The sequence below is a fragment of the Lytechinus pictus genome, chromosome 6 (assembly GCF_037042905.1).
Source record: "Lytechinus pictus isolate F3 Inbred chromosome 6, Lp3.0, whole genome shotgun sequence".
In the NCBI taxonomy this organism is placed as follows: domain Eukaryota; kingdom Metazoa; phylum Echinodermata; class Echinoidea; order Temnopleuroida; family Toxopneustidae; genus Lytechinus; species Lytechinus pictus.
The window spans coordinates 16,801,938-16,946,116 of record NC_087250.1 but is presented as its reverse complement, the minus strand read 5'-3'; the positions used below and the strand labels follow the sequence as shown (position 1 = coordinate 16,946,116).

At 35.5% G+C, this 144,179-nt stretch overlaps 5 protein-coding genes across 8 annotated transcripts in view; 2 read left to right on the top strand and 3 right to left on the bottom strand.

The window, feature by feature from the left end:
* LOC129263282 (cytochrome P450 2J4-like) overlaps positions 1-6,280 on the top strand; it is a 20,752-nt gene extending 14,472 nt beyond the window's left edge. Inside the window, exons 5-7 of the mRNA XM_064100567.1 lie at positions 1,147-1,413; positions 2,749-3,091; positions 4,598-6,280. Coding sequence (XP_063956637.1) covers positions 1,147-1,413; positions 2,749-3,091; positions 4,598-4,767 — 780 coding nt within the window. The 3' untranslated portion in view covers positions 4,768-6,280. The remainder of the gene's footprint in view (positions 1-1,146; positions 1,414-2,748; positions 3,092-4,597) is intronic.
* A 23,820-nt stretch (positions 6,281-30,100) lies between these two features.
* LOC135154329 (mucin-2-like) lies at positions 30,101-40,074 on the top strand. Its single transcript, XM_064100436.1, has 5 exons — positions 30,101-30,284; positions 30,927-31,064; positions 34,179-34,525; positions 34,874-34,922; positions 39,693-40,074. Exons 1-5 carry the CDS (start codon positions 30,101-30,103, stop codon positions 39,983-39,985), a joined length of 1,011 nt encoding a protein of 336 aa, XP_063956506.1. The 3' UTR covers positions 39,986-40,074.
* A 27,085-nt stretch (positions 40,075-67,159) lies between these two features.
* Positions 67,160-80,468, bottom strand: LOC129262889 (C-type lectin domain family 19 member A-like). 2 transcript variants are annotated; one of them, XM_064101070.1, is made up of 4 exons: positions 80,359-80,468; positions 71,424-71,519; positions 68,653-68,913; positions 67,160-67,281 (listed from the first exon to the last, which is right to left on the bottom strand). In XM_064101070.1, the coding sequence occupies exons 2-4, from the start codon at positions 71,445-71,447 to the stop codon at positions 67,276-67,278; spliced, it is 291 nt and encodes a 96-aa protein (XP_063957140.1). In that variant the 5' UTR covers positions 71,448-71,519; positions 80,359-80,468; the 3' UTR covers positions 67,160-67,275. The 2 variants fall into 2 exon arrangements, with proteins under 2 accessions (XP_063957140.1, XP_063957139.1); XM_064101069.1 differs by having other exon boundaries at positions 67,161-67,281; positions 71,424-71,503; positions 80,358-80,468.
* A 13,518-nt stretch (positions 80,469-93,986) lies between these two features.
* LOC129263740 (store-operated calcium entry-associated regulatory factor-like) lies at positions 93,987-106,605 on the bottom strand. Its single transcript, XM_054901646.2, has 9 exons — positions 106,203-106,605; positions 104,580-104,674; positions 103,486-103,575; positions 102,363-102,473; positions 101,253-101,368; positions 99,935-100,033; positions 98,689-98,949; positions 97,494-97,651; positions 93,987-96,202 (listed from the first exon to the last, which is right to left on the bottom strand). Exons 1-9 carry the CDS (start codon positions 106,276-106,278, stop codon positions 96,177-96,179), a joined length of 1,032 nt encoding a protein of 343 aa, XP_054757621.2. The 5' UTR covers positions 106,279-106,605; the 3' UTR covers positions 93,987-96,176.
* Positions 106,606-111,465: 4,860 nt separating this feature from the next.
* On the bottom strand, positions 111,466-138,860 carry LOC129263279 (uncharacterized). 3 transcript variants are annotated; one of them, XM_064101066.1, is made up of 21 exons: positions 138,692-138,860; positions 138,366-138,416; positions 137,380-137,437; positions 136,396-136,521; positions 135,539-135,598; positions 133,285-133,437; positions 132,049-132,174; positions 130,845-130,917; positions 129,591-129,694; positions 129,033-129,077; positions 128,603-128,672; positions 127,207-127,304; positions 123,679-123,721; positions 123,255-123,379; positions 119,260-119,443; positions 118,662-118,891; positions 118,084-118,218; positions 117,042-117,183; positions 115,568-115,583; positions 114,876-114,956; positions 111,466-114,083 (listed from the first exon to the last, which is right to left on the bottom strand). In XM_064101066.1, exons 3-21 carry the CDS (start codon positions 137,386-137,388, stop codon positions 113,777-113,779), a joined length of 2,127 nt encoding a protein of 708 aa, XP_063957136.1. In that variant the 5' UTR covers positions 137,389-137,437; positions 138,366-138,416; positions 138,692-138,860; the 3' UTR covers positions 111,466-113,776. The 3 variants fall into 3 exon arrangements, with proteins under 3 accessions (XP_063957136.1, XP_063957135.1, XP_063957137.1); XM_064101065.1 differs by lacking the exon at positions 138,366-138,416; XM_064101067.1 differs by lacking the exon at positions 138,366-138,416 and having other exon boundaries at positions 130,845-130,902.
* Positions 138,861-144,179: the final 5,319 nt, after the last annotated feature.

Sequence of the window (144,179 nt, the reverse complement as noted above, 5' to 3'; positions counted from 1 at the left end):
TATAATTTTTGAAACAAGCGGGTCTGGAAAAAAGACTTTGGACGTTTATTACAATTTTTGAAACAACCGGGTCTGAAAAAAAGACTTTGGACATATATTATAATTTTTGAATTAACCGGGTCTGGAAAAAAAACTTTGGACGTATATTATAATTTTTGAAACAACCGGTTCTGTAAAAAAAGACTTTAAACTTGCGTTATAATTTTTGAATTAACCGGGTCTGGAAAAAAGACTTTGGACGTATATCATAATTTTTTAAACAACCGGGTCTGGAAAAAAGACTTTGGACTTGCATTATAATTGTTAAATTAACCGGGTCTGGAAAAAAGACTTTGGACGTATATTATAATTTTGAAACAACCGGGTCTGGAAATAGACTTTGGAATTGTACTATAATGTTTTATTAACCAGGTCTGGAAAAAAGACTTTGCACTTTTGTGCTATATGAACGCATTACTATAGGATTTTAGTTTAGAACAGATTCGCCAAAAATCCCTTCAAATTTATTACATTTGTGGGTAAAGTCATTATTACATTTGTGGGCGATCAAAAATTATTACATTTGTGGGTAAAGTGCATTATTACATTTGTGGGTGAAATTATTACATTTGTGGGTAAAGTGTTATTACATTTGTGGGCGTTATTACATTTGTGGGTAAAGTGTTATTACATTTGTGGGCGTTATTACATTTGTGGGCGATTATTACATTTGTGGGTGTAACAGGGGGGCCACGGGCCGGCTGTGCCCCCCCCCCCTGGATCCGCCAGTGCTTTCTACCTAAACTTATGACTTGAATTGAAAACAAAAAACTGGAGAGAAATGGGATTTCCCCCTAATCAGCCTCGTACATGACTATTCAAATAAATAGCTGGAAAGTCAAGCTGACTTTTCAGCGAATGTGCTTTTATGAAATGCAAAGTTGCTAGCATAGCAAGTAAAAGTTGCTATTCTACCAGAGTTGCTATCATAGCAACTTGTTATGATAGCAACTCTTTATGAAATAGGCCCCAGGTGTTCTCGAGACTCTGCTGCAGGAACTTGTTTTATTTTAAGGATCAATTTTTCTAACAGTGTACCATCATCATCGTCATCATAATCACCATCATCATCAGAACAACATTGATTACTATGACCTTATCTTCCAGCTCCATCGATTCGCGAATCACACCAAGCTTCTTGCAGCGGAGGCCCTGTCCGCGCCATCGTCACCGTCTGAAGAACCGGACAGTCTTGTAGTCATGTACGAACGGTATATCAACGGTCTCCGTGCCGATGGCATGACAACGCAGAGCGATCCCGACGATGGCTGGAGATTGTCGGTGGACCTCTTCTTCTCTGGCCACAGTAGCATTCCTCAAATCGTACGCTGGATGTGTTTGTATTTAGCAGCCTACCAGGACTATCAACACAAGGTATATAGCATCTACTTTTAGAAGAAAGCCTCTGAGAATGTCCTATAACTGTCCCGTATTTGGAAGTTCGAACCTTTAAAGGTTACCTAAAAGGTTCCAAAATACATTAAACAGCCCTTTTTGAAGAATGTCAGGTTCTTTATTTAACAATGAGAGGTTCTTTAGCACGTAGGGAATCTTTTTGGGAACCCCTTTTCCGAAGATTCCTAATAATACAAGACATAAGGGTTCTCATTTGCATCTTTGTTTTCATATGGGAGCCCTAAAAATCTGGTATATTCTATAACTGTATTTCAAATCAAAGACTAGCATGGGCCTTGAATGTGGGCAGCATCCTTTGCTTCTCATAAAAGCATAAAAGAATGATTAGCCTAATCCAAACAACTCGAAGAGATTTCCGCCATGCGCAGCTCGTTTCACGGTGGAAATTCATTCATATTTAAATAGGAAATATATGATGCATGGCAAGCGCTGTGCCGAAACGAGGAACTGAGCGGGATAGATCTTTCAAGTTTCACAAAAGCATGATTGATACATACCACAACTCCCAACGCGCTACAATGATCGGTGTTTTAAAGCAGCAACAAACTAACCTTAATAGCGCCACCTCAGGTAATATTCAACTACAGACATCTGACCAGCATCATGCAACCTCTTGAGCTACGTTTTGTAGCATAGGCCCACTTGTATGATAACACACTAAGTCACGACTCAGTACGTTCATTCCACACCGATTATGTTACCAATTAGCCTATAAGAAGTACTTTCATCTTGAACATGAGTGTGTGTGTGTGTGTATTTGAGTTTTGTCAGACGTGTATCAATCAGATATGATTATTTACGTCTGGGACCGACCTTTAACGTCACCATCCGAAAGACGTGACCAGGGCTCGAACCTCGAACCTCTGCATCAATTTGTAACCTCCCCACAGCTTGGATTACAGGCGCACGCCACAACACCCAGCAGAATAGAATCAAAGGCTAATTCTTTCTCTGTGTTATTGATGGTTATTCAAAATGTATATATTTAGATTTATTTTGCTATTCATAGGCCACACATAGTGTTAGTCAGTTCGCTCCGCTTTTGTGTCCTATCTGTGGCGTTATCATGCGACATTGAAAGGAGGAAGGCCAAGGGGGGGGGGGGGTTAGAAGACGCAATTTCTTCTTTCGAACTTTCCGTCACGCAAAAAGGCCGTCAACTTTTTTGGGGGAGCAGCTGTCGTTCCCCGTTTTGGATTTTCTTAATCCCATCCCTGAAAAAAGGCATCACATTACATCCTGGTTCGTTATCTTAATTCAGTGGTATGTTTTGTCGTTGTTTTTAAAATTAAGATCTTTGAAGAGATCAACTCATTCGGTCATTACACGGATATCACCTACGAAAACCGGACCCGACTTCCTCTAACCGTCGCATTCTTGACCGAGGTCGATCGCATCCACCACCACTCTCCCCTTGGTGTCCCTCGCTTCGCCACGGCTAACGAAACGGTCGACGACTACCACATCGAAGCAGGAACAACAATCATTTCAAACCTATGGCAGATGTCGAACGATCCGAAGGTTTGGGGTGATCCTCGTGTGTTTCGACCGGAGCGATTTTTTCTGAATGGAACCGGTTCGGACCACTTTCAACTGGATGCCAACAAGTTTCAACTCCACACGCCTTTTGGTGTCGGTAAGAATTTAATACGGAGTTTTCGCAACACGACGCACAGCGGATTCAAGATCCAAGAAAATGTTTTGTCAAATGCCCTTCATGACAAAGAACAACCAAGATTTCTTTGTCGAAAATAGGTGAATCAAAACAGTTTTATCATGGAATCTGGCCAAACGACTTATTTACAGTTTTTGTCAGTACTAAAACTTAGGACGTAACTGCTGTTCCGGTTCACCAATTTCCGACAAAGACCTCCCAGCTGTCCTGTGTCATTTGACGGGCATTTTCAATACATTTACTGTGTTCATGAATCCGTTCTCCGTTGCAGTGCGAACACTCCCTAGTCTTGGTGTGCAGAAAACAGAATATTCTTTTCGCCAGAGAGAAACAGAAAACGTGACAGTTGAATCCTAGTCAAACAGAGAGTCAGTATTTTTAAGGGGGCATTTAGCATAAATCCGTGATGTCAATAACAATAGATAATCCCTCTTGAACAATAGGTTCAGCGCTAGGATTTACGCCAGGGAGGGGGGGGGGGCAAGTAGCATCCAAGAAGAATCATCGAAAATAGGTGAATTAAAAGAGCAGTTTTGTCTTCGTCAGCACCGAAACTTCGGACGAAACTGCTTTTCCGGTTCATCATTTTTTCGTGTGTCATTTGACGGTCATTTTTTCAACATTTCATTCATTCATTCATTCATTCATTTATTTATTCATTTTTCCAACAAATTTTACAATGCAATAATAACAATATATAAAACATAACATCAGACAATATAAATGACATAAATATTCAAATAAACCAAATATAAAAGATATACACTTGATACAGAAGATAATATTTCCAATTTGATAATAATATGCAAGATATGTTGGGAAAATGGAGTGGCCCACTAAAAATCAAAGCTTGTAAAGGGTGGACCACTCATAAAGAAAAAAAATTGTAACGTATAACACTTAAATCTATCTTGGCCAAAAAAGCAGCAATACAAAAAAGATAACGATAGTTCAAACAGAATAAACGTTATACTTGTCCTCGCGTGAAGACAACACAACCACTGACCTAGTCCAGATAAGACTTTGGCGTATGGAAGCTCCCTATTCCAAATCTAACATAGAGGATATTATGACCCCCACTCCCCAATCGGCGCCAATCCACTCATTTTCCCTCCTCACCAAGATGAGTTGATTGGTGCTGATTAGAGAGTGGGACTCATATGCCTTCTATGCTCGATTTGGGATAGGGAGCTTTCGTACACCAACGTCAAATCTGGCCCACCAACAGTATTTCTTTATGTTATCCCTCCCGATCCATATGCATTATCAATATTGCTATTATTACCCTTCTCAAATGACGCTAAAAGCCGAACAAGAAAGCAGAAGGTGCCATTTAAAAAAAAATATAAAGAATAAAATTGAACCTATAACCACCCGTTCATGAGGCTGGGGCCCTACCGTCGAGCCACAATCACGCCCCAGTTAATGTTGATTGCAACTATTTGAATTTATCTTTAACCGATCCAGGCCTGCGCTCCTGTCCGGGGGAGAAGATCGCTCGCAGGACCCTGTTCAAGACTATGATAGCCCTGATCCAAGAGTTCCAGATAGTTCTACCAGAAGGAACGGAACCGGACCTCGGCCAGTCCGGGGACTTTGCAGAACCATATAATGTGAAATTTGTGAAAAGAATGTAAACAATATAAACCTATATCTGATGGTGCCGGTGTTGTTTTTCATTATTATTTTGAGTTGATGATATGGGCTTAATGATTTCTGAATAGAAAATATTTATTTCGTGATTTTTCTCTAGGTATATTAAAAATTGATGCTAAAAATTATATTATTGTTTAATGATTCTTTTCTTTAATAATAAAATGTTATCTTTGACTCAAACAACCTATTGATGAACGATGACGATGATATTCTGTGAAATACAACAATCGCTATTCAATAAAAAAATATATTAAACACCTGATCCCTAGTGCCAACTTGTATATCCTTGTAGAAACTGCAATTCTCCGTACATTTCCGTTTAAATAACCATTTGAATCCGTATTCACTCTGGTGATGGGAGAAAATAACGATTCGGCACCTCGGATCACCACGGACTGAGATCCGTGTTGCACCATTAAAAGTGTAAAAGGGGCTTTAGTGAAAAAAATGACCAAGATGCTTGGATCTGGCAGAAAATGTGAAGTTTGGCATTCAGAGGTAATTTTGGGAGCTTATTGAAAAAAAATACCGCCCGTAAGCGGTTTGATCATCGGGTCGGCCGCCATTTTGAAATCCAAAATGGCCGCCATAAAAATCATTAAATATTATTTCATTAAATTTTACATGGCATTTGACACTGGAATTTGGCATTCCGGGGTATTTTGAGGCAATGATTTCAAATATTACTGACCCCTAGCAATGTAAATACCTGGTCGGCGGCAAATCCAAGATGGCTGCCATGAATGATATTGCAGTCATTTTCTCGAGGTTTATCTGAACTGCGGTATTGAAATGTGGCATATAGGCGTGAAATTTAGGGCGCTGTTTTTGCCGGTCCCTAGCGATTTGACCATTTGGTCGGCGACATTATGGCCGACACCTTGAAATCCAAGATGGCCGCCGTCAAATATTATTGCAATCATTTTCTTGCGGTTTCTATGAACTGCCGTATTGAAATGTGGCATATAGGCATAATTTGGGGCGCTGTTTAAGAAATATTGCCGGTCCCAAGCAATTTGACCATCGGGTCCGTCGCCATTTTTAAATCCAAGATGGCTGACATAAAAATCATTAAATAACATTTTCTTGAATTTTACATGGCATGTGACACTGAAATTCGGCATAAAGGGGTATTTTGAGGGACTGCATTCAAATATTGTCGCCCCCCCCCCCCCCCCACCAATGTAACCACCTGGTCGGCGGCAAAATTTGCCGCCATCTTGAAATCCAAGATGGCCGCTGTGAAAAATCCTTAAAAATCACTTTCTTCAGTTTTATGTGGCATGAGACACTGAAATTTTGCGTAATGGAGGATTTTGAGGCACTGATTTCGAATATTGCCGGCCCCCATCAATTTGACCATTTGGACGGCGGCAAAACGGCCGCCATCCTGAAATTCAAGATGGTCGCCATATAATACCATTGCAAACATTTTCTCGAGTTTTATATGAATTGCAGTATTGGAATTCGGGCTATAGGGGTAGTTTGGGGCACTGATTTCAAATTTTGCTAACCACAAGCGATCTGACCACGAGATTGTGCACCATTTTTAAATCCAACATGACCGCCATGAAAAATTATTAAAACTGATTTTCTTCAATCTTACATGACATGTGGCACTGGAATTTGGCGTACATGGGTATTTGGGGCGCTCATTTAAAATAATTACTGGCTCCAAGCAATCTACAATTGGTCGGCGGAAAAATGGCTGGCAACTTGAATTTCAAGATGGCTGCCATGAAGTATCATTGCAATTATTTCCTCGAGTTTTATATGCGGTATCGCGCTTAAAAATATAGGGGCAGTTTGGGGTGCTTGTTTCAAATATTGCTGGCCGTCAACGATCTGTTCCCCCGAGTCAGCTGCAAAATGGCAGCCACCTTGAAATCCAAGATGTCCGTCATAAAAAATTGCTTTATCTACATGTATATAGTATTACACAGCGTTTCATTTTGAAATTTGGCATCTAGGGGTATTAAACCCATCCCCGGTAATATACCCCATGGATCAGCTGCAAATTTGCCACCATCTTGAAATCTAAAAGGACTGCCTTGAAATATCATTAAAATAAAGCACTGCATTCCAGACATACAGGCAGGATTTGGGCTGCTGGTTTTAGAATACTGCCGCCCCAAGTAATTGATCCTCCGGATCAGCTAAAATTGATCGCTAATGTTAAATGGCTACCATGAATATCTTCCACCAAATGTTTTCTTGAGTTCTACATTACCTGTGACACTGTAAATTTATATTATAAACAAATGGAGCGCCTCTGGCAATCTCACCAGCATCACGCGATTCAATATAGCAGCAGTGCTGACTTTGAAAACTATAGAATAATTATTCACAAAAAACACCATTCATATAATGATACAATACTACGTTCATTGACATTGACCTTGATCATGTGACCTAAAATTTGTCAGTGATACTTGATTACCCCTATATCCCAATTTTATACATTATATCTATAAACTTTGAAAACTATGACAGCAATCTAATATAGTAATTAATTAGCTTTAAATAGCCAATATCCAATGACCTTGGCTTTGGTCATGTGACCTGAAACTCGCATTAGGTGTTCAGTTATACTTGATGACACTTACGTCCGCGTTTTATGAACTAGACCAATGACACTTTCAAAGTTAGGATGGTATTTCAACAGATACCCCCACCCCCCCCCCCCACATGGCCAAAGTTCATTGACCTTTGACCTTGGTCATGTAACCTGAAATTAGCACAGGATTTTCAATGATACTTGATTACTCTTATGTCCAAGTTTAATGAATCAGATCCATAGACTTTTAAAGTTATGATGGTAATTCAACAGATACCCGATTATGGCCAAAGTTCATTGACCTTTGACCTGGGTCATGTGACCTGTAATTCGCACAAGATGTTCAGTGATACTTGATTACTCTTATGTCCAAGTTTTATGAACTAGACCAATAAACTTTCAAAGTTATTATGGTAATTCAACAGATACCCACAATTTGGCCAAAGTTCATTAACCCTAAATGACCTTTGACCTTAGTCATGTGACTTGAAACCCAGGCAGGATGGTTAGTAGTGTTTGATTGACCTTATGTTTAAGTTTCATGAACTAGGTCCATATATTTTACAAGTTAAGACGACATTTAAAAAACTTAACCTTAGGTTAAGATTTTGATGTTGATTAGGTCTAAGTTCAGGGACCCTAATGACATTTGACCTTGGTCATGTGACCTGAAACTCAAGCAGGATGTTTAGTAATACTTTATCAACCGTATGGCTAAGTTTGATGAACTAGGTCTATACACTTTCTAAGTTATGCTGTCATTTCAAAAACTTAACCTTCGGTTAAGATTTGGTGTTGACGCCGCCGGCGCCGCCTCCGCTGTCGGAAAGGTGGCGCCTATAGTCTCACTCTGATATGCATGTGAGAAAAAAAACAAACCACTTGTATTATATGCTATATTCAAATATCGGATGGATAATGAACATATAACACACTTTATAGCTGCCATTTTAAATTCCAATATGACCTGGCAACATGACAAATTTGACATGATTGCCTTTAGTTCTAAATATTGATTATTGTGAGCGAAAAAAAGGCACTATAACTAGCTCAAATCAAAATACATGTATGGTATAACTGATGGCAATCCATTTTTCATTGCTATTAATCATTTATATGCTAGATGGCTGATATTGAATTTTACAGATCTCCATTACTTCGGAACGATTCAATGGATACCCATCGTGTGTTCGACAATGGGAACATGTTTGCCTCACAACCGGGAGATCGGTAGCCTCTTGTCGAAGCCCTGGCGGCTGCTTCACGAGCGAAGCGAGGGATTTCCTAATTCGCAAAGCGAATTAGGCCTGGCGCGAGCCAGGTCGAGGCCCTGGCGGCTGCTTCACGAGCGAAGCGAGGGATTTCCTAATTCGCAAAGCGAATTAGGCCTGGCGCGAGCCAGGGCCTCTTGACATCTGAGCTGAATTATATATTCATGAGGAACGTCTTCCTAATGAATATACATGAGTCATGATATTACCGGTCACCTAGTAACCAATGAAATGTCAAAGCTGTTTCGTCCGGGGTTCGGAATACTATAGTAGTCCACTATTCTGCAGGGGATTCATTTAATTGCGGAACACTAAAGGGGATATAAACAGCAAAATGCTACAAGCAGTGGTATTACTAGTACTGGCCGTAACATGCAGACCCATCACCGCCCCGAAACCTCCCGGGAGATACTGGTCAGCCGCTGGTCAGACTCGAGTAAAGGGGAAGCAACTTCAATTCACTCCAGCATTCCCTCACTGCACAGCGGAGATCGATAATCGACCCCGTAATCGACGCATATTGGAATCGCATGAAGTATTACATTTTTTCCATATCCTGTGGGTAGATTTACAAAAAACATCTCGTCCTTTCAGTGCAGATTTAATTTCATCGACTTGCAAATCCTTAAATCGGTCAATATTCAGCATTCTAGAGGCATATTCAATGCTCTTTGATATTTCGTCGTCACTCTTCGCCAAGAATCCACGGGTCGCCATTCAAGATGAGCTCATGAATATTCAATATGACGTCATAGCGGCCCGTGCTCTCATTGGATGATTTTCACCGACCAGTTCTTGGTCGAAATATTGTTAAAAACAATAAAAAAACAAAAGAAAGTCGGTGAAATTCGGCCATGTTCGCTCGGAAAGCAGCCGACAGGGCCTCGACAAGAGGCTAGGAGATCGGGAGCTCAAGCACCGACAGCGTCAGACCAAAAGACGTTAAAAGAGAATTGCTTCGTCCCTGTTTGGCGGTCAAACAATTTAAAGGGGAAGTTCACCCTTCAAAAAGTGTATTGAAAGAATAGGAGAATTAATAATAGAAAATATTAAGGGTTCGGGGATAATCCATCAAATATCTACAAAGCTATAGGAATTTCAATTGGCGTATTTGTGACGTAAGATGGGAGCAGCTCCTCCCTGTATTTTATAGTAACAAAAATAATGAAATGTAGTATCCTTAAAAAAATTTAGTTAGTATCCTTAAAAATGAAAATGTTTTTTATAGTTCTCTAAGTATATCAATAAATTATTTCACATCCGCTCTAGAAAGAAAAAAAAATACCCATCATGAACCAGGAAAAATGTCTAAAATGTGCAATTTACTATAATGTGTCGTTACTATGTTACGGCACATTCTGGTAATATTCCGTAACAGGGAAGCACAAAGTAATCAATAGTAGGCGTGCGAGCATGAATGTGGCATGTTATAGAAGGTTAAATAGCAATCATTAAGCACTCAGCGAGTGAAATATTAAAATCCAATTTAAATTCAATTCTCCAAGTCTTCCGAGTAACGGTATTTGTTACTGTCCTTGTACTACAGTAGTTGTTCCCAGTCAGTTAACACAGTCATATACAAATGGTTTCATAATGAACTATCATTGTAGAGTACCAAAACCCTATCAGTATATTATCACTTGAAAGTGAAGCTGTTGAGCTTGATTAACCTCACATCTATAACCAGTGTTGCTCTTCGTTTACTATTTTATCAAGAATCATAATTCATTTGATCTTCGAATACAGCGGATATTTCACCGTGCCATTCCAAGATGTTAACTCTCGGCGTTGCCTTGCTACTTTCGCTGGCCCAGCGTATTGGTCAGTCCATAATTTTACCCAATATTGGGTAGAAAGGGAACATGCATGTTTGCTAGGTATTTTGCTTTACCCCATATTGGGCTAAATGCATGTTTTAAGAGTAAATTCCAGCGAGGCGTTTCGTAAAATTCACAAAATATATCATTTTTTTACCCAGCCTTCATGCATGTTCCCATTTTACCCAATATTGGGTAAATCTTGTTTAGAGTGTATTATGTATATGTTTTAATCTCTTCGCGTTCTTCACTAATTTTTATCCCATTCTCTTTCTTCCTCCTTTACTCTCTCCCTCTCTTCCCTCCCTTCCTACTTTCCTTCCTCCCCTTTCCTTATTTCGTTACATTATTTCTCCCTCTTACTATCTTCATCTGCACCCCCTCTCCCCTTCTCTCAGTAAAATTTCTGTTACTGGTTTCCCTTAAACGACTATAACCAGGCAATTCGGTCTTGAAATCCGGTCGCATCCATCAAGACCGCTTCGAGTGTTCCTAATACACGTTTGACCGGTTTCCACTAAACTAGCCAGTTTAAGGACGTAGATAAGAACGGGGTCTCTCTCTCTCTCTCTCTCTCTCTCTATATATATATATGTATATATATTTCTCTCTTTTCTCTACCCGTTCCTCTTCTTATCTCCTTTTCTCGACCTCCTTTTTTCCCCAAGACTCCAATCATCTCTAAAATTACTATCTTGTGGCCACGGAACTGTTTTGAAATGGAGGGGGGGGGGGGCTAAACCTTCCAAAAAATCACATTCAGATGCTCTTTTTTTTGTACAAGTCAACGGAAAAAAGTGGGTGAATGCAGCCCCATCTGCACCTAGTGAATTTGTTCAAATCTTTGTAATTTATCATTTATGCATATATGGCTGAAAGGGGAATCCAACCTTCAATATAAAATGTTATGTGGAAGAGGAGAAAAATAAATAAAACAGAACCGTTAAAGTTTTAAAGAAATTTGACAAAACAATAAGAAAGTTATGGGCTGGCGCTGTTTTAAAAATTGAGATCCCTGGGACTATATAATATAAATGTCACATTGGCAGCTGGGTAAGTAAATGATGACAAGTGGTAAGGACAACTTTTCAATTTGCCATGAAATTATTGTATCAGGGATAGGGATTTAGTTCAAGTTCGAGTTTATTCAAAATCAATCAAACAAGATATTTATTACACAGTTTGACAACAAATAATACATGATAGGTTTGGAACCCAATAGAAGCAGAGCTTTTGAAAAAGGGCTTCTTATATAGAAGATTTTATCCGGAGTACCTATTGATTGATTGAATTTTTTTTTTCTTCATTTCAAACAAATTAACAAAGTAAGTAGGAACAAAACAGAATATGAATAACAGATATGAAAAAAGGGAACTCACTGGAAAGCTTCGCTTGTTTATGTGAGTGCCGTGAAATAAATAACTGATTAAAATTTATCTAATACAAATAGAAATTAACAATGTTCAATAGAATATTTGAAGAGTACTAATGGGGTCAAGCTTCGTATATTTATGCACTATACAAAAATTAACACAATCAAGCCAATATATTCATACCCATGGTATACACAAATATATATACACAAGATAACGATTCAAATATTATATGTAAGATAAATTTAACAAAACAAGAGGGAATATCTAACAGAGAAAAAAACAAAACTAAGACAGTGTACCGAGGAGGACAAGACTATTCCACGGGGCATAATTCAAATATAACCAAGGTTTGAAGTTTTTGTTGTCCTCATGAAAGGAAAAAATAATTTAAATTAAAACCCCAAAAATACATTTTTAGCCAATTTATGTATTGGAGTAAATGGAAGAGTAGTCCCTGTGGTGTATCACCATGGCATGACCAATGTGGCCAATTTGATGTCTTCATGGGTAGAGTGATTACCAATTTGTACATTTTTTTAAAATTCACTACTTTCTTATTGTTTGCCCCATGTTTTTCAAATTTTCACCTATCTTTTTTTTTTCCTTTTCCCTCTAAAAACAGCTCTTTAAAGGGGAGGTTCATCCTGAAGAAAAATTTGTATTATAAATAGCAGAAATAATGCTAATAAATGATAAAAAAAAAACTTGGTGAAGGTTTTAGGAAATTCCCGTAAAAATTGAAAAAAGTTATTAGAATGTTAAATTTCGGATTTTTGACGTTATGTAATATAACATCATCTTATGTGATATAAAATGCATGAATTTCTTTTTTTTTATTATTATAGATGACATATATTTGTTTTCTATTCATGATCGGGCATGAAATGATTTGTCTATTAATATACAAAAGGTACAGCGAAAACCATTTTCATTTTCTGAGAAAATAACATTTCACTGATTTTCTTACCATACGCTATGTATGAATGTTGTTTGTAAAATGACGTCACAAATCCAATAATTGAAATTCTAATAAATGAATTCTTTCTTAGATTTTTTTTGGCTATTTTTACAACAAATTTTTGTCAAAGTGGTGGTGGTGATTTTTTACCTGATTGCTAAGAAAGCATGAATGCTTGTAAGCAAGCAACCAGAGGACCGACGGCTTAAGGTCCTCTCCGAAGGACCTGGTACTGAGGATTAATGCCTTACTAAAGGGCACTAGCGCACCAAGTGGGAATCGAACCCGGGTCACCGGAATACGAATCCCCCGCTCTACCGACTGAGCTACCGCGCCTCGAACTTCCCCTTTCATTTGTTGAAAACCTATGTTTCGCCAGCAAATCAAACTGGTAACGGGGGAGGTAGTGTGCAGTTCTTCATGAAGTACCTTGTGAGTTGATATCACCAAAGGCCGTGGAATTAGCCCCCCCCCCCCCCCGCCTCCACACACACACTTTTTTCCCCAAAATTAGTGTACAAAACGTTAAAATTGCTATGTGAAGGTGATTTTTTTAAATGGTCAGCGCCCCTCCTTTTTACTCAGCCCTCACTTTCAAAACCGTTCCGCTACCGCTGATCAATGACCCAAGGGGTGGTGTGTAGTGGGGGTTTTCAAATTAAAATTCATTTGTTTCCACATTTTTTTAAGAGCAGGATATGATCCATTAAAATGAAACCAATGAAAGAAAAATAACAGTGGTAATTGTAAAACTTAGACAAAATAACAAAACACATCAAGTAATGAAAGAGATGTGAGCGAAAAGCAAGTAGCCATTATTGGCCTATTAAAGGACAAGTCCACCCCAATAAAAAAGTTAATTTGAATGAAAAGAGAAAAATCAAACAAGCATAACACTGAAATTTGATCAATATCGGATGTAAAATAAGAAAGTTATGATATTTTAAACTTTTGCTTAATTTCACAAAACAGTTATATGCACAGCATCCTGGTCGGTAAGCAAATGAGAGAACTGATGACGTCACCCACTCACTATATCTTTTGTAGTTATTAAATGAAATATGAAACATTCTAGTGTTTTCCCAACTGTCCCGTGAACAGAGTTTTATTCCTCTCTGAACATGTGGAATTACCATTGTTTCAGCAATTTACGATTCAGTCAAGTGGGTCCTTATTGTCAAATGTCTAAAAATTGAAATAATGTATAGTTCACCAATAAAAAACAAAAGGAATAGCGAGTGATGGACATCACCGAATCTCTCATTTGCATTTCACTGAGTTGTGCATATATTAACTATTTTGTGAAAAATGTCGTATCGCTTTTTCCCTATGGCGTTTTTGTACAGGGAAAATCTAAGCCGATCAAACCAAAATTACAAGCATGTAGCTCTTTTGCGATGTTTTCTCCTATCCTTGGTCTTGTGTAGAAAAATAATAATAACCAATGTCAAGCAATTGTCTTGGTCTTTCCAACCTTGCATTTTTTTCTGGCAATGAATATGTTGTAAGGCTGGGCAAGGGCGTCGATCCATTTTTCAGATGGGGGGGGGGGGGGGGCAAAATCATGAATCAACGTTCCAAAGGTGCTCGGTCACACAGAACAAACAAACTCACCCACACACACCCTCACACACATAGGCACCCCCTCTCTCTCTATTATATATGACTCGTGAGAAAGAGACACATATCTCACCAATAAATTAATGCAAGCGCGAAGCGCGAGCTGAAATGTTTTAATATAATGACCTGAAAACAGGAAAGAGGTACCTATTTATAGTAACTCATGAGGAGGATACATATGTCACTACACAGATAATGCGAGTGCTGAGAGCGAGCAGAAATTTCTTTATATTCTGACCTGAAAGCTTGATATTCTAAGCATTTTTGGTACCAATGATTAAGATGGGTACCTAAAAGAACGATAGAATTTGATATTTCGATCTGAAAAGAAATGACAGTTTAATGGACATTTTTAATGAAGAACAAGATATATATCCAACAAAAGATTATTGCAAATTGAAGCGGGATTTCTTTTGAGGTTTAGAACTGAAAACGGGACATTCTATTAACCTACATGTATTTAATAATAAAATCTATGGGTTTTTGCTACAGAAATTATGCGAGCGCGAAGCGCGAGCTGAAATTTTTCATATTCCAATCTGAAAAGCGGACATTTTGAGCACGATTTTAAATAAAGAACGACTTTTATATCTAGATCTCGCTTGCTGATTTATGTGTAACATTACAATCTCATTTTATTTTTGCACATGCAGAATTATGGGGGGGGGGGGGGGGCAAAACGATAAGTTTGCTCCCAATATTTTCATACGTGGGGCGATCGCCTCCCCCCTGCCCCCCCCCGGATCGACGCCTCTGAGGCAGGGGAACTAACGTTGAAAATTAGACTAAACTTTGAAGTCGATTTTCTCTGAAATGGGTTTGCATTGTCGTAATGTTTGATACCACGGTTCGGCTTACCGCCGACGAAGTGTAGGCCTATATAATTATTACCTCTTCCATTTAACCCATTCAATGAACAAGTTAACTTTAGCAATGATGCACCTCCTCTTCGTACAAGAAGAAATAAATAGATAATTAATTAACTTGTTTCGTATTTTTTTAATTATATTAACGACAATGAAAGAACGCATTTTCATTCTGTTTAATTCTAATAATCAACCTAACATCACTAGCCGCACTTTCACAGTCACGGTACCAAAATCGTACACTGTAATTTGAATGATGATTCCAGTGAAAAATAATTCTAATGACGAATTTTTAGCACTTGTGAAACCAAACCAGAATCACGAACGCTAATCACAATTACGAATTCAAATTCTACTCGAGATGTGAATTCCCGTTAAGTTTCTTTCAAATTACGGTAACAATTTTACGTCTGAAAGGCTTGACGTCCAAAACATCTTTTGGGGGCTGAGCTTACGTGACCTTTCAAGCACTGCCGTATGTAATACAATTGCTATGTACTCATCGTATTGGGATGCAGTGCTTTGATCGGCAAGTCACCAAGGACAATACTGCATTTGCTCGGGAATTCGAATTCAAATCACAGTTTTCGAGTGAGCGTGTGAAGACGAATTGCAATCATCATTACAATGATGATTCAAGATTCTCGTGTGAAAAGGCCCTATGTTTATTTCGCATACTATTAGGCCTACTCTTCCAAGCATTTGGTGATTTTGTGTTAATATTCATTTTAATGTTTGTTTTAATTTGTTGTTATAAGTACGGCATACTAACTTGCACTAACTTCATTAGTTTCCAGTTATGGATGTGTAACCCATGAATTCTGTCATCATTAGTTTTATCGTGGTTTCTCATTTCAATCCATTTATTTACATCGTATGTGAATTTATAAATGTTTCATTAAGAGTAAATGTGGAATATTGCAATTGTATGTAAATGTTGATCAACGGCATGTGATAATGTATCGATGCATTTTAATACCGCTTGAGTTGTATTGTGATTTGCTCGAAAGCCAAACTGTGATTCGCAAAAAATATTATGTTTGTTTAAGAAGTCTGTCACTCAAATAAATACGACCCTTTCCCAAACTTTGGATAATGATGGTGACAGTGATATTGGTCTGTAATTTTTTTGTTTCAGATGTGTCTCCTTTTTTAAATAGTGGGATTACTTTCGCAATTTTAATGTTATTTGGTACAATGCCACTAATGAGTGATAGGTTAAAAATGTGGGCCAGCGGAGTCGCTATTGTGAAGATTATGGATTTGAGGAGACAGTTATCAATCTCGTCGTGTCCTGAACGTTTCTTTCCTTCTAACCTATTCACTATACCGAAAATTTCCGCACGGTCAGTAGGGACAAAAAACAAAGAAGATGTGTTATTATTCCCCAGATAATTATCAAATTTACTGCCAGCTGCGGAATATTTTCTGCAAGTTTTTCTCCAATTTGAGAGAAGTACGAGTTAAAAGTCTCAGCTATCGGTTGAGGTTCTTCAATTAGATCGTTAGTCTCTGATTTAGTTTTGATATTTTTTGCGTTTTACTGTTTCTGTTTAATGTTCTGTTAATTATTTTCCATGTGTTTCTCATGTTATTTTTATTAAGCTCAAATTGCATAGCATAATAATGTTTTTTCGCTTGTCGTAGTAAATTGGTCAAAACATTTTTATATCGAGTGTATTTTTCACGATTCTTATTATTTGGATTAGTTTTGTATTTATAAAACAGATTATTTTTCCGGTTAATCGATCTTAAGATAGATTTAGTTACCCATGAAGATCTAGGGTATGTTTTATAGTTACTCACTCGTTCTCTAAATGGTACACAAATATCAAATTCATCCTTTAAAATATCAATAAAATTATCGTAAGCCTCATTCACATATTCAGAATTAAAAATTTGTTGCCAGTCAACTGTACTTAAATTTTTATTGAGGCGTTCTAAATTTCTGGCATTTAAACATCGAGTTTTTATTTTAGAATTACGACTTTCATCTCGGTGTTTAAAAGAGTAGTTCTACTAGTACAAAAAAATAGGGTAATGGTCAGATATATCAGAAATAACGATTCCTGATTCTAAAGGCATATCTTGCATATTAGTAAAAATGTTATCAATTAATGTGGAAGATCGGTCTGTTACTCTCGTAGGTTTAGTTATGGTAGGTAAAAAAGAAGCCGAAAGAATCATTTCAAGAAAATCGTGAGGAAATCCTTGAGCATTGGACTGCAACAAATTGGCATTGAAGTCACCTATTAAGAAACAGTGTTTATTTTGAATTATTGGACTTTGTAAAATGTTTTGGATATCTCTTAGGAAATCATCATGGGGACATTGTGGAGGGCGGTAAATCACCCCCATTATAACATTCCTACTGTGTTTATTTTTAACCTCTATAAAAAGTGATTCAAGACTTTCAGTCATGTGGGTAAGATTGTTTAAACAAGAGTAATCTAGTCGGTTCGGTATATACATACCAACACCACCTCCTGGTCTATTATGTCTGTTGTTTGTGAGTAAATAATAATCATCAATATTCAAAAGAGAGTTACTAGAGTGTTGGAGCCACGTTTCAGTCAGACCAATAATAGGGCTATCATGTGAATTAAAATGTTCTAGAAGTAGATCAAGCTGATCAACATTCTTGTTCAGGCTCTTTATATTTAAATGTAAAAGAAACGTGTTTTCATTTATATTGTTCAAACTATTCGATTTGTATTCATTTACCGTACAGTATTTAGATGAAGCAAACTGTTGTACTGGGTCATTGTCATCAAAGTTAAGGGGAAACTCTTCTGAGTTTGTATTTAAATCATAAGAGATGCTGTTGTCGTATTCGGGATTATTTAGAGCTCTAGTGATTTGCCTATCTGCATGAAGCTGGAACAAAAACTCGTCGTCGTCAAAAGAGTTGAAAGGAAATTCCGTTGCTAACGCAAGAGAGACTGGGGAACGAATCCCAACACTACATAAATATTTTTAGTAATAAATACTTTCCAATTCCAATTGAGCCAGCTGGATAACGATCCCAACATTTGGAAATAGGGACTAGATAGTGCAATGCGTGTGTGTAGTGGGATATAACTAAGTGATGAGAAGGAGACAATGATATGAGAGAAAGAAATAAAAGAAAACATGACATGAAATGAAAACATAACATTTAGATAGAGCATGTTTGAGATAATAGAGCGAAACAGTGAAACGGCGATGGTTAACCCCTGCTTGTGTATAGATAAAGCTATTTTAGAAGTTCCCTTTGGTATTTACGAATTTCTGCATGATTGGTAGGAACCTGCTTGAACAAAATTGTATACAAAGAACCAGAAATAGAAATTAGATAAGTATGATGTCACGAGAAATGCTATTAAAAAAAATTGTAATGGCCTGCTCAGTATATCTATATTTTATGCAAGCAAATAAAATCAAGTTTGGGGAAGCGTGATTAGAATCATAATGAACATACACATTTATTTGTGTTTGGAAGGGGAGGGGGTATTTACAGGAGTCTCTGTCATTAAACTATACAAGGGTCAAATGGTCGTACATATTTGATTCTAATTAGACATTTGGTCACTCAATGAGACGGAATATATTAATAATAATTAAAGTTGTAAAAGCAGAGCAAAGAATTTCTTTTAGATTCCTGAATACGTTACGCATTGTGTTCACAAGTGAATTCATGAATAGATTTAAGCATGAGTAAAACATGATAATGCTGACAGGCAAATGCAGTATTTGCTATGGCATCAATGACATGTACAATGCATTTAAAATGCTGATTGGATTAATGTAATCTTAGTCCAAAGGCAATCAAATTATAAATAAATTTAGCGATATTAAAGTACATCCAGGTGGGTGTTTCATAAAGCTGTTCGTAAGTTAAGAGCGACTTTAAGAACGACTGGTGATCCTTTCTTATGGTAAATGGTATTGAATTGGCGATTGTTTAGCGCGTATAAGGGTTCACCAGTCGTTCTTAAAGTCGCTCTTAACTTGAGAACAGCTTTATGAAACGGCCCCCGGGACTACAATGAGAACGCCACAAATCATACAATATATTTCAATTGAACTTGATTGTGGACAATCCAAGATATTTCTCAATTACATATTGGCTGTGGAAAATTTACAGAACATCTCAAAAAGATCTTGGTTGTGATATTGTCACAATCTATCACAAAATCAGCTTTTCTAATAGAAAGAGGGTGAAAAATTTTACTCGCTCACTCGCTTCAATCGCTTTCAACTTTTTGGGGCAGAAATTTTGCTCTATATGCCATGCTTGGCCCCTCAAAATGTTTGGCTCATCATGCCATTGACATAGCGTACTTGGAAATGAAAACAATGAAGATTGTGTTCAAGCTTACCAAATCTTTTCTGAATATCATTAAGACTTAAAAAATCCTTTGTTGGCCAAATAATAATGCAAGAAAAATCCTTGTGGAATAGAAATCAAACTTTTTATCATTCTTTAAAGTCAAAATTGCAGTCAGATCTGTCAGAATTATTCCTGTCATCAAATCACAATAATATTTATCATAAATATTGTCATCATTATTATTGATATGGTCATTATCCTCATTAGTCATGATTACAGCACATTACTAATAAATAATGTTACTTTTCATCACTGCTGTTTTCTTTGTTACATAATTATGTGATGATAATTATTGATAATGGTGATAATTACAATTGATGGCACCGCTAGTACACTTATTAATGTTACTGCTACTGCTGACTGGTAGTATTGACCTTAGTGTCATTAAATATACAGAAAAATGTATAATTACTTATATAAAAACAAATGAAAGTACAAAATACAAAATGCCTTTAAAAAGCCTTGAAAATGCCCTGAAGTTTCAAGGCTCAAAATCATCAAGGCCTAGGCTTGAATGTTCAAGGCCAAGGCTTTGATAAAGTAGGCCTTAAGGCGCATTCAGGCCAAGGCACTACAACACTGCCCCATCCTTATCCAAAGTTTGACTATTAAAATATCGTGCTTTTTGGACCCCCATTGTGGCAAATGGTGTTTCGGCTATGTAGAAAAAACACTTTTACTTTCTTGAAATCACGTGGAGACGCAAAAAAGGGCCTTTCTCTATCAGATTCATAAAGAAGTGCTGACACAGCAAAGCCTACTCCCAGGGGGGGGGGGGGGGGGGCTGCAGATTTTACCCCAGCATCCGTTTATCCTGTTTTGCCCATCTCTTGAAAAATCCGCCATTTTTTTTTTTGCAGGATTTTCTGCATTTATTGGAATATATACAAAACAAATTTACAATGCTTGAGACATAATCATAATATAGCATAAAGTACATAACCAAGTGACAATCTTATATGTAGTGACTGGAGAAAGACATAAATACAATATATAAAAAATATATATAATAAGTAAAATGCAGAGGCAAACTATATAAGCAAATATATGCTTGAAGCATAGCAGCCAAAAAAGGGAAGGGCTACATGGAAACCTAAGAAATTAATTGTGTCTGTAAGAAAAAAAATTAATGTCACGAATCATCAAATAACGGGGAAAAAGGTAGAAATTGACAAATGAAGTGTGTGCTAGTGAGTGCTAGTGGGTGCAAGTGCAGGTGAGAGATTTATGAATATCTGGATAAAATATATTTTTTCAATGAAGCTTTAAAAGAAAAGACAGATGCAGTGAGTTTAATATGATTTGGTATGTTGTTCCATATATCTGGGCCGTGGTGTGTAATTGTTTTCTGTGCTAAAATTATTTTCGGGTTTGTCAAATGAAAGTCTGATGAGTGACGTGTAGGATGTGAATGAATGTCGCTATTGTAGGTAAACATGTTTTGAAAGGATGTAGGTATAGCATTGGTTGAGAATTTGTACATAAAAATGGCAGATTGTAAAGTATGGATATCGTTTATTTTCAACGTTTTGAGTTTCCGAAAAATGGGATCAGAGTGAGCTAAATATTGCGAATGGGTGCAAATACGGAGTGCCTTTTTTTGAAGGCGCAGAATTGAATCTATTTTTGTTTTGTTGCTATTACCCCACAATATATTGCAATATGAAATATGTGATAAAATAAAAGAATTGTACAACATAAATAGTGATCTTTGGGAAAGACAATATTTGAGTTTATATAATATACCAATACCTCTGGCAACTAGTGTGCTAACATTATGAATGTGGCTGTTCCAAGTTAAATTATAATCGATTATTACCCCTAAAAATGTTGTCTCTTGTTTTTCAATGAGACTGATGTTATTAATTTGAATGGAACCACGAAATGTATGTTTAGAATTAAGGTGTTTAAAGTATATGAAATTTGTTTTGTTAATGTTTAAGGAGAGTTTGTTTGATTTAAACCACATAGACAATTTATCTAATTCGTGATTAAGTATTGTTTCAAGTATGTCTAAGTTTTTGTGAGAATAAAATACATAAGTGTCATCTGCAAAGAGAACATAGGTAAGTAGAGGTGATGCATTAATTATATCATTCATATAAATTAAAAATAACAAAGGGCCTAGGATGGAGCCCTGTGGTACCCCACACTTAACGGTACAAACTTGGGATGATTTATAATGAAAATTAACATACTGACGTCTGTTGGATAAATAATCATTAAACCATGATAAAACAATACCTCTGATTCCGTAAGTCTTTAATTTACACAAAAGAATATGGTGATCCATAGTATCGAATGCCTTCGATAGATCCATAAAGACCCCAACGGTGTGTTCATTTTTAGAAAGTGAATCTATTACTTTATCATGTAATTGTAAGATTGCATAGTCAGTTGAATGATTTTTCCTAAAGCCATATTGATTTGAGATTAATAATTTATTTGTATCCAGAAAAGAGTACAATCGTTTGTAAACAATTTTTTCAAGTATTTTGGATATACTGGGTAATAATGAAATGGGACGGTAGTTAGAGATTTGGCAAGGGTCTTCTTTTTTGTAAATAGGAATTATTTTTGCAATTTTTAGTTGATCCGGAAAAATTTCATTTGAGAGAGATAAATTGAAAATATATGACAGCGGAGAAGCTAAATAATGAATTATTTCTTTAAGTAAACATACACTGATACCGTCATGGCCACTGGATTTAGTAGATTTAAAAGACCGAACAATTTCTATGATTTCATGAGTATTGGTAGGGATAAAAAATAAAGAATGTTCGGCATGATTACCTAAATATGTAGAAAAATCATTGGCATTAGTTGCAATTTTAGATGCAAGATTAGGACCAACATTGGTAAAAAAAGAATTAAATGCATTAGCAATTTCTGAAGGGTCTTGCGTTTTATGCCCGTTTAAAAGGAACTCAACATTGTTAAAATCACGCGTATTTTTATTTAACATTTCATTTACTGTATGCCACAATGTTTTGTTATTATCCTTATTTATTTCAATTTTATTAGAAAAGTACGATCTTCGAGCCAAGCGAATTATTGAGGTTAATTTATTACGGTATTTCTTGTATTTATTTAAATGTTCTAGAGTTGGTGATTTAAGCGATATCTTATATAATCGATTACGGGTGAATATTGATTGAATTATACCTTGGGTGATCCATGGTTGTTTATTCTTATTTTTACCAGGTTTGATTCTTGTCAAAGGTACATTTTTGTCATAATAGTAAAGAAGTTTATTTAAAAATATGTCATATGATTTATTGATATTGTCTTCTCTATAAACATCTGCCCAACCCTCTGCACTCAAATCAGTTTTAAGAGATTGTATGTTACGTAAAGTTTCTTTTCGTCGGGTAATTTTTTCGTTATTTTGTTGTTTTGGTAAGTGTTTGTCATCTTGACATATCGTGAATATGGGTAAATGATCTGAAATGTCATAGTAAATTATTCCGTTGTTGTCTTTATCATTAAAAGTACCTACATTGGAAAAAATATTATCTAGTATTGTGTGTGTTGTACTAGTTATCCGCGTTGGTTTATTAATGAGTGATTTAAAAGAAAATGAGGAAAATAAATCAATAAACTGTTGACCAAGTGGAGTGTAAGGCTTTGAAATGTCTATATTGAAATTACCCATGAAATAAACGTCCTTGTTTTCGCGTGATATCTTTTCAAGGCATGTTTCCAATCTGTCCAAAAATGTGTTAATGATATTATTTGGTGGTCTATAGACAATACCAGCTATTTTATTTTTTTTGTTGTCCTCAACAATTTCTATGAATAACGATTCTATACCTTCAAGTTTAATATCATGTCTTATTTTGAAATGTAGATCATTATGAATGTAAAAAGCAACACCCCCTCCCATTCCATGTTTACGATCGTTATGTTTTAATGTATAATTGTCAATATTAAAAATGTTTGGAGTTGTTGAATGTAACCAGGTTTCTGACATTGCGATCAAAGAAAATGGAAAAGTATTCAATACGGATAAAAACTCACTGAAAGTATCAAAGTTTTTTTGCAAGCTTCTAATATTAATGTGCATAAAGCTAAAGTCGATTGGTTTATCGATTTTGGTGGTATTAAAAGCTATATTGAATTCGTTTGCAGTGTAGTATTTACACTGAGGTGTAAATAAAGCGTTGTTTAAAACGTCATCCAGGTTCATAAATGGCTGAAATTTCGGTTACCAATACGGTGTACTGAATTTAGGGTGAAAGGTGCGTGCAGGTGGGTGCAGTGTATTTGCTTAATGTAAGGATGTGTCGGATTGGGTGCGCGTACACTAGTGTGACGAACAGACTCCGGGCTGCTGAGTGACAAATCGAGTGAAAAGGGGGGAGAAATAGGAGAAAACAAAGAAATCATCCGGGATTCGTTGAACCTTGTGAAGAAATTTGGTACAGACAGTAATAGAAGTTCCAATGGTCTGTAAAAGCAGACTGACTTTGAGTGATAAAAAATTCAAACACGTGGGAATATGTAGAATGACATAATAAGTGCATGCAATCGTGACCACAAAGTCCAAATTTACACATCAGACACGTGTATTATGGAATGCAATAATCAGGATAGATACCTTGCTTTCAATCAATGCATCAATCTCTAGGTTAAGACTTCTCATTTGAATACGAATTAGCTGTATGGCTAAATCTAGATGCTCACCTGTCCCGTAGACTATATACACATAAACATAATACATGCATAGATTTGACACTTACAAAAGATCATTGAAAGCAAAATATTTGTTGATTGTAGTAGATTTGAACAGAATAATTTTTTTTTTTTTTGGGGGGGGGGAGGGCACAGTGTATATAATTCACCATTGTAAAGGTCCCCGTAGACGTATCTGTAACCCTATACAACTATTCAATTAAGGGTTCTGAAATAGGTATGCATCCTCTGGTAAACATCGGTCTTAGAAAGTATGCAGATGATTAATGTATAGACAGCAGTTACAAAGCAGAAGCATGCATACCATCTGAATGACTTCCAAAAAGGGCTCACATAATATAAATAATGGTAGACTGATATCAGTAAACGTTATCTGTAATCAATGATGTGTCAAACAAGACAGTAATGAAGATGTATTGAATAGAGTTTCATGGACATGATAAAATTCTTGCATATTTAAAAGCTAAGAGCTTAACACAGAGAAGATTGCTATATTTGTATTACTAGTATTTGTATTACAGATAGTTGAAGTGAATGTGAATGACTATCAGATTACTATCTTAATCACAACGAAATTGAAGTAGCCCCCTACAGTAGTAACAATGAAACAGTCATTATTCTGAAATTCAGGAAATTATTTTACATAAAAGTCTAGCTGAAACAAAATCCCAGTTTATATCAACCAGACTTTGTACTACAACATGACCATTAAATTAAATATACATCAACCAGAATTGAGCGATTCTGAAGATCTTAACTGTAGACTGGTGTACTCCCAGTGAACTGATCAGAAAAAAAATATGGAAAATACTTATTGGGTATTAAATTTAGCTAAAACGAGTTAAAACAATAAATTATAAAAGTAATAACCAACCAGGTTATTCAAATATGATATTCTGTCTGTATATAAAATTAATTTCAAGTATAATGTATATATTCACACTGTATTCATACTTATTGCCTTGCGTGGTAATTTGTTTTTCTCATAATGAAGGACAAAAAACAAAGTTTTGTATCTTTATCCATGATGTACAGTATATGAATAATCGTATTTAAATCTGACCCTATTCTGTTCCAGGTTCATCTACTTATGTATTGAAAGATTAAAGTACAAATAATTATAAGAAATATAAAACACATAAGCAGGGAGGCAAAATAATGTTGAGGGCAGTTACATAAGTAAATTCCTATTTTTGGTGCGATACATCTAACATAAGATTTATCTTGATGTGGAAATGAAAAATTCAATCTCCGATTCATTGTCAACTTGAAAAATAGATTCAGAAGTTTTTGCAATGACCCGAATAAGCTATCATGTTGACACAGAGAAAATGAATTACAGTTCCCATCGGATAGAAATGGAGAAGTGTTGGTGGACTAAGCCTGGGCGACAATGTAAGCGTATATAGCTATATCAACTGTAATCACGAACTTGACTCCTATATAAAAAGTTAAATTACTGTGGAAGTATTATATAAAAAAAAACCAGGAAATTTGAAAATCATGATGATTCCATATGCATGCATATCCTTTTCTTAGTTAGAATAGTAATCAGTGTAAAATATAAATGTCTGCATAAATGTCCACAATCAGATTCAAAATTAATTGCGGTCTACGGTGAATTGTTAGTAAAAAATAAAATGTGGGACAAAAAGGTTCTTCATGTAAAAAAAAATAAAATGATTATCAATATGTAAAGTATATCAATAAGCCACAATCAGATTCAAATTTAACCCTAGATTCTGTCTGTTATATATACACCTGTTCGTCTTAACCAGTGAACTTTAGACAAAATGGCTAAAAACTTAGTTGAAAGTACAGAAGGAAAAGTTGTGCTGAAACATCAAAAAGAAGATCACATACCATATTGGTATGTGAACATTGTGAACGAAATCAAGCTTTACTAGGAACGAAATCAAGCTTTACTAGGAAAGAAATTTGATAGGTTGAATGTTAGTTTCGTAAGATGGTTTGATATTCACGAGCTGCCAAAGTCTGTGAAATGTAAATTTCTCACTGACAAAGTGAGCCATTGTATACATGAATGCTTTTCATCATCCAACATTAATATGCAAAGTAAATTATTAAGCCAGTTGTCAATCTGATACAAATTTTACTATCTCTCATCCCATTTACAACTGGTAATAATCTTAACCATTGAACTTCAGACGAAAGTTACAAATGTAATTTATATACTTGTGGCAAAAATTATCATTAATGTGAATCATGAGAATGCAATCTTCAAAAATCTTCAATAAAAGGATAAGTTAACAGACATAAAGAGACACTGTCATTATCGCAGAGAAAATAAATCATGAGACCCATCCAAAGGTGGGACAAGTTTGGACAACATTTTAGGAATAAGAACATCTAGATTCTCGATTATACCTGTTATAATCACGAGGTATACTCCTACGAAATATCAGAAAGTAACAGTTTCTTGAAATATCGAAAAGGTTGTGACTGATGTCACATGCATTTATTTAGTTGACAACTTTGATCTCAGATGGGGGAGTAGAATAAACTACTACATTTCATTTTATTTGGCTAAGTGGTTATGTTAGTTTCGAGCTGTCAAATTGTCACTGACAAAATGAGTCATAATGTATAGTCATAACAAAAAGGTATACCCCTGTGAAATGTGAGGAAAACATGAAAAGGGGAATATCTAATACCACAAATACTATAGCTTACTTCTATCAAACAAGTAAAATAATTCAAAAAATATTAACGGAGAGTAATATGTACTCACCTTACGTAGAATTTGTTTGATTATCACAGAGACATATCGAATCAATGATCATTCAGAAAAAGTTTGACTAATAAGATTAAAGAACACCTCGATTACATTAACAAGGTATACTCCAATAAAATGTCGACAGATAAAAAATGCTCAGGAAATAATTGGAGTAAACGAAGCGACTGGTAGATTCGACTGTTTGTTCTTTACATAATGAATACAGGTATCTTTTTCTCATTCATCAAGAAATCTTAGGGAATGAAGAAAACCAGTTGGGAGATCTTGAAATTAATATAGGAATGACTGTGAATATTCATCAGAGTATCACAAAGGATTTTTTTTTTCTTAAATATAGGATCTTCTCGATAACATTTTTTCTTTTCTTTTAAAAGTGCATGAATTGACTAGAAGAAGATTACCGGTATACTTTACTCATCCTGAAGTTGGTAGTCATTCCAAGTAGATGCTCCTTTTTGTTTCCATTGAAGACAAACCTTGTTGTTTTTTAGCAATATTTTGGTCGACACGCCATCCTTTTTCCTCATGTCGTATGCAATCTTAGCGAGATGACCACGCCTAGCCTTGAGAGCAGGGGGGAGGTCCGTGCGGATCGAGATGCGAGTTGGAGTACCGGCAGGATGTTGCACGTTGGGTCGTGGTCGTCGATCTCTATTCTCGAAGGCAGATAGAACTTGGTTTCGGTCAGTCATGTAGACAAATTTAACGATTATTGGGCTGGGAGCTGTGGGTTGAGTAGGGTTGCGTGCACCTTGGGTTGCGCGTCGATGAAGACGATGAGCGTTAACAAACGCCATGTTGGCCGCTTCGTCAGCGGCAATTCCGAGATCAACGATGCACTTGCGGATGACTTGGAAGACGTTTTCGTTAGGATCCTCATGTAGACCGTAGAAGAGCAAGTTGGAACGGCGGTTGTAAATCTCCATCGAAGTGAGCTGATTTTGCGGGTCAGCAATTCGAGACTCCATGTTGGCCGTAATTTTCGGGATAATATCCTTCTCGATCTCCATAACTTTTCCCGAATTGAACTCAACAGCTCCTTCCATATCATTTACTTTTGTTTTGATAGCAGCAATATCAGCTGTAAGTCCAGCTTTTCGAAAACCCTTGAGAACGATGATTCCATGTTTTTGTTCACATCCATAAGTGATAGCGACCCATTGGCATTCGATGTACTATCAGTAGTTGCGCGTACGGGAACGTTTTGAGTCCCCGAAGTCTCAATAGCACCGGGGCCAGCAGCGTGGATTCGCTCATTGGTTTTAGGGTTCGATTGCGAACGTAGGTCGCGAGGCATTTTACCTTATGCTGTTCTCTCTAATGTCATCAAAAACCCAGAAAATAAGTGAGGAATATCTTTCCAAAATAGGTCCAATGAATACTTGAATACCAAGGCAAAGTTCTTGAGCTGTTAAAATCCGGAATATAATGAATATATATGTGAAATTGTAAGTAAAATGAAACAAATCAACCCGGAGCTGTCGAAGTAGTTGTTCACACAACGGCGTCCATGTAGAAGTTTGGAGCCTCATTGAGGAAAATGCGTTTCTGCTTATTAGTAAAGCCATTTTTACCGTTTTTTTAATCACTTGGAGGCAATAAAGTAGGATTTTCTCTATCAGATACGTATTATTAACATGTGCTGGAACACTGAAGCATACCCTCTCCAGGCATGCAAGGGGCTGCTGAAGTCTCCCCAACTTTTTCGTATTTTGCCTATGTCACGGAAAATTCGTGAATTGGAACATAACCATGTCTCTTACACATATTATTGGGCCTACTGTTCCGAACGTTTGACGGTTGTGTGGTATCATTGCTTTCTCAAATTTTGTAATATGTTGGTATAAATACTGCATACTACCTTGCACTGTGTTTCTGGACCAAGCATATATCCCTCTCCACTAGTTTCCAGAAATGGATGCGAAACTCAAGATTGTCGTCATCATTTCATTGTGGTTTCTTATCTCATTTCATTCAAGTACCTAGTATCCAATTAAACATATGTAAACTTATACAAAGTGTTATAATGTTAAATTCATTAAAGGACAAGTCCACTCCAGAAAAATGTTGATTTGAATCAATAGACAAAAATCAAACAAGCATAATGCTGAAAATTTCATCGAAATCGGATGTAAAATAAGAAAGTTATGACATTTTAAAGTTACGTTCATTTTTCACAAAAACAGTTATATGCACAACTCAGTGACATGCAAATGAGAGAGTTGATAATGTCCATCACTCACTATTTCTTTTGTTTTTATTGTTTGAATTATACAATATTTCAATTTTCACCAATTTGACATTAAGGACCAACTTAACTGAGCCATAAGATGTCATAACAATGGTAATACCACATGTTCAGGGAGGAATTAAACTTTGTCGCACAGGACAATGAGGAGAAAATTAGAATAATTCATATATCATATAATAAAATACAAAAGAAATAGTGAGTGAGTGATGTCATCAGTCCCTTCATTTGCATATCGACCAGGATGTGCATATAACTGTTTTGTGAAATTAAGCGAAACTTAAAAATGTAATAACTTTTTTATTTTACATCCGATTTTGATGACATTTTCGGTGTTATGCTTGTTGGATTTTTCTCTTATTATTCAAATCAACTTTTTGCTGGGGTGGACTTGTCCTTTAAGGAAAGAGTAAATATGGAAATATTTGAACAGGGTATATTTTGTTACCTATTGATGAATCGGATGGTTTACAACATCTGTGATTGCTTTATAGTTTCCAAATATCATTGAAGAATAGTACCCCTCATATTATTTCCCCTCGATGCTGCTATAAGCGGGGGCAATTTGAAAAAATCATACAAAATGTTGATCTTTAAGGTTTGTATAAGAACTCTACTCAGGGAAATTTATTATATTATGCCTCTGTCATCCCTTTATTGTAGATAGCGCATGTCCCGATGGCTGGTACAATGAAGGTTCCGGATGCTACAAGTTCCAAGACCTTAACTGGTCTAACGTTCCTTCATATGAAGAGGCTAAAGTAATTTGTGCGGGCATGGGTGCTAAACTTGTAGTTTTCAACAGCCAGAGTGAGACGAGTAATATAGGTAATATTTATGCAACTAATATTATGGGAGCTGCACTTGGATCACCATTTAACTTCTGGGTTGGCTGTACGGATGCCGAAGTAGAGGGCTTATTTGAATGTGAAGACGGTACGCAGCTATCCCTAAACAGTGGTAAGTTTACTCAACGAATATTACTGAAATACATGTATGTACAGGGACCATGGAAGAATTAACTGCATCTGGTGTCAATAGAACTCAATGGATGCAAGGGGATGGGGCTCATTACCATTAAAACTCTATCCCAACGAATAACATCAAATAACAAACAAACACACACAAGGGGATGAATGATATTGAAGGACACTTTCTTTAGAAATAAAAAACAAGATTTCAACACATTTTTCGTAGACATGTGAAGGACATACGGCCGTATTATAGATTTAGACACTGAATTTGAAAAAAAAGTTACCTTTGAACATTACATCCTAAAATTCGTTCGTAACATTGCGCTTGAGAAATGATCAATAAAAAAGAAGATTTTATTCATTTGTTTTTCAGTCACCAGATAATTTGATGCGTTAGATCACACCTTCCACACAAGATGTGATGTGTGATACAACCTCTGATTTTACTTAGTAAATTAATTAAAGTTTTGAGAATCGTCTTCAGAATTTTAATCGGGCTTCAGTAATTTATTTTCTATTTTTACAGACTTGTGGCGCAGTTCACAAGGATACCCCAAGAGTCATGTGTTATGTGATATTTTGCCAATGAATTCAAGTCTTAGAAATCATGTCTGTTTTATTCATACAGATTTGTGGCTTAGTGCGCAAGGATATCCCAAGAGTTCTGTTGGAGGGGGTGGCATTGAGGACTGTGTTTACTATTTACCAACCAGCAATGGCTTGGAGGATACTGATTGCAACTCACTTGCGTTCGCTCTCTGCGAAGGTGACTGATAGGCATACGCACAGTAATTTGTTTAGTGTTCACTGTTATATTATTAGCTCACATGAAATCTTAGAATAACAATTCAAGCAAACTACATGATTCTTTTCATTCATTTATTCATTCATTAATTTATCAATGTATTATCAAAATTAATATATTTATTATGTTGTATTGTCATTTAATCATTCTACTGCTGCTAATATTCTATGACACTTTGAAGAATTAGTCTTCAAAGGCATTTTGATTTGGTTTGTTTTTACCTCGTGTACATTAGTATACGTTTTATTAAAAAGTAAAGAGAACAATATGCCTTCATTTGTGTGTATATACATGTATACATATACATATATATGTTATACAAGAAACAGCCATTTCAACTTCTGATTATCAGAAATGATAGGTAGTATTGGCAACTCATTTTATTACAATGTTATAAAACATTGGAATTATCTTCCCAACGATCGACCTAAAGGGAATAGGAAATTGTTTTCCATTTTAAGAGGAAATTGACGAATATCTTTCACTTGAGAGTCAAAGAGAAGATGGGAATTCTTTGTTATATATCATGTATACTGGTCGATTTAGGCTAAATAGTCGGACCACGTTCTTTTTCTTTTCTCTGCCAGGTATTATTATTATTATTTTACATAATATGATTAAAGTTGCTTTGATCGATATGTCCTTTCTTCTTTCCTTTTCTTTTCTCCCTTCCTTCTATTCTCCTCTTCGCCTTGTTACTTTTTTTGTTGTTGTTTTTGTTGTTCTTCTTCTCCTTGTTCTTTTTCTTCCTCTGCTCCTCCTTCTTCTTCCGTAATTCTTCTTCTTCTCCTTCTTCGTCTTCTCCTTCTTCTTCTTCTCCTCCTCCTTCTTCTTCTTCTTCTTCTTCTTCTACTCCTTCTTCTTTTTTTTTTCTTTTTTAGATTTTTCTTGCGTATTTCATTTCTATATCTTATCTTTTGGTAATAGTAAATTTGGATTTTATATTTTGGATGGGTTTTCTTTGGGTATCTAGTATAATTTTACATGTTATTTTCGTAATTCTACACAAGTCGAGGGCCCCACTGAAAATTAGCTTTCGACCTTTCGTGGGTCATCCTGTGCAAGCCTGTTGTTTTGAATTGCTACAGTATCATGTTGTGGTGACTTACCAAAAAAATAAATCAAATCGAACAATCATTTGACTATTATAGATCGAAAGACTATTTACTCAACATTCACATCTTCAAATGTATCATGTTTTACCCGACATGAAATTTGACAAGTAAAAAGATTGAAGAGTATTAGGCATACTTAAAAAATGATAATAATCATAGTATTGCACTTATTCAATACCCCAATCGAAAGGCTTTACTGGATTCACAATCGCTAATCAAATTTTGATCATCTTCTGTAGCATTTAATTGATATGGTAATTAAACAAAAATAATTGCTTAGGATAACATGAACGATTCTTGATTAAGAATTCCGATTCTATTCAACGTCATTTTGTGATCTTGTGATTCTTTGTATTTTTTGGTTTAATTATTTAAAGGTTGAGATTACATTCCAGCAAAAGAGGAAAAAAAATTATCAAACAAGCGGGGCTGAAAATATCATACAAGTCCAATGTGAAAAAGAGTTATTTCAGTTTCACTTCGTTCCATGAACAGTTATTACTATAGCTAACTAATGATGGTACCTTGGGTGTTGATTTGTGTTGTGAATCTATTGTTCAAGGGGGGGGGGGATGGGTGATGTATTGTTTCAACCCTCGCTTGAATAGTATGACGTCACGGATCGATAACCGTATACGGTATACACATTGTATATTTTGTAATTCATTTATGGATCATTTAGCATTAATTTTTTTCAATCTAATATAAAACGCAAAAATTCATTGAGCGCTGGGGATAGGAATTACTGATACCATTTCTTCTCTTTTTAAGTTCAAGTCCACACGTCCCGCACTCCGACAAATAAAAATGATTTGAACGAAATAAGGCAAAAATTATTCAGCACAATTCTGAAAATTTAATGAAAATCTAAACAAGTTTTGAAGTTTCAGAGTTTCTCTTGAAATATAAACATGTTGTGGTCGACATAAACATGAAGAATTGTGGGTTGAAAAATCCAGTTTGTCACTACGGGGAGGGGGAACGTGCCCCCCCCCCTCCCCCCCAAAAAAAAAGGGGGGGGGGAGAAAAAGAGGGAGAAAGAAAGAGAAACGTAGTCGGCGAAGAAGAAGAAACTATTTTATATTGTACCATATTATCATAATCATGTTATATTATATCATAATAATAACGGTATATTTACCCAGGGTAGCCAATTCAGTTCCGAAAATTGTTCTCCCAGCGGGCCCTGCTATTATTATTACACGGGTTGTTCATCTCTCGTTGTGTTAGCATTTTTTTTCATGTTTTATCCTTACTGGTGATGTGTTGTAGAAATAATGCCCTTGAAGAAAAAAGGCACCCGAAAATCTATATTCTATATTTCATTGTGACCAGAGGATTAGTCTCCGGACCTTGAAATAAAGGGTCGGGGATTCAAATCCCAACCAAAGGGTAGTTTCATTCAGCAAGAAATTTATCCATATTGTGCTGCACTCGACCCAGGTGAGGTAAATGGCTACCTAGTAGGAATTAACTTTTTGAAATGCGTGTGCGCTGTAAGTAATTACAACCACCATGACCACCAAGCTAAAGCTGGTGTAGCAATTTCCAAGTTCTTTGGAAGCGCATGGAGACGTCATAAAAATAAATGTGATTTTCGCTAAACAAGACAGAACTGTTCATTATAATTATTATTATCATCATCATTATTATTCAGTGCTAGGAAAAAGTTAAATGCAGTGACTAGATACACCATCTTTATACCACGTGATACATGTGTTAAATTAGATTCCAATGGGGTTAATAAATTCTGATTTTTCAATCACAGATATTTTGAAAGGTGTAAGAACGACCCCCATGTGTATGTTAATTCATGCATATTAACAATAACAATACAATACAATACACACCCTATGCTATATATGTGGTAATGGTGTCGAATGACGGAAACGTTATAACTATTTGCATAAAGACTCATCCGACATAAACCCGGTTGATTACAATCATTGTATTTATGTAGTCGATCCTCTACCTGAACCCACAACCACAACATCCCCTGCTGATCCAATCACTCAAGAGGCTACAACGCCATCTACACCTGGACAAACCAGCCAAGATCCTACAACAACAGCAGCAACTACGACAAGCCGAACCACCCAAGATCCTATAACACCAACTACGACAAGCCCAACGACTCAAGATCCTACAACACAAACCACACCAAGCCCAACCACCCAAGGTCCTACCACACCAACCACGACAAGCCCAACCACCCAAGTTCCTACACAACCAACCACACCAGGTCCACCTACTCAAACCACCACAAAGACCTCAACAATGCAAAATTGGGGCACGGATTCGGAACAGGTAATCATAAAGCATGAGTATCCGCGAAATTGTTACCTGTGATAAGCGGGCATTATTCCGCGAAGCACTTCTGTGATTTTGTCCTCATATAAATTGTGCGAAGTTTCCCGGTCATCGGTCAAACATCTCTGGCATGTCTCTTAATATAGGAGTGAACAGTTGGATCAACTGCAGGATCGCAAGATTAAAAAAAAACACAAAAAACATATTTTTGCAAAAAAGAAAATGCCATTATAATCACCATGGTCCCTCGAAAAGATATTACAGTAAAATTATCGCTCAATGATGCTATAAACCTCGAAGTAGCTGAGATAATGCTGAATGTCTCGTGTATTTATTTCCCCCAAGGATGGAACCACCATTGCTAATGAAGTTTCAAGTGGAACTAACACCGATGGTAAGTTATTATTTCATTGTATTGAAACAATATTTTGTAATTATGATACCCAATATATGGGAAGACATGGCAAGAATATGCGTCAGCATCACTGCAACAAAAGTTAAAAATTTTGTTGACCAAAATTGTTTGTAAATACTAATGGATTTTTCTCAATAAATTATATTTTTCATTAAATCGAATGGCAAATTGGTTTCAAATGACTCGATAAATGGGTCAGCTGCATGCACTGGCGTACAGAAAGGAGGGGGGGGGGGGGGCGCTTTGGTTCATTATGCTACTGGCTGTATGGCACTGTTATTCTTATTCTAGTCATTTTGACTAGTTCCCGCTTTGATTTGTTTATAACACAATTATATCTGACCAGAATACATGTATGTAATAAAATACCACCCAGATCAGTGTTGTAGTCAAGGCTAAACCTCCAATGCCACGCAATGCCCAGGCCAAGGCTTTATTGCCCAAAGCTAAGATTTTAATACCCATGGCCAAGGCCAAGCCTGGCATAGAGACCCAAGACCAAGGCGAAGGCCTGAAAACCTCAATGCAAAGGCATTTCAAACGATACACGGAACAATGAGCCAACATTGCTTAAGCTTAGGGTACAGACATGGCAAACAGTGCAAAATCTACAAAAGGTGTGAGCGAGCAAAATTCTCGACCTTTTGTACATGAAAATTTGATTTTATTATAGATTTAGACATAATATGAAAATATGATAGTAACAAAATAATTACCTTTGTTATTATTTCTTTAGGCGATTTACATTGCAATAATCGTTAATCCCCCTGTCATCCGATCCTGGCATGCCCATTCTCAACGTCTACCCTTTCTCCATTGTTTGGGACAAGGGCGGCAGAACGTTTTTTTTTTTTTTTTTTTTTTTTTTTTTTTTTGGGGGGGGGGGGGGCAAAGCCAAAAAGGGCACTTATGAAAATTTAATATACTGACCAGAAAAAAGAACATGTTAAGGAGTGCATTTATTGACTCATGAATAGGATACATATCTTACAAATCAAATAATGCAAGCGCGAATCGTGAGCTCAAAATATGTGATATTCCAACCTGAAAACTGGACATTCTAAGCACTTTTGTAACCAGCAACGGAATGAGTACCTAACTAACTAAGCAATAATTAATGCGACCGCGGAACGCGAGCCAAAATTTTGTGATATTCCAACCTGAAAACACTGGACATTCAGAACATTTCTGCAACCATGAACAGGATTAGTACCTAACTAAACAATAATTGATGTGAGCCCGAAGCTTGAGCCAAAAATTTAGTGATTTTCAAAATCAAAATGTACCTTCAAGAAAGGTATTTCGTTTTTAAAAAAGGCATATTTTTCATTTGAAAAAAGGCATTATCCATTTTGAAAAAAAGGGGAATTTTTCCTACAAATAATTTTATTGGGCAAGAGAGCACAAAGCGCAGGTTGACATATTCAAATGCTGACCTGAAAATGAGTCATTTTTAGGACTCTTGTGTGTTTTCATGCTTCTTTTCTGCTTACAACCACTTTTTAATTTCAATTCTCATTTTGTGTATCTTCTACACTTACTCTAACTAAAGAACCGGAATAAAGAATACTAACAAAATAAAGTGATATTCAAAAGGATAAATATATATTTATATACATTTGCTTTGTTTTTGGTCGATCTGAGACACTAGACTCAAATCACAATAAACAAAATTAGAAAAGATGTACTGCTTATCAACGTATTAACTGATTTTGCAGTAATTACACAAATGTAAGCCAGTTCGTAGTTCCACTCTGGGCATGATCAGAAGATTCTGTGCATGATCAGAGGAAAGTCATTTGTACTAAAGTGACATGGTGGTTTCAAATTTAATGAGATAAGCACCAACGTCGATGTCTTGATCATTCATTTATTCTTTTAAATTGTGTTTTTCATTCACATCCACAAAAAACAATGCGTCCACGAATGACTTGTATATTTCACAGTTTGCCAAGTACATTGTACAACATCCTCTAATATGCATTCAAAGTAAAAATGCAACAACAAAAATACCTTCATAGAGTGTTCATTGATGTGCTATTCTCGTCACCTGGTCTATTCAATTTCTTCATCCCGCTATGTAAGGCATGCATACGTAATATCTTGCTTTGAAATCTGCCTATCTTAATGAAAGAAAAGAAATGTCATTTCACCAAAATTGTCCATGAAGTAACTACGAACTGGGCTATTCTGCCCAACCAGCCAATTGTGTCACCCCATCTATCTTTAGCCTTCAAGTGTTTTTCCCCCTCCTCCTCTCTTCTCTTTCTGTCCTCTCATTCCTCTTCCTCGCTTGTTTTTAGAAATGTCAGACCCCCCCAAAAAAAAATAAAGAGAGAGAGAGAGAGAGGAGAAGTTCCATCGCCAAGAAAAAGCTTAGAAAAGGAAAAAAGGAAAGGAAAAGGAGTAAATGTGATATTATTTTTTCTAAACATATTCTCACAGTTTATCACAAAATTAGCTTTTCTTTATCAAATTATTAAGAGAGTACAATTTTTTGTTGGCTCGCTTCAATCGCTTCCAACTTTTTTTGGCAGAAATTTTGCTCCATATGCCATGTTTGGCCCCTAAATTCTGTTTGGCTCATCCTGCCATTGACATAGCCAATTTGAATATGACAAAATTGAAGATTGTGTTCAAGTTAACCAAATCTTTTCTGAATAACGTTGAGACTTAAAACATTCTTGCTGGCTCAAGAAAATAATAGAAAGATTATCCTTATGCAATAGAAATCAACCTTGTTATCATTTTTTAGAGATTTTAAAGTATGAAAAGTATTGTCAAAATCGCAGTCAGATCTGTCATACTTATTCCTGTCATCATGTTAATAATCGCTATTATTATATTTATCATAATTATTAACACTATCATTATTATTATCATTATTATTATTTCTATTGTCATTATCATCATTAGTCATGATTACTACATATTACCAGTGTCAATAATGTTATTTTTTCATCACTGCTGTTTCTTTTTTGTTACATGTATGATGATAATTATTTATAATGGTGATAATTACAATTGATGACACTGCCAGTAAACTTACTACTACTGCTGACTGGGGTTATTGGCCATTATTGTCATTAAATATACAAAACAATTGAAACATTTACAATTACTTACAAAAAACAAATGTGTTCAAAATAAAAAAAAATGCATCGAAAAAGCCTTGAAATGTCAAGGCTCAAAGTCCTCAAGGCCAAGGCTTTAAAAAAGTAGGCATTAACGCGCCTTAAGGCCAAGGCCGATCATCAAGATACTACAGCACTGACCCAGATGCCTACTCAATATCTAGTCATGTCGACACGTTTGTTCTTATAGAGTCCATAATTCGATACAATATATGGTAGTATGATACAACCTCGAGCGATCTGATCATTTATTAAAGTTATTTTTACTGAAAATATAATTTTAGTTTGGGACGATTGAGGCAAGTGACAAAAATAGTATATTGCAGAATTCGATACAAATACAACGTGTTGTTATTATTAAAACTAATAACTAGGTTCATTTATATTACTATGATTACTAAAAAGGCGCTGTGTCAATTGCCGTTTGTTGCTTTCATAGCTTCAGTAATATTTAGAAAACATATCATACAAGGAACTCTCTAAACCGATCCACTACATTCAATTCCATTGTCAACTTAAACTCTCGAGAATGCTTACATTAGTTCATTGCACTTCTCTTGAACGTGGTACATCATGACACACGCAAAATAGCGCAGGGAAATTGCATTTAAAATGACAGCAAATATCAATTGGATTAAAAGCATTAAATCATTATTAATGATTAATGCGACCCGAATAATACAAATGTACACCTTTTTAGAAGTGATATTTTTTCCGTTCAGTGAATTTAACAGAAGAGTATAAATCCATTTTACATAGCAATTGTACATGGCAAATAATAACGACAAATACCGACTAAATGCGTGACCTAATTGCATCGTTATCCCCCCCCTCTCTCTCTCTTTGCTGATCTTTCTATATTTTTCCCTAGCATTGTTGATTTCCTCCCCTATTTCTAGATTTCTTTATATCCTATTATGTCGTCTTCTTTCCTTTATATTTTTCGAGTTCAGTTTAACTTGTAGATCTGTTTTTTTTTACTTTGTTTTACAACAATTTTTGGCAAATGTGACGTGGCACCGCATAATCAACAAGAAGTTGCTCAAAATTATTGTGAGTTTTCATTGAGCATAAAAGAAATCGTACACTATGCTTTAAAATTGATAAGAAATAACTCGAAGTGGAAGAAATTTAGTGAGACCTTCAAACAATTAGGAAAAATGAGGAGACAAGAGGGTTTCACTTTCAGGCTTCACTCAAGCATGATGTCCGGGTAAAAAAAATGCTAGAAGTTGTATGAAGAAGGGGAGGTGCTATTTGAAAGTGGTAAATTTTGGAATTTTAACATTTTGAAGATCAAGTCCCCCCCCCCCCCTTCTCTCTCTCTCTATTTACAAATAATCTTCTCTGGTGACTAACTATTGGGTTTGGGGGTAACAGGACACAAATAGATTAAACAGATCTACTAATTTATAGTTTGGCATATACCGATGCAAGTAAATTATGTTATGCTCTGGTACGTGTGCATGCTTGTATTCCGTTACGTTTGTACTACTACATTTCTTTAATCATACTGTTAATGTAATTGTTAATATGGTTAATGGTCCATTGATAGACAGGCATTGCTAATAATGCCTTTATCATTATTTCATTACTGTGTGTTAATTGCATGCAGCTACCCCCAGAGCAACTCCACTTCGCAAGATCAGCAAATCCAACGTGTTCCTCCCAAGCAAAGATAACAATGGACGTGATCTGATTGGCTACTGTCTAGTTGGTCACGTGATGGAGACTGTGCGAATGGTGAGCCAGTTACGATGCGCTATGATGTGTGTTGACATCGTTGGGTGCCGGTCTTTCAACTTCATTCAGAGCGGTGTTTGCGAGCTGAATTACGAGCAGAAGGAGGGTGCGCATGCTCGGTTTTTCAGCCGATCTGACGGGTGTACTTATTTTGGACGAGCTTGATTTGTCAACGCGAGAGGGCCCCAAGATACTATAAGGTTCAATTTTCATGAAGAGATATAGACATGTGGGAAGCGATTTTTATGCTGACGTCAACCTGGTTTCAGTAAAAACAAAAAACAAAACAAAATGAAAATATTTCTTTAAAATGTCAACGAAGTTTGAAAGAATAGATTAGATTAAATCAGATTTATTTATAAATGTATTCCGTCAACAAAATACGAATAAACATTATACAAAGTCAAATATTTACAGATTTTCAATCAAACATAAAATGTTAACAATAAACACCATATTGTATTATTAATTCACTGATAAATTAAAAACATATCAATTAGAACCTAAAAAAGCTAAGAAAAGGGTAGTTAGTAAAATATGAATAAGGACTTATGACATAAGATTAAAGATTTATGATATGAACATGCTTTTCAGATTTTGTTTAATTTTGTGACGTTACTTACTAGCAAGCTGCACATATTGCAACTATAGCTCCTGTTATGTTTTCAGTAGTGGGTTCTTATCAAGACAACACAATAAGTAGCCATATTTAGTAGTGTTCGCTTTTGATGTCCTCCTGTTTGCACTCTGCGCATGCGTCTCTGTGATACGAAGTTGATGATATTGTGTCGTCTTCATTTAATATTTAACAGCTCCCTCTATTTACCTTTTCTCAGAATTGTTTAGAAGGATTTTACAAGCACACTATCTGCCCTATTATTCCTCATATTCTCTATGAATTTAAATATTTATATGATTGTATGTGTATACAGGGGCCGCGGAATAGTTTTCAAAGTGGGGGAGGGCTGACCATGCAAAAACAAAATCATAATCATATGGTCATTTTTACGTTTTTGTGCACGGTTTTGGAAAATGTAGGAGGCTCCGCGGCTCCTGGTTTATATGAATACCCCCCCCCCACCCCAAAAAAAAAAAAAGATTATATGACATAAATCATTGCGGAGCTCTTCAAATTTGACATTTTGAGATAACATCTCAAAATTCTTAGTTATCAGTTAATAAATTTTCTACATAGTGGCATACTTCTTTTAACCTTTTCGCTACCTTTAAAAATAAAAAAATAATGAAATTGACGTCAATGTGAACATTCACTTAGAATGTAGTTTCCAGTTGGTTTGTTAAACATGTTGGATGGGAACATAAGCAGGCATCTAATACTAATAGAAAACCTATTGTAAATATGAGACTTTAAAAGCAATTGATTTTTTCGATTTGTATATGGAAAGAATAATATTGCCAATCTTACCTGTGATTATTGTCACACTCATTTTACCTTGGTCACATTTGGTCTACGGCAGTCGTACGGCGAGTCGAAAACAGTCGTTTTATTCATTTTTATTCAAACCACCTATAATTATGTAGCTGGTACAAAAAATGTTAAAACAGCTGTTTTCGACTCGCCGTACGGCCGCCGTAGAACAAATGTGACCAAGGTATTAGTAACGTTGTGCAAACAATTGACCTTAATATAACTATCGTTGTAAACTAAAATGAGGGAATCAAATAAAAGTAAAGTTTGTCTCTGTCGAGATTCCTTACTACACACTCAAATGTTGAAAAACTATGCACACTATTGTACTCCAACACATGCATATTCTTTTTTTACCCAACTATAGATAAACCGATTTTCAGAGTGTAATAACAAACATAATAACGGTTTTCTTCGTATAGGAATGTGTGTACTTTATCTATACTAGTCGTAAGTTGTGTGGTATAGACAATACATAGATCGGGGGTTAATACCCCTGGGTATTAAAGGAGAATGAAACTCTTGGAGCAAGTTAGCTTTTGTGAAAGCAAAAAAATCAAAGAATAAGATCAAAAAAAGTTTGAGTAAAATAGGACTAGCAATAAAAGAGTTATGAGCATTTGAATGTCGAAATCACTAATGCTATGGAGATCCTCCCATTGGCAATGCGACCAAGATCTGTGATGTCACACACGTACAACTCTCCCATTTGGACACTGAAAATATACCCCAAAACATCTCTTTTTGCTCATTCTAATCATATGACAAATGATTCATCAATGATATAATGTTGTGAAACCTCTGTACTTGTCATCTCATAATTAAGAACACCTCACCTTGTGATAGACTCTATAAAAGTGAGAATATAAGTGAAATAAGTACTAAAGTAATGAGGGAGTTGTACGTGTGTGACATCACAGATCTTGGTCGCATTGCCGATGGGAGGATCTACATGGCACTAGTGGTCTCAATATTCAAATGGTCATAACTTTCTTATTATTCATTCAATCTTCCTCAAACTTTCAACAATATGTTTCTTTGATTTTTCTCTTTGTTAGTGATTCAGCTGGTTTCAAGGGTTTCATTCTCCTTTAAGAGAATAATAATCGAAATTGCTTTATTCTGTTTCTGTTTATGGTAACTCGGCAGGACAGCATTTTGCTGGAAAACGCCAAGCTGGTATACAATAACCAATTAAGTAGGAAATATTTTACGTCTAGGTTAATCAGTCATAGTGGCTGACCTTATAGACGACAGATATCACTCTTGGGCCTTTTTATCAAAGTGGAGACAATGGCAGAGTGGGGATTCAAACTCACAACCTTTGCGATTATAGCCCGTATTCTGAAGTCAGGTTTAACTTAGACCATGGTCTAACTCTGTGCTAAAATTATGGTAAGCCAAAAGAGTCAATTTTTTTATTAAGTTTTATGTTACTTATGTTTACTCTGCTATTTCTTGATTCATTGATGGTGAAGACAATAATCTATTTATACTTCCTTGACAATTATGAATGATTCGGGAGTCAAATGAGCTGAAATATGATATCTCTATTGTTATTGTTTTATGTAACAATTAGCTATCCATACTTAAACCACAACTTTAAACCTAAGTTTAAATTAAACCCGACTTCAGAATACGGGCCTATGAGTCCAATGCTCTAATCACTGGACCACACGACCCGTGTATTCAAAGTATAGGCCTATATTCAAAGTGTAGGCCTACATAAATATTGTTAGCACTGCAATCATAAACCCCTCTCTGAAACTATGAAAAATGATAAAATAGGTATGACAGGCGTATAGGCCCAATATTGTATTTAGTTCAACGATATGGTACATGCTCCACTCATATTTGGGAGAACCACAATCATGAAAATAGTGAAGCCATTGATGAACATTTAGGCCTACATTAAACAAAGTACCTATAGGCCCCTGGGTCAAAAACTAAAATCAATATACATTAGAATTTAAACTGTTCCCGTTAAGATGATAAATTTCAGTAATGCAAATTGAATGATATCTAATCACCTATTACATTTCCAATGGTTTGTTAATGTATTTAATTTTAATACATGCATTTTAATATTTAATTCTGATTGATTGATTGATTGCTTGAATTTGTTTTTCTTCATTTCAAACGAATTAACAAAGTAAGTAGGAACAAATCAGAATATAAATAACAGAAATGAAAAGAAAAGGAACTCACTGGAAAGCATCGCTTGTTTATGTGAGTCCCCTGAAATAAATAACTGATTAAAATTTATCAAATACAAATAGAAATTAACAATGTTCAATAGAATAATTGAAAAATACTAACGGAGTCAAGCTTCGTTTTTTTATGCACTATATAAACATTAATACAATCATTACAACATAATCATACCCATGGTATACAAGAAAATATACGAAATTCTGTGTGTTTGCAGTGGTTTAATTAAAAGGAGTGTTCTTCAAAATTCATCATGTGTACCTAATGGTTTGTATGTACTTTGTAATTTTTGTTTTGTTTTTGTCTCGCCTGCAAAGGATGGGAAGATATATGGATGGATATATTGGTTGATGAATTGACTCGATTGATTAATTGATTGATTGATTTGTTGATGGAATGATTGTTTGATTAATATATTATTATTATTATTATTACTTATTATTTGTACTGCGCTTTTCCCATTAGGCCCAATGCGCTTACAATGAATTAATTAAATTTAATATTTTAAAATCTACAAAGTACGAAAGAGATGAGTTTTTAATGACTTTTTGAAAATTGCTAATGTTGGAGACTGTCTAATCATTAGTGGCAGGTGGTTCCAGGACTTTGAAGCCGACACCGTAAAAGTTATGTCACCAGCTAATGTACGAGTTAATGAATATGTGAGGCGAAGGTGATCACTGGCTGACCTAAGTGCTCTAGTTGGTGTATACAGATTCAAGCAGTTACTTAAATACTTTGGAGCCTGTTTATTCAGTCTGGTATAATATAATTTTATGATTGATAGAATAAAATGTAATTATGCGCTATACAAAAACTGTCTATTAATAAATAAATTATTGAATAAATTGCTTGGTCTCGCATTACACGAAATGCCTATACGTACATTGCTATGATTTATCACATAGATAAATGTTAGAACTATTACACACGTCATGTATATAATTATGCTTGACTGTTTGATCATGGAGCTACTAGATCCATGGTTTGATGTTGACCCCCTTCCCTACGTAATTTGAAAAAAAAAGAGTAACAACAATACAATTTTATGCGAAAGAGAAGAACTCGGTGGGGAAGGGAAGGAAAATCATTAATTAAACTAATGCTTAGGTAAGGGATGGTCCAGGCTAGAGATATTTATATGTCAATAAATATAATAAAATTCACAATGCAAAATGCTGAAAATTTGATCAAAATCGGGTAACAAATAACGAAGTTATTAAATTGTAAAGATTTACATTATTCCGCTGAAACAGTTCTAGGCATGTCTCATAAATATTCATTAGGTGGGCTGATGATGTCATATCCCCACTTGTTATTTTGTATTGTATCATTTAAAATCAGGTTTTTCAAAAATTTTCTACCAAGAACTAAAACAATTGAATTGAAAACTGATTAATTGCATTAGTTTGCTGCAACTTATTTTATCAGAATGGAGACACATCATTTACACATGTATGAAAAAATGAAACAATTATGATTTCATGTAATAACGTAAGAAAAAAAAGGAAAGTGGGGATGTGACATCATCAGCCCACCTAATGAATATTCATGACGATGTGCAAATAACTTCGTTATGTGTTATCCAATTTCGATGAAATTTTCAGCATTTTGCTTTGTGAATTTTACTCTATTTATTTAGATATAAATATTTTAAGCCCGGACCATCCCTTTAGGTAAACAATAAAAAGCATTTTTTTTTAATCTGGTAACTGACATCTGTGAATAAAAACAGACCAGATATAGGCCATCCTCGGGAATAAAATACTTTACAAACATAAAAATATGATAACAATTATGCTTGCTAAATACAAAAGTCACTGCAATTAGTACGAGTCAAATACAATAATCCACCATATTTTGAATTTCGATTTAGGGTGCCGGATATAGGTATGGCTTCTGTTATGCAAATAACCCCCCCTTCCCTCTCTCTCTCTCTCTCTTTCCCTTCTCATTAAATTTCCCCTTTGTTCTTTCACAGTGTCCTGTTTCTCACTTCGCATCCCTCCATCTCCTCCCATTACTTTGTCCCTTCTCGTTAAATTTTTCCTCATAATTCTATCAGACTCTCTCCCCTTGCGCGTCCCTCTACCCCCACCCCCTTTCTCTCTGTCCCCTTTCTCTAAATTCTTCCTCTTATTCGCTCACGGTCTCGTCTCCAATTCCGCGTCCCTCTATCCCCAACCCTCTCTAAATTCTTCCTCTTATTCTCTCACAGTCATCTCGCCAATTCCGCATCCCTCTACCCCACCCCCTCTCTCTCTCTCTCTCTGTCTTTTCATTTTAAATTCTTCATCTAATTCTCTAACAGTCTCCCCGTCTCTCCTCCGTCTCTCTCTCTCTCTATATATATATATGTATATATACATGTATATGTATATATATATAATATATATATATATATATATATATATATATATATATATATATATATATATAAATGTGTGAAATCATACATGTACAACAGCTTTTTTTTAATATTTTGTGAAACAAATTGATGAAGAGAACAATGGTAGGCGTAGCTTAAATCAAGGTTCCCCAGAGCTATCTCCCCTTTGGAAAAATTGGTAATGCCGAAAAAAATGTATCTGCGGGGAATCGAACCCGGGCCCCCAGCTTTGAACACCGGTGCCTTAACCACTAGACCACAGAAACGGGTTAGTGGCTATAGGGCGACCCTGATCCGATTGACCGTTAGATAGACAGATTTTCGACACTATACCAATTATAATTTCCTTTGTCGGGTGTAGGTGGGTATTGATCTAGTGTCGAAAATCTGTCTATCTGACGGTCAATCGGATCGTGGTCGCCCTAGCCACTAACCCGTCTCTGTGGTCTAGTGGTTAAGGCACCGGCGTTCAAAGGTGGAGGCCCGGGTTCAATTCACGGCAGATTTTTTTTTTCGGCATTATTTAAGGCCAAGACCGATCATCAAGACACTACAACACTGACCCAGATGCCTACTCAATATATATAGTCATGTCGACGTGTTTGTTCTTATGGAGTCCATAATTCGATACAAAGTATGGTAATATGATACAGCCTCGAGCGATCTGATCATTCATTACAGTTATCTTTTGCTGAAAATATAATTTTAGTTTGTGACGATTGAGACAATTGACGAAAATAGTATATTGCAGAATTCGATACAAAATATAACGTGTTGTTATTATTAAAAGTAATAACTAGGTTCATTTATATTATTATGATTACTAAAAAGGCGCGGTGTCAAGTGGTCATTTGTTGCTTTCATAGCTTCAGTAACATTTAGAAAACATATCATGCATGAAACTCTCTATAAAGTAACCGATCCATTACATTTAATTCCATCTTCGCTTAAACTCTCGAGAATGCTTACTTGTAGTTTATTGCACTTCTCTTGAACGTGGTACATCATGACACCCGCAAAAAAAGCGTAGGAAAATTGCATTGAAAATGACAGCAAATATCAATTGGATTAAAAGCATTGGATCATTATTTATGATTAATGCGACCCGAATAATACAAATGTACACCTTTTTAGAAGTGATATTTTTTCCGTTCAGTGAATTTAACAAAAGAGTATAGATGCATTTTACATAGCAATTGTACATGGCAAATAATAACGACGAATACCGACTAAATGCGTGACCTAATTGCATCGTTATCCCTCTCTCTCTCTCGCTCTGTCTGTGCTGATCTTTCTATATTTTCCCCTAGTATTGTTGATTTCCTCCCCCATTTCTAGATCTCTTTTTATCCGATTCTTTCCTTTCTATTTTTCGATTTCAGTTTAACTTGTAGACCTGTTTTTTTTACTTTGTTTACAACAATTTTTGGCAAATGTGACGTGGCACCGCATAATCAACAATAAGTTGCTCAAAATCATTGTGAGATTTTAATGAGCATAAAAAAATCGTACACTATGCTTTAAAATTGATAAGAAATAACTCGTACTCGCATGGAAGAAATTTAGTGAGACCTTCAAACAATGAGGAAAAAATGAGGAGACAAGAAGGTTTCACTGTCAAGCTTCACTCAAGCATGAGGTCCGGGTAAAAAAAATGTGAGAAGTTGTATGGAGAAGGAGAGGCGCTGTTTGAAACTGGTAAATTTTGTAACTTTAACATTTTGAAGGTCAAGTATCTTTTTTTTTTAATCTCCCTCTCTCTATGTACTGAGGGTCTTCTCTGGCGACTAACTTGGGTTTGGGGTAACATGTCACATACAAATTAACCAGATATACTAATTCATAGTTTGGCATGTACCGATGCGAATATGCTCTGGTATGTCTGCATGCTTGCATTCCGTTACATTTGTACTACTACATTTTATTAATCATACTGTTAATTTAATTGCTAATATGGTTAATGGTCTATTCACAGGCACGCTTTGCTAATACTATTCCTTCATCACTATTTCCTTACTGTGTGTTGATTAATTGCATGCAGCTACCCCCAGAACAACTCCACTTCGCAAGATCAGCAAATCCAACGTGTTCCTCCCAAGCAAAGATAACAATGGACGTGATCTGATTGGCTACTGTCTAGTTGGTCACGTGGTGGAGACTGTGCGAATGGTGAGCCAGTTACGATGCGCTATGATATGTGTTGACATCGTTGGGTGCCAGTCTTTCAACTTCATTCAGGGCGGTGTTTGCGAGCTGAATTACGTGCTAAAGGAGAGTGCGCATGCTCGATTTTTCAGCCGAGTTGACGGGTGTACTTATTTTGGACTAGCTTGATTTGTCAACGCGAGAGGGCCCCAAGATACTTATAAGGTTCAATTTTCATGGAGAGATATAGACGTTTGGGAAGCGATATTTATGCTGACGTCAACTTGGTTTCAGTAAAAACAAAAAACAAAACAAAAAGAAAATATTTCTTTAAAATTATCAACGAAGTTTGAAAGAATATATTAGATTAAATTAGATTTATTTACAAATGTATTCCTTCAACAAAATACGAATAAAAATTATACAAAGTAAAATATTTACAGATTTTCAATCAAACATAAAAGGACAATAATAAACACAATATTATATCATTTATTCACTGATGAAGTTAACATATAGCAATTAAAACCAGTATGACTAAGCTAAGAAAAGGGTTGTTAGTAAAATATGAATAAGGACTTATGACATAAGATTAAAGATTTTTGATATAAACATACTTTTCAGATTTTGTTTAATTTTGTGACGTTACTTACTTGCAAGCTGCACATATTGCAACTTTAGCTCCTGTTATTTTTTAATAGTGGGTTATTATCAAGACAACACAAAAAGTAGCCATTTAACACAGATATATTTAGTAGTGTTCGCTTTTAGTGTCCTAATGTTTGCACTCTGCGCATGCGTCTCTATGAAACGAAGATGAGGATATTGTCTGAAGTCTTCATTTAATATTTAACAGCTCCCTCTATTTACCTTTTCTCAGAAAGGTTTAGAAGGATTTTGCAAGAACACTATCGGCCCTATTATTCCACATAATTATTCTCTATGAATTGAAATATGTATATGTGTGTGTGTATATATGAGTACCCCCACCCCTAAAAAAAGAGAAATACAAATGAAATGTAGATTACATGGCATAAATGATCGTGGAGCTCTTAACATGTGACGTCTTCAGACTACATTTCAGAATTCTTAGTTATCAGTCAATAAATTGTCTACATATGTGGCTTACTTCTTTTAACCTTTTCGCTACCTTCAAAAAGAAAAAAAGAACTTGACGTCAATGTGAACATTCACTTAAAATGCAGTTTCCACTTAGTTTGTTAATATAAAACCTATTGTAAATATGATGCTTTAAAAGCAATTATTTCGATTTATATATGGAATTAATAATATTGCCAATCTTAGCTGTGATTATTGTTACATTGTTTAATAACGCTGTGCAAACAATTGACCTTAATATAACTATCATTGTGAACTAAAATGAGGGAATCAATTACAAATAAAGTTTTTTCTCTGTCGAGATTCCTTACTACACACTACAGGAGGCGCGATAGCTCAGTCGGTAGAGCGGGGGACTCGTATTTCGGTGACCCGGGTTCGATTCCCACTTGGTGCGCTAGTGCCCTTTGGTAAGGCATTAATCCTCAGTACCAGGTCCTTCGGAGAGGACCTTAAGCCGTCGGTCCTCTTGTTGCTTGCTTACAAGCATTCATGCTTTCTTAGCAATCAGGTAAAAAATCACCAATGCACCAATACACACTCAAATGTTGAAAAACTGTGCACACTATTGTACTCCAACACATGCATGTTCTATTTTTATACAGTTATAGATAAACCGATTTTCAGAGTGTAATAACAAACATAATAACGGTTTTCTTCGTATAGAAATATGTGTACTTTATCTACACTAGTCGTAAGTTGTGTGGTATAGACAATATATAAATCGGGGGTTAATACCCCTGGGTATTAAGAAAATAATAATCGAAATTGCTTTATTCTGTTTCTGTTAATGGTAACTCGGCAGGACAGCATTTTGCTGGCAAACGCCAAGCTGGTATACAATAACCAATTAAAGTAGGAAATATTTTACGTCTAGGTTAATCAGCTATAGTGGCTGACCTTATAGACGACAGATATCACTTGTGGGCATATTTATCAAAGTGGAGACAGTGGCAGAGTGGGGATTCAAACTCACAACCTTTGCGATTATAGCCCGTATTCTGAAGTCAGGTTTAACTTAGACCATGGTCTAACTCTGTGCTAAAATTATGGTAAGCCAAAAGAGTCAATTTTTTTATTAAGTTTTATGTTACTTATGTTTACTCTGCTATTTCTTGGTTCATCGATGGTGAAGACAATCATCTATTTATACTTCCTTGACAATTATATGATTCGGGAGTCAAATGAGCTGAAATATGATATCTCTATTGTTACTGTTTTATGTAACAATTGGCTATCCATACTTAAACCACAACTTTAAACCTAAGTTTAAATTAAACCCGACTTAAGAATACTGGCCTATGAGTCCAATGCTCTAATCACTGGACCACACGACCCGTGTATGTAAAGAATAGGCCTATATTCAAAGTGTAGGCCTACATAAATTGTTAGCACTGCCATCATAAACCCCTCTCTGAAACTTATAATGAACAATGATAAAATAGGTATGACAGGCGTATAGGCCCAATATTGTATTTAGTTCAATGATATGGTACATGCTCCACTCATATTCGGGAGAACCACAATCATGAAAATAGTGAAGCCATTGATGAACATTTAGGCCTACATTAAACAAAGTACCCATAGGCCCCTGGGTCAAAAACTAAAATCAATATACATTAGAATTTAAACTGTTCCCGTTAAGATGATAAATTTCAGTAATGCAAATTGAATGATATCTAATCACCTATTACATTTCCAATGGTTTGTTAATGTATTTAATTTTAATACATGCATTTTAATATTTAATTCTGATTGATTGATTGATTGAATTTGTTTTTCTTCATTTCAAACGGATTAAGAAAGTAAGTAGGAACAAATCAGAATATTAATCACAAAAATGAAAAAAGGAACTCACTGGAAAGCATCGCTTGTTTATGTGAGTCCCCTGAAATAAATAACGATTAAAATTTATCAAATACAAATAGAAATTAACAATGTTCAATAGAATAATTGAAAATACTAATAGAATCAAGCTTTGTATATTTATGCACTATATAAACATTAATACAATGCTTACAATATAATCATACCAATCATGCCCATGGTATACAAGAGAATATACGAAATTCTGTGTGAGTTTGCCGTGGCTTTATTAAAAGGAGTGTTCTTCAAAATTCATCATGTGTACCTAATGGTTTGTATGTACTTTGTATTTTTGGTTTTGTTTTTGTCTCGCCTGGAAAGGATGGGAGGATATATGGATGGATGGATAGATTGGTGGATGAATTGACTCGATTGATTGATTGGTTGATGGAATGATTGTTTTATGAATATAATTTTATGATTGACAGAATAAAATTAAATTATGCGCTATACAAAAACTGTCTATTATTAAATAAATCATTGAATAAATTGCTTAGTCTCGCATTACACGAAATGCCTATACATACATTGCAATGGTTTATCACATAGATAAAATTTCTAAAATTTAAAGTTAGAACTATTACACACGTCATATTTATAATTATGCTTGACTGTTTGATCATGGAGCAACTAGATCCATGGTTTGATGTTGACCCCCTCCCCTGCGTAATATGAAAATAAAGAGTAACAGCTATATACAATTATGTGCGAAAGAGAAGAAATCGGTAGGGAAGGAAAGGAAAATCATTAATTAAACTAATGCTTGGGAAAGGGATGGTCCAGGCTAGAGATATATATATCTCAATAAATAGAATAAAATTCAAAATGCAAAATGCTGAAAATTTGATCAAAATCGGGTAACAAATAACGAAGTTATTAAATTGTAAAGATTTACTTACATTATTCCGCTGAAACAGTTCTAGGCATGTCTCATAAATATTCATTAGGTGGGCTGATGATGTCATATCCCCATTTGTTCTTTTGTATTTTATTATATGAAATCAGGTTTTTCAAAAAATGTCTACCAAGAACTAAAACAATTGAATTGAAAACTGATTAATTGCATTAGTTTGCTGCAACTTATTTCATCAGAATGGAGACACATCATTTACACATGTATGAAAAAATGAAACAATTATGATTTCATGTAATAACGTAAGAAAAAAAGCAAAGTGGGGATGTGACATCATCAGCCCACCTAATGAATATTCATGACGATGTGCAAATAACTGTTTTAACAAACTATTGATAATCTTCAAAACTCAATAACTTCGTTATTTGTTATCCAATATCGATGAAATTTTCAGCATTTTGCTTTGTGAATTTTACTCTATTTATTTAGATAGAAATATTTTAAGCCCGGACCATCCCTTTAGGTAAACAATAAAAAGCCTTTTCTTGAATCTGGTAACTGACATCTGTAAATGAAAACAGTCCAGATATAGGCCATCCTCGGGAATAAAATACTTTACAAACATAAAAATATGATAATAATTATGCTTGCTAAATACAAAAGTCACTGCAATTAGTACGAGTCAAATACAATAATCCACCATATTTTGAATTTCGATTTAGGGTGCCGGATATTAGTCTGGATGATCGGTGCAAAAAATAGCAAGAATTGTTCAGATTATGGTACAAGCATGAAATTTGGCTGACAGGTAGAGTAAACAGTGCTGAACATTTTTAGCAGGGGGTGCCAACCTGATCTCTCCTCGTATAGCAACAGTTGCTAGGTAACATATTTACCTTAGCAACTACCATTTTGGGGTGTTATCTACATGTTAAAAACTATAGTTTGACTTCTAAGCGCCAATTTTACAATCACATACCAACGTTCCAACTAAGTACAGCAACAGTTGCTAAGCAACACATTTTCCATATGAACTATAGATAATATTTCTGAATACACCATCTGGTCATAATATTTGAATGAAAATGGTTAGAAAATTGGTCAAAGTATGAAACCTGGGAGTTTAAAATGTCTCATAAGTCTGAAAAATTCAGAAGCAATCAAAATAATTATAATATCTGCATAATATTCGTATCTAGGTAACAAACCTAATTTTGATATACATGATTTGATTATTTTTCTTCATACATCACGCGGCTAACACACCGACAAAAATCATTACTGGGTCATTGAATGTGCTTACTATTTAATAATTATATAGGATCTCGCCTGTTATGAAAATGAGACAGGGTATTGTAGTGGATGTACATGGAACACTGGGAAAGACACTGAAATTTTAGGGCAAAGGGAATCTGAATAATCGCTCCCAAATGACAAAGCTTCATTGGGAAGCAATGGCGATTAATGCCCACACACTTACTTGTCAGGAAAGTTTTGATATTATTGACTGACTTGAAAAGCATGTACAGTAGACATGAAACGGCCTCAAGCATCATTGACTGTATGTTCACTGTACATAACATGCACAGTAGACCTGAAACAGCCTCAAGCATCATTGACTGGATATGTTCAATGCATAGCATGGACAGTAGACCTGAAACGAGCCTCAAGCATCATTGACTGGATATGTTCAATGCATAGCATGGACAGTAGACCTGAAACAGCTTAAAAAATCGATTGCCCATGTACCACTTGTGAGTATGTCACGAAGCATACATTAATGTGTCGATTATACAGCAAAATCTTTTAAGAGAAATTGTTATCTCTGTAATTGACACTAATCATTAACGCTGCATCCTACAAATCATGAAGATAAAGCGGTAATGTGCAAGATATTGTATGTTGTACCAGGTCATCAAAAAGTATGGTTGGAAAATGGAAAGCAGTGTCAAGGTGTTGGTACAGAGCTTTCCAACCTGCTTGGAATTACTTCTTTCATCATTCTTGCCCATTTTACCGGGTATTTGAGCATCTTAAAAAAATGATTCTAATCCCAAGTTTACTAGACGCAATTGCCATTGTATGTATCTTTTATTTGATCATAATGCTGGGCACTTGAGTCATTTACATAATTTACAGGATATTTTGCAATAGTTTCTAGAGGATGAAGGAAAATAAATGATTTATATTTACACTGTAAGTTTCCAATAGCCTGGGACTTCGGGTACAATTCTAACGAATTAATCGAACGTACATTATATGTGTCGCACATGACTTCTCAAAGTAGGGCATATATTTCGTCCAAAATTTAAGTTAAGACTGTCTGGGTTAATCATAAGTACGGGAAAGCATGACCACTGTGAAGCATGCAGTATGCTCGACAAAGAATATCAGAGGCAACAGAGGAATACATCAAGAAAGTTACAGTCATCATCCTCTTCAATGGGACAATTAATTGTTCATCAATCAAAGTGTAAGAAACATTTCTCTCCATAAGGAAATTATATTGCGAGACAAGGTGGTAGTGCCATCTGCAGAATCATTTTCATCTGAGTTGGACATGCCAACAAGTATAAGAGGTATATGTAAGGAAGAAGAATATCAGAACTTCATGCTACTGTTCTGTGGAAGAGTATGGATCGCGTCAAGCCAACCTGATATCACAAGTGCTTCACATACGTAGGTGAAAAAATCAGAGGCGCATAGTCCTGCAAGATCTATCAAGTCATGATAGACCTCTGAGCTGCAGGATCCATGCCTGCACGCCTGAAAACAGAACTGGCTGGTCCAAATCAACTGTTGTGAAATCTTTCACGTGATGACAAATCCTGGAGCTGCAGGATTGTTCCAGGTCAAAACACTTGGAAAAAGAACGGACAGGTCTAAATCAAATTCAGCAGGATCAAGTCATTTAGCTCCAGGATCCAGGCCAGCATGCCTATATAGTAACGGAACTGACGGGTCCAAATCAACTCTAGCAAGATCTGTCACGTCATGATAGATCGTGGAGCTGCAGGATTCAGGCCAACAGGCCAGGAAACGGAACTGAATGGTCCAAATAGATGATAGATCCCGTAGCTGCGCAGGATTGATCTAATTCAAATGCCTGGTCAAAATCGACCCCTGCCCGTGGCATTTGGTTTGGGAACGACATGGAGAACTAATATGATCTTCATTGCAGGGTACGGAAGAAAGTTGGTAAACTAAGGGAAAATGTGTTGGATTACAAGCGAACGACTACTGTTATTGTTAACAAGAAATAAATTGTTATCCGAGTACTCATTTGAAAATTAACTTCTGGCGAGATTTTGATGTTTGAAATAATTCTAAACTTAGTTTCTTGGTGGTCATTCTTTTATCTCTCCAAGATCAGATATATTTAGTTAAGTACCCATGACCTCCTGGGGAGCTCTTGCAACCGTTCTTCTACAAGAGTGACCTCTTGCTAAATGTCGATATTTTGGAATTCTTTCCAAGGGTCGGTCTTTTACTTATGTTTACTTTATTCCATAATAATTATGGTTTCTAAATGGATAAAGATTGGTGTTAAGGTGAGGTTCTTTTAACATGCAATAAGTATTATTATACCAATAATATGGAACGCATAGACATCGTCTTTGGAAATATGAACCATATCATGAGTTAATTTAATTTGTGCAAGGTTTTACTTTATAAGCATCTATTAGTACCTCTATGATTTATACACATCAATTATCTTACCTTACGGCCTTTAACCATTGGTTGCTACAGATAACGTAATTACTTAGCAACTACTTCGCATATATGGGCTTGTATACATGGTATAATTGTTCTTGGGTTGTTGTGATTAATGCTTTAATAGAAAAGATGCGATTTATAGAAATTATGATAAAAAGATACCCTATTATGATTGGTTACCGTTTAAAATGTTACTTAGCAACGGTTGCTATGGTACTCATTGGGTCTACCTATGAAAACATTCATCACATGACGAATATATGGGCCCAGATTGAATTTCTGAGCTATTCTGAGTAAATTGTAATGATCTGAACTAAGATAAAGAATTAGATGCTACGGAAGAGGGTAACTTAGCAACCGTTACTATGAATTAATGGATAAAAACTGCTGTGATACAAAGGAACATGCTTTAGATTAAAATTCGTATGACATATCGCTTGTGAAAATGTTACTCAAGCCCAATAAAGCTAAGTTGCGAAGGGAAATATATTACCTAGCAACCGTTGCTATGTTTGGTGAACTCACGTTGGCACCCCCTGCTAAAATAAATTAGAATAACTTACTCTACCTTTGTGCCGACTTTCATGCTTGTATCATTTTCTGAACGTTTTTTTCACCAATCACCTAGACTATATAGGTATGGCTTCATGTTATGCAAATTACCTCCCCCCCTCTCTCTCTCTCTTTCCCTTCTCATTAAATTTTCCCTTTGTTCTTTCACAGTGTCCTGTTTCTCACTTCGCATCCCTCCATCTCCTCCCATTACTTTGTCCCTTCTCGTTAAATTCTTCCTCATAATTCTATCAGAATCTCTCCCCTTGCGCGTCCCTCTACCCCCACCCCCTTTCTCTCTGTCCCCTTTCTCTAAATTCTTCCTCTCATTCGCTCACGGTCTCGTCTCCAATTCCGCGTCCCTCTATCCCCAACCCCCTTTCTCAAAATTCTTCCTCTTATTCTCTCACAGTCATCTCGCCAATTCCGCATCCCTCTACCCCACCCCCTCTCTCTCTCTCTTTCTCTCTCTGTCCTTTCATTTTAAATTCTTTATCTAGTTCTCTTACAGTCTCCCCGTCTCCCCTCCGTCTCTCTCTCTCTCTCTCTATATATATATATATATACATGTATATGTATATATATATATATAATATATATATATATATATATATATATATATATATATATATATATATATATATATATATATATATATATATATTATATATATATAAATGTGTGAAATTATACATGTAAAACAGCTTTGGCAACTCTTTTTTTTTTTTTTTTGTGAAAGAAATTGATGAAGAGAACAATGGTAGGCGTAGCTTAAATCAAAGTTCCCCAGAGCTATCTCCCCTTTGGAAAAATTGGTAATGCCGAAAAAATGTATCTGTGGGGAATCGAACCCGGGCCCCCAGCTTTGAACACCGATGCCTTAACCACTAGACCACAGAAACAGGGTAGTGGCTATAGGGCGACCCTGATCCGATTGACCGTCAGATAGACAGATTTTCGACACTATACCAATTATAATTTCCTTTGTCGGGTGTAGGTGGGTATTGGTATAGTGTCGAAAATCTGTCTATCTGACGGTCAATCGGATCGTGGTCGCCCTAGCCACTAACCCGTCTCTGTGGTCTAGTGGTTAAGGCACCGGCGTTCAAAGGTGGGGGCCCGGGTTCGATTCCCGGCAGATTTTTTTTCCGGCATTATTTAAGGCCAAGACCGATCATCAAGACACTACAACACTGACCCAGATGCCTACTCAATATCTATAGTCATGTCGACGTGTTTGTTCTTATGGAGTCCATAATTCGATACAAAGTATGGTAATATGATACAGCCTCGAGCGATCTGATCATTCATTATAGTTATTTTTTGCTGAAAATGTAATTTTAGTTTGTGACGATTGAGACAATTGACGAAAATAGTATATTGCAGAATTCGATACAAAATACAACGTGTTGTTATTATTAAAAGTAATAACTAGGTTCATTTATATTATTATGATTACTAAAAAGGCGCGGTGTCAAGTGGTCATTTGTTGCTTTCATAGCTTCAGTAACATTTAGAAAACATATCATGCATAAAACTCTCTATAAAGTAACCGATCCATTACATTTAATTCCATCTTCGCTTAAACTCTCGAGAATGCTTACTTGTAGTTTGTTGCACTTCTCTTGAACGTGGTACATCATGACACCCGCAAAAAAAGCGTAGGAAAATTGCATTGAAAATGACAGCAAATATCAATTGAATTAAAAGCATTGGATCATTATTAATGATTAATGCGACCCGAATAATACAAATGTACACCTTTTTAGAAGTGATATTTTTTCCGTTCAGTGAATTTAACAAAAGAGTATAGATGCATTTTACATAGCAATTGTACATGGCAAATAATAACGACAAATACCGACAAAATGCGTGACCTAATTGCATCGTTATCCCTCTCTCTCTCGCTCTCTCTTTGCTGATCTTTCTATATTTTCCCCTAGTATTGTTGATTTCCTCCCCCATTTCTAGATCTCTTTTTATCCGATTCTTTCCTTTCTATTTTTAGATTACAGTTTAACTTGTAGACCTGGTTTTTTTTATGTAAACCTTATTTTACAACAATTATTGGCAAATGTGACGTGGCACCACATAATCAACAAGAAGTTGCTCAAAATTATTGTGAGATTTTATTTGAGCATAAAAAAATCGTACACTATGCTTTAATATTAATAAGAAATAACTCGTCCTCGCATGGAAGAAATTTAGTGAGACCTTCAAACAATGAGGAAAAAATGAGGAGACAAGAAGGTTTCACTTTCAAGCTTCACTCAAGCAGGAGGTCCGGTAAAAGAAAATGTTAGAAGTTGTATGGAGAAGGAGAGGCGCTGTTTGAAACTGGTAAATTTTGTAACTTTAACATTTTGAAGATCAAGTATCTTTTTTTTTATCTCTCTCTCTCTATGTACTGAGTATCTTCTCTGGCGACTAACTTGGGTTTGGGGTAACATGTCACATACAAATTAACCAGATATACTAATTCATAGTTTGGCATGTACCGATGCGAATATGCTCTGGTATGTCTGCATGCTTGCATTCCGTTACGTTTGTACTACTACATTTTATTAATCATACTGTTAATTTAATTGCTAATATGGTTAATGCTCCATTTACAGGCACGTTATGCTAATAATATGCCTTTATCACTATTTCATTACTGTGTGTTGATTAATTGCATGCAGCTACCCCCAGAGCAACTCCACTTCGCAAGATCAGCAAATCCAACGTGTTCCTCCCAAGCAAAGATAACAATGGACGTGATCTGATTGGCTACTGTCTAGTTGGTCACGTGATGGAGACTGTGCGAATGGTGAGCCAGTTACGATGCGCTTTGATGTGTGTTGACATCGTTGGGTGCCAGTCTGTCAACTTTATTCAGGGTGGTGTTTGCGAGCTGAATTACGTGCTGAAGAAGAGGGCGGATGCTCGGTTTTTCAGCCGTTCTGACGGGTGTACTTATTTTGGACTAGCTTGATTTGTCAACGCGAGAGGGCCCCAAGATACTAATAAGGTTCAATTTTCATGGAGAGATATAGACGTTTGGGAAGCGATATTTATGCTGACGTCAACTTGGTTTCAGTAAAAACAAAAAACAAAACAAAAAGAAAATATTTCTTTAAAATTATCAACGAAGTTTGAAAGAATAGATTATATTAAATTAGATTTATTTACAAATGTATTCCTTCAACAAAATACGAATAAACATACAAAGTAAAATATTTACAGATTTTCAATCAAACATAAAATGACAATAATAAACACCATATTCTATTATTAATTCACTGATAAATTTAAAACATATTGATTAGAACCAATCTGACTAAGCTAAGAAAAGGGTAGTTAGTAGAATATGAATAAGGACTTATGACATAAGATTAAAGATTTATGATATCAATATACTTTTCAAAATTTGTTTAAGTTTGTGATTTTACTTACTTGCAAGCTGCACAAATTGCAACTATAGCACCTGTTATGTTTTTAGTAGTGGGTTCTTATCAAGACAACACAATAAGTAGCCATTTAGCACAGATATATTTAGTAGTGTTTGCTTTTGATGTCCTCCTGTTTGCACTCTGCGCATGCGTCTCTATGATACGAAGATGAGGATATTGTCTGTAGTCTTCATTTAATACTTAACAGCTCCCTCTATTTACCTTTTCTGAGAAATGTTTAGAAGGATTTTACAAGCACACTATCTGCCCTATTATTCCACATATTTATTCTCTATGAATTTAAATATTTATATGATTGTATGTGTATACAGGGGCCGCGGAATAGTTTTCAAAGTGGGGGGGGGGGGGGGGGCTGACCATGCAAAAACAAAATCATAATCATTCAGATCAGATTCAGATTCAGATTCATTTATTATTGATCCATGATAAAATACATAGAAATTTGGCCTCCACTGGCTGTACATACAAATGATATAAAGTATACAAACACAACGACATCTACACTAGGCGAATATATTGAAAGAAAATATACATAAACAATTCAAACAGATATTGCAATACAACATAGAAGGGAAATGTCAAATAATTTACCCATTAAAGACAGAGAGTGAGAAACGGCTGAGAGTTAACTAAGAGATAGATGGAAAAGACCATGCAAGCAAGAAGAGAAAGAATAAGTTGGATAGAACAAAGGTGGACACAGTGGAGAAAGAAAGTGAGCGAAGAAGATAGAGGGAAATCATAGCAGAAAGACAGAGAGAGATAGAGAGGGAGATAAACAAAAAAGCAAAAAAGCTTAGACGGAATGATAATTAGGTATTACAAATTGAAGCAAGGATACTCAGCTTTATATAACGTTAAAAGTAATTACATAATAAAAAAGAACACATTAAAAACCGACTTTGGAGTGCATAACAAGCTGGGAAGGACAGAGGCAAGAATGGGCTGAGGATCGATTGCAAGTGCGTTCGAATTGAATTGAATTACTTAAAAATAATGATAATAAAGGGTAGGCAGGCAAAAACGTTGTCAAGGATTGAATGCTGACATGCGTGATTACAAAAGCTTCAGCGTTTAACTTTGTCATTGTACATATGAATTGCATTGGGTACAAACGATTGTCTAAATCGTGAACGGTTACTCTTGGGTGCACGGAGGCGAATGCCTGAGCGGTTGAATCCAAAGAAACTGTGCAATGGATGCGATGAATCATTCATGATTGTATGTATTTTTAGTAACACACGTTTTTCATACAAAGTACTAATGGGGGAAAGATCCGAGTGAATCAGTCTCTGTGCGATTTTCCTTGGTCTTTCGATTTTTTTCAGATTTTTATTTGAGAGATTACCAAAAATTCACAAAAAATTTAAAGTGAGGATACTCTGAATAAGAGATTGGTAGATATGGTCATTTTTACGTTTTTGTGCACGGTTTTGGAAAAAAAGTAGGAGGCTCCGCGGCTCCTGGTTTATATGAATACCCCCCCCCCCGCCCCCCCCCCCCCCCCAAAAAAAAAATACAAGTGAAATAGATTATATGACATAAATCATTGCGGAGCTCATCACATTTGACATTTTAAGATAACATTTCAAAATTCTAAGTTATCAGTGAATAAATTTTCTACATAGTGGCATACTTCTTTTAACCTTTTCGCTACCTTCAAAAAGAAAAAAATAATGAACTTGACGTCAATGTGAACATTCACTTAGAATGTAGTTTCCAGTTGGTTTGTTAAACATGTTGGATGGGAACATAAGCAGGCATCTAGTACTAATAGAAAACCTATTGTAAATATGAGACTTTAAAAGCAATTGATTTTTCGATTTGTATATGGAAAGAATAATATTGCCAATCTTACCTGTGATTATTGTCACACTCATTTTACCTTGGTCACATTTGTTCTACGGCAGTCGTACGGCGAGTCGAAAACAGTCGTTTTATTCATTTTTATTCAAACCACCTATAATTATGTAGCTGGTACAAAAGATGTTAAAACAGCTGTTTTCGACTCGCCGTACGGCCGCCGTAGAACAAATGTGACCAAGGTATTAGTAACGCTGTGCAAACAATTGACCTTAATATAACTATTGTTGTGAACTAAAATGAGGGAATCAAATAAAAGTAAAGTTTCTCTCTGTCGAGATTCCCTACTACACACTCAAATGTTGAAGAATTATGCACACTATTGTACTCCAACACATGCATATTCTATTTTTACCCAACTATAGATAAACCGATTTTCAGAGTGTAATAACAAACAGGATAACGGTTTTCTTCGTATAGGAATTTGTGTACTTTATCTATACTAGTCGTAAGTTGTGTGGTATAGACAATATATAAATCGGGGGTTAATACCCCTGGATATTAAAACAAAAATTATAATCGAAATTACTTTATTCTGTTTCTGTTTATGGTAACTCCCGTGGGAACTCGGCAGGACAGCATTTTGCTGGAAAACGCCAAACTGGTATATTATAACCAATTATGTAGGAAACATTATACGTCTGGGTTAATCAGCCATAGTGGCTGACATTATAGACGACAGATATTACTTTTGGGCCTTTTTATCAAAGTGGAGACAATGGCAGAGTGGGGATTCGAACTCACAACCTTTGAATTTATGAGTCCAATGCTCACACGACCCGTGTATTCAAAGTATAGGCCTATATTCAAAGTGTAGGCCTACATAAATTGTTCGCACTGCCATCATAAACCACCTCGCTGTAACTTATTATGAATAATGAAATACGTATGACAGGCGTATAGGCCCAATGTTGTATTCAATTCACCGATATGGTACATGCTTCACTCATATTTTAGAGAACCAGAATAATGGAAAATAATGAAGCCATTTATGAAAATTTAGGCCCACAATTAAAAAAGTACACTGCCATAAAACCGGTGTTGATTTAACACCAGCCCGGAATCTATATATGTCCACACTAGAGAAGTATTAATTGAAACAAGTTAAAGCTCAGTTAAGTTAAAGTAAAGTTTCTCTCTGTCGAGATTCCCTACTACACACTCAAATGTTGAAGAATTATGCACACTATTGTACTCCAACACATGCATATTCTATTTTTACCCAACTATAGATAAACCGATTTTCAGAGTGTAATAACAAACAGGATAACGGTTTTCTTCGTATAGGAATTTGTGTACTTTATCTATACTAGTCGTAAGTTGTGTGGTATAGACAATATATAAATCGGGGGTTAATACCCCTGGATATTAAAACAAAAATTATAATCGAAATTACTTTATTCTGTTTCTGTTTATGGTAACTCCCGTGGGAACTCGGCAGGACAGCATTTTGCTGGAAAACGCCAAACTGGTATATTATAACCAATTATGTAGGAAACATTATACGTCTGGGTTAATCAGCCATAGTGGCTGACATTATAGACGACAGATATTACTTTTGGGCCTTTTTATCAAAGTGGAGACAATGGCAGAGTGGGGATTCGAACTCACAACCTTTGAATTTATGAGTCCAATGCTCACACGACCCGTGTATTCAAAGTATAGGCCTATATTCAAAGTGTAGGCCTACATAAATTGTTCGCACTGCCATCATAAACCACCTCGCTGTAACTTATAATGAATAATGAAATACGTATGACAGGCGTATAGGCCCAATGTTGTATTCAATTCACCGATATGGTACATGCTTCACTCATATTTTAGAGAACCAGAATAATGGAAAATAATGAAGCCATTTATGAAAATTTAGGCCCACAATTAAAAAAGTACACTGCCATAAAACCGGTGTTGATTTAACACCAGCCCGGAATCTATATATGTCCACACTAGAGAAGTATTAATTGAAACAAGTTGTTTCAACAACACCAGTTTTAAAATCAAACCGATGCTGTTTTAATACTAATTGGTGTTGTATATATACCTATCTGGTGTTAGACGAAAACGAAACTGGTGTTAATTAACACTTCTCTGGTGTGGACATATATAGATTCCGGGCTGGTGTTAAATCATTACCAAAGTTTTTGCAGTGTACCTATAGGCCCCTGGGTCAAAAACTAAAATCTATAGAAATTGGAATGTAAACTCTTCCCGTTAAACTTCAGTAATGCAAATTGAATGATATCAAATCACCAATTACATTTCCAATGGTTTGTTCGTGTATTGCATTTTAATACATGCATTCAGTGGCGTAACTACGGGGGGGGGGGTCATGGGGGGGCACGTGCCCCCCCCCCCCCAATCGTCTGGCAAAAAAAAAACGGGAAAAGGGAGAAAAAGAGGGAGAAAGGAAGAGAAACGTAGTGGGAAAGAAGAAATTATTGTTCATTATAATGTTATATTATATTATGTTCTGTTATATTACATAATATTTTTTTTTTAATAACTTTATGAAACATTATTTGCTCAGGGCATGTTTCTTCATTGTTCCTGGTGCTCGCATAGACAGTCTAACGAGATATATAATCATGTTGTACTAAAACCTCCCGTTTTCAAGTCAATATACACCAAATATATTTCCTCGCAATTCGAGTTATTATTGTTTTAGGTAATAGTGATAATTCTATGCTTCTTTTTCATGACTTCTAAAAGGTCTTAGTATAGAACATTTCCTGTTCGTGCTTACGTTCGCATTAGTTGAATGGGAAGGTGTCTGCTCTTAATGGATTCCTAAAAAATAGTCCTTAAAATGTCCATGTTTGGGTTCAATATATACAAAAATTTCAGCTCGAGCTTCGCGCTCGCATCATTTTTATTTACTGCTATTATACATGTTATATTTTGTATTTTGTATGTAATCAAATGTATTTCTCAATTTTATTATGTTATTATTTTGCTATCTTGTGAATCAATTCAATTCAATCTAATTCATTTGGTTAGTGAAATACGTTCATGAATTCCTACAAACAAGCCTTAAAATGTTCCATTTCAGGTCTTAATTTCCTAAATTTTCATCTCGCATTTCGCGCTCGCAATAATTGATTAGTGAGATGCGTATGTTAATCATGATTACAATGACTTCATGTGTTGAGATGTAATTCTAATAAAATCAGCAAAGCATGGCACTAGCATTAGATGACTATGGTGAGATATTTATGCTTTAAATGGATTCCAACAAAAATAGTCCTTAAAATGTCCCTGTTTGGTGTCAATATAATTATACAAAAATTTCAGCTAACGCTTCGCGCTCGCATTGTTTGTTTAGGGATCCGGTACGTATCATGATTACAAAAAAATTGCTTATAATGTCCCCTTTTAGGTCTAAAAATTTTCAACTCGCGCTTCGCGCTCGCATTATTTAATTAGTGAGATATATATCCGTTTAATGGCACTGCATGTCCTTAAAATGTCTCTATTAGGTCAGCATACCTGGCAACTGAGCGCGCTTCGCGCGCTCACTAAGTGACTCGAAATTTTTGCTGGTGCCCCCCCCCCCAGAGCCGTGACCCACGGTACGCCACTGCATGCATTTGAATATTTAATTCGGATTGATTGATTAAATTTATTCTTCTTCATTTCAAACGAATTTACAAAGTAAGAATATGAATAACAAAAATGAAAAAAAGGAACTCACTGGAAAGCGTCGCTTGTTCATGTGAGTCCCCTGAAATAAATAACTTAAAATTTATCAAATAGAAATTAACAATGTTCAATAGAATAATTGAAAAATACTAATGGGGTCAAGATTCGTATGTTTATGCACTATATAAAAATTAGTACAATCATTACAATATAATTATACCGTGGTATACAAGAAAATATACAGAATTCTGTGTGAGTTTGCAGTGGTTTGATTAAAAGGAGTGTTCTTCAAAATTCATCATATGTACCTAATGGTTTGTATGAACTTTATATTTTTTTGTTTTGTTTTTGTCTCGCCTGAAAAAGATGGGAGGATATATAGATGGATGGATAGATGACTGATTAATTGATTGATCGGTTGATGGAATGATTGTTTGATCAATATAATTTTATGATTGATAGAATGAAATTAAATCATGCGCTATACAAAAACTGTCTATTTTATTAAATAAATTATTGAATAGATTGCTTGGTCTCGCATTGCACGAAATGCCTATACACTGTTAAAAAGCCCTGATTTTACAACAAAAAAAACGAGATTTTGCAGAAAGCAATAACGGAATCATTCTGTAAATTCATAAAACAAGAAATTTTCTACAATTGAACAGAACAGGTCTGTTTAAAAAGGGGAAAATTTGTAAGGTTCCATACACCAAATAAGAATTTCCTGTAATTTTACATAAGATATAATGTAAGATTACGCATTCTGGTAAGATTACAGGTGTTCTCGAGACTCTGCTGCAGGAACTTCTCTTATTTGAAGGATAAATTTTCTAACAGTGTACGTACATTCAATGATTTATCACATGTGTACACACATCATGTATATAATTATGTTTGACTGTATGATCATGGAGCTACTAGATCCATGGTTTGATGTTGACCCCCTCCCCTTACGTAATATTAAGATAAAGAGTAACAACTATATTTATATATAATTATGTGCGAAAGAGAAGAACTCGGTGGGGAAAGGGAAGGACAATCATTAATTAAACTAATGCTTAGGTCAACAATAAAAAAGGCTTATCTTGAATCTGGTAACTGACATCTGTAAATGAAAACAGTTCAGATATAGGCCATGCTCGGGAATAAAATACTTTACAAACATGAAAATACGGTAAAAATAATTATGCTTGCTAAATACAAAGTCACTGCCATTAGTACGAGTCCAAGACAATAATCCAATAGATTTTGAATTTCGATTAAGGGTGTCGGATATAGTTATGGCTTCTGTTATGCACATTACCCATACTCATTAAAGTTTCCGTTTGTTCTTTCACAGTGTTCTGTCTCCCATTCCGCATCCCTCCATCACATCCCCTTACTTTGTCCCTTCTCTGTAAATTCTTCCTCATAATTATATCAGTATCCTCTCCCCTTGCGCGTCCCTCTACCCCCATCCCCTTTTGGCACCTTTTCTCTAAATTCTTCCTCTAACTTGTATTCTCTCGCAGTCTCCTCTCCCCTTCGGCATCCCTCTACGCCCCCCTCTCTCTCTCTTTGTCTCTCTGTCATTTCTCTTTAATTTCTTCATCTAATTCTCTTACAGTCTCCCTGTCTCCCCTCCGTCTCTGTCTCTGTCTGTCTCTCTCTCTCTCTCTATATATATATGTATATACATACACCCCACACACACACGCAACCCTCTCTCTCACACACACACATACATATATATATATATATATATATATAAAAGAAGAGGGCCCTTTGCATAACGTGTATTACAGCGCGTCATGTTCTATGTACAGGTGTAATTCAATAATTCAGCATCAACGCAAGACGTAGCTTCCATGTATCTCTTTAATACAAGCTTTCGGCCAATGGGGCCTTCATCAGGCCTACAATGCATAGAAACAAACAGAACAAACCATACAAATAAGGTCGAAATAACAAAGTAAATGTGTAACAAAGGGTACAGAACAGAAGGGTTACACTAATATAATCAAAATAACAGAAATTAACAACAGAGGGGGTTGAGTACAGAACAGAAGGATTACAGTAAGATAACAAAAATAACAACAGAGGGTGTAATGACTTGAACGGGATGGTGGAATACAAAAGAAACGATTGGGAAACTTAAGTGTGTGAAAGGACAAGGTATTTACCGGCATAGAAATTAGCTTGGGATTCTGTTCATCAGGAGTGGTGAGTCTTGTGTAGTTAATACTGTGAAAAAATGAGGATAATGTTTCAAGTAAAATGACAACTCGTTTTAATATTGTATCTTGTATTTGGGTACATAACTATATTGATCCGTTTACATAGTGTTCAAGTAACTGGTGGCACAAGTTGTAGTTTGAGACATAAAGGGTACATTGTATGCGCAGGGAAGTATATACGTGTAATTTATATTGTTGTTTGAGCGGTAAGTAACATAATAAACAAAATAACAGTTTAAACATACAGCCATCAGGAGCAAAATAAACATACAGCCATGAGGAGCAAGGAAATTGTAATAATCAGTCAAATAATCAGATATAATCAAGTGATCAAGATACTAAAAGCATACCAAACTAAACTATATAGGGGTAAGGAGATGTGGCTATTAAACTATGAAGTGGCCTGTTGGGGCGGGTGAGACTATAAATTAAACAATGAAATAGGTCGAAAAGGTATGTAACAGGTTTAATAATTACCAAACATTATTATGCATATATATGAATATGTTTATATTACACAAGATCAGATAAATTAAATACAAAAGTAGTTACCTATAATGTCAGTGAGAGTGTGTCGACTGGGTGTGCAGGTATGAGGTAAAGTGAGGTGAAGTGAATGCGTGTGTGTGTGTATGTGCGTGTGTGTGCGTGTGTGGGGCATGTAATGGGTCATTGGTTCTAATTATCAACATTGATTCCGTTTGGGGTGAGGGTGCGTAGAGTGGTGATCCAGTACGATTCTCGGTGTAAGATGATTGAGCGGTATTTATTGTTGATCTGTTCTATTGCCATGATTGAGACATCGTTTATGGAATGATTTTAGCCTGCTCGACGACCGGGCGGTGAGTTTTTAGCCAATATCGCCCGGGCAACGAGCGGCGGCCGTCTGGGCACCACTTGTTTCTGGGGCATCGCTTGGTCGCCGCTCAAGATTTAGCACGGAGTTATATTAATAATCGGTGGGTCAACAGCATGTCACTGCTCGGAGGCCAAACAGAAAAGTTCCCCGATTTGACCCAGATTTAGCCATGAGTAATTGATAATCGACAGGGCACCGCTCGACTTCTACAAAAATCGGTTGGCAATGCTTAAAATGAATAAATAGAAAAATTACCCACCGATTCCCAAGCAGTCTCCCACCCGCCACAAGCCTATTTTTAACTAATCGCGCTGCCGATCTTGAATTCGCTGCGATATCGTCGACCGATCTCTGGGCGGCCGCTCGACAGCCTTTGATCCAACGAGTTCAATATTTGACCTAAATCGTTCGACGGCGACCGCTCGATTAGGTCAGCGCCCGAGCAGGCTACTAATCGGTTGGTCGCTCACCTTTTAACCCAGGCAGGACTTTAAAATGGCAAGATGTAGGTCTACTCACCTGGGGCGAGCATGAATCGATAAGATCGTAGGCGAACGCGTTCTCACAGTCACTATGGATCGAGACGAGGTTGGCTCCATGGGCTTCGCAGGAGTTCTGTGCCTCTTGCCAGGTCTTTAGAGTGCAAAAATACTGATAGCAATCTGTGTTGAATCTAGTCCAACCGTCCGGGCAGCTACATGACTGACCCCACGCGTTCGGCAACCCAGAGATGGCTACGGCGATCAGCGCCACAACGATGAGAAACTGCATGTTGACAAGCTAGAATCCAAATTGTTCAGAAAAAAACATTATTTTTTAACCATTCTTTGTAATATCATTATTATTTTTTTCACATTTTTGTTTTAGAAAACATCCTATTTTCATATAATGTCACTAATTTCAGTTGATTGGCCACACTTTTGTAATTCAAATTTTTGACAACGTTGGTCTACGAAACATTCAACTAGTAAATCCATTTTGCTACATTTAGACTCACATGGAAAATAAAATCAGGAAAGCCATGCTACGTATTTGTACCCTCAACTGGACAGGACTTTTTGTAGTGACCCGAGAAGAAGAAGAAAAAAAAAAGGAAAAAATAAGAGGAAGAAGAAGAAAAAGAAGAAGACAAGGCAAAAGCGATTTTGTGTCTCGCCCACTTATGAAAAAACCCCAGAAATATCGTGATTTGCGAGGGCACGCAACAGAATTGTATCGAAACTTCATTGTTAACAGACTGGGATGGAATAACACTTGTCATAAGAGTCTTGCTCGTAAACTTTAATGTTGCCCTGAAAATGACCTTGTGACCTCCGACGGCAGCATAACATGCAGGTCGCCTAAGTACATCTTAACATCTACCACTGGCGTAAATCCCGGGGGGGATGGGGGGATATATCCCCCCCACTTTTCGAGGAGGGGGGGATGGCCTGTACAAACATCCCCCCCCCCCCCACTTTTTACGAAAGAAATGAAAAAAAAATCACAAGAGATAATTGTTTTATTGGTGAAAATTCTTCAAAAAATACCGCTTAACAAATAAAACAATATTATTGAATCATAAAATGCAAATAAAGAGCCAGTTCACCATTTCCAAACGAAATACTTATGTCCTTATTATAACATTGAAGAGAAACCCCCGTTTCTTCGAATTCATCAATGTTGGGGTCTTTGGGAAGGGATTAAGATGGAATGTCAAATTTTTTTAAATGTAATCTCAAATAAAACCATTAAACCATCATGGGGTAAAAAAGATAATAATATTGGAGGGGTATTTGCCATATGGACATGCAGTGGCGTAACTATGGGGGGGGGGGCACATCCCCGGGGGAAAGGGGGAAAAGGAGAAAAGAGGGGGAAAGGAAGAGAAACGTAGTGGGAAAGAAGAAAATGTTATTCATTATAATGTTATATTATATTATAATTATGTTATGTTACATTACATAAGAAACATTTTTATCATAACTTTATGAAACATAATTTGCCTAGGGCCTACGTCTTCATTGTTCCTGGTGCTCGCATTGTCTATTTAACGAGATATAATCCTGTTGTACTAAAACATCCCGTTTTCAAGTCAACATAAACCAAATATATTTCCTAGCACTAGAGTTATCATTGTTTTATGTTGTGACATATGCTTCTTTTTCATGACTCAAAGGTGATTGCCCCATGTTAAGGTCTTCATATATATGAAATATTTCCTGTCCGTGATTACGTTCGCATTAATTGGTGAGATATGTCTGCTCTTCATGAATTCCTAAAATCAGTCCTTAAAATGTCCCTTCTTCTGATCTGAATATCAAAAATTTTCAGCTCGCGCTTCGCGCTCGCATCATTTGGTTAATGAAATACGAATGGTCCTAGTTAATTCCTACAAAGAAACCTTAGAATGCCCCACTTCAGGTCTGAATTATCTAAGTTTTCAGCTCGCGCTTCGCGCTCGCATTGTTTAGCGAGACAGGTACCTTTCATGATTATACAAATTTGATTATAATGTCCCTTTTTAGGTGTGAATATAAAAAAAAATCAGCTCGCGCTTCGCGCTCGCATTATTTGATCAGTGAGATACATATCCGTTTAATGACATTGTCCTTAAAATGTCTCTTATTAGGTCACTCACTCAGTGACTCAAAAATTTTGCTGGTGCCCCCCCCCCCATGCCGTGACCCACGGTACGCCACTGTGGACATATCAATGACAATTCCTTGCATATCTAAAAACATGATTGCAAAAAAATGCCAAAATATTTCAGTCATCCCCCCCACCCATCAACACGGATTTACGCCAGTGCCATCTAAGTTTGGTTGAAAAGTGACTTACAGTTGCGGAGTTAGGTGTCATAAGAGAGTCTTGCATGTAAACTTTAACGTTGACCTGAAAATGACCTTTGACCTTGCCATGTGACCTCCGACTGCAGCATAACATACAGGTCCCCCAAGTCCACCTACCATCCAAGTTTGGTTGAAAAGTGACTTACGGTTGCGGAGTTAGGTGTCATAAGAGAGTCTTGCATGTAAACTTTAACGTTGACCTGAAAATGACCTTTCACTTTACCATGTGACCTCCGACTGCACCATAACATGCAGGTCCCCAAGTCCATCTACCATCCAAGATTGGTTGAAAAGTGACTTACTGTTGCAGAGTTAGGTGTCATAAAAGAGTCTTGCATGTAAACTTTAACGTTGACCTGAAAATGACCTTTGACCTTCCCATGTGACCTCCGACTGCAGCATAACATGCAGGTCCCCCAAGTCCATCTACCATCCAAGCTTGGTTGAAAAGCGACTTACGGTTGTGGAGTTATGTGTCCTCATTGGTTTGTGACGGACGGACGACGGACGACATTTGGATCCCTAAGTCTCGCCCTCACCTCCGGTGGGCGAGACAAAAAAAAAGAACAACAACAAAAGAAGAAAATGAAAAGAAGAAGAAGAGGGAAAAAAAGAAGTAACACCGAGAGCGTGACAGTTCGTTGCATTGTGACATACCGTAAGTGCCTTTAAATTGATTGGTTTATTTATTTTATTTCGCAAGTCACCATAACATATATACAGTAGCATTAAAAAACAACAGGCTTGCACAGGATGACCCTCGAAAGCTTATTTCCAGTGGGGTCCTCGGCATATAGAATTAAGATAATATGATGGTAAAATTATACTATTTACATATTTAAAAAAGATGAAGAAAAAAAATCAGAATTTACTATTATCAATAACTAAGATATAGAGATCATGTATACAAAAATGTAACGAAGAAGAAGAAGAACAGAAGGAGGAGGAATAGAAGAAGAAAAGGGATGAGGAGGAGAAGGAGAATTACAGAAGAAAAAGGATGAGGAAGAAAAAGAATAAGGAGAAGAACAGCAGCGAACAGCGACAACAATAACACGAAGAGGAGAATAGAAGGAAGACAGAAAAGAAATAGAAAGAATAGAAGAAAGGACATATCGAAACTTCAATAAAACTATGTCAAATAAATAATAATACCTGGTAGAGAAGAGAAAAGAACGTGGTCAGTATTCAGGCTAAATCAACAGTATAACATATCATTTGCATCTTCTCTTTGACTCTCAAGTGAAAGGTATTCTTTCAATTTCCTCTTGAAATGCAAAAAGTTTCCTATTTCCTTTATATCATCGGGAAGAGAATTCCAATGTTTTATAGCATTGTGATAAAAGGAGTTACCAATACTACCTACCCTTTCTGGTAAGCAAAAGTTGAAATGGCTGTTTCTTGTATTATATTTATGTAATTCGGTAACTAGATTAAAGTTTGATCCAATATAATGATTCGATATATTGTGATAGATTTTATGCACGTGGTGCAAAATAAGCTGTTTTGATCTTTTGTTGACTTCAAGAAAACCTGCTCCAGAGAGTTTGGTGTAGCCAACATGGGTTCTGGGACCAGAACAGTTAATGAATCTAACCATTTTATTCTGTATAATTTTCAACTTCTTTTTATCGAGTTCGCTTATGCCACTAAACCAAGCAGGGTTAGCATAGTCAAATAAACTCTGAATAAGAGCAAAACAGAGAAGGCGCCTTGCTTTCTGATCCATACAGCTTTGATACCTGTACAGAAATTTCAAACGGGCATTCGCCTTTTTTTACGATTGATTCTACTAAAGATGAAAATGAAAGGGAGCTGGTCAGCTCAATGCCTAAATACTTTACATATTTTTACCTCTGATTTATCTTATTATTGTATGTCACTTTAAATTAAAATGACGTTTTATAACTACTTTCAGAACAAAACAGAATGCTCTCGGTTTTGCCTAAGTGTAACGATAATCTATTATCAGTCATCCAATCGACACATGTAGACAGCTGTTTGCTAAGTTTTTCCTCAACAAATTTTGGGTTGGAATTTGAACAAAGTAGTACGCTATCATCAGCATACAATAATAATTTACAGTCAGCTTTTATACAAATAGACATGTCATGGATATAAGTTGAAAATAGAATTGGGCCTAAAATACTTCCCTGTGGAACTCTACGCGTTATAGGCATAATTTTGGAACGAATATCGCGAATAGCCACTACTTGATGTCGATTCGACAAGTAGGATTTGAACCATGCTATGTACAGTAACCTGTTTAAAACCCATTGTTTGTATTTTTTTCAATAAGATGCCATGATTAACTGTATTTTTTTTTTTTTTTTTTTTTTTTTTTTTTTTAATTCGTGAATGCGAATGCGAGTAACATGCTCTACTAGCTAGGATCCTGTAATTCTCTCCAAATACCGGAAAAACTCTTGATATATCCAGTTGAGATAGAGAACATGAATTTTGGTTAACTCTTTGGACCACCATCACTGTGATTTCAACTTGGAACTTTTTCAGGATTTGGAGGAGATAATCATTAAAAAGTCAAGGGCCGATCCATATTTGCTCCGTATGTGCACGCTGATAGTCCCATATACGCAAGACTTATAGTGAGTATATGGTCCGCACCACTTTCACTATACACTGTAATATATATACTACGTGTAGTCTATCGATCGTGTACTCTATTGTGTTTATTCTCGCATCGCATCACTGTGCATTGGCACACATAACATTATGTCAAATGACACGTCTAAAAGATCTGGTGGTGGAAGGAGTACCAGAAACACAAGATCTGAAAGAAACAAAGTAAATGTGAATGAAAAAGAAGAAGAAAGTGTGTGTGATGAACCAATATCTTTAACTGATCTTACTCCCGGTCAGGAACCAGTTGTACGACAACTGCTATTGGACCTCCTGAAGAGTAAAGAGTTCATGGAAACGTTAGAATATGTGTGTCTGAAAACTATGGAGAAAGTTGTCTGTAAGAAATGTGAAAGTCTGGAAGATCAACTTGAAAAATACGAATCCACAATACTCGATCTTCAATGTGACCTTGAGAATAAGAATAAAGAAATACAATCGATGAAAAAATCTGTGGAAATGGAAACAACGAAAAGGGAAGAGATCGGAAGACAGTTAAATGATCTTGAACAATACACACGAAGAAACAGCATTCGCATATTCGGCATCAAGGAGCAAACAAACGAGGACACCGATCAAATCGCAGTCGACATCGCCACCAAAAAACTTGGATTTCAGCTGACAGTGCGCGACATTGATCGATCTCACCGTGTGCAGCAGAAGGACCCCAAGAAGCCCAAACCTATAATTGTCAAGCTATGTTCATACAGAGACAAAAGGATGTTCATGATCAACAAAAAGAAACTCAAAGGAACTGGTGTCTCTATCCAGGAAGATTTGACGCTACAGAACTTAAATCTACTCCAAAAAACAAGCAAACATGAAAAAGTGAATGCAGCATGGACTATTGATGGTCGCATACTCGCTGCAGTGAAAACAACAGATGAGAAAATCACTATGAAAAGGAAAATACACAGAGAGAGTGACTTGATTAAACTCTAAACATTAAACTCTAAACATCAATACAATATTGTTGTCCGATAACGGATAACACGCCTATTCGCATGGTATAAACTCTGCTATCAACACAACATTGACTATACTACCAATGTCTATTATTGATATAATTACTTCTGCCTTAAAATGAATTCATTTACATTACTATTTTTTATATTGTATATAAGTAAAATATAACTATTATTGGTATTACTCCATTATTACCTCACCAATTTGTCGGCACTTGACGAAATCAATTATCTGCACATCCAGATTCCTCCAAATCCACAGTTATATAAATTCAGATTTCCGTTTTGTAATAGGTTCAATATTTTATATTATCCATTGTAATACTTTTTATGTCATCGATCACCTTTGTTTAATCGATTCTTGTTTCATCTTATATATATATTTTTTTTTTCTCACTTGTAACCTTTAAGTTTGGCATTTCAAGCTTCAGTAGCCCACACGTATTGTACTGTATATTTTTAAAGTTAGTACCCCTATCAAGGGAACCTTTCTTCCACAGCATTGTATTTTCCAAATCTTTAAGTTAGAATTTGACCTTAGTCTTCACTTATCCATCACAATTGTTTAATGATCGACTCTGAACTACTTAATACTCCTCCAGATTTAATCGATATCAAAGAATGCCAATACTACTTACCGAGCAAACTTAATGATGTACCAATTAGTTCATCAGATTTAAGCCTTCTTCACCTCAATGCCCGGAGCTTATCGTGTAATATAGATAAAATCCAGAGTCTTTTGTGTTCTTTTAGACATAGTTTCTCTGTTATCTGTGTAAGCGAATCATGGCTTCATGCTCAATCCCCATGTCAATTGTTAGAACTCGAAGGCTACAAAATGCTTCGTGCAGATAGAAAGACTGGCCGTGGAGGTGGAGTTGTTTTGTACGTTAAGGATGATATCTCTTTTCATTTTTTCAACGACACCTCCCTTTCTCCCGACTTCCAATCTCTTTTCATTGAAATTAAGAACAACGGGAATAAAAAGAACGTCATAGTCGGTGTAACGTATCGTCCCCCATCTACTGTCATAGACGATTTCATTGAATACCTTGATCCTCTTTTAAGTTCTTTTACTCGAGGGGGTAAAGAAATCTTTCTCCTTGGAGATTTTAACATCAACCTCCAATCTTCAGATTCTCGAATTAGTGGCACATTTACCAATTTTCTTCATTCGTATGCATTGTATCCATTAATAGACAAGCCGACACGCGTTGTTGGCTCCTCACAAACCCTGCTTGATAATGTTTTTACAAGTTCTTTATCTGAAAATCTTCAAAGTGGAATACTATATTCGGACGTCTCCGACCACATGCCAGTCTTCGCTTTTCATAAAACACACAGTCACCCAACAATAATCAATAATCCTAAACAAGGGCCTACTTATTTTAGAAAAAATACGCCAGAAGAAATTAAAGAATTGAATAATGCTCTTTGCAAAGAGAAGTGGTCAGTAGTTTTTGAAGTGCAAAATGATGTCGATAAGGCCTATGATCTGTTTCTTGATATTTTATTTAAAAAATTCAATGAACACGTCCCACGTCGACTTGTGAAAGGCAATAGAAGGAATATAATTCGTAAACCGTGGATCACTAAAGGTTTACTTAAATCAATTACCAGGAAAAACGTCTTATTCAAGAATTACATACGTAATCCAAGTGACTTATCACTACACAATAAGTTTAAAAGGTATCGTAACAAATTGAACGCCTTGATTAAGCATTCTCGAAGACAATATTATTTTAACAAATTGCATGCTGCATCCGGTCAAACCTCAGCAACATGGACAATTTTAAACGAGATACTAGGGAAAAGAAAAGGAAAAGATTTTCCTTCTGAACTTAATATGAATAACTTAAAAACTAGTGAACCAAACGAATTAGTTAATATGCTTAATAGTTACTTTGTCAACATCGGTGTAAATTTATCAGATTCTACAGGTAGTAATGAGCCGTCTCCAAAGGAGTCATTATTACCAAGATGCAGCAAATCAATATTTTTCCAACATGTTACCCCTAGCGAGATAATATCCATTGCCAAAACTCTGAAAAACAGTAAATCATGTGGTCACGAAGGATTGAATACTTTTATTTTAAAAAAGATTATCCATAATATCGCTGATCCTTTATGTCATATATTCAACATGTCGCTCACGACAGGAACTTTCCCCCAATCCTTCAAACTGGCAAAGGTAATACCAATTTTCAAAAAGGGTGATCGCAATCAATGTAACAATTATCGACCGATTTCAATATTGCCTTGTATGTCTAAGATTCTCGAACGGATAGTTTACAATCAATTATATGCTTTCTTACTTAAACATGATTTACTGCTTCCTACACAATATGGTTTTCGTAAGAATTACTCTACAGATTTGGCAATATTGGACATATATGATAAAATAACATCTGCCATCGCCAAAAAGCAATTTGTCGTAGGTGTCATGTTAGACCTGTCCAAGGCATTCGACACCCTTAATCATAAAATTCTACTCCATAAGCTCGAACAAAGTGGTGTAAGGGGAACGCCACTTGGATGGTTTAGTGATTATATTTCCAACCGGCAACAATATACTGAATTTGACAATCATAAATCCGATATCCTAAATCTGAAATGTGGCGTCCCACAAGGGTCTATACTCGGGCCTCTCTTATTCTTAGTTTATGTAAATGATATCTCACATGTTTCTCCCAATCTACAATATGTCTTGTTTGCTGACGACACAACCCTACTTTACGCTGATGAAAATCTGGATAATATTTTTTCTCTGTATAACACCGAACTCCCTAAATTATTAAATTGGCTTCGTTCTAATAAATTATCGCTCAATATCAGTAAGACCAATTATATAGTATTTCACAGTAAAAACAAACCAATCGTCGATAACCCAAATCATAACATTATTGCAAACAATACTATCTTAGAAAAGAAGTCAACAGTGAAGTTCCTAGGTATTTTACTTGACGAATGTCTTACATGGAACCCCCAGTTTGAAAACCTTAAACTTAATGTATCACGTACGCTTGGCATCATGTCTAAGCTTAAATTCTACCTTCCCACTAAGGCGATGATTTTATTGTACAACTCATTTATCTTGTCTTCATTGTCATATGGTATTATTGTCTGGGGAAATTGTTATTCCAAACATATAGATATGCTGTTCAAATTACAAAAGAGAGCTGTAAGGTTGTGTACAGGGTCTCATTATCTAGCCCACACCGACCCAATTTTTAAAGAGCTTGGATTACTAAAGGTTGCGGATATAAATACCATCCAGACAGCACTTTTCATGTTTAGATTGAAAAATAAGATATTGCCTTCCCAATTCAATTCTATGTTCATATGTAATTACCAAATTCATTCGTATAACACAAGAGGCTCAGAAAATTACCATTTAATAAATCCGCGAACTTTGTTAACATCTAAATCAATAAGACACAGGGGCCCCGACGTCTGGCATTCACTTCCCACCGAGATCAAGCAATACTCGTTTTTATCGGCATTCAAAAGAAAATTAAAATACCACATTTTATCTACATATTAGTTGGAAGATAGGTCGATTTTGTTCATGTAAGGGGGGGGGGGGGGTGTTTAGGAGTTATCTGGGCAAGTTACAGTTAAGTTTATTTATGCTTTATTTGTATGTTATTTTATCAAGTTATGTATATGTATTTCTGCAATCGTATTCTTTAATTGGGAATAACCCCTTTCAAGCTCCTTGTAGCTTTTTGGTTTTTCCCATATTTCTCCTATAAGTTTTTTATAATCTCAAATTCATGTACCTGATTTCTATATATGTAATTCAATTATTAACGTTTTATATTTTGAATGTATATATTTTGTATTGTTTTTTATCATGAGAAATAAAATCAATCAATCAATCAATCAAAAAATGCTTTTTGAAGATCTAGGAGTACCATCCCAACGAATTGCCCCCTAGAAATATTAGTTCTCAGATAATCAGTCAAGTGAAAAGGGCATGTCTCAGTCGAATAATTGATATTCTTAATGCCATTCTGATCTATATTAATTGAACATACATGACCAAAAACGACTCAAGAAAACACTTGATATCACACAAATAATATTCCTAATGAAAAAAAATATTACCGCCAACATTTGATGGCATTCGCACATTCTAGGCGTGCGTGGGTAACAGGCCATGTTGAGCCCCCCCCCCCCCCCCCACCAGCTGCCCCATTTGGCGCCACCCCCTCCACGAACTTGAGGCATTTTTTTATCTTTCCGTAATACATATAATCAATTTTGGAGTCTGACTTTAAGCTAAAAGACTTACTTCTATGCTAGCTGTTTAAAGCTTCGCCTGAATTTTTATTTTAAAATACATGTATGTATTTTTTTCGTAATAGTTTCTTGCCTTTATTGGGATTCGAACACGCGAACATGCCATTTAAGCACAAGGTCGTTGACAAAATATTTTATAGCTTTACCATTCGTATCATGAATACTCATTATGCATATAGTCTTTTACGAAATAAACGCGGGCTCTAAACCAACCAATGATATGTCATTGAACATATACTGAAAAAACTCCGGTGTTGATTTAACACCAGCCCGGAATCTATAGAAGAGTTTAGTTGGAAAACATGTTTTTTATTCTCATTTATTGCAATATTCTTATGAGAAACTAAATTATCATGATGTACTTCCCTATCATGTGAACATAAAATTGGGTATAAAAGAAATCTACCTGTCTTCATTTTTTTCTATATATTTTTCAAAAAAATATCATTGTGGACCTAACCCCTTTTGCAAGTAAAGTGAAATGAATCCAATCTCTTTTAATTAAAAAAGTTATTTTTCTTTGCCACTTTCATTCACGTTTTCATTTGAATTTCAAATTTTCTTTTGTATCAGAGTTACAAAAAATTTAGAGGTTTAGAGACAGAAAACAATAAAAAAAATTATGAAAAATAGACCTAACCCCTTTTGACAAATGAGTTCTTCAGAAGAGTTTAGTTGCAAAAGGGGTTAGGTCCACTCCAAGAAAATATTTTTTTTTAATTCTCCCCTATTGCAATATTCTTATGCGAAACTGAATGTTCATGATACCCTACCATGAGAAAATAAAATTGGGTATAAAAGAAATTTACCTGTCTTCATATTTTTAAAGATATTCTTTTCCAAAAATATGTGTGGACCTAACCCCCTTTGCAACTAAACTGAAATGGACCTAAACCCTTTTGAAAAAAAAAGTGATTTTTCTTTGCCATTTTAGTTCACTTTTTAATATGAAATTCAACTTTTGTTTGGTATCATCTTATATAGCTACTAAAAATCTATACATTGAGATATAAAAATCGAATTTGATGAAAAATGGACCTAACCCCTATTGCAAGTGAGCTCTTGTCCACACCAGACAAGTGTTAAACAACACCAGTTTGGTTTTGGTCTAACACCCAAAAGGTGTTTATACAACACCAATTGGTATTAAAACAGCATCAGTTTGATTCCAAACTGGTGTTGTTTCAATATTTCTCTGGTGTGGACATATACATTCCGGGCTGGTGTTAAATCAACACCAGAGTTTTTGCAGTGAAAGTAGAAGTTTCGGCCGACTGGGTTGGTTATACGTTGGGGTGAATTTAGCCTTTTTTTCGAGGCCCTGCTAGCTGCTTTTCGTCGATTATGATCCCTAGCGAAATAAGGGATACCTTGACTCTGGCAAGCGCTCGATTCGCGAGGTGGAGTATATCAGCTGCCAGGGTCTCGACAAGAGGCTATATAGGGCGACTCTGGCACAAATTACAAAGATAAAGATACTCACCTTACAATTCGGCAACTCGAGGAAGAGACTAGAGGATCGATTTTCTATCAGCTTTTCGCAGTGATCTCCTATTAACCGACGAGTGATACAAACCTCACAGAATATGAAAGTATTTAAAGAAAATCTATCCTGTATACTTGACCATATCGAGCCAGTTGATGATACCGGCAGAAAATTTTAGAAGAAATCAACCCTTCACGTTAAGGTCAAGTTTGAGTCAATAATCACGCGATACAAATTTAGATTCTTTCGAGGTCGCGAGGGCTGGCACGAAAGCAAAGATTATATTATTGAGCAATCAAATTGTCATCAAATATAAAATCAATTTAAGATGAATGTGTATCACTATCCATGGTGATAAATAGGATGGAGGGACAACGAAATGCAAATTAATGAATGTAGCTCCCAATTTCTAAACAAATACAAAATAATACACAAGTGCGTTGTAACCTTTGGCAGCGACATGTGACGCCGCTATAGTTTTATGGGATATAAACTGAAAAGTGATCTGTCTTGAAAAAAGAGAAGTGGGAATCATCCCAATTTTATTTGCTCACAATAAATGCGGATATTAAACATATGAGGAGATATATCTCAAAGTCTCATAATTCTAGGCGTATATACACTGTAAAAAATGAAGCGCTAATTTAGCACTTAAAGTGCTTGTATAGTGACTGCACTATGAGTGTTGATTTTCTAGTTTAAAATTGAACTAGAAAATCAGGACTCATAGTGCAGTCACTATACAAGCACTGTAAGTGCTAAATTAGCACTTCATTTTTTACAGTGTAGGCCTATTTAAAAGGAGTAAAACTATTGTGATCGTTGTCTTTGTGTACGTTTTAACTAGAACAGGTCAATGTTCAGAACGTAATACATATACGAATATAGATAGGTATAACTGCAAGCGGACACTTCGTTTCGTCATTCTGTTTATTCTGAAATAGTGAAGTTTTGAATGCAAAAAAAAATCTGGAAAAAAATAAGCAATGACATTTAAGTATATATCTTAAAGCACCAAATCGTAACTCTGTAGTACTCGTTGTCTAATAGTGTGTACGTATTGATTAGAATGTGCAGAGTGTAATACATACGAATAGAATATTAACTGAACCTTAGCGTGCACTTAGTTTAGAAAAAATATTAATTCTGAAAAAAAAATTATGAAAGGGTAATAAATAGTAATCCTTAATTATTAATGATTAAAACCTGAAAATAGTAGCTAACCAACTAAATAAATTATTAAAAAATAAACACACAAATAAATAAATAAATGAATTTATTGTTGACATTTAGGCATAAATCCGGAGTTCGATCCCCGGCCACGACACCTATGCCCGACATTTCATCGACAGTGCTGCTCTTTTATCCTGCATTTAAATGCTATATTCATTCTTTAACTAGGTGTGCACTTGCTATTAAAAAAAAATGATAATAAAGCATGATGATCTATATTCTGAACCTTTTTGTATCTTTTATCACTTGACACCTGGGAGAATTTTGAAAGTGAAGTTAAGAAATAGTCAAAGATAGAACGATAATGTTCCAAGGGTAATTAGCCACACGTGATGCACTCATCAAAGGCCTTCATCTGAAGTTTTATACGATCCTGAATATATCATTAAGCAAAAGACCAGCAAGCGCGTATACTTTTAACACACAAGTGGCTTTTGAAAGTGCAACCTAATTGTCGTCTGCTCACACGCTAGGTGCTGACACCAAACTCTGCTTTTTTTTCGAAGGCCATTATTTTGATTGTCATTCTTCATCTATTCAATTCATGTATAAAAAAAACTGAAGCTTGTAACCTTAGAAATATCGGATAATACATACTGTAGTACAATTATGAAAGGTTAATTTTCTTTTCAAATTTTCAATAGGATGGGGGGGGGGCATAAGCATATATGTATTTGATATAAAACTAGATGCGCTTTTCGCAAGGGAATATTGTGATTTTTCGAATTCGTCATTAGTGAAGAAGAACAGGGTTATCAAAGGAGAAGTGATGAGAATGAGAAGGAAGAGAGAAAAAAAATTTAATTGAAAGATTTGGGAAAAGTTGAAGGAAAAGGAAAAAAAAGTATTTCAGCCATATGACTCTAGCATGTCTCGGCCTAAACTATACAGTGCGTCTCCCCAAAAAAACGAAACCGAGATTTATCGATGATTTATCATAACTTAATCACAAATACAATAGACAAATGACCTACCATTGTAAAGCTTAGAATCCCCTCTTTCATCTAAAATTACTTAGATTATTTCTCATTCACGCATAAGTGAACAAAAACAATTTGAAGAGGGGATACCAAAGAGTCACTTGGTGGGCTGTATCTGGGTTTCAAAAAGAAAACCACATTTTTAAAAAGTTCAATATCTCCTCTTTAATTTGATACAAAAAATGGTCGAGAAAAAACAAAGTTCCGGTTGTTTGAAATAAGGCTTGAATTTCAATAATTTCATAAAATTGAGAGTTTTTACAGGCTAACTTCCAGACTCACTCGACACTGCGTTTTGTTGACGATCAGCCATGCATTAAGTATTGTGTTTACCTTGCGATAGCTTATGTGGGAAACCGGTGAAAACACGTTTATTTAATGAAATTATGGAAATACAAGCATCGTTTCGAGAGAACAGAATTGTTTTACTTCTTGACCATTTTCTGTGATTAAATGAAAACGCAGATATTGAACTTTTTAGGCATGTGATATGTTCTTTTTGAAATTCAGATACCCCCCGCTAAATGAGTTTTTGGTATCCTTTCTTCATATTATTTTTGCTCATGCGTGAGCGAGAAATAATCTAAGTAATTTAAGATGAAAGAGGAGATTCTAAGCTTTACATTGGTAGGTCATTTGTCTATTATATATATGATTAAGTTATGATTAATCATCTCTAAATCTCGGTTTCGTTTTTTGTGGGACGCACTGTATACATATACATTGTAAAAAAAATATTGGATAACATTTTTAACCAGCACGAGGGTAATTATGTGTCCAACCAATTTGGGGCAGTATTTTACCCAATGCGGGAAGCATATTGTCCAGTATGGTTAAACAATGAGCAGCAATTACTTTAGAATGGGCAATATTTTCATCACACTGGATAAATAAAAATGCCCAAAAGAAATGCCCAATGTTGGTTGGACACATTACCCTCATGGAGCACTTTTACCCGATATTTTTAGAGTGTATGCGCTATACAAATTATTCATATACATGATCTCGACAAGTGGTAACACTATTAGTCCAGTCAATCTAGCCAGAATAGGGGTTAACCCACCACTAATTGCAACACTGGATATTCCACTGCAATGCTTTCCAGGAAGGCCCCCTTAACAACATACTAAAAGTTCCCAAAAATCCATGCAGTGGAAATTTATGAAATTTGCATATTGTGCAAATTAGCCATAAAAAGTTAGAAAAATAGGGAAAATAGTCCAAAGATTACAAATTGAGTGTCCAAAACATTTTTTTAATGAAAGTTCATGATAAATAACTGAGTTCAATGTTTTTAATCAAAAGTGCAAAAAATTCTACCTCATTTGCATAATATGCAAATAAGTATCCTTATATGGAAAAAAATGTCAAGATATTGTGATTTTTCTCATATAGACTGCTTGAAAACATTTCATTAATGTTGACATTTAGATGCTACTATCACAAAGCATGAGAATTAATCCCACTTCCTGAACATTAATTTGCATATTATGCAAATATGCCTTAAAAAATAGAAAATATGGAAAATATCCAAAAATTACAAATTGAATGTCCACAGCAAGAAATTTGAACAAAAGTTCATGATGAATAAATAAGTTCAATGTTTTTATTTTTAAAAAGCTAGCAAATCTGCCTCATTAGCATATTTAATATGCAAATAAGTGGAAAATGTCAATTTTTTTATTTTTCTCACATTGATTGCAGTGAAAATATTTCAGTTGTTCAAATTAATATACTGCTTTCACTAAGCATGCAAATTTATCCTAATACAGTGCGTCCCAGAAAAAACGAAACTGAGATTTAGCGATGATTTATCATAACTTAATCACAAATACAATAGACAAATGACCTACCATTGTAAAGCTTAGAATCTCTTCTTTCATCTGATATTACTTAGATTATTCCTCATTCACGCATGAGTGAGCAAAAACAATTTGAAGAAAGGATACCAAAAACTCATTTGGCGGGGGGTATCTGAATTTTAAAAAGAAAATCACATGCCTAAAAAGTTCAATATCTGCTCTTTAATTTGATACCTTAATCACAAAAAATGGTCAAGGAGTAAAAAAGTTACGTTCTCTCGAAACAAAGCTTGTATTTCCATAATTTCATTAAATAAACGTGTTTTCACCGGTTTCCCACAGAAGCTATCACATGGTTAACAAAAGACTTCATGCATGGCTGATCCTCAACAAAAAGGAGTGTCGAGTGAGTTTGAACGCTAGCCTGTAAAACCTCTTCAATTTATGAAATTATTGAAATTCAAGCCTTATTTCAAATAACCAGAACTTTCTTATTTCTTGACCATTTTCTGTAATTGAGGTATCAAATTAAAGAGCAGATATTGAACTTTTTAGAAATGTGGTTTTCTTTTTGAAACCCAGATACAGCCCGCCAAATGACTTTTTGGTATCCCCTCTTCAAATTGTTTTTGCTCACTCATGCGTGAATGAGAAATAATCTAAGTAATTTCAGATGAAAGAGGAGATTCTAAGCTTTACAATGGTAGGTCATTTGTCTATTGTATTTGTGATAAAGTTATGATAAATCATCGATAAATCTCGGTTTCGTTTTTTGTGGGACGCACTGTATAATTTATATATTGAAGGAAAAATACTGAAAATGTGTTCTTAAAGCCATGTTGTTAGTCTGACAATATTTGAATTGGTGTGTAGTTTGTAAGAGTTGACAACCCTTTCTTGTATGGATGGGAACGACAAAGACTTTCTTGAAAGTTCACCGCTTAAAGAGGGAGGCCAGGAATGCAAACTTATGGCAGGTAAGATCTGATGAGTAGTCTCATTAAGAAATGTAGCAGAGATTCCATCTGGCCTAGTAGCTTCATGCAGGTTGTTTTCTTTCACAATTTCCTCAGTAGTTTGGCTACATCTGCTTGATAAAATATTATGTTATCTGGTCATGTCTGGGTCAGGACTGGGTCCCAGGGCTTGTAGAGCAGCTAGCGTCATCCCCATCATGATCAGTGGTAAATACTAAGACAAAAAATCGTTTGCCTTCCTTTAATAATGCTTATCCAATGTAGTCATAGCACATGATATCAAGGGCTCCCAACATGCTAATTGTTACAGCCTGGATCATTGTCAATCCAGTCAACAAATAATGTATTATAGGCTGTCTGCAAACCTTTTTATGGTCCTCTTCAATGCATTGTAGCAATTCTGAGCTTTACCTTTTGATGCTTTTGGAGCTCTAACATGCGCAAGCTTTCCTAGCCTTCCTATAAAACTCTTTGTCTTCTTCCGACACAACTTATGTCAATTGTCTCATTGAGGCAACTTGTGTCGGAAGAAGACATGGGTAACGGTTTGGTTCTTGTCAAAGTCCTCTTGATTAGCATTCAATCTCCTATGCTCGATCGACTTTTTGTTTTCAGAACAGAGAGTTGTATGATTGTCCAAAGTACATCTGCATGACACTATTGAAGTCAGCATTCTTCCAGAAGAACATAGACCATCATTAGTCGTACCATAATTACTGAAAGGTTTATTCCTCTGTATACCATCACAGTATACCCATGAATAACACATTGTGGCAAATAAATCCCGGAATGGGTACACACTGTTTAATCAATGTTGGATGGTATTTGATAGTGACGTAAGGGTGTTCCATTATGTTGTGTCCTCTTGTTGGAAAGGCAATAATCTGGCTTAGTCCTCGATCTGTTAATGTCTACTTGGTTGTTCATTGTCTCACTGAGGAATTTCTATTTGCCATAAATATCAGGAAATTTGTATTATTTACATACGATTTACTTAGAAACTATAGCTATAATATTTGGAGATAGTTGCCATCCTTGGGAGATTTATTAAAGAGTAAAGAACAGAAAATGGATTCTTCATCCTGAAGCAGCAACTGGATTCAGCAAGAACGTCTAATCACGATTCCTGTTTCTGAGAAAGATGTCTTTGTACACTTTAAGCCTTTTCATGACTTTATGAATGGCTTTCATGTCGCTCGTATGGGCTAATGCTCATTGGTACGCTTAATAACAATGCCCAGAGATCTCGTGATCCAAGCAAGTACTCATATTCACCACCAAGACAATAGGTGTGCTACAAGGGCCAAATATTCGAAACCAACGGCCTTTAATTTGTACTGCTTTGTACTGGGTGTGACATCTTGTGCTGATCACTTGACAATCTAGGAGCTTGCTAGCGTGAACTATACTAGACTCTACCAAGTCAAGAGGAGAGCAAGACTTGGAAGGAAATATGAAGCATTCAAGCAGTGGGACTCATGTAGAACTGACTCATCATTGCACAATATGAGTGGAGTAACTGCCCCGGGGGTCACTGCTCACGAAGAAAGTCAATATCAACCAAGCAAGAAGTGTAGGGATGGTCACCATGGTTACACATAATCTACATGGAAATTTAGAGGAAAGCATTACGAGTTTCCTTGAATATTTATAACATGCAGGATGCTTATTTGCATAATATGTAAATGACACTTCATATATTAAGCTGATTAGTAATGTATTGGGCATTCTTAGTGATCACATCATATTGATCTAGACTGAAATGTTTTCATAACTGTTTGTGTGGGAAAAATAAAAATTTCTGGATTTTTTCCATATAAGGATGCTCATGTATATGCAAATGAGGTAGATTTTTTACGATTTGTTTTTATTGAAAAAACAAATAATTTTGTAAAACTTATGAGTTTCCGTTCAATTTATGATTTTTTCTGCACTTGATTTCCAATATTTGGATTATTTTCCTTATTTGCAACTTATTATGGCTAATTTGCATAAAATGCAAATTTTCTGATATTCCTATGCTTGACTATTTTATGACTTTTAATAATCATGGTGTTTAGGAAGACCTCCTATAAGGCATTGCCATATTCCAATTTTAATCGATAATTCTTTTGCAATTTTTGAGGAATGTATCACCAGCGTGTTTTCTTGAATATTTATAGCATGTTGGATACTTTTTTGCATAATATGCAAATTACACTACAGACACTAAGCTTAATATAAATGTATTTAACGTCCTTAGTTAACATTCCCGACCTTTCGTTGGAGAACGCGAACGCTTATTTGCGACGGTAGTTGATTTTGGAAGATACTTTTGGGCCCGTCGTCATGGTCGTAAAACTCTGTCCTGCAATGCAAATTGTGTGACATGGGAGTTTTTTTTCGTTTCGCATCTGGAACGGAAACATTCAATCTGCGTTTCGTGTGCAAAATTCTGGTTGCTACTATGGTAACAGCGATATATCCGATTTAGGACGACTTTCCAAGTCCACATTTGGTTCCTCCCAGAGCTCGAGAGGCCACCCGGGGGCCCACTTCCATTGAAGAGTGGATACTAGGCGCGACCACTCGTAAAAAGCTAGGGAAAGAGTGGGCAAGAATGTTACGTATAGGCCTATGTAACGTTATAAGGGTGTCAAAAACGATGTTTAAAATACTGAAAAAGGGGATACATTTCCAATACTTGTAGGGTTTCACAAGCCAAATACTTGTTAAAAGATGCATTTTCATAATCTGGAAAAGACTTGCTTCCCTTGTTTAGGGTACTTTTCGAAACCCCATGGTCGTGCCTGGTATCCACTCATCAATGGAAGTGGTCCCCCCGGAATTTGAGTCTAATGCCTCATTTCTGGGGAAAGTAAAACATAATGCCCATTACATCGTGTCCCAGAGGCGTATCGTTTGTGTAGAAGGAGTAAACAAAAGAAACAAAAGAAACCCGCATGTTCAAACGTATTGCATACGCTGTGTACATATCAACGCATGCGAAATTGTTTCGGCTGGAGAGGTGATCTGACCCATGGAATCAATTGCCAGTCATCCATCAATAATCCACATTAAATGCAATATCGATTCTATGGACTGTAATGATCTATATCTAAGCCTTAATTCAGTAAGTTTTTCCTCACTTAATATGCACTCGATTTGTTTGAAAAAAAAAACACTTTCTTATCCATGTCATATTCTATTTTAGGTCCTGCATTTTGAATATCCCCAGCCATCATTCGTAATACATGCATGTATGGTGCGGGTGTCGCGGGGAAGAATTTTGCACACGAAAAGCAGATCTGTAGGGCCTGTAACCCCCCTTTAACACAAAACTAAGCATTGATTGTAGAGCAGTTTTCTACGTTTGATTCTATTGACTATAATGTACAATCAATCGTAAAAATCAAGTGTATGATTCAGCGTCAACTTTTGTGTTAGGGGACCCTAATATTAGCGTCCGTGAGGTTTGCGAAAGGTGGCAATTTACATCACAACTCGGAAAGGGGAAAGACTCGCTATGTATATAGAAGACGGATCAACGAGGATGAGAGATTTACTATCAGAAGGTGCACTATCTGTAAGTTTATCGGATATTATTTGTACCCAACTTCCTAGCAAGCGTATTTTTTTGCTAATGTATAAAATTATTGCCATTATTAATTTTAACCTTAAGCTGTGATTGTATTTGTAACGTATATACATATTGATTAGAAAAACATGTTCATGTTTATAATCAATAGCATCTCAAATTATTATTTTCTTTGAAATTATTTTTATTTTAATTGCTTCTCTGAAATGTTATTATTCCGATTAATGTTTTAAAATATCAAAATTAGAATGAGGAACCTAATGTTGTAGGCCTATAGACATTTGGTGGTTATTTATTTTTACACTCTTACAGTTATTCGGCCAAACCAATCTGTCAGTGTGTGTGTGTGTGTATGTATAATCAATATATATATATATATATATATTGATATATGTCCGACTGATTAAGAATAGTCATTTTCAATCAAAATAGATCAATCTAGCTTACCAGAAAATTGATTGATTTGACAATTTATGTCGGTCCGACCCATTTCAAATTCAATTCAAATTCAAATTCAATTCAAATTCATTTATTTCACTTCCATCAAACAAAAACAAATTGTATACCATATATAAAACATAAATATTTGTATCTGTTGCAAACAAAATTAATTATACATATGTAGTGAAAAAAAAAAAAAAACACTTAGACGATTTGGGCAACACATTGTAGGTTTTAAATATATATACTATTTTTCAATAGAAATTAAATTAAGATGGAAATGGAGGGACCCACTAAAAAGCAATGCTTGTACAATGTGGGCCCCTCAAGAAATAGATAACACAACAAATAACAAAATAACAAAGTATAAATACAGATAATCAAATGAGAAAAGAATGAATAAATGAGAGGGAAATACTCACAAAATAAATACAAAGTAATAAAAAATATACAGTTTGGTGAAGGACAAAACAACCCGTCCTAAAAATATCTACCCTTCCCACCCCCCCCCCCCAGAAAAACTTGAGAAGAAAAAAAAAAGGGAAAAAGGGGGGAGAATGCCCTGAGAAGATGGATGGGTGCTGCTGTACGTAGATAGAACACATGCCGTCGTGGACTCAAGCAAACTGGATTCAATGATGTGTATAAGAGGAGAAAAAATATATAAAATAACCTGGAAAGAATATAATGCACGAAAAATGTGATTGATGCCGTTAAACAAATAACCGGTAGGAAGGCGGATAAGCGGACTGGAGAGGAGAAAATAGAGGAGAGGATAGACACAATAATGAGCACATCTGAGAAGGACTTGTGTCAGATTTTTTTAATAAAAAAAGGATAATAATTTTATGTTTTAATTTTAGTTTAAAGTAATAATGATGATGACTTGACATAATAATGATGATGACTTGACAGAAATGATGAATTAAAATTAATTTGGGAGTATATTATAAGGTTTTAATAGAGATAATTTGAATTTAGTCTTAAAAGAATTCAAAGATTTTGCATTTGTTATATCATTATGAAGTGAGTTCCATAACTTCGGTCCATCGTATATAAATGTGTTCTGAGCCCGCAAAGTTCTTAAAAGTGGTAAATGAAATTCACCCAATCGCCTTGTTGGATAGTTGTGAATGGATTGATTTTTTGGAAACATTGAATTGAATACATTTGGGAGGTTGTTGTTGTTATAGTTATACATAAACTGACCGAGATTAAACAAATATAAGTCCTTAATTTTCAATATTCTATGTTAAAAAAATAATGGGTCAGTATGAGACAAATATGCCGTGTGACATATAATAGGTAGAGACTTCTTTTGTAATAGGAGTAATTTGTCTAAGAGTGTTTGTTGTGTGTTACCCCACGCTAAAATTCCATAATTTAAATAAGGCAATATAAGGGATGAATATAATGTAAGCAGGGACGATAATGGTAAACAAAATTTAAGCTTGTTAATTATACCAATGTTGCGTGAAATAGTTTTACATATGTTATCTATGTGAAATTTCCATGAGAGCTTATTATCGACTGTTATTCCAAGAAACTTAATATGGGATACATTTTCCAAGGGAGTTCCATCCAAAATAATATCAACAGGAAGTGTATTTATGGAGTTGCTAAACAACATGTATTTTGTTTTTTGAAGATTTAGTGACAATTTATTTGCTCTTATCCATTCGGTAACATTTTCTAGTTCAGAGTTGATTATATTAGCAAGGTGAAGAGGATTTTTATGTGAAAAGAATAAGTTAGAGTCGTCCGCAAAGAGAATGAAAGAAAGAACGTCTGATGATCTACAAAAATCATTAATATAAACTATAAACAAAATCGGGCCTAAAATACTACCCTGGGGAACTCCACAATTATTTTTTTTCATTTGAGAATTGCAACCGTTTAAAAAGACATATTGCTTCCTTATATTCACTAGCACATTTTGTTATTTTCATCAATTATTTTTAAGAGTACATAATTATACAACAAAATGGGAGAGTAAATATTGAGGAAAAGAAAAGGAAAGAAAGAAGGAAAAAATGAAAAGAAAGAAGAAAAATTAGGAACGAGTTGCTAGTCAAACATGACTGATCGCCAACAAACAAACAGCTTTGGCATTTTTTATCGCATACATACAAACTTATAGGGAACGGCGAAATTTTGAGTAAATGTGAATAAACTTTTGATTGGCAAAAACATTTACTTTTTTATTTTTATATATGTGTGTGTGTGTTTATGTAAATGTATATAGTGACAATAGTGACAAAATTTCGCCGTATATAAAATTGGAGTTTATAGATATTATGTTACATGATACATGGTGAACTTCCTCGAATATAACATCGCAAATTAAAAAAAAAAATTCAAATCACAACTCTCTTCTTCTTCGATGGATGTTCCTCAAACCGACAATATTCTTCTTTATTTATTTTTGTTCGAATTCAACTTATTGTTGGCGTGTACATTTTCTCTTGTTTCTCCTTTTTCCTCTTTTTCTCACTAATTGAACGATCCAATCATGGTACGGACAGTCGTCTCGTTGTCATATGAAGAGCAGCCCCTGATTGTAAACTTTAAACAAAAAAAATATATTTCAATATAAGAGTACCAATATACAAAAAATATAACCTTTTTAGTATCATGTTCAATGTTTAGAATAAGTCTATTTTCAAAATGATGTTTGTTTAAGAATAATGATTATAGTGTTGTCACTCCCTCGATCATTTATTTCTTTTATTTTTTTCTTATAAATTATTATAGTTACTTTGATATTTTGTATAAACAGAGAACCTCTTTTAATTAGTGTTTTAGATTATAAATGCCATTTGATATAGTCATCATCATATTAATTATATTTCACATACATGTATATATGTGGTGCTTATACCCTGTTCCAATATGTACATTGTGAGCATAATAAACCTTGAATGTTCCATTAATTATTTTTTCTTGTAGTTCTTTGAGTGTTCATAACTCTTTTTTTTTCATGTTGCTTTAATATGTGTGTTGCATAAGAGCAATCTGTGCCCTGTGTTAAAGGGGAGTGAACTGTGTGTGGTCTCTCATTGACTGTGTGTTATAAATACAGTCTTAAAATATACGTTTTCAGATATCTACTAATACTACAGAGAATAAATTGACCCATAATTGCACTTGTACAGAGAAACTAAAATGTTTTGAGAAGAAAAGTAATTGTTTTCCTACTTGGTAACATAACTATTGCGGTATAAATGAATCAAGCAGTTAATTAGCATGTTATCATTCACGTAGGTCTATATTACTAGGCTACACTAGCATTATGGGTAAGGAAACTGGCCTGTATGAGTAGTTGAGGACTCAAGATGGCGCTATTGGTTCCTATCTGCTTTAAAATGAGTGATCGATTGTAAAGTTGATTTTCATGCATCCTGTTTTGAATTGCTAAAGCTTCCTCTTTCATGAAATATTTCGTTCAAGTTGTTTCCATTACATTTTGTTCTAGCGAAAATGTATCCGCTATTAATTGCACACTAATTAATAATAATAAATTGGTGCTTATATAGCGCATAATCACTTAAACCTTAAAACTGCCTCATGCGCTTTACATATACAAAGTACTCTCCAATATTACAATTACACTACAACAAAAATAAGTATGTTTTCAGATGTTTAAATAATTCGACAGATGGACAAGATCGAATATGATACTTTGGGCCCACAAAAATCAAAGCTAGCTCACCCCTCCCCCTTTGTAACAACTCTCGGAATGAGTAAGATTGAAGTGTCATCACTAGAAGGAAGTCTGTAATGTGGCCGGTGTGGTGATCTAACTAAACTAAAGATAAATTTGGGTGACATTTTATGCATACACTTTATAAACTAAGTAATCAAATTACTTACATCAACCCTAAATCTAACAATATACTCTACCCTAAACCTAACGCGAACCCATATTGCAAATCTAATGCCTAACCCAACACCTTGGACAAAATAGGGCCCGGAGCAATTGCCACAGTGAGCTTATGTCATGTCACTGTTTTAAACTTTTAAAAGGATGTAATTTGATTATTCAAGTGTCTGCAGTCATTTCTACTGATACCAGCGATCTCCGACCTTAATGGAGGAAAGATACAAGAGAGATAACAGAGAGTAGACTTTTAGAATTTGTTAAACAGTTTCATGAAATTGGGCTGGGGCATGACAAATACAAATTTCCCATGTCACAGGGGCACATTAATCTGTATCAAAAAATAAAAGAGTACAAAACATAATGGACATAATCAAAGAGTAGATTATTAAATAGATTTATTGAAGTAAATATAATATAACTTTCCTTATAAAACCATACAAATCTTGATTGTCCAAAAGTGAAAGCTTAGTGACATAAAATAAGATAATCCTAGTTCAAAATTATTCATGATTATTCAAGTGTCTGCAGTCATTTCTACTGATACCAGCGATCTCCGACCTTAACGGAGGAAAGATACAAGAGAGATAACAGAGAGTAGACTTTTAGAATTTGTTAAACAGTTTCATGAAATTTGGCTGGGGCATGACAAATACAAATTTCCCATGTCACAGGGGCACATTAATCTGTATCAAAAAATAAAAGAGTACAAAACATAATGGACATAATCAAAGAGTAGATTATTAAATAGATTTATTGAAGTAAATATAATATAACTTTCCTTATAAAACCATACAAATCTTGATTGTCCAAAAGTGAAAGCTTAGTGACATAAAATAAGATAATCCTAGTTCAAAAATATTGAAAATATTACATATTACAGAAATTGATAATAATTAATACCTAACATAATCAGGTCCAACACTGGCCCGAATTCACAAAGGTGGTTTTGAAAACCCACGGTTGAGTCCATGGTTTATGCAGATTTCCTGTATAAATTACGCTTAATTTAGTGCGTATATTTAAAAATGTCCAATGCTGATGCGCTTATGTCACAGTGCGCCAAATTGACACCTGTTGCCGTGGTTATCCAAGCTATTTTATTCATGAGTCCACTGTTTTGAATTAATGAGTCCACTCTTCAAACAGTGGACTCATAAATGAAATAGCGTATCTTACCATGGTAACAGGCGTCAATTTTGCGCACTGTGACAAACGCGCACATCAGCATTGGACATTTTTTATACATGCGCCCAATACGCGCTAAATTAAGCGTAATTTATACAGAAAATCAGCCTAAAAACCATGGATTCAACCGTGGGTTTTCAAAAACACCTTTGTGAATTCGGGCCAAGATGTTTATACTGCACAAAACTTTACGAAGTACCAATGTCATAAAGGTTTACAATATTTACATTGTCCCACCACAATAACATGTAATAATGTACAAATAGAATCAGAAGGCATTTTGTAATATGTTCGCATGGTTAATTAAATATTCTAGTTGTTGTTGGTATCTTTAAAATGATTATACTAAAAAGAATAATAGCAATAATAAAAAGAAATAATTTGTAGAAAATAGGATTATGTTTCTTAAATTAGTAAATTGTTACTTGGTGAACACCCCCTGAATATCTACTTTACTTTCTGTCCTCACGGTTAATGATATATTTTAGCCGTTGTTGCTGTCTTTAAAATTATTATAATAAAACGAACAATAGCAATAATAAAAGAAATAGTTTGTAGAAAATAGGATTATGTATCATAAATAAGTAAATTGTCACTTGGTATATATCCCCTTTTTATCTTGTTTACCTTCTGTCCTCACGTCTAGTGATATATTTTGGTTGTTGCTTTCTTCAAAATGATTATAAAAAAAAGCGAGAATCAGTTTGTAGAAATAGGATTAGGTATACATTAGCAAATTGTCTACTTTCCATCTGTGCCCCCTTTCACAAATTTACCATCAGCTTATCAGATAATAGGATTTCATTAGCTCATATGAACTGTTATTGGATTTTTTTTATTGTAATAAGTTTTATGAAACAGGTGCTTGGTCTCTTCCCAATTAGTCCTATTCCAAATCGTCTACAACAGCAAGTGGTATAATTTCCCTCTAGCCCATTTACCATTTGTCTTATTTCTAGTTAGACTACACCAATTTAATCTAATATCCACTTTGTCTAACATATAATAGTCTATACGACTAGCTAAACTGTTCATGAATCATATTTTCATTTGACAAAGAGCAAAATAATTAGTAGTTACATTGGTTGCCAATCCGGAAGCGAATTTCAAATACTTTGTCTCACTTGGAGAGTGTTAAATGGTATGGCACCAAAATATCTACATGACATTGTCATGCCTTATACAACAGCTTGTAGCCTAAGATCATCACACCAGCAACTTCGTAAGACTCCCAAGACACGTGTAGCATTATGGTGTGTGAGCTTTCTCTGCCCCAGCACCTTCTCTCTAGAACAATTTGCCGTTGAAGAATTATATATTCACTGGAGACCTTCAAATCTAACTTGAAGTCTTATCTCTTTTAACAGTATTAGTTACTGGCACTTTAAAACTCATCCGCACTCTCTCATTCTGTCTTTTCTTGTGCGCCTCGGAATAGAATATTTCTAGATAGATGGCAATATATACATTGTATTATTATTAGTCAAAGTGGGATTTTGGCGATCTGGGAATATTTTGCGCCTGTATGGTGCTGCCCATTCAGTAGCTAGTAGACCAAATAGGTTCAGCCAGGATGGTGTTATACGGCTTGAGAAGTAGACCGCCTGCTTGTAGACAGAGCACATATAAACGTTATTGTATTACCCAACGATAGAGCGAGGGCGCTATCACACAGATGAAGATTGTGACACACACTGAAATAAAAATGCTGACCTATCATGGATGACTCCAGTATATCTCATCGTCGTCTCGTCCCACCAAAACCTATAAAGTAATTCGAAAGAGAGAACAAAAAATGATTCATGATGATGTTCATGATGATGTCACACCAATGGCCAGTGCCATTTGGAACCTGGGAAAAGTTACTCAGGGGCTTCGGGTGATTTTTTCCCCAAATACTCACTGGATATTAAAGAGCCATGGAAAAATCCCCAATCACTACTATGTTACAAGCCTATCCACTGCCATGTTACAGCCTATCGAATGTAGCAGAATCAGGCTTTGAAATGAAGCCCCCCAAAATAGAAATACATGTATATATTTTTTGCATTGTACCAACATGACATCACTCAACTAGTCTGCAAGGACAGACCCAAATTTGACCACTTCAACAAAATACACAATGTGGAGTGTAAAGACTAGACTCTAAACTCTACGTATACTTATATACTCGATCAAAATAAATTTTGATGTAAAATCAGTCATTCTATCCAATGAAATACATACTTTTTTTATTTCACATCCTTTCCATTGTTAAAGGCACACACTTTGATATAATCTAGTAATGAATTGGAATAATGACATTCTTTTTAAGAGATTCACCAAAACTAAAGACATGCTTTAACCATACTACCCAACTTTGGCAAAAGGAAGCAAGTGACACATCAGTCTAATTTGAGTTATTGTTGTCTCTGAAACACGCTTTGTATGTTGCACTGTCATTCAAAATTTGGGGAAGAAATTATCGTTCTATGGAAAGATATTGAAGAAAATATGCTGTTCAGTTGCATTGATGCCCTTGTAAATGACGAACACACATTGCTCATTCACAACAAATTATACTTTTGTAATTTGGAGCGTCGTGGCCCAGTGGATTAGTCTCCGGACTCTGAAACAGAGGGTCGTGGGTTCAAATCCCAGCCATGGCGTAATTTCCTTCAGCAAGGAATTCATCCACAGTGTGCTGCACTCGACCCAGGTGAGGTAAATGGGTACCGGCAGGGAGGAATTCCTCAAAAAGCTGTGTGCACCTGAATAGGTAGCCTAGCTTAGCCGGGTAATAATAATAGCAGGGCCCGCTGGGAGAACAGTTTTCGGAACTGAAGTGGCTACCCCGGGTAAATATACCGTTATTATCATTATCATTTGCTTCCTTTTGCCAAAGTACGGCAGCATAGTAAATCAATTCATACTCGTTGCAAGAAGCACTACTGCATCAAGAGAAATATTACAATCAATTGTGTCCGCAAATCAATCATATGATTGGCAAAAGACATTGTTATTGATTGCAAGATTCTTGCAAGGCCCACAAAAAAAACAAGTTCTGTGTACATACCTGAAGCAGTTCTTGTGCCTGAACTTCCCCCACCACCAAACCCTGAGAAACCGCTGCTCCTGCTACTGCTTCCCCAGCCTGAGGAGAATCCACTATTGTACCTTGGAGCAGTGTAGCCATACCTCGGCCTGCCGTAGCCCCCGTATCCATAGCCACGACTAAAAAAATAACAAGACATGACAACAGTTCTTTGATTCAAATCAATCTAATTTGTTATATTCAATGGAAATAATTATATCTCAATAAATTGGGTAAAATTCACCAAGCAAATGATGAAAATTTCATCAAAATCTAATAACAAATAACAAAATTATTGTGAAAAACAGTTGTGCACATCATCATGAATATTCATTAGGAGGGCTGATGATGTAACATCCCCACCTTCCTTTTCTTATGTTATTACGAAAAATCATAAATATTCATTTTTTCATGCGTGTGAATGATATATCTCCATTGTAATAAAATACAGGAATGTTGCTACAAATATCTAATGCATTAAATCACTCATCAATCCAATTTTTTTGTTCACTGATGAAAAAAAATTGAATTAATATAATTTCATGTCATAAAATAAAAAAGAACAAGTGGGGATATGACTGACACAATCAGTTTGCTCACTGAATATTCATGAAGACATGCCTAGAACTGCTTCAACAAATAATGCATTTTTTTAGAATGTCATAACTGTGTTATTCCTTGCCCATTTTTATCAAATTTCCAGTGTTTTGGTTGTCTGATTTTTTCTGTATCTGTTCAAATCATATTATGTTCAGCCTGGAGTAACCCTTTAATATCAAATCAACAAATACAGATCATACAGTATGAGCAACAATCAGAAATGCAGTTCATGATTAGGATGTCTCTAATGCTGATAGAGCTTGATGAATGAGGCACTACATGTAGGTGGCTTTTATCAACTTCATCAACAAACAGACCATTTTCTCAGAATGTCAAATACCATCATGTCTACAACTTGGTTTGCTATCAATTTAGTCTAATAAATCCATTACATGAATCAAATCAAGGTAGTCAAGGTATCCATAGCAAAAAGTTGAAATTATAATAAAGTGTTAATACATGTAAAGAAGCAACATGTCTTCATACTTAAATACCAAAATAAGACAGATAACAAGCTGGAGTAATAAAACAACATATTTTTACAAAATATGATGTGATTAAAACAAAATCAACTTACTTTCTGTTTCCACCAAAGAGGTACCCAAGCAGACCCCCAGCAGCAGCACCGGTCCAGAATCCACCCCCACCAAGACCCCCTCCACCGGTCCCTGCGCCCCTGGTGTTCCCCGATGAGTGCCCTTGGGTACCGCTACAGCTGCCTCCGGAGTACCCATCGTCCCTGAAGCCCGGTGGAGGGGGTGCGCCTCCACCACCCCCTGGCCCAAATCCTGTACCTCTCTGGCCTGGGTAACCGTCATCGCTGCCAGCGGTTCCCGATGTGATGGTGGGTTAAGGAGCATAAATCAAAATCTATTTAAACCTAATAAATATATATATTTCTCTCTTTTTCAATTATTTGGGATATTATCTTGGATTAAATATGAGCTAAAACTAGGTGCATGTACTTGTATGTAAAATTTTGTAGCATAAATTTAATCTATGTTAAGATGGAATGTACGACATTTGTTTTCTTAAAAGAGTGTGTTTTCTTCGCTAGCTTGGATTAATAGTTCTCGACAAGACTAAACATATAAAAGGAATAGGCAATTGTATGGATAAATTAGAATATAATTGGAGAAACTTTATGGAGCATGAAACAAAATCAATTTGGACATATAATATTAAACTTAGAACTCTGCTTTTACAGTTTTGCTGGCACTAACTAGGAATAATCATAGTTAGTTTTGAAAACGTAAGCTCCGCAATTGTATGGAGAGATATTAGACTCGGGTGTTGGCTTTCGCACAGTATCAGCTAAGCCTTTTTAGATATAGTGTGAAAAACTCAGCACCACATTCCAAAGTGTTTATATGAGGTGGGATGAATCACATTTGTGCACATTATACTTCAAGTCTCAAAATATAGCCCAGAGCTATAAGGATTCTTATGCATTTACAAAACGCGGCCAACATGTCATAATAATTGATGACTAATAATAGTTGATTAGTGGAGCGGTGTGGCCTAGTGGATTAGTCTCCCGACTTTGAAACTGAGGATCGTGGGTTTGAATCCCAGCCATGGAGTTGTTTCCTTCGGCAAGAAGTTGATCCATATTGTGCTGCACTTGACCCAGGTAAGGTGAATAGGTGCTTGGTAGGATTTATTCCTTGAACGCTTTTAACAACGACTACTGGTATATGGCAGCCCAGAGCAGTAGAGTACATGCATATAGTAACTGCACTTTATAAATTGACAAATTATCAACTACAGCTCTTTGAAATCTAGAATCCAGAGGAGTAAATTCGATTGAACACAAAGGATATTCAGTGGGTGTACTGGCAATGCAGGTTCTGTAGATAACGTACATCAAGACTGCAACAATGGCCAGGAACAACCAATCTGCCTTCCAAGATTTCTGCCGGCTGCAAGATAAAAAGACAAGAATATAATGCACTACTGTTTGTTTCATCATAGGGGATGCATAAAGTATTAAAGAGATGAAGCTGACAGGGCTAGACATAATGGCCCGTATTACAGTGTGTTCAGTCTGCTTACAGTGTGTTCATAGTGTTACAGTGTATTAACAGTTTGATCACAGTGTGTGTCTGCGTTGTGTGTTTAATACAATAGCCAGTGTTTTGATAACATACTGCCTGAAACAGTAAAAACAAAATTGGTGCAAAGACTGCACCCTGGTGAATGCCACTTTCAATCTCTTGTTTCATGCTTTCATCGGCTGGTAAAATCTAGGACTTGCTCGTTTATTTGTGTATGTTTTGTTTTCAGTATGGCCCATATTCTGAAGTCGGGTTTAAATTAAACTCAGGTTTAAAGTTGTGGTTTAAGTATGGATAGCCAATTGTTACATAAATCACTGACAGTATAGATATCACATTTCAGCTCATTTGGCTTTCAAATCATTAAATAATTGTCTAGGAAGTATAAATAGATGATTGTCTTCACCATCGATGAATCAGGAAAGAGCACAGTAAACATAAGAAACATACAAATTCATACAAATGTTTGACACTTTTGGCTTCCCATAATTTTAGCATGGAGTTAGACCATGGTCTAAGTTAAACCTGACTTCAGAATACGGGCCAATAAGGTTTGCTATCACTGGCCCAGGTCACATATTAACCCATGTGACTTAATCACGTTGTACATTCACTTCTTATATATGTAACAATTTGTATTTGTATGTCTGTGATTTTTCAGTGATTAAAAAAAAATGTTTTTTAACGCAGAATAAACAAAATGAAATAATGTATTATAACTATTGTAACCCTGCTCTTCTTCATTATTCAAATTCCAATCCAAACGAAAATGTTCATCGATTCATCATCTTTTATAAACAAACTAAAACCGTTAAGGTACAATTGCGAATAAAAAATAAATCTATTTGCACAAAACAATCATATTTCTAAAGCAATGTTTTGTTCCATTGCTGAATACGAGCAGTTGAATAATCATCGATTTATTAATCAGACTCTAAATTTGATGATCTCATTTTGCACATCTCAAATTTATGAACAACGCAAAGTGGAAAAATTCAACAAAATCGTTCAAAGGAGCTACTTCGTGATGAGTTATAATGGGAATAGAATTCAGAAATGTCTACCACTATAGACTACATGTAACCTTTGGTTATAGTAGTTATCATAGGATCCATCATCATTGTCATGGTAACTGTGATAGCTCCCTCCACTGTTCTTCTGGTTCATACCTTCCTTTGTGTATTCAAGTGTGTATTCCAGCTGCAGGGATATAAGAGTGAACCCAATAGCAATTTAAAGGGGGAGTGAACTGTGTGTGGTCTCTCATTGACTGTGTGTTATAAATACCTAGTCTTAAAATACACATTTTCAGATATCTACTAATACTATAAAAGAGGATAAATTGACCTATAATTGTATTTGTATAGAGATACTAAAATGTTTTGAGAGGAAAAGTAATTGTTTTGCTACTTGGTAACATAATCATTGCAGTATAAATGTATTGAGTAGTTAATTAGCATGTTATCATTCAAGTGGGTTTATATTACTAGACTACACTAGCATTATGGGTCAGGAAACTAGCCAGGTATGAGTAGTTGAGGACTCGAGATGGTACTATTAGTTCTTATCTGCTTTAAAGTTTTTGCATGATGCAAAGACGGCAACCTTCAAGAGCACAAATCGGTAATCCTAAGGATTAAAATTGTTAATATGGAGACAAAACCAGTAATTTTCTTTGCAGCGTTAATATGAAATTATCATTAAAATATGTCTATCTATCTATCTATCTATAGTTGGCAGAGGCATAAAAATTATTTCTTTTTATACCTTCTATCTACATGTATCTATCTTTCTATCTTTCTATCTATCTATCTATCTATAGTTGGCAGAGGCATAAAAATTATTTCTTTCTATCTATCTACCTACATGTATCTATCTATCTATCTATCTATCTACAGTTGGCAGAGGCATAAAAACATGGTCTGTATGTTACGCTGTGATGCAAGAGACATGTAATCAATAGCAAATTTATCTATTTGGATCTCAATATCACCCATAACTGTGGCAATTAATTGCAAATTTCAACTTCATTACTAAATATCTGCCTTTTGTTACAAAGAATGTAAACTGGTTTGCTATAGTTGAAAAATCATCTCTCATATTAAATTGCCAAAGAAGTTTGCGACAGATTGAAAATATTTTCTTGCAACACCCTAAAGAGTTGCAAATCTGGATTCGATTGTCCACAACTTACGCCACACGATCCTTTGAGAATGTATTCATCGTCTGGTGAGGAGTATCCTTCGCAAATGACCTCGATCTGACCAAAGCGATAGGCGTTATCCATGTCTGTCTTACATTCCCACTGAAATTAACAAAAGGAGAACAAAGTCAATCAGAACTGGGGGTGGGCATGATGCCCCCCTCCCTCCTTGGACAATTTGTGTGATCATTAAAGGAATGGACAAGTTTATCCTTTGGAGTCTTGAGCAACTTTCGAAACCAATTTCTGGACATGGATATAGCATTGCGACACCAAGTTGCTTTTTGCGAGACAATGTAATGCGGAAAATTGCTCATGTTTATACTTTGTGTACAAAGTCAACAGGAGATGAAATTCATAAAGGGGTAATTATTTTTCCATTCTTATTGGTATGCTTAACTATAATAGGGCTAAATTTAGTTATGGTCAGAAATAATTTTCAATGAAAAACACAAGATTAAAAACAAAGAAATTCATTGAATATTTGGCTTTGAACTTTTTTTTTCTTCTAGAAATAGAAGTACAAAGATGACATCTGGTAAAAAAAATCACTATTTGACATTCGGTGTTAGATATATGCAAATAAGGTTTTATATGAATAAATTTACATATTTTAATGTTTTTATACTGGCTTGTAGTTACGTTGAAATGACTGTGCATGGCAAATTTTGGCACGATCGCATGAATGGCGGCCAAGATCGGCGAGGCCATCATACCCCCTATACATCTTAAATAGCCCATTCCTTTTTTAGGGTAAAGACAAAACCATCAATATATCTGAGGGATTTAAGCATGTTGCGATGCTTCAGGTTGATAAAGTACAATGACGATATAACTGGTTCCGAAAGAAACTTATTAAACTTTACAAATGCACTGCACTAATTCCACTTACATGTAGTCAAAATGAACAATATTTCTACACATGCTACATGTACTAGCTTCAATAATCTTTTCTAAGCACATACATAGCCTCTCTGTGAATGAACCAATCTCTCAATTATTGACATGCACTTAAAATGATTATCGAAGCTAGCATCTTCATTTTTACCGAGTGGAATTTGTGCAGTGCCCTTGTAATGTTTGATATGTTTCTTTTGGAACCCAGTTTATTTACCTGAACATCATACCCATCGGATCCTCTGTTATAACACTGGACTACCTGTGGGGTGAACGCATGGGCAGCGGAACCACCAACACATTGAAGCTGAAAAGAAAAAATATTTGAGAAACCTCTCGTGTATCTACATCAACGTAAAATTTGGAAAGCCATTTGAAGTGGTATTCCCATCCAAAACACGTTTTTGTTAAACTGATAAAGAAAAATCAGAGAAACAAAACACTGAAAATTTGGTCAGAATTAGACAAAGAATAGACATTATAAATATTTGCATTACTATGATGAAACAGTACTATGGATGTCTTCAATGAGCAAACTGATGATGTCAGATCCCCGCTTGTTCTGTCGTAGTTTATTATACATGTATGATATTTAATGCATGTTTGGTCTAATTTTGTCTTCCAATAATTAAAACATATTGGATAAACAACTGATTCAATGCCTACATGTAAGATATACATAGCTGCAATACTTTATTATAAGGGAGACATACATGTACATGTATTATACACCCATACTAAAATAATTATTTTATGAAATAACATAAGAGGAAAGTGGGAACTGACGTCAGCTCACCTAATGAATATTCATGACATGCATACATGTATAACAATTTTTCACAAAATAAGGCCTACCTTTGAAATTCAATAACTCCATTCTTATCAAATTTCAATGATTTTTTAAAAATCATTTTGCTCTGTGAATTTTACTCAAATAATATATGCAGATATATAAAATCTTTTTCTGCCTGGATTCCCCCTTAATAGAAGTCGACTATTGTCATCCCCAAATCTTGATCATCCATGATTGGTCCACTGCCTTACCAGGTCTCTACGTTCTTAAACATCGTTTGCTTGTGGTTCCAAAAGTTTCAAAAGTTTGGGGGACAGAACCTTTGCTCATGCAGGTCCCATACTTTGGAACAGACATCCTGAAGACATCAACAGTTGTATCTCTGTTGAGTCTTTCAAAAAATTTCTTAAAACCTTTCTGTTACTTCAAATTTCTTTATGCGCCTTGAGCATTCTACGGAGTGGATTTGGCGCTTTATAAGCCACATTTATCTTGATCATCCGTGATCGTTTCCTCACCTGTTTTACAGGACTTGATCTCCTTCCCGTCGTCATCTTCCCATGTTTAAGGGTTAGTACCGAGATGTCTTCCAGCCGCACTTGGTCACTCTTTCCTAAAATATTTCAACATGAAATAGAGTCTTCTTTTAATTCAAATATGAGGAAGCATCAAAGTAACACCGGCTCTTATCTACATGTAGTTAACCGATTATGGTTGAATATGGCTTGGTGTCACACAAGAGTTCATTTTTATTACCAGCAACACACACATCTACAGTCCTTTTATTTTTCATTTATTTTTAGTGGAGAGGACAATCACAATACATGCTGCAGTGCAAGGCTGCCAACTCTCATCTGAGCAAACCTAAAGTAAATGAAGTTTTCTTGGATCTAGACAGGATTTAAAATGTCTCTTAATCTTTGTTCTAGGCCGAGATGAGTCTATAATAAATGAGTAATAACATTTTCTAAGTGAGAGACAAATCCGACTTGTCCAATTTTGAAATTTCACAATACATGCTGCCAACTCTCATCTGAGTAAACCTAAACTAAGTAAATGAAGTTTTCTTGGATCTAGACAGGCTTTAAAATCTCTTAATCTTTGATCAGGCCAAAATGAATCTATAATAAACATGATAAATGAATAATCATATTTTCTGAGTGAGAGACAAATCTGACTTGTTGTCTGCTTACAAGTCCAAATTTTAAATTTAAAATAAACTAAGAATAGGCATACATGTACCAAGGCATGCAACAGGACTGACATACCCTAAGGGCACTAGTATTCATCCCTTTTGGACTTTCCTCAAATATATATTATAGAATTTACCTTAATTTCAGACCTGTTTTATTGTAAAGAGCAAATGCTGGTTAATTTATTCTTTTTGTGTTATTTTTTTCTTCAACCCGATGACTGTGTGCGACGGCGATCAAATTATACGGCGATGGTTTTTGGCACTTGTATTCAACCCAACTTGTTAGTGATGAAAGATGGCCCTGTCTCTCAATCTGCCCTTGTCCCATCCGACTATGGACTAGACCATTTGAGATGAGACCTAACAAAAACAGGGAATCAGTCAAAGCCCGAGACTTACATAGATCTAGATTCTAGGTCTAGTTTCACTCACACCTATTGCGAGGTTTAGTATTACTTAGTATACCAACCTCGCACCATGATGAACTGCGTTTAGCAGTGGGTTTCTAACTAGTGTGAGTAGTGGGTCACGCATGCTGTGATCCCACTTCTGGTGTCCACAACGCACGACTTCTATGGCTGGATTTTTTGTGCGCGGCGGCGTGTAATGAACCCTTGAGTGGTTTAGTTTTAAGTTTAGCAATCTAAACCATTTTGAGATTCGCTATAGGCCTATATCATCACTAGGTTGAATACTATTAGTATTATTAGGTCCTAGTGCAATTCAGTGCAAAAGGTCATCGCCGCATAATTCGATCCTCCGCGCATAGAGTCAACAGATTTTTGATAAAGAAAATACTACAACACTCAACAGATAACCCTGGTCCTGGAAATAAGTCAAGGTATGAAATTAAGAATGATAAATTCCTGACCTAAATAATTTGGGGGAATCTGGGAATTAGTCCAAATCTTTGAAATTATGCTGCCACGGTACCGTTTTAACTTACCAAAGCCAAATGCTGCTTCTATCACACCTGTTAAACTCACGATGAAAACGGAGCAGACCACAATCGACGCCTTCATCTTTCTAATTTTCTCTCGCAGATGCTTCAATGAGCGTAACCGTAGTTCGTTGTCCCACCTGTTCAGATTTGTGCAAAGTTTTTCCGCCTGGTCGTCTTCTTTTCCTTCTCAGATTGCTTAAATTTCCAGTTTCCCGCTGGCTCAAAATTTCAGAAATCAACGAACAATTATCTATAATAAATGTATTTCAGTTCTAATCGAGTTGAAAACCCAGATTCCTTATTTTCAAAAATTAAAGATCTAGTTCGTTTTTAGAAATTCTTCCAATGCCACTGGGCACAATACGTAGTGGTATATGTATGTATATCTGCTTCTCGATCTTATGGCAAGCTACATGGAGCTGAATAATGGAAAACCTTTGTTTATGTCGCTATTTTGGGAGTATTGCATATTCATTCGCATAAGAATGACGTGTACAAGTCTTATGTGTAATCTATTGAATTCCTATAGTGATGCAACTGACAAGACTTGTGACGTACGGTAGTACTTCTGCCAGTTAAAAACATTTTCCTTTATTTTTTGTAGTATTGGGTGCGTTTGGGGAGATCTATCAATATAGGATTAGCTATATATGAACGATTTTGAAAATGATTATTAAAGGGCCAATTCATGTAGTTTCAAATTCACTCATTCTTTCAATATATACACAACAACAAAAAGTAAGTCCCCCCTTAAACAAACACCCGGGGGGGGCACTCGACCAAAAAAGTGGTAGGGGTGTGCCGCGGGCGAGACAAAAAACGGGGGCCTTGGAGCGGGCTGATTGTAAAAAGGAGGGTCCTCGGAACGGGCTTCGGAACTACAAATGTTTGTGAAAACGGGGGTCCTTGGAACGGGTCGCCTGCGTGCGAGTGCGTATGCAACCCTATGGAACGTACTTGCAGCAAGCTCGGTGGCACGACTGACGGGCGCCCTAGCGCAGAGGCGATGGTCGGACAGCGAGCTGCGGCCGCTTTTCACCAAAATTGCGAACGGAACGGCGTAACGGAAAATATGCGAAGCCCTGGAGCGGATTTTTTTTTTCTTTTTTCTCGAGAAGAAGAAAGTGCTATGCTCTGGAGCGACTTTCTTTGTTCTTTTTTCTCAATAAGACAAAAATGCTATGCCTCGGAACGGAAATTTGAGTGTAAAAATGGGGGTCCCCTCCGCGGCACATACCCACTATGCATTATATACTGAGTGCCCCCCCCCCCCCCCCGGGAACAAACATCAATAATTTCCGAACCAATGCGAGTTTTTATATATTTTTACATGAGCGTGTAGGTAATTTTATAAGCTATCCTCTGAGTAACTGTTATGGACGTATTTTACGTCATGCTTCAGTGAGCACCGTCAGAAAGCAAAAATGTCACTTTTCAAAAGTCACAAGCCAAATATCATGACTTTGATTCCATTTTATTAGAACTAATTCCACATTCTCATCATGAAAAATAGTCAGAAGGCTTGTGAAAGGTACTTTCTAAAAGACGATACAACTTTTTGGCTAAATTTCACGGTTGAATAAACACAAGTCCAAATTTGCTATAATTGAATTTTTACACATTTCTATCAATAAAATGATAAAATATGATGACAGTTATTTTTGGGAAGTTTTGGGAAATCTTCAACAATATTAATCGTTTCACGGTTCAATAAACATTTATTGAAAACAAAAAATACGATTTTCAAATATCATAGGCATGTATTGTTTAATTTTGGTAACTGAAAATGATTTTTTCTCAACTTTTTCGTTATGTTCATGACCAATTGACATGCTTCAATGATTCAAAGGCGTTTAAATAAACATTCACGCTTGAATGAACTATGTGGAATGTGATTAGTTCTTTTTTACGTTATTGGAAAAAAAACAATTTGTAACTATGGATATCTGTCATAAACCTCCTTGCATAGTTCATTTGATTTGATTTTTATGAAAATCCCGATGTTTAATGCATCAGTGAGCACACAATATTCGAAAATTATGCAAATGAGAAGAAAGTTCAAGGCCTTGGCCCCACTCTGTGCCGTATCGAATGGTTATTTTGGTGTGCGCGCCTTTTGGATAGTGTTACTCTAAAGCCATCTGCGAAGTTTCATGAAATAACTGTTGGCAGAAGTAACAAAAACCGTCCATGAAACAAACCCTCATTTCATGTTTGTTAAATTTTTGACTTCCTCTCTCATAGACTTGTGTACATTATGGGTGCATATGTTTAAGAATAAGTAACCCCTTATTCAATATGGTGGAACTTTTTATCAAGGCTGTCTTTAGCCACGTCATTTGGCAGTAATGTTTATCAACCTATGGTCAGAATTATGTGCAAAAATGAAATCGATTTGTTTATTTATGGATGAGTGAGCACGCATCAAAGAGGGAAAATTTGTATTTTCAATGTCACAGACTCATTTTAAAGGGTAATAAAGTGAATATTGGGGGCAAATTCGGTTTCAAATGTGACTTTAATTGCTGTTGTTTTTATCATCCATCATTTCTATCACCACACACTTTCCGAACTTAAAACATTTTCATGGTTGAGCGAGCACATTCGAAAACTTAGGAATGATCTCTTTATACTGAATAAATGTATTCTTTTCCTAACAATTTCTCATGATCAGTTTAATTTATGGACAAATCAGTGATGGATCCAGAATCTTAAAATGGGGGAGGGGCCTATAATCGGGGGAGACACCAACATTTTCAAATTTCAACATGATCTAACAAGTTGTAGAGGATACTACCATAAACCCCTATGAAGATACGTCACAATACAGAGGCCACGGAATTACGGTTTTCAAAGTGGGGGGGGGGGGGGGGGGGGTGCTGACCATGCAAAAAATTACAATCGTATGGTCATTTTTACATTTTTGTACATGCTTTTGGAAAAAAGTGGGAGGGGGGCTGAAGCCACCCCCCACCCCCCCCCCCCCCCGCTTCCGCGGCCCATGCAATACGTTGTGCTCACTCAACCATGAACATACGATATCAAAATTGTGTGTGGAGTGGCTAATGATGGATAATAAAACAGCATAACACCATAAAATTCACCTAAAAACAGATTTTGCCCAACTTTGTATTTGCACAATCTGAAAAACGACTCTTGTGACTTTCAAAAATTGTCATTTTTAATTCAATCTTTAATTACTCATGCATGACTCAACCGATCAATCTAATTTTTCACCAGGAGTTGCTCAATGAGTGTAAAAAACCACCTACGAAATATCATATCTCAAAATAATTCCGTTCAAAAGTTACAGCAATTTGATTTAGGGGGGACTTACTTTTTTTGTTGTGTATATTTCAGTTTTAATATAGTTGAAAACCAAATTTCCTCATTTTTAATAATCATTCTAAGGAAAATAACAATTAAAAAGAAGAAATCACTGCAAAAAATACTTCAAAAATGGGAGAGTAAAGATTGAGGAAAAGAAAAGGAAAGAAACGAAAAAGGGAAAAAAATAAACGAAAATTTGGAAGGAGGAAAAAAAGAGTAACGAGTTGGCGGCAATAGTCGAATATGACATGGTCGCCATTATATCCAACAACAAATTAATTCGATTGATCAGAAAGGGAAACAAGTGGAATGCCTCTGGCCGTCTCACCTGCATCACGCGATTCAATATAGCAGCAGTGCTGATTTTGAAAACTACTATAACTCGCACAAGATGTTCAGTGATACTTGGTTACTCTTATTTCCACGTTTTATGAACTAGACCAATACACTTATAGAGATATGATGGCAATTCAACAAATACCCCCAACGTGGCCAAAGTTCTTTGACCTTACATGACCTTTGACCTTGATCATGTGACCTGAAACTCGCACAGGATGTTCAGTGATACTTGATTACTATTATGTCCAAGTTTTATGAACTAGACCAACACACTTTCAAATTTATGGCTGTAATTCAACAAATACCCCAATTTGGCCAAAGTTCATTGACCCTAAATGACCTTTGACCTTGATCATGTGACCTGAAACTTGCACAGGATGTTCAGTAATACTTGATTACTATTATGTCCAAGTTTCATGAATCAGATCCATAAACATTCAAAGTTATGATGGTAATTCAACAGATACCCCCATTCGGCCAAAGTTCATTGACCCTAAATGACCTTTGACCTTGGTCATGTGACGTGAAACTCATGCAGGATGTTCAGTGATACTTGATTAACCTTATGGCCAAGTTTCATGAACTAGGTCCATATATTTTCTAAGTTATGATGACATTTCAAAAACTTAACCTTAGGTTAAGATTTTGATGTTGATTCCCCCAACATGGTCTAAGTTCATTGACCCTAAATGACCTTTGACCTTGGTCATGTGACATGAAACTCAGGCAGGATGTTCAGTAATACTTGATTAACCTTATGGCCAAGTTTCATGAACTAGGTCCATATACTTTCTAAGTTATGCTGTCATTTCAAAAACTTAACCTCAGGTTAAGATTTGGTGTTGACGCCGCCGTCGCCGTCGCCGTCGCCGCCGCCGCCGCCGTCGCCGCCGCCGCCGCCGCCGCCGTCGCCGTCGGAAAAGCGGCGCCTATAGTCTCACTCTGCTATGCAGGTGAGACAAAAACTAATATGAATCATCAGTTTAACCAAAAATATCATAGTTATCTGAAATTTTGAATATAGGAGTAAATAAGGCTTAGGTTTATAACATTCCATCTGTGAATAACAATTTTAAACAAAATTTAATTGAAATAAATTATTAGTCAGTGGCAGTATGATCAGTCTCATTACCTATTATCGATGCTTGCATATATTAATTTCTGTATCCATCTTCTTTTTATCTTCCTGAATATTCTGGTATTGACATAAAAAGAAACGAATTTCCATTTTGGACATAATATGCTAGGCCCCGATATTGAATTTAATCACTGCACACTAGTCATGTATATATATATATATATATATTTATTTAGCTATTATCACGATACAACCTCAAAAGTAATGAAGTTCAAGTTTCATAAGCATTTAGTTTTCTTCGCAGTTGCATCACATATCGAAATGATAATACAATTTATATAAAATATGTAGGCTTATATAGCGCTTTTCCCATCTTAATTAGATGTTAAAGGTGCTTCAGAGCAAATTAAAGGGATAATTTACCATTGTAGACGAAGAAAAGCAGTGGGGGGGGGGGCAGACCATAGAAAGAACGAGAGAGATAGAGCATTAAAACACACATGCATACAAACACAACCATCGGACGAGTAGGCCCCCTACTTTCTTTATTCATTTCCATGATTACAAAGAAAACGGATCGCATATAATTACTTATGACAAAAAAGAAAGAAAAAGCAAAGAAAATATAATGAAAATAATAAAATTATCAAAAGTACATATAGGGTGAGTAGTTCGATGGTTTTGTACATATTTCTTTTTCGAACGTGGAGGATGAAGGGGGCGGGGTGTTGCTATATGGTGTAACCAGGGGCGGATCTAGGATTTCCGAAAAGGGGGGGGGGCATTTTCTCGATGAAAATTTGACAAGCCCATAAAACAAACCAACGAAGGGTTTTAACCAAAAATTTTGTCCATGAAAAACTTGACAAGCAAAAAAAATGTCTTTACTTTTTAAGGGGGGGGCACACTCCTGTTTTAACGGCATTCATTACAAATTTTAGTTATGCCTCTCAAAGTTTGAGATTTCCGTAACGTCAGTAAGTCACCGTACAGTACAATCTGTATTCATTAAACCGTAAAAAAATTAAAAAATAACGTTGTTTAAGCCTGTCACTTTAACAAGTTGTTTAAACTTTGTGTAATTGTTTGATCTTTTAAACAACTTGTTTAAAAAGTTTAAACAGTTGTTTAAAAAAGTTTAAACAGTTGCTTAAAAAGTTTAAACAATAGTCGTTAGATTGAAGGGCTTAAACAACGTGCTCAAAATTCTTAACAACTTTCATACAGTGTAATACATCAGCGTTGTGCATGATCCATAAACAATAACGATATCAATTGCCTAATTCATTTCATATTATTTGATGCATGCATGTACGTTCATTATAGGCGTAACAAAGAACTCAGTATGATAGTTTTACAATAGTAAGCCATTCACCTTTCTTCTATGGAATACCGACTATTTACATTTGAAATCTTCTATCCACGTACCCGAATATTTCATATATATTTCATCACTACATTTTCAATGCACTTTTTAAATAGCTTTTTTTGTACGAGAAAGTTTGTATGAGAAAAGTGCTCACCGACCTGTTGTTCTTGTTTTAATATATAACTCAAATATTGATATATCTACGAATTGCACAGAAATATACGATGCATAAATACATATAAATAAAAGCAACCCCAGGCATTTTTAACGAGTTTTAATAAGTAGGTGCCGGGTTCTGCATGTGCTTATATAATTTCTAAAATTGATAATTCCGAAATCCAGTACTGCGTGAAATAGGCATTCATAATTATAAACATGTTTCAGGGAAAGATGGATATTCACACATTGCAGGCTCAGATCTAGGGCGGTGGGGGGGGGGGGCGGACGAATCAATGACCTTATAATTAGGTGACAACCTTGTCAATTTCTCAACGGGTTACCCCTTGGAAATTTGATAAGCAAAAAAAAAAGAAAAAGAAAAAAGGTTATCATCCCCAAATTTTTTAAAGGTCATTTTGACAAAAATAAATTTGACAAGCAAGGTCATCTCGTCCTAATTACATGTTTTATTTCGATTTTGAATGATGTATATTTTTCCATCATAAAATACCAAACATAGTAGGGGACATTTGAAATTGTGCCCCCTACCATTTGGGTAGGGGGACGCGTCTCCCCCCCCCCCTGTCCCCCTGAGATTTTCGCCCATAAACATGTAAAATGTGCCACCCCTTTTTAAAAAAATCCTGGATCCTGAAGCACCCCGTAAAATTTCAACTCTGGATCCGCGCCTGCATTGCGTAAAATGTTAACAGTATTTATTCAACGACACACAAATGAAAATGGATCCCCGTTATTTACAATATAAATAATATTCATTTAAAATACACATTGCGCGAATAAGTCTGTGTGTGTGTGTCAAAGAGAGAGAGAGAGAGAGAGAGGGGGGGGGGTGTATAATATCTTTCTCCGACTGGAGGAATACAAAAATAAATATCAAATTGAGTAATAAAACCTAAATACATAGGCCTATAACAGCGCAGTAAAATGATCACTTTATGTATAATATCTTTCTCCGACTAGAGGAATACAAAAATAAATATCAAATTGAGTAATAAAACCTAAATACATAGGCCTATAACAGCGCAGTAAAATGATCACTTTATATTTCTATTTCCATTTCTGCTCTGTTAACTTTTGAAATATACAAAAAAGTAGACAAAGCAAAATGATACAAAACAAGAAACCAGAAAACAAAATGACTGGCTTAATCCAGTCTATACAATTTACATTCAAATTTGCCAGTGTTTTTTCCGGTCAATACAATTTCATAAAAATATGATACACATTTATAAATTTGTAGTGGTCATTTCTCTGACCATATACTAGTAGTGTTTTCAATTTTCAGGTGATTTCAAGGGAGAAGAATCTATCCCTTAGATCCAATAACTTGGCATCGGTGAGGGCTCCCTTCAGCCTGTCGTGTTGTTCTGCAACTGCCGTTTCGGCTCTCCAGTCCATTAGTATTCTGTGGGTTCCTCTGGCGGTAACCTGGCCTTCCAGCCTGTTGAGATCGTGACACCGTTGCTGCGCCCCAGAGGGGACTTTCAGAGCTTGCATCAGCCTATCAAGATGGTCATCGTTTTCGATTTCGTTGGCTAGATCGTAGAGAACCTTGTCATCCAGCCTTTTTGAGGAGGCTGATGATGACCTTGTGTGAACATTGAATAGAGCAGGAAAAAAATGCAAAACATGTTACCCTTTTTTTTAATCATGATTATAAAACCCCCACACATGTGAGATAGTATACAATGTGGATGTATGCTTGTGCTAGTGTGTGTTAGGGTGGATGTGTGGGGGTTTGTGCAAGAGTCTTTTTGTGTGCGTAAGACTAGGATATATATATATATATATATATATATATATATATATATATATATATATATATATATATATATAATAGAAATAGTCTGCTTCGGCATATGGAATAAAGTAATCACAAAAGGTTTAGTAAATGCCGTGGAAAAAAAAAATATATATATAAAGAGAGAGAGAGATAGTGAAGGCTAGATTGAAAGAAAGAAAGAAAGAAAGAAAGAGACTCTGAGACAGGGAGAAAGAACGCAAGTAAGCAAGTTAGTAAATAAGAAAGAAGGGATGAAGGAACGACATTTTTGGGATGTTTTTTTTACGGGGGAGGGGGGGGGGGCGTGGGGGCAAGTTTCATACAATTTTTCAAAAAAAATGGAGCAAAGTGACCAAGTTTGTCATGTTTTTTTTTATTAAATTGAAATATTTACTCCACACTTATTGTGAATTTTGAAACATACTTCTTAAAAAAAAATCGGTAAAGGGGGGGGGGGGGGTACTGCCCACTGCAAGCCAGTCCCTACTCCCTACGGCTATGCCGTCTTGTATTGGTAGCTGTACGTTTCAGGCTATAATGAATTGACTCAAATTTTCACGAAAGCCACTGAGCATTTAAGATACTCTGTAGACTTACTCTGATTTGGTTTGTGCCCCATTTGGGCTCCCCGAAGACGTTGCACCATCTGGTTCAGGTGCAGAGAGAGAACCTTTTGGTCTGAATAGGGAAACATTGTGAATAGGTTAAAATCTTATCCTCCTGGTGACAGTTAAGCAGCTTTATTAAAACCACCCCTTTTTTGCCGTTTTAAAGTCATGTATGGAAGTTTAACGAAGTGGCATTTGAAGGCAAATCTGTAAACAATTTGAATATTGTGATATTTAGTAAACAAAGGGACTTTTCAATATTTCATTTAATCGTAGATACGGCTATATAATCTAAAAAATATTATCTAGAAAAAAGGACCTACATATTTTGCATGCTTTAGGTAACGAATTACAACTAGAAACACTTAAGCAAAATTAAAGTAAATATATATATGATCAGGACATGACGCTTATATGATGTTTCTTGGATCATATTAAGTGTTATATCATCAAAGTAAAACCAGAAATATAATTTCATAAAGATAAATTATCGTTAATCTGTGTTAAAAATAATCATGCAATATTGTATTTGTTCTCCAAGTATTTCACGTACTACTTCTAGGTCCAGGATATATAATGTACATTATGGATGAGTTTATTTAAGTAGAATGAAAATAGAGGTTATTGGGAGAATCTGGATTTTATTAAGTTTCATATTTTACAATATTTGGGAATACTCACGCGTCAGTTATGTCACCTGCAACATAAAAAAAATACAAAGAAAGAAAATGATAATAATAGAAAGCAGTTAAGAGATGTTGATCACTACGACTTTAGTTCCAGTGTAATGTATTGAACAAAAATAATAATTATGCATATATAGCCCTATCCCTATTAACATATATATATATATATATATATATATATATATATATATATATATATATATATATATATATATATATACATTTTATATTATTTATATAAAGGGGCTAAATCCACCTTTGACTAAATCTGAATTTTTATACAAATATATGTATTTTAGACGTGGGAATCAAATGCAACATATTGCATTTGAGAAAAAAAATGGAAAGGCCTTGCCAAAATTGATTGCAAATTTTGCATATTGCATCTTGATCTTGTCAAGAAAAACAAAGATTTTGTGTTCTTAAATCGCTTCTGATATAGCGTATTAAAAGAAAAAAAATAGGGTAGGTGACGAACTCGATGCATTTTTTTTTTTTTGGGGGGGGGGGGGGTCGGGATGTGAGAATGATGTAGTTGCCAGAAAGGCTGTGTGCTGGTGTGTGCATGGCTTTCAATTTTTTATATCAAGTAGTTATAATGACTTAATCCATAGTTTGTTGCAGTCAACTGAAGCGATCATTCCTGGCCGTAACGATATTCACAATTGATTTACCTCTTATAATGATGATGATGATAAAAATAATAGTAATTATGATAATAATAATAATGATGATGTCGATGATGATGGTGATAATAATAATGAAATAATTATTAGAAGAATGATGATGAAAATGATAAAACAAATAATAATAATGATAAATATAATAATAATATTAAGAATAATCATAACATTACTGATGCCAATACTACAACAATAACAACAACTACTACTACTACTACTTCTACTACTACTACTACTACTACCACCATGACTACTACTACTACTACTACTATACTACTACTAGTACTACTACTAGTACTACTACTATACTACTACTACTACTAGTACTACTACTACTGCTATACTACTACTACTACTACTATACTACTACTAGTACTACTATACTACTACTACTACTAGTACTACTACTACTGCTACTGCTATACTACTACTACTACTACTATACTACTACTAGTACTACTATACTACTACTACTACTACTAGTACTACTACTACTACTACTGCTATACTACTACTACTACTACTACTACTACTACTACTACTACTACTACTACTACTACTACTACTACTACTACTACTATACTACTACTACTACTAGTACTACTACTAGTACTACTACTACTTATAATAGTAATGCGTCATGACCTTGGCCTATCTTAATCTCTGTTATGTTTTGTATTGACTTTGCAAATTTCTTCCTTTATTGTGATTTCAATAAAGTGATATCAAATCAAAAATCATGATGATGAAAATGATAATGACTATAACAGAAATCGAGTTGCTTACCGAATTTAGCACTGAAGGCATGACCATCGTCACAATGCGGCCGGAATTGGAAAGTAAAAAAAACATCAGAGTTACCGCTCGCTTTCACTAAGAAATTGAGAACATTTCTATCCAGTCTGTAGATTTCGTCTAGTGACACAGCCTACGTTCAAGAATAGAAGCAGAACAAAATTCAAATAGAAAAAAAAATACTAATGCCCAACGAACGTAGAGGGCAGCAACACACATCAGTGCAGCTGGTGTGTGTCGCTGCCCTCTACGTTCGTTGCTAATGCCCTAGTCACATCAACGAAACTGCGTCCGAATTGACCGATTGTGTGTCATCGGAAATAACGTAATAGCTTTGATTGTTGTAGTAGTCGGCTCAACCGGTGTGACTTAAGAATTATAATTTTGGAGTTTTATAATATAAAGTTATACGCAGGTATAATTCCTAGCATACGAACTACCCCTCCCCCACAAAGCACGATGCAACCAAAAAAAAAAAGGAAAACAAATTCAAAGCAAAGCAAAAACAATACAGTACAGTACTGGGTTTGATTCCATGGCGTGTTTTCCTTCAGCAAGAAATCTACCTGCACTGTGCTGCATTCAACCCAGGTGAGGTGAATGGGTACCGGCAGGAAGCATTTCTTCAAAAAGCTGTCAGGACCGGAATCGGTAGACTAGCTTAGCCGGGGTAATATATGAGCGCATTGGGACCTAACAAGGTGGATATGTGCGCTATACAAATCCTACATCATATTTATTACAATATTGTTATGAGTGAACTTTTTTCTAATATTACACTATGTATTGCTACTTTGATGGTGTCTTGTAAACATAAAAAAATGTACAAATCACAAATGTTCAGTGCGCAAAATACAAGATTGAATATGTGCATTGCACTTTAAAGTCATTCACCTATACATGGTGATTTGAAGTTCTTGTTAAATAGTGGTTTGAAATGAGGAGTATATTACCAGCCAGTGATGAAATCCTAAGAATGATATGATTTATGACGCAGCAGATTTTCTTTTCGTTGATTTTCAATTCCATTTACCTTTTCACTTTCAGTCACGTGGCCACTGTTTACGTCACATTTGATCTTGAGTTCTCCCTTCTCCCAAAGGACGAATATTTTCTTGGTCGGTGCCATTTTGACGTAACCAAGCTTTTCTTCTTCAGTACCAATTATCTGTTTATCAATGAAGAAGAAGATGACGAAGAAGAAAAATTCACATTGCCCAAAGATCTAATTAATATTTTGTTCAGATTATGTTCTTCAAACTTTTCTAACTTATCTAACTTTTAATTTACATTAACACAAGATTAAGACAATTTAGAAAAAAAGTTTAACCCAAACGCAAATAAAAAATATCAACTCTTTAATGTTTTCAACTTAATATCGTTTTCGTGAAAGATAAATAACTAAATGAATAAATAGAAAATAAATATTAGATAAATAAATAATGAATAGATAAATAAATAGGTAAATAAATGAATAAATAAATAAAACAAAATAAAAACTCCGACCATACATTTTGACAATAACATGATAAAATTAAAACATCAAATTCATTACATTGAGCTAGCACAAATATGATTGTTTTTATAATGATTTTGATGAAAATATCTCACGTCTTCAAGGCCTGGGGTGTCATTGTACAAACGTAGGTGGCAGCATTGCGGTTGTAGACGGCTGAGTGATTTGGGAAGGTAGGGCGTCGATGCGACACGCTTTCCCAGGAAATAGTCCGAAATTACCACGAACATTTCACAGATTGAGAAGTGGTTGATGTACACTTCAATCATGTCCTGCCTGACAACGCACCGAGGCATCCCAGTTGGTGATAGCTCTTCCTTGGTGACTAAAATTATGGAAAAAAATTGATTAATTCGAAATTATTTTGTTTTTTTCTTCATCTTCATCATAATTTACTGGTTGAGTTAGAAAAGAAATATTGTCTCTATAATAATGGCTGTATAATTATTATGATGATAAATTAGAAACTAAATGTCAAAACAAATGTTAGGAATTAGTGTAACAGTAACATCAACAGCGGGTGACGTCTCCATGTTCAATATAACGCCCTCATCTGATCGTATTCTTTGAGGTAACGTCAAAACCTACACTGCAATGAATATGATCCTTGCGGCTAGCTATGATCACGTGATGGCATTTTGACCAATCACTGATCCAATCTCTACAACCTGTGTACTATTAAATTTTATTCACCTTTATCGCCCTGTGTGACGTGCATGTTGACCATGGCCATGGAGGGATCTGTTAATATTGCGCAATGGGGAACCACCAACCTCAATGGGGTATCAAAAATGGTCCCCGATGGCTCGAAGATCACACCCGGTGACACAAATGCCTCATCCTCTGTGATAAGGGGACTTGATGGCTGTGGTAGAACCTAAAAGAAGGAGAGATGAACAGAGAGAGAGAGAGGATAGAGAATGCTGGCTTTAGGAAACTTACCTAACAGTATCAAATCATTACAAAACCTTTGGGTAGGCCTCTACCGACAAGAAGAAAGTCTTTTATTCCGAATATGTAATATTTCCATATTCGCCCTACAAAATCTTAAATGAACCTGTTATCTCATACGTAACATGCAATATGAAAATAATGAATTGATAAAAATAATCCAGAAGTTATTATACTCAGGTTGATAATCACTCAACAACAACAACAACAAAGAAAAAGTCTTAAAACAATTGGCTATAGAAACGGGGAAGGAGGGGCGGGGGGTGGGGCGGGGTTGTTGCACCCACAAATGTAATAACGCCCACAAATGTAATAACACTTTACCCACAAATGTAATAACGCCCACAAATGTAATAACACTTTACCCACAAATGTAATAATTTTTGATCGCCCACAAATGTAATAATGACTTTACCCACAAATGTAATAAATTTGAAGGGATTTTTGGCGAATCCGTTCTAAACTAAAATCCTATAGGAATGCGTTCATATAGCACACAATCACAAAGGTGCAAAGTCTTTTTTCCAGACACGGTTATTGAAAAAAATATAAAATAAATCCAAACTAGGATACGATAATGATATTCCGGTGGAATGAAAATGAGAATCGAGCTTAGTTTTTTCTCCAGACCCAGTTAATTAAAACTGATGGAATTAATGTCTTTGTTGTTGTTTGAACTTACACGGTGCGTATTGTGAATATATGCGCTAAGAGTAAATTTAGAATCAAGCGTAGTCTTTCTCCACACCCGGTTACTTAAAACTAAAATCTAAATCCTTATAGTAATGTGTTCATGTAGCACAAGAGTTAAAAGTCTTTTTTCCAGACCTGGTTAATTAAATATTTATGACATAAGTCTAAATTAAGTCTTTTTTTTCCAGAACGGTTGTTTCAAACATTATAATATAAGTCCAAACTATGATACCATAATGATATTCCAGTGGAATAAAAATAAAAATCGAGCTTAGTCTTTTCTCCAAACACTGTTATTCGAAAATTATAAATAACAATACAACAACAACAACAACAGTATAAAGACCCCATAATCTTATTAATGCTGGATAACATGGACATATAGCATAGTCTTTCAGCCAGACCCAGTTACTTTTTTTTTCAAAATAACGCTAACAGTAATAATAAGAAAATTCCAAATCTAAGACCAAACAATCCTTCAACCTAAGAACCTGTTTTAAAAAGAGGTTTAGAGCATTGTCTTTATTCCAGACCTAATCATTAAAAAAATTACAAAAAAAAAAAAAAATTCTAACGTAAGACTATATCATATTCTTATTCTTCTGGAATAACATGAGTTTTAAAACGTACTCTTTTCTCCAGACCCGGTTATTAAAAAAAAAGAATTAAAAAAACTTCAACAGTTCAAATCTAAGACCACTCTTCAAAAGTTACACCCTTACTGGGTGTAACTGGGTGTAAAAATATGTATTAGCCCCGCACCCAGTTTTTTTTAAATAATACTAAGACCCCTACTAAACATTGTAATAATGCATGGGTAAAGCAAACATCCTTTCTCCAGACTTGGTTATTATTTGAAAAAAAAGATAGTTTTTACAAATATTCTAAAACGAATACCCAATAATCTAATTACTGTGGAATAACATGAAGATCGATTGTAGACTTTCCTCCAGACACAGTTATTTCAAGAATAAAAAAGCAACAAAACCCAACCCCAACAACGAATCTAAGAACCAACAGTCCTCCAAATTAAGACCATGTAGAAAAGCACATGTTGTCTTTATTCCAGACCCAGTCATTTTAAAAATAATTCAAACAGTCTTAAAAACACAAGACTTTGTCATATTCTTATTCCTGTGGAATAACACGAGTATTATGCTTAGTCTTTCGTCTAGACCCGTTTTTTTTTTAAATAAAGAAATATTGAAAAAAAAAAAAAGACCAAATTTCAAAATTAAGCCCAGTTAAAATGCTTGGGTTTAGAGTGTTGTCTGTACCCCGCACCCAGTTCTCTGAAAAATACAAATTAAGCGAAACTTTAAACTTTGAACTCACAGTATAATTTTTTAAACAACCGGGTCTGGAAAAAAGACATTGGACTTATAATAATTTTTGAATTAACCGGGTCTGGAAAAAAGACTTTGCACATTTGTGCTATACGAACACATTACTATAGGGTTTTAGTTTTTAGTTACCGGGTCTGGAGAAAAGACTATGCTTGATTCTCAATTTACTCTTAGCGCGTATATTCACAATATGCGCCGTATAAGTGAAAACAACAACAAAGACACTGATACCACCAGTTTTAATTAACTGGGTTTGGAAAAAGACTAAGCTCGATTCTCATTTTTATTCCACTGGAATATCATTATCATATCTTAGTTTGGACTTATATTATAATTTTTGAAATAACCGGGTCTGGAAGAAAAGACTTTGGATTATATTATACTTTCTTTATTAACCGGGTCTGGAAAAAAAGACTTTGCACTTTTGTGCTTTATGAACGTATTACTATAGGATTTCAGTTTAGAACGGATTCGCCAAAAATCCCTTCAAATTCATTACATTTGTGGGTAAAGTCATTATTAAATTTGTGGGCGATCAAAATTATTTCATTTGTGGGTAAAGTGTTATTACATTTGTGGGCGTTATTACACTTGTGGGTAAAGTGTTATCACACTTGTGGGCGTTATTACATTTGTGGGCGATTATTACATTTGTGGGTGTAACAGGGGTCCGCCCACTTTTTTTAAACAAACTTACAGAAAACGTAAAAGTGATAATCTGATTGCGAATTTTTGCATGGTCCCCCTACTTTCCGCCCACGCCCCACATTTCAAAATTCGTTCCATTGCCCATTTACAGAGTCAGTAAATAGTCTTGCACTTTAATGAAGAACGCATCATAGAACACAGCAAATGTATTGTCAAATGTTCTTCATGACAAAGCACAACCAAAAGTATTTGTCAAAAATTGGGGATTAAATCAAAACACTGAGCAGTTGCCTTCGGGATTCTGGACAAACGATGAATTCGCAATTATTCGTCAGCTCCGAGACTTACGACGAACCTCTGTTTAGGTTCACCAATTTGCGTGAAAGACCTCGCTGCTGTTCATCGTCATTTGATGAGCATTTGAAATAGATTTACTGTGTTCCTGAGTTTGTTCTGCGTCGCCTGTGAGAAAACGTGCTATTACCATCGGCGATATAAACTACGGTCTTTTTCGGTTCAGTTCATTTTTTTTATCATAAAATCCTAAAATGTATATATTTTTTTAATAAAAGGTAACATGACACACTCCAGATATAATCTAATGATGAAATCGGAGACTAAAATGAAAGTTAAATTTTTTTTTAAAGCCTTCCTGCAATGCCCCTTTCACGATACAGAATCCAGATAACAGGATATTTGCTCTTGCGACATTTGCTTTGGCCTTAATATATCAGGACGCCGTTTCATAAAGTTGTTCGTAAGTTAAGAGCGACTTTAAGAACGACTGGTGAACCTTTCCTACGCGCTTAACGATCGCCAATGAATATGGATCGCCAGTCGTTCTTAAAGTCGCTCTTTACTTACGAACAGCTTTATGAAACACCCACCAGAGGTCATAGGGGTAGCTTTAGAATGGTAATCTAGTTTTTGGTTCAGAATAATGTTGATGTAATGATTAGGGTTTATTTAGCATGTTTAGTTTGGGAGGTTAGATTTTATGTTTGCCTCAACGTGCCAATGTGCTATCGGATCAATTGTCGTCCAGCCTACCTTCATCGTGATTCTGCATTCCTTTCGTAAAGCCCAGACTGGGATAAAGAGACTAATACCATGGGCAGGTAGCATGATTGTACCTCCTCTAGATGGATGGATCATCTGACTAGACATGTCTGGATCTGAATATAAAAGGATTGATAATGGCCTTTTAATGATTAAGGGCTGTTATTCACTTTACATTTTATTTCAAGGATTTTTCAGGAATAAAAACAAAATATTCCTTTTTCTTGTTTTTTTTTTTTTTTTTTTTTTTTTTGGGGGGGGGGGGGGGGGATAGCCGCAATCCCTAATCTGGTGTAGTTGATATTGAAATCTTGATTCTACACCATGTGTACAGTGAAAATTATATGAACACAATGAAATAAAAATATAGCCCCGATTTATTGAATTTTGTTAATACCACTATTAAGATACATACCGTCATCATCTGGGTCTTCTTCCATATCATCCAAAAATTGATCCTATTGGTAAAAAAGCACACACACAACAGATTATGATTTCAATTTAACTAGGAACAAAAAATGTCCACACTTTTATGATATTGTAAACACACTGCGAACATTGTGAACAAACTGTGAAATCACTGCACACTGTGTACACGATGCAAACAGACTGTTCACGAGCACATTGTGATATATCTGTAAACTCACTGTGAACTCACTGAACTCACTGTGAGCACACTGTGAACTCAGAAATCACTGTGAACACACTGGAAACAAACTGTTCACACACTGTGACATGTCTGTGAACTCACTGCAAACACACTGCAAATACACTTCAAACTCACTGAGAACTCACCCTGAACACACTGTGAACATACTGCAAACACCTTACAAACTCACTGTAAACACACTGGAATCAAACTGTGCACACGATGTGATATGGCCCTGATCTAACTGTGAACTCACTGCAAACACTTAACAAAATCACTGTGAACACACTGTGAACTCTCTGTGAACACATAAATCACGGTGAATATACTGCCACCACATAACGAACTCACTGTGAACACACTGGAAACAAACTGTGCACACATTGATATATGTCTGTGAACTCACTTCGAACGCACTGCAAACACACTTAAAAACTCACTGTGAATAATCCGTGAAATCAATGTGAACACACTGTGAACTCACTGCAAACACACTACAAACTCACTGTGAACACTGTGAACCAAGAAATCACTGTGACCATACTGCATGCAAACACACTACAGACTCACAATGAATAATCCGTGAAATCACTGTGAACACACTGCGAACACACTACAAACTTACTGTTAACACTCTGTGAACCCAGAAATCTCTGTATACACACTGTGAACATACTGCAAACACATAACGAACTCAATGTGAACACATTGTAAACTCACTGCAAACACACTGCAAACACACTACAAACTCACTGTGAACCAACTATAAACTTTATGTGAACACACTGTGAACTCAATTACTGTGAGCATATACTACAAACACATTATAAACTCACTGTGAACACACTGTGAACTCACTTTGAACTCGGGAATCACTGTGAACACACTTTGAACATATACTGCAATTACACACTGTGAACACACTGTAAACAGACTGTTCAAGAGCACACCGTGATATGTCTGTGAACTCACTGCGAACACACTACAAACACACTATGAACTCAATGTGAACACATTACAAACTCACTTTTAACAACTGAAAACTGTGCACACACGGTGATATGTATGTCAACTCACTGCAAACGCATTTCAAACACACTATAAACTCACTGTGAACACACTGTGAACATACTGCAAACACATAACGAACTCACTGTGAACACACTGCAAACGGTGCACACACTGAGATATGACTGTGAACATACTGCACACACATTACAAACTGACTGCGAACACACTAAAAACTCACTGTGAACACACTGTGAACTCAGAAATAACTGTGTATACACTGTGCACATACTGCAAACACATAACGAACTTACTGTGAACAGCAAGGAAGCAACCTGTGCACACACTGTGATATGTGTGTGAGATCACTGCGAACACACTGCAAACACACTACAAACTAACTCTGAACACCCTGTAAACTCAGGAATCACTGTGAACATAAACTGCAAACACATAACAAACTCACTGTGAATACAAAATGAACTCACTGTTAACTCGGAAATCAATTTGAACACACTTTAAAAACATTACTGCAAACATATTACAAACACATTGTGAACACACTGCAAACAAACTGTGCGCACTGTCATATGACTGTGAACTCACTGCAAACATACAAATCACTGTGAACACAATGTAAAATTAATGTGAACACACTGAAAACAAACTGCGCACACACTGTGATATGACTGCGAACTCACTGCAAACACACTACGAACCCACTGTGAACACACTGTGAACACACTGTAAACTCAGAAAGTACTGTGAACACACTGGAAACAAACTGTTCACACACTGTAATATGTCTGTGAACTCACTGCAAACACACTGCAAATACATTACGAACTCACTGAGAACTCACCCTGAACACACTGTGAACACACTGCAAACACCTACCAAACTCACTGTAAACACACTGGAATCAAACAGTGCACACGATGCGATATGGCCCTGATCTAACTGCGAACTCTTTGTGAACACAGAAATCACGGTGAATATACTGCCACCACATAACGAAGTCACTGTGAACACACTGGAAACAAACTGTGCACAAATTGTTATATGTCTGTGAACACACTGTGAACTCACTGCAAACACACTACAAACTCACTGTGAACACTGTGAACCAAGAAATCACTGTGACCATACTGCAAACACACTACAGACTCACTGTGAATATTCCGTGAAATCACTGTGAACACACTACAAACTTACTGTAAACACTATGTGAACCCAGAAATCACTGTATACACACTGTGAACATACTGCATACACATAACGAACTCACTGTGAACACAGTGTAAACTCACTGCAAACACACTACAAACTTACTGTGAACCAACTATAAACTTTATGTGAACACACTGTGAACTCAATTGCTGTGAACATATACTACAAAAACATTATAAACACACTGTGAACTCACTTTGAACTCGGGAATCACTTTGAACACACTTTGAACATATACTGCAATTACACACTGTGAACACACTGCAAACAGACTGTTCAAGAGCACACTGTGATATGTCTGTGAACTCACTGCGAACACACTGCAAACACACTATGAACTCAATGTGAACACACTGAACATACTGCAAACACATTACAAACTCACTGTTAACACACTGAAAACTGTGCACACACGGTGATATGTATGTGAACTCACTGCGAATGCATTTCAGACACACTACAAACTCACTGTGAACACACTGTGAACTCAGAAATAATTGTGAACACACTGTGCACATACTGCAAACACATAACGAACTCACTGTGAACAACATGGAAGCAACCTGTGCACACACTGTGATATGTCTGTGAGATCACTGCAAACACACTACAAACTAACTCTGAACACCCTGTGAACTCAGAAATCACTGTGAAGATATACTGCAAACACATTACAAACTCACTGTGAATACACTGAACTCGCTGTTAACTCGAAAATCAATTTGAACACACTGTGAACACAATTACTGCAAACACATTGTGAATACACTGCAAACAAACTGTGCACACACTGCGATATGACTGCGAACTCACTGCAAACACACTACGAACCCACTGTGAACACACTGTGAACTTTCTGCAAACACACCTCATTCAAACACACTGCAAACTCACTGTGATCACACTGAGAACAAATTGTGTACACGCTATGATACCGTGTTTTTCGCAGCGGGGAAGTGACGAGCCATCATAATGAAAGAAATTACATGCAGATTCCCCAGCAAAAAAAAGTTACGTAACAATATACAGGAAAATCGTTAGTATGCCTATACGAACATGAACGGCTAATTTCTCAAGACGACTGTGTGGAAGGAAGAGTTCAGAGTCAGGCATTCTAACTCCTCCGCTTGCTCCTGCTCCTAATTCGTCCAACCCTGAAGATGTAAATAATAAAAATGATGATGAGGATGATGAGGATAAATATAATAATTATCATTATTTTGATAACAGTAATAACAATAATGGTAATAATTATCATTATTATCACACATAAACCATAATTTGAATCAGGGACACACGTATTTTTTTATACAAGCGAACAAATTCGACATCTTGTGTCATTTTTTTTTCTAGATTGTCAGAAAGAATTTAATTTGGTAAATAGATATACTGGTCAAAAAAGTCATCCAAGCCTTACCGCTCGCGAAATTATTTTTCGCTTACCGCTGGCAATATTCCCCCCCCCCCAAAAAAAAAAAAAACCCACAATGGTTCGAACTATAGAGTAAGCCTGCATATTACGTTTAATACAGATACTACATTTCACTTGTTGCTGTTGTATTATGTACCAGTTAGTCATCGGGTCAATTATTTTATTTATTTTGTTTTTGAAACACATAATAGCACTAAATCAGACAAAATCAAATACGAATCATAGTGTATAGCATGTGAATACTAAGGCCTGTATTCTGAAGTCAGGTTTAACTTTAGACCACGGTCTAACTCTGTGCTAAAATTATTATATTGTAATTTCTTATCGTTACCTTTTTTGTTCCTTTTGCATTCATAATAAGGAAAAATACTGCATTTATCATTCCCAGACCACTGTGAACAACTTGAGTGTCAAATGAATAAATAAGATGTGCTCTGAAAGGGATTCGTGCCCAAATTGGCTCTCCATACTTAAACCACAACTTTAAACCAGGGTTAAATTTAAACCTGTCTTCAGTATGCGGGCCTAAGACTAAACTAATGGGATGTTGCAAGAAACTTGAAATTAATTGCAAATCATTTTAGGTCATTAAATAAATCATACGGATTGTAATCGATAGTAAATTTACAATTGATTACTAGTCTGCTTCTTCCATCGACAAGAATAAATTCATTTGCTTGATTTCAAATCAACATATCACTTCTTGGGGGTGTTCACAAAGATTTAAGTACGACTTAGGTCGCACTTAAATGCCGACGAGTACAAGATATAGAACGCGCAATCTTATTGATCAATACGCAGTAATGCACGTCCTCCTCCCATGATCTGACCACTAAATGCGGTCATGCCTTTTATACCACACGCAACGAAGCATTTAAGTGCGACTCTAAGTCATACTTAAATCTTTGTGAAACACCCCAGGATTTGCAACTGAAATTTGCAATTGATTGCAATGATTTTCTTGCAACTTCCCCTTAGACTTCCATTAGCTCCAGATTACATTAAAATTGAAAGACTTGCCTTCTGAAATATTCCTTGGGACAGAGGGTGGCCCACAAAGCTCTTCTAAGTCTTGTGTAGGCCCTGTGGACTGATATCAGGCAAAAACAATGGTATGAAGAATATATTAAAAACATGTTTATGACAAATGATTGTAATGCGACATCATTCTCGACAGTTTTAAAGTACAATTTGTTTTAAAAGAAGGTGAAAATGTCGCCAAACCTACTTCAAATTTACGATGGTTGAAGGGTGATCGTATCCAGACATCCACCCCCTGGACGTCCGCCCCGCGGACATCCACCTTCTAGGATAAGTACAACTTACGACAACCACCCCCTCTATTCGAAACGTCTTTATATTTTTTATTCATTTTATTTGTATTTTATCGGTACAATTATTTACTAAACAATATCTAAACCATCATTTTTATGCATTGAAAAGGCCTTACCTTAAACATTCTGGTGTCTAGTAAATCATTTGTACTTGCAGGGTACTGTAAAGTAATGAAACAGAGACAAGTAACACATGTCAAACGAAGTGGAGAAAGAAATAAACGTAATGTTTTGTTGTAAATCTATACATGTATAATTATCATGGTCGGAAAGTAGCTTACCTATAGTTATTTCAAATTTTTCAATAAAGTTTTAAATTCATGGGTATATTATAAATAATTGTTTTATGATCAGTAACTACTCTTAATGTTTGAGTAGAAGAACAACTTCTATCCTCACAGTTGTTACAGAATTTCTGGATTATTTCTTTCAGTAATAAGCCAAAGAAGGGAGAAAAAAAACCCATACAAATAAAGAACGTAGCAATATTATAACTATTCGTTGTACTCGCTTAATGTACAGCTTCTAACCACTTCTGTATGTGTGTGTGTTTAAAATAATCATTTTAGAAATATCTTCAAACTTTCATTATTATTGTTATGATTTAGACTTTTTAAATTTAACTTATTCGTACGGGGGGACAGGAAAATCAGGAAAAAAGATTTAATAATTACCTTAGTTGTTCTCCTAATCCCCCTCATGTCACCACCAACCAATTTTTTACGGCGTATGATTGTATTCTCATTATCCCCGCCTTCATAGCCTGTATTATCGGCACCTAAATTAATACAATGTAATATGTATAATGTATATATATATATATATATATATATATATATATATATATATATATATATATATATATATATATATGTATGTCTAACATACACGATTTTTCATCAAGGCATGAGTGAGTAAAAACAATTTGAAGAAAGGATAACAAAAAGTCATTTGGCGGGGGTATCAAAATTTCAAATAGAAAATCACACGCCTAAAAAGTTCAGTATCTGCCCTTTAATTTGAAAGCTAAATCGCAGAAAATGTTGAAAAAAAAGGTATGATTCTTCGAAACAATGCTTGTATTTCCATAATTTCATGAAACATACACGTTTTCCCCGGTTTCCCACCGAAGCTATCGCATAGTAAACAAAAGACTGTCTGCATGACTGATCGTCAACAAAACGGAGTGTCGAGTATAAAGTCTAAAAGCTATATCCTAGCTCTTTACTTTATGAAATCAATTCAAGCGTTTTTTCAAGTAAACAAAACTTTTTTTTATTTCTCGACCGTTTTCTGTAATTGAGGTATCAAATTAAACAGCAGATATTGAACTTTTTTAGAATGTGATTTGCTTTTTGAAACTCAGATACCGCCCGCCAAATGACTTTTTGGTTTCCTTTCTTCAAATTGGTTTTGCTCAATCATGCATGAATGAGGAATAATTAAAGTTATTTCAAATGAAAGAGGAGACCCTAAGCTTTACAATGATAGGTCATTTTTCTATTGTTTTTGCGATTAAGGCATGATAAGTCATTTATAAATCATGGTTTCGTTTTTTGTGGGACGCACTGTGTTTGTGTATATATATAACGTTATGGAAATGATACAGAAGGATTAGACAGGAATGCATCTTAGCCCCAAAGCAAAATAAGACTAAAAATCTTCGTTGGAGCCAAATTATACTTTTTTTTTGTTTCTTATGGATACATCTTTAGTTATATGTGATTAATAAGGTTGTATTTATTAATCTATTTGATAAACGTGTATTTATTCATTAATTACAGTAAATTAATTCATTTAGTTTAATAAAGGTGTATTAAAGTTCATCATAGTATCATGATAATGCGTACTTTTCATCATCAGTGCATTTTTTTAATTTAATTTCCATTTGAAACATTTTTATCCATATTTTTTGTAGAAAATTTTACCTTTTGGTTTTTTCTCTGACGCAGTTTCGGGCAATGAAAAATTACCTCCATCAAGATTCTGCGGAGACAAAGTCTATAACAATGAAGAAGACAATCACTTTTATGCGCAATCTACGAATCTGAACAACCCTCCCCCGAAAAAAAAAATTATGATAATAGATAAATAATAATAAATGAATAATAATAAATAAATGATAATAAAAAAAAATAGCATGAGACATCAAAAGTGGAAAACGTTTTCCCCCGTAATACGTAGAAATTCCTATGATAGTATCATATAGGGGGGGGGGGTCCATGCTTCAGATTGGGGTGGGATGAAAACTGTCCACAATTACAGGATTTCGAGCGCAAAGCGCGCCGAAAATTAACAATTCTGTATGCTTATTTTTATATGTTTAATTTAATGCTTTAGTACTTTCCAGTGCTTTAAAAGCATATTTTGGTATTGTATTGTCTTCTCACTGGCTAACGCGTAGCAATAGCACCATGTGTGAGTTTGGTGTTAAGGCCTGGTCCCATTTGCCCGGCGGACACAAAACGTATTCATATCGGATACAGCGGACAAGCAAAATTTCGGGGTGGTTCCATCCGTTTTCATCTGCTCCAGACAATGGTCAAAATGGGCGAACAATGAAATCACAGTAGACGGATGCTCGATGGACATATAGCATGTATAGAGCGTATGAAACATGTGTGCACAGAGTCCTCAACGGATACATAACGTTTTCAAACGGATGACAAAATTCTTTTCCGTTTTACATCCTCTCTGCATCCGCAAGTGCAGTGGGACCAGACCTTTAGATCGTTGTGTTTTATCAAATGCTTCCAGTATCAACTTTATTTTAATTTTAGGGTAAAGTGTTACGGGACTATGGAATGAATTCACCCCCCCCCCCCCCACACACACACCACGTCTTTAAAGTAAGCATTATTGCAAGGTACAAAAACTTTTGTGTAGGTGGGTAGGAGAGTGAGAACCGAGCTACTCCTAACTGATTTTCCATTAAAAAATTGTACAGAACCCTTTTAAGCTGGCAGGAATATTGGAATATTGTCATCCGGGCAACCGTAATAATTGAAAATATTTCCTTCTTGCCACCAACGTATCCAACTCCAAACCAACCGATGATGTCCTATTAAAAATAACGTAATAGCTTTGGTCGGTCTGGAGTCGGCCTATTAAGTGTGACTGGGACTAGCTCACCTTTGTTGCCGTCGCCCTTCGACCCAAGCACGTACACCATTGTACTTCCAAACCTATTTGGATGCAGACGATGAACTCGAGGCATGCAACCGCGGCGACCACCCCGTCAATGGCCCGTCTCGTTTCCTTTTATTGGCAAGAATGTGGTGAAAAGTTTGTAAGCGTTGAAGACGATATAATATATTATATTTTGCAGTTATATTTGATCAGGGCTGACTCTAGGAGAGGGCGATGGTGGGGGGGGGGGGGGTTGCGAGGGCAGAGCCAAGAAGGGACGGGGTCACGCTGTTGAATATTAAGCCCTCCCCCAGACTGAGACTTAATTGGAAGTGACTTCCTTTCTGTGGCGTTTTTTCCGCCTGTCACTTTTTTCTATAGACCAAAATGCTTTTCACTCCTAAGTAACGATTTTTATTATTTTTTAAAGGATTTATTTGTTTATTTTTCCTGCTTTTATTTTTTTTCCGAAGACAAAATCCATTTCTTATTTTGGGTGTTTTATTTTACTTGTTTTTTTAATTTCTGGGACATTACACGTCCCCTTAAAATGATAATGGATCCTCAGTTGCATTGCCCAAACTCTAAGACTCTAACCTTTGATTCTAATTTTGTTCATGTTTTTTTGTTACTTTATGAAGGCCTATACTGATGTCGATCTCCCCCCCTCCCCCAGTTATTCGGGGATCTGCTCCTATATTGAGCTTGTTTACATAATTATATGCAAATTTGAGGGAACAAAACCCTTAAATTCTTAAATATGTGTCGAAGATTTTGTAGGCGTTTGGTTTGGTGTGTATTCAAACAGGGTACAGAAAACGGGACACGGGCCGAATGAATTTAACTTGAAATTATATCGTATATCATAGGAAAACAAATATTATGTTTGCGTGTCTATTTTTAGGGTGTCTTCAGGATTTAAGCAAATTCTGATCAATACAAAAAAGGTGCTTTATTTGGCTATTGCCATAATTCATCAGCATTACCATGATTACAGCTATAAATGATGATTACAATGCAGTGTCCTGGGAACGATTTTTTTTAATGGTGGTGCTGATGTAAATGTGACAAGCCCCCCAAAAAAGTTTTTCACTTCAAAATGTAGGTCATTTTGGTCCCTAGAAATTTGACAAAAAGGGCTTCACTTCACAATAAGTTCATTTTGGTTACATTCCTCCAATCTTTTCAGAATTCCAGGGGTGTTGCCTTATGATTACACAGATGATTTGGACAACTCACCAACTGTTCGCAAGAAAATGACGAACTCATCAAACCCGGTGTGCATTGTGAGGCATCTTCCAAAGCAGCCACGGAGCAATAGAAAGCAACTAATGCCAACGAAATAAGACTCGATATACAAGATAATACCCTGTAGGACCTATGCCTGGTAGGCTGATGGGATAAAAGGGAATATTAATATAATATAATATAGTAATATAATATGATAATATAATATCTGTACACTGTAAAAAAAAAGTAAATTTTCAACAAGCACGAGGGTAATTATGTGCCCAACCAATTTGGGGCAGTATTTTACCCAATGTGGGAAGCATGCTGTCCAGTATGGTTTAAGAAATAGGCAGCAGTTACTTTAGAATGGGCAAAATTTTCATCACACTGGAAAAATAAAAATGCACATTGTTGGTTGGACACATAAATATCATCATAGAGCATTTTCACCCAACAATGTTTAGAGTGTAGATTGTTTTAAGAATCGGCTTGATAATCACTGGAAGGATGTTGCTTTTGTGTATGATTTTGATTAATGGAATTCCAGTCTTGCCACATGCAACTACCTGCCACATGCAACTAATTGAAACTGATAGTGTGGAGCATACAGTTTATTTCCTTGGATAAATGAACAGGCATAGTCCTACAAGCATCGTTGGATTAAATTAAAGTTAAGTATATAATTAAATTGCACGATTGAAGAAAAAATAAAGATCACAGAACGTTATTTATAATATTTGAGAACAAGGTTTGTATAATCTAAAAAAATAGCTTATGCCTGGTAAGCTGTTGGGGTAAAATACAAAATTAAAGTAAAATAAAAGTAGTTTATGTGGGTCGAATTAAAAATCATCATGATATTTAACATGTTTAGTGTGCTCAAATTTTGTACATGCATAATTGTATCACGTTATTGTAAAATTCACATATTCCTGTCTTGTAATTTGAAATGTATTATCATTGAGAATATCATGTTTACATGCCAATTTCAGCCTTCTGACTGACATTTGCATGCATTTGTTGAAATCAATACCATGCTTGAATTGAATGTTTAAAAAAATTGCAAGTTGGAAGAAAAATGAAAGATCACCGGATGTTATTTTTAAGATAAAATGTTTGAACAATAAAAAATATCATTAAAGGCCTCCCATATACTGTATGTAAATCTAGAGTTATTCCTTTTAAATGATTCAAAATTAATAGTCAAAGGATTAACAAAAGTTTACTAGAAAATGAAAGTCCATACAATCTAAAAAAATATTGGGTAAAAGTGCTCCATGAGGGTAATTATGTGTTGAACCAACATTGGACATTTTTATTTATCCAGTGTGATGAAACTTTGCCAATTCTAAAGTAATAGCTGTTTTTTTAACCTTACTAGACAATATGCTTCACGCATAGGGTAAATTACTGCCCCAAAATGTTTGGACACATAATTACCTTAGTGCTGGTTAAAATTTTACCAAATATTTTTTTGTATACAGTGTGTACAACAGTAATTCATTATTGAAGATGTTTTAATGTATATTTCATCAGTACAGACTCAACCCTTGGCACTTTGAGAGAATAATATTAGATATTGAACAGGTCGAAAGTGATAAAAGGGGGTCAACATTTCACAGGCATTGCTTTGAGTGGACCTTCTCATTTCCATATGCTCTATTTGGTGCTGAACTTTTTTTTACAATCTTAAGTCTGACTTGCACTCACCGATAATGTTCATTTGTTATTTTGAATCTGATCTGATTAATTTGTATCATGTTTAAATGGAATAAAAGACTTCAATAGAAAAATACCCTGCATAAAGAAGACCAACTAGATATTCAGATATAGTAAATAAATAAAGAAATAAATGAATATATACGATATTTTGACCTATATTTGGTACATTGCACTCTTAACAATTTCAGGCAACATACTGTCTACAGAACAATTGGTTAAAACCTTATTAATTTCTTGGTAGTTTTAAACCAATAATGTGTGCTTTTGGGGGAAACTGCACAGTATTGGTTGAAAACTACACAGTGTTGGATTGATTTTTAAACCAATTGTTGTGTGGACAGTATGTTGCCCAACATTTTAAGACTGCACCTAAGACGCAGATGAACATTTATTTAGAAAGGATACTAAGACAGATTTGATATTAATTATTTTACATAACTGACAAGAAAACATCATCTAGAAGAGTAAGAACAATATCAATAAACAAATATGTCAAAAACAACAAATAATGCATAAGTTTTGTAATGCTTTAAATGCTTACCGAAAGAGCAATTCCTCTTCTGGAAAAACATATTCCAATGATCCCTGTTGGACCAAGTATCTGTTAAAATATAATGATGATAATGATACAAACAATGACAACAATATCAATGATAATATTGATACAGATAATAATTATAATTGAAATAATCATATTTATGACAATAAAAATAATCGAAATAATAATGATAACCACGATAATGATACTGATTATCAAAATAATCATATTTGAAATTGAATTCTGTATCATATTATCGCCATAGCCAATCTTAATTTAATTCAAATCTTTGTGCTTGAGTAGACAGATGATGTTGTCAACCATTCTTGATTTTACAGAAATATCATAGTTTACTTTATATTGAATAGGAACAAAATAATTCAATATTTTAAATACATATATTTACAAACTTCAAAATCTTTAACATTTTACTCACGATTTGGTAATTCACATTCTAGTCTTGCTTATAAAGCCGTTATTTACAATTTGATTAAAACAGCCCGTTAACAGTTAACAGGCCGCCATCAATTACAAGCTTAACCGCTCACGATGGCGGTCTCCTGCGTTCATTTGTTAATGTTCCTTTTTATTATTATTAAAATGTGAAGTATGTGCCCACAACATTTTTTTCTAATTATGTATTATGTTTATATTGTATACATTATGGATTATTTTGTATATCGAAAACTATGTAAATATTTTTGATAATGTATTGTGAACGCAGAAATAAAAATAAACAAAACAAACAAACAGTTTACTCTTGAAAAATGAATAGTATTTCATTGTCATCCTTAATGTTTATTAAATAGATTGGAAAGGATGATCTCTTTTAGCAACAACACATTGTGTACAATACCTACCAATATACCAACGATAATTGGAGCAGCGAAATATGACCATTTGCATGATAATACGATGGCAACGATGCCAAATATTATTAGAAAAACAGCTCCTGAAATCTGAAAAGCAGCTGGTAATTGGGACACCTAGGAAAACAAGAGAAATAAAGAGAACAAATACCACCATTTGAAAAAAAAGAAACTCGTATTACCTTATAGTCGTTTCCCCCGAAGTCCTCCGCCAGGTGTGTTACTCGGGGCTGACGAGAGTGGTGGTATTATTTATATTTTGAGGGGTTTGGTTTTGGGAGGGCCTTTTTTTTTAAGTGACAATTTCTCTAGTGAGATTGTTCCAACAGGTGATTGTTTTTTGGGGAAGAAGGAGTTCGCTAATTGTGTTGTTTATATGAAGGCTGACTTTACCCTGAATTGTTCATCGAGAAAGCGTAGCTCAGTTATGTTTTCTTCTTTGAGGCATATAGTTTGTATTATAAGGTATCGTTTTAATTTTTAAACAAAATGTTAACATTTAAACAACAATGTTAATTTCTGATATTTATTACTTAAAAGTTGAACTTGTTTAATTCTTTGATTAAAACAATGAAATGGAAATGGGCCGGCAATCTTGCAAGATCATATGACAATAGATGGATCAAACGTATCACAGAATGAAGACCATGGCTCGGATCAAGAAATCGGGGTAGACAAAAATTGAGATAGAGCGACGAGCTCAAAATGTTTATTGGCACAAAGTGGATTGCATCAGCATAAGACAAGAACCTTTGGGACCAACTTGAGGAGGCCTTCGCCTTGCAGTAGGCTGAACATGACTGATATGAAGATGATAATTATTTTATTAAACATTAATTTCACTGTGTATATTACTACATAGGAAAAGTATGGACCAATAAAATAAACAAGTTAATCAAAAAGGAAATAAAAAAAGAATGAATAAATTCATATATATAAAGATAAAAATGAATAGATTAAGGTTTAAATGCTTACCCGTGCCATTGTTTGAAAGTTGCATATGTTCCATCGGTTGTGATATCTGCTCTAGAAGCTATAAAATGGAATGAAATGTGGATGAAAATCAGTTCAGGCTTTGGTGTGGTAGATTCTTGATGATATCGCACTTTGACTGAGCAGCAACGTTATTATGATCTTTGATCCGTTGATCACCGAACGAAATCGGCACAACGTCATCGTTATCTATTTTGGCATCACCGCTAGTATTACCGTCCTCATCATCATCGTCATTATTCTCCTCGGCACCACAGTAAGTGTTGCCGTCACCATCATATAATGATTATTCATCATATATGTCACCATCACAGTCACCATCATCTGGAGTAGAAGCAGCAGCATTCTCATCGTCATCATCATTATCATCATATTGGCTTCATCATTTTCATCATCGTCGTCATCTGTGTCATCATCATCGCCATGATTATCATCATCATCACCATCATCATCACCATAATCGTCATCATCAACATCACCATCATCGTCATCATCAACATCATCATCACCATCATCATCACCATCATCATCATCACCATCATCATCAAATTAGGATTCCATGCAGGTTACCACAGGAAGGCATTTGAAACACGTATTCCAATCTAAATATTTCACGAGTCAATACATTTAAAAACATGCATTCACATAAAAATTTCTGCCCTATATTGACATAAAAATATTGAACAACTTAGTCTTGAATATTTGTTTTACCAATATCTAGAACAGAAATGCTATTTTCAAACCTGTCATACTGAATTTTTCTCAAAGCAAATACTACTTCGCTATTCATGTTATTATACAACTAAATGATTTCCCCTCACGAATTCAAATAAAATGCTTCATTGCGTACTCACATAAAAGGCAATATACCTTACAATCATATTTTATGAATTCACCTAAAAATGCTTTACTTTACAATGCATCCAAATAAAAAAAAAACCCACAAAACTACCATTCATTTTAATTACCTCGATGCATTCTAGCGTGCATTCACGTCAACGATTTATCATACTTCCGTGCTAAAACAAAACAAAACAAAAACGTTGTTTCACCATAAATTTACAAAGTAGTCGTTTTTGCTGTATTAAATTATTTCGTTTACTTTTATTAGTTGTTCCATCTCTCTCATAATAAGTCTGAATTAACGCATACCCTCCCCCTCTCTCTCTTTCGTCTTCGCCATATTTTTATTTTTTAAATGTCACTTCCCTTTTTTACAAACTATTGCAGAAAGTGCAGATAGGTCCTACAATGTTACCTCCAAGGCAGATAAACCTTCTCTTGTTTTTCTTACCTTCAAAATCTAAGCGATTCCATTCTTATCCAAAAATTTGAATTTATTATGCTGAAAGTTGTAAATCCACTCAGAGCTGCAATTTGAAAAGACTATAGGTGGCGTTTACGGCCTTTATCGTCCGATTCCAAATACGATGCAAGCGGCGTCTGTATTATTAGAAAAAAAAACACGTATGTATAGAAAGACACCGAAATGAATTCCAATTTTCCTTGCATGCCTGCGTCATGTAGTATAAATAGGAGGGGAACATGATAAACAGATATGAATAATCTATGCATAATAACTTGTCGATGAATAGAACATTAATGTGAATAGCAATGAACCTAGCGCATTCAGCGTTAATAGAGTAGAACGACTACATAATACTAAAAAAAAAGTTGGCAGTCGAAAAGGTCCGATGCACAGGGGCAATCGACTCCATACCGATCAAATCTATTACGTTATTTTTCAATGACATACCATCGTTCGGTTTGGAGTCGGTTTCATTGGTGCGACTATTGCGTTAACATGCCTTATTTTCATGATCTGCTGTTACGAAGCTAATGTCAATCGAACTCAGTGAAGTTTCAGTTTCAGTTGCTGTATTGTTCAGAGTTCTTTTATTTTGAGATGTGGATTTTTTTTTGCAGGGTTAGGGTGTTTTCTGATCAACATAAACAAAGCTACTGTTAGCATTCGGGATGTGGATATGGCGACGACATACTTAAAATCAAGTGGTCAGAGAGATAGTGTCAAATGAAGAAGAGGTGCTAGTTATAGCGAGGGCCTTCTGATTTACACAAGAGATATATTGGGAAATATGTGAATCCTAGAAGCATTTTGGGGTAGAAGTGGGGAACAGGTTTTTTTGCACACAATTCATACACTGTTAAGAATGAAGTGCTAATTTAGCACTTACAGTGCTTGTATAGTGACTGCACTACGCAGCTACGAGTGCTGATTTTCTAGTTTAAATTTGAACTAGAAAATCAGCACTCGTAGTGCAATCACTATACAAGCACTGTAAGTGCTAAATTAGCACTTCATTTCTTACAGTGTATGTGCTGAATCTGACGAGACCTGTTCCCAAGCTGATTTCCGATGTTTTGACCACTAAATTTACACAAACAAAATAGCTGCCTAATTGGCCAGTTAGAATCTTATTTCTACGATATTATTTTATAATATTCACTTTCACAGACATGAGAAATGCATTATCTTGCACACATAACATGAACCATGCCGAAAAATAGGTTAATCTATTTGGGGTTAATTAATTATGCAAATTTATGCATATTTTGCAATATTATGCTATAATTCGGTAACTTCAGCTCAAAAGTTTATCATTTATTGTACAAATAGCATTCGCTCGTATCAGAATTGTACGGCCTTTAAATTATAATACCACAGTCAGTGCTTATGTATTTCTTGGTATTTTCCAGCATTTGTTTTGTACATTTGTTTTAACGAGATCTTTCAACAACTGCTTATGATTTTGTCGAAGGCAATACATATATCAAGCTTTAATGATTGAATGATTTGACAATCGTTTTTACCACAATTTTTAATTTGTATTCAGGAGTAAACAAAAACGCACACACATGCACCCACATCTGTATACAAAGTAGTATGCTTGCAAGGAGCATCAGGCATGCCTAAGAGCACACTGATACTGATCTTATAATCATGACAATGATACAATTACATGAACCTACAACAAAAATACTAAATATAGATTGATGAACTAATAATCATGTTGAAATTAGATTAATTGAATTAGATATATTAACATGTTCATCATATCCATAATTAGGTAATAGATAGGCCAACTTACGTAATAATCAAATAAACGTGTGACTTATGCAATGTAATGTATAACGCCAATACATGTATTATACTTTTGCTTGTACATCCTTGTAGCAAAATCATATCTTTCAGTTCACTTCAGCTCCCATCAGATCTGCAATAATTGCAGCTAACTCTGCAAATAACAATTTGCAATCAAGGCAATGGGTCTGTCATTACTGGATCACTCAATCTTTTTCTGGGTCATTACCCTGCTCGTTATTTATTTATTTTATTTTTCTGAGGATGCATTTTCCCGAGTCAACTATCAAAGTGATAGCTGAAGATTATAGTCGTTTTCGAAACAATCATTTATATATAACAGGAAATTATAAAACAAGATCAAGAATAAGCAGGTTTCCAGCTAAACTTGTGCTGAGCAAATGTTCACACCGCGTACTATGATTGAAAAGTGCTAGGAACTCCAGATTCCCATTGCAATGAACTTTAATTGATTTTAGCAGCAATGCATTTGATAACATAAACAGTGTAATATAAAGGTGTTCACTTCTTACGGTCTCTCGTTAACTATGCCCCTACCATCAATACAATCTTTGATAGTTTATGGTGTTGTGTAAAGGCCACCGCACACCTTACGACTGTTCGCGATCTGATTTTGGAACATTTTGCTCATTTTCTGAAGATGTGAATGGAACATATCATTTTATTTGAGGTTAAAATTAATTGAAAGAATAATCTTATAATCATTTTGAAAGATTGAAAGCCTTTATTTTGGAGTAAAGGCCAAATTAGTTTCAAATCGTAGCCAATCGTACGACTGCTGTGACGTCATTACGACTAGATATTAAATTATCTTTTATTCTAAGAAGGATGATAGCAAAGTCACAGATTTGATCATAGGTATTCGTACGATGATTTATAACATTACACAGTATGATATTCCAAGTCTCAATATTAGCATCAAATTCTACAACATCTTATTCTGAAATCGGGTCGCAGACCAGTCGTAAGGTGTGCGGTCGCCTTCAGGAGAGAAGATGGTTATAGTGACTGGTTAAAGGTACTGACAGAAGTGCGTCAAGGTTGCATACTTTCACCGATTCGTTTCGTTATAGGCAATACATCTCGTGATGAAGAAGGTAAGTATAAAGAAAGGGATTTTCCTGTCTATACATTTATAATCGAATAAATTACCTACATACACTGTAAAAACTGAGGTGTTAAAATTTACACCAGTTGGTGTTAATAGAGGACCACACCCTGAGGTGTTAAAATTACACCCTAGGGATTGGACATAAGACCAACACCAAAGGGTGTTGATGTGACAACCAAAGGTGTTGTAATAACACCTATAGGTGTTAAACTAACACTGTCAATTTAACACCGATGTAAAATAACTGGTGTGGTCCTCTATGCACACAGGTTAACACCACAGTTTTTGCTGTGTACACTGATGATGCCATTGCAGACCCACCAGTAGCCTACAGAGCCATTGGATGCAATTGGCGATAACACCGGACAAAACATGTGGATTGATAATCACCAACTAGAAGACCAAACATGCTAGGAACCTATTATCCGCAGAAATAATAACTTTATTAGTTAACAGAAAAAAAATATCGTATGAAGATGTCAACTAATCGTGGTTCGACAAATGACCAAGGGGATGCACATTGTATTGGAATTGACTGTAGTATGGGAAAGTTACACTACCGGCATTTTAACACCTCAAATCTCGTCAAACAGCAGATCTCCCTGTAGTCTAAGAGTCTGGTTTTCTCCACGAACCTCTGACAAGAGAATTGAACATGTCTAAAGAACGCAAACTTGATGACTTGGATCGAACTGCTTCGACAGTATTAAATTGAATGACTTAAAAAGAAACATGATTATCATCGTTATTGCCTTCCCAATAAAGTAATCTTGAGGAACCCCTAAGGTAGGAGAACTGACAATTTTTCATTCAGCAAGACCCCGACGGCTACCAATGTGGATAGGAATGACTTGATGAACTGGTAAAAGAAACTGGAAGATAGGAGCAATACTACATTGGTAAAATACTATGTGGAGATGCACATGCAATCCCTCAATGAAGTCCAATGATCAAAACTCGGCGTTGGCAGTATATAGAGCAACTTGCTCATTGTGGAACCTATATTAAAATGATTGTTCCCTGTGGAACTTAAGAACATCATAGTCTGGCTTTTAAAAGGTCCAGTTGACAGGCAAAATGAAAGAAAAAGTTGGTTTATATTTGGGCTTGGTTCTAGAAGCTTTAAAAACTTAGAACAATTTGACCAGCATTATGAAGAAAAACAAAGACAATGATCATTTCAGCACATTTTTTTTCACTTCATACTGCTAAAAAGACACTGAATGTACGTAATCAGATTGGACTGCGGAATGTAGACATACACCAAAGGATATTAAATGCAATTGATTGGGTAAAACTATTAAGGAATGGAGAATTACATAGCAATTTCTTGATTAAAATTTTAATATCTATCATTTGAAATTCTACACATGAATGAATTGATTTATTATATTCAAGAATCACAATTCAGTCAATTTAAATTTTACCAATCAATAAACACCTTCGCTTTGAGTACAAACAAGTTCATAAAATTCGTAGGATCACCACCAATGTGCTTTTAAATGGGATAGGACCCCTTGCAATCATATTACTTTGTATTCAGATGGGGGAGCGGGTGCATGTGTGTGGATGTCCTTGAAAATATGCAAAAGCTTTCGTAAAAAGCGTAAAAAATAATTAAATAATTGAAGCAAATTTCACTTTTCCCCAAAGCAGTTTACAAAAATGTAAAAATTACTATCTGATTGTTATTTTTTTGCATGGTCAGCCCCCCCCCCCCCCCCGCACTTTTAAAACCTTTCTTCGGTCCTTGAGAAAAATGAGTAGTTTCACTTATATGACACCTGTTTGTTGAAGTCAGCATGCACTGTCCATTACCTATAGCTACATGATAAATCTACAGAAATTCGCCATGACTTTGTTTACTGTAGAAGCGGTATTCATCATAACTGAAACTACACTTACAAACCTATGGTCACAAACTTATTTACAAAGAATTCTGTCACGAGAAAATTAGCAATTCAAGAATTATTGTAGGACAAAACTAGTAATGCCACTCGCCCTTATCTGGCTCTTACTACATGCTGATTAGGTACACTGCAAAAACCCCGGTGTTGATTTAACACTAGCCCGGAATCTATATATGACCACACCAGAGAAAAGTTAAACAACACCGGTTTGGGTATAAGTCTAACACCAGATAGGTATTTATACAACACCAATTAGTTTTAAAACAGAATTGGTTTGATTCCAAACTGGTGTTGTTTCAATACTTCTCTGGTGTGGACATATATAGATTCCGGGCTGGTGTTAAATCAACACTGGAGTTTTTGCAGTGTAGTGTGCAGATTAGGTATCGTGATCATACTATTCCCAAACACTTATAAAGGCAAATTTAGCATGTCTTCTTTATTATCTTAGAAGAAAATGAATATGTATCACAAAATTTACCTAGGTTAGCACAATGTTGACACCCACAATAGAGTGAGAGAAAAAAATCAGTGCTTTGAAATGTGTCAATTGCGAGGAATGAATTTCCATGCAGTACTTCTAATCTGATTCTCCCCTTTCATTAAATAAAAAAAAGTTTAGAGCAGTGATCAAAGT

Coding starts and splice junctions, on each gene's coding strand:
- LOC129263740 (XM_054901646.2), bottom strand. CDS start 106,278: ATGAAGGCGTCGATTGTGGTCTGCTCCGTTTTCATCGTGAGTTTAACA. Junction 103,576..104,579: donor GATCAAGTCCTGTAAAACAG/GTGAGGAAACGA, acceptor TTTTCTTTTCAG/CTTCAATGTGTTGGTGGTTC. Junction 98,950..99,934: donor ATTGCCAGTACACCCACTGA/ATATCCTTTGTG, acceptor ACCCACCATCAC/ATCGGGAACCGCTGGCAGCG.
- LOC135154329 (XM_064100436.1), top strand. CDS start 30,101: ATGGGTGCTAAACTTGTAGTTTTCAACAGCCAGAGTGAGACGAGTAAT. Junction 34,526..34,873: donor GGGGCACGGATTCGGAACAG/GTAATCATAAAG, acceptor ATTTCCCCCAAG/GATGGAACCACCATTGCTAA. Junction 34,923..39,692: donor AAGTGGAACTAACACCGATG/GTAAGTTATTAT, acceptor AATTGCATGCAG/CTACCCCCAGAGCAACTCCA.
- LOC129263279 (XM_064101066.1), bottom strand. Junction 119,444..123,254: donor AATGCAGAATCACGATGAAG/GTAGGCTGGACG, acceptor TCCTTCTTTTAG/GTTCTACCACAGCCATCAAG. Junction 118,892..119,259: donor CGTCACACAGGGCGATAAAG/GTGAATAAAATT, acceptor CCATAATTTTAG/TCACCAAGGAAGAGCTATCA.
- LOC129262889 (XM_064101070.1), bottom strand. CDS start 71,447: ATGAGGACACATAACTCCACAACC. Junction 68,914..71,423: donor GGACACATAACTCCACAACC/GTAAGTCGCTTT, acceptor TTTGGATTCTAG/CTTGTCAACATGCAGTTTCT.